We start from the raw sequence: 121,896 nt of genomic DNA, 5'->3' as shown, positions 1-121,896 counted from the left end.
CAAGTCGCAGGCGGGGCTGGGTAGGGAGTAAACTCACCCGCTGTGCGTATAACTATCCAGCAAAAGCTAATAGGGCGCTCCCCTACTTAGAAATTGATACACCTCGGGGTGCGAAGCCTATACAAGCAGTAAGATCACGTCTGAAGCATCGGCGGTAGTGTATTATTAAGGAGTAAGAGCCGTGATTTAGTCTTTTTCAAGTGCAAAATGTGAACATAAGATGCCTACCTCTCGACCTGGCTCATCATGCGCGTTGCCACGGGCCAGCATCGCGCTATAGATAGTATTGACGTTTCGTGAATGTATCTAAGAAGAAGCCCCGCGCGGACGCTACTAAAATAGATATCTATCTACATGCCGCTCTTAATAACCCCATGTTTCATGAGCGAAACTGCCTAAGTAACGGGACCGGCTCTCCAGTTCGGCGCTTAACCTTAGACACTTTATAGGGCAGTGTTATCAGCAGAAGTGGCCTCGTAAGCAGCAATTTTCCTGGAGGTGGTGTTCTTGGGGGAGGTTTTGCCCGCAGAGGTCTGCCTACTAGAAGACGGCCCGCCGGTAATAGTCGCGCGTGTAGAGGTGTCCGCCAGCCGCGGTCGCGTCTGCCGAAACCGTTCTTTGTGGAGCCTCTGGCGATGGGTGGTTGTCATTGGACTTGAGCTTTGTACACAGAAGATCCCCCGGCGGTTGTTTCACTGCCAGCGTTCACGTGAACGGGAGGCCCACTGGCAGCAGCCTCGACAACAGCAGTCTCGTCAACAGAAGTCCTGTCAGCAGCAGTCGCATCGACGGTGACCTCATCAGCCATCGGCTGCTCCATAGGTAGCCCGCCCCCTAGCACGATAGTCATAGGCGGCGGTTTTCGTTGCCGACTGAGGGGGCGTTTGCGAGAGACTACCTAGTAAAGGAGAGCTTGGAGTGGCTCAGCTCACGTCCGTCCATATGCGGTGCTCGACTTACCTTAAGAATGCGGAATGAAGATATAGACTTCCTATCTATACACTACCTCCCATCAAGAGCTTGTCGCCCCTCTAGAGTCCGTTAGCAGCCCCAATTTCTAGGCTCAGGGAGACACTATGCAGCTGAGATCGGATGCTGGCGTCTTATACTTTCATTTCCCAGTGCAATACAGTCTCCAGACGGAGTAACACTTGTATCTTGAGCCTTCACCGGAAAGGATGCTCACCCCAGCCGACGTGCATCGCCGTTTCCGGAGCCTACAGGGGCAAGACAGCACTCATAGACAAGCATCGGACATAGGCGCAAGAGGCAGGCGCGATCCTTACATCTATCACTCGGGCGTGGGAACCTGTGAGAGGGTGTGTAGGTATCTAGGTGTTGAGGTGAGATATCGCTTAAGGGAAAGAGGATAAAGATATATGCTGTAATGGGGTGTTAACGTTAAGTCAAGGAGAGACTGGTATTTAGATAAGCTACTTAATGCGGCCTCCCGTTGGTGTCTAGAACACCCTATCATGAAATAGACTGCCGTCGTCCTTCACATGAGCCTGCTTTGTAAGATGTCGTTAGGAGGAAAGCGTATTATCCTGTCCGACCAAGGGGCCCTGTGATACTATACTTAGCAAACACAGTATCAGTAGAGACGTAAGTTGTTAAACCTCGTAACTGGTTGCATCCTTGACATGAATTATTGAAATGCGTCGGTGACTTGTACTATCAAAATGCACCAACTCACGTGGGTTGACATGTTAAAGCCGCATTAAAGGCAGCCTGTTAGCAATAAGTGCCACGAGGCAGCTTTATGGGACCAGGCCTCCGTTATTCATATGAGCTGTGTCCTTATAAGGTTGTTCCTTAGGAAGCAACCAACCGGCGAGCCTAACCTAGAAAAATTCAACGATAGTCAGAATACATGAAGACATGAACAGACATCCAGTTATTCAGGACGGAGTTTCTCTCTTGTTCAATTGCAGTATATGAACATTACCTCAACATGAACCCAAAAGCTTCACAGGGCAAGATGTTGTTCGACAAAGGTCTCAGAAAAATTGTAGAATGTCTACGATGCATTCGGTTTGCCTAAGGCCCATAGCAGAAACTGGTCTAGACAACTGCAACAACTCTAGTCACGATAGCTTACAAACTTGATATGATCTTAACCGTTTATATCGTGGTCATATGCGCGCCGTCGAATGTCTAGGGCAGCCATGGAGATTGTCGATTTGACATGTGATGCTGCGTTTGCGGAGTGTTTTGCTTCTACATCTCAGAAGCCATGAAACGGTATCAAGCAGAGCAGTTCCATTCCCTGCTATATTCGCCCTTAGAGAGCGTAATCCAGCCTTCGCCTACAGAAAAACTAGTATAGTTCATCAGAGGTAAGACATGAACCTGCATTTCCTCATAACTCTATTAATATCGGCTGTATAAGAGGTACGTAGCACCTCTATAATCAACACTGGAAGGTATGGGTTTAGTCCTTTTCCAATATGCGCATTAGTGATTCATAACCGACAGAATACATACTGTTGTCTAGGTTGATTTCGTCCCACTTATGGCCTGTATGAGTTCAGGTGTTGGCGTCATCCACTAGCTGCCTTATGTGTAAGTAGCTCGCTAGAAACTTCTTCTGGCGAAAGGCGGTCTTGCTAATAATGACTCCCACGCAGAGGTAGCTTGTCTGATTGACACTATACTGCTAACTAGGTGTCGTACCCTTTTGATTAGGGTATACCTTATTACAGGACATGAAGTAGTAGTGTGTGTTGTGCCGCAGAGCGTCGACGACCTTCTCAGCCTCTGCGCTTGAATCGCGGGATAGAATTCCATCCTTGTCGTAACTAACGCGGCCTGCTATTGTTAAGTGGGGTGGTGTACGGACTGTGATAGTATTGTCGAGTTTCGGTACCACAAGGCTAGCTACAGCGACGCAAGATGAGAGAAAAGATAAAAGAGTCGTATACTTCTCAAGGTCTCAAAGGGAATGGGGAGTAGAGGAGGGGAAGAAAAATAAATAAAACAAAAACAGATTGACAGAAAAGAGTGAACGTGGAACAGAAGGATAGGAACGATTGCGAGTCACCGGGTTTTGTAGGCTTACCTACTAGCTGCTAGTTGTTGACCATCTGAGGAACTCCTGATGCTTATACTGATCAGTTAGTCTAAACAGTAGTTCAGCCGTCGGCGATTGTGCAATAGATACGTGAGAAGCTGAAATTAGATTCTAAATCGGCGCAGACGACAATACAATAGGACGCTCCTGGTGTAGCCATGTTCCTCGACCTGTCAACGGAGCTAAGAACAGTATTATAACAAGCAAACGATAAAGAAGCTGGGGGTAGCTACAAGCGGTCGAATTCGAAGTCTGTAATGTTTGAGTACTTCTGTAGCTTTTCAAAAGACTTTAGTGGCTAGTGCTACGAGCTATGCACAAGGGTAACAGTTGCCCGGACCACTCGAGCCTCAGGCGGCTACAACAAGACATTTCCTTCCCTCTTCTAACTTTTCCTTTGCATTTTGCCGCCTGGAGGCGCACCTTTTCAACTGCCGTATAGCTCTGACGGGTAAATATAATGACAGGAGATTCATAAGCAATTGCCCTTGATATGTTACTACCTACTCGGTTTCAACCACAGCGTAATTTTCCGGCTTCTCTCGTTATTCCTCCCCATGCCGCCCGCCTACCTCGACGCCTGCTATCCTTCTTTCCTTTCCACTTCTTCACTGGTATGTAATAACTTTAACGCTGCTAAGGATCTTATCACTCGATATCACATATCTTTTCATCTTTTTCGCACGTCCCCTCTTATATCAGATGATCTGGTGTATGCTTGGTGTATTCGACCTTGAGGTTCTGGTCTTTCTTATTGGAGTTGGATTGACTGCAGAGCAAACGACGCTCCTGGCACGGCCCAGAGGACGTAAGCCCTCCTTGACAGTTCACAGCATGAGTCTTGTGCCGCCCCTAGAGCTCAGATTGCGTCTAGCCATCTCGATCATATGTTACAGTTAGCTAATTCAACAGTACCTAACGGTCTACTAACAGAAGCCGAGGGACAACATATAGTAAATAGTATCATCATGTCGTCGTGAGATTGCTAAAGTCGTTCTGAACATTTCAGAGCCTGAAAGGGTTACAGTGATCAGTGTTGTGGTCGGCGGGAGTAGGGTCTAGATTTTCGACCACTAAGATCCGGCTGCCGTCAGCGTTGGAACATCAGGCCCTATTCTGCACCAGCCGACCCCGCTAACCGAAGCAGCCAGGAAGCACCTTAGGCCGGCCGGGCGGGTTCGATAGGCTAATTAATTCTTCACTTAACCGAAAACCTGTATGTTTTTGTATTATCTATTGTTTATATCCGGGTATTTTTAGTATTAGGAAACGTCCGTCTGGATGTTCAGATATAAAGAATTAGGTTGTGACGGGGGTCTCTTTAGTAACGTGGTTCTCCTGGCCTCCTGTCACTGATCAGCCCGCTCCTAGCACTGCTAAAAGCAATCTACAACCTACCACAAGCATTAGAGAGCTTTATAAGATTATGCGTGTCTCTAATACTATCCTCTGCCTCGAAAAATACCCGTTAGCTCATTGCCGGTAACGTGTATAAACATTACGGGTTATGGGACACGGATCTGGACCGGCATTCTCTAGGCGGCCTCAGCGCTGAGACCACTACGCTTTATCGCCGTGGTCAAGGTCAATACCTTACCTATGCAGAGCTACCGTTCGCGCCGGGTGAGCGGGTTGAACTTACCTTGATGCTACTGTGCGAGTGGAACGGCCCTACCGGCAGGCTGTTGACGCCCCCAAACCGTGCGGAGCCGGTCCCTCAGGCTCATATTCGAAGTCTACGCGAAGGCTGCCTGCGGTCAAGCGTGTGCCTCGGCCAACGCGGAAAGAAAAGTGTCGGGAAGGGAGCCCCCAGTGATCACTGGTCGAGTAAAACGAACGCGATAGGTCCATCCGCCCTTTATCTGTACTATACACATTTCTCTACGTGCTCTTATTTCTGTTGCGCGGGACACTTTCGTCGCCTCACGAATAGCTAACGAGAGCCCGCTTCCAAGCTCTTCGACCGGACACAGCTACTAAGTGATTTTATTGCGCCCGGTTTCCCCTGTGCTTATTGCTGGCCTGTTGCTGAAACATCCGCTTCTAGGTAAGCCATACGCTATGGTTCCTCGAACCGCTGCGTCCGACTGGTTGTCTTTCGAATCGAGATGTGGTCTTCCGCCCATCTAGGCTGGGCCGTCAGGCTGTCCAACATCCTTATCCTTCTCGATCTCTCCTAGGGCATCGTGGCTTAGGATTTCGGCCTCAAACTTGACAAACCTGCTCGAGACAAAGCGCACCACATCATTTACTCCTCCAAGCTCACCTTCACTCAAGATACCGCAACGCTCTTCAATAATAACCAACTCTATGGGCTTGCTCGTTAAGCCTATAGCTAGATGTAGACGAAGTTCGATGCTGACGTTATGAGGCCACAGGACCACCCCGCGATGATAGCCGTCATGGCCGTCGAGAAGGACGTCTTCATCTCATCTAGTTTGAAGGCAAACAGCCCTTCTTGTTTGTTTTGTATTTAACGCCGTGGCGGCAAGGGCGCAGCCGCCCTTGCGGCCGACCTCCCGAAGGGTATGTGGCGTGGAGGGCCGTAGGTTCTCGCTATATACTATACAGTACACGCTGTCCCTCCCGTCCTCCAGATCTTACTCGTGAGTCACTTCCGTGTTCTATCCATCCCTAGTTCCCACTGGTGCCCTAGTTCCGTTATAGTAGTCTGGTCTCCCCTATGAGGTAGACTTTTGTTCGGAGTATAGGTTATGGCCTATCTCTCAGTACTGCGGGCAGATCTTCTGGAAGAAGTTTGTCACGCTAAGGAAGGCCTGGAAGCCTTCATGGTCAGTGATTAGCCCCTTGAAGTAGCGCTCAAGAGATCCTATAGGTCCTATAGGCTCCTGGCGACCATAAGGGTAGAGGGTAGGCCACTGTTGCCTCCTCACTAAGGTCTTTCGGCAGTAGACCAGATGGTCTACTTCCTTAGCCTCCCCGCAAGAGCAGGTGAGCAGTGCTTCTGTATGGTTGAAGCGTTGATGATACTGTTCGAAGTCCCCATGGCCTGATCGGGCTGCTAGGAGATGATGTACGATTACCCGTGGTAAGGCTAGTTCAGGGGGGCAGGCCAGGGTAGCCTTAAGCCCTAGTTGTATATAGCGAGAGGCTGCCTCTTGCCTCCACCATTTCCCATACTGGTGTCGTTTACGCTCTTGAGCAAGCCGCTTGATCCCTGCTAGGGTAGCTAGTCTTCTATTTCCTACAGTCCGCAATCCCTAACCTTTTCCCCAAAACAGGGAGAGAGAGTCTACTGGAGCCCTCTCAGTACCTAGGGGTCCTAATAGTCAAAGGGGTAGCCAGCCCCTTTAGCGGGCGTCCAGACCACCGGCTTGCCACCGCCCAGTCCTTAGCCACCCAAATAGAAGTTTGCACCTTAAGCAGGCCGCAAGGGCATATCCCTCTCTAAGCCTACCGACATGCGCGTCCGTCCTCTCGAGCCAAACACACCCCTTCTCAGGTCCTCCCCTACGTCCAGTCCACAATAGCGACACCCTACCAGCTTCCAAAGCGCGCGGCGCCATCCCGGCGCGAGCGGTGACCCTAGCGTTCCTCCCGTTATGCCGTGATACCCCGGGTACGATCCGAGTGAGGGCCGGGCCCGGAGGCCGGGCCCTAAGGCGATACCATATCCGACCGGTCCCCCTAGGGGCAATTCTTCAACACCCTCCTTCCTCCAGCAGCCCGAGTGCGAGTCGGGGTTGTTTCCTTTCTGTAGCCTGCTGCTCGAATGTGTTTGCTACGGCCCACTGGTTGTCCGAGGGCACAACCCCCCGGGCCAGCTTCCCGTTACCCGCCGCCGTCTCCGACCGTGCTTCCAGCCTCACAGCTGGTTTTCGGCAGGCCGACCATGTCTTGCCCTAGGCTGTCCTGAGGGCTACCCAGCCGGCGTAGCCTCCATCTATCCCATGACTAACCCGCCTCAGTGTCTGTCTGTCTGGAGGTATTTCCCAGATCTGGGAGGCGTGAGGGTGCCCTGTCTCTGCCCCGAGAAGCAGTGTCGGGTGGTTTTTACCTAGTTCCCTCGAAATGGGGGAGCTTCGCGTTCGCATTTCGGTTTTCGGTCTCTCGATATCTGTCGATTTTGCTGGTGTTTTGGTGGTTGGTGGCGCGTGTGAAAATTTTTGTGCGACGTGTCAGGCCTACATTGCATAACCGAGTCAAGCATCTCAACTATGCAATCCGGTACTGCTTCCTAACCTCAATATGGCCTATTTGCATCTGTTTCATGTAGTGTAGCACATCTCGATGGATCTGGCCAACTGGCCACTTATCCTTTACAACAAGATAGTCAATCAATCAATACACAGTTATGCCGTTACTCGCTGGTAGCCACGCTGTCTATCTGACACGACGCCAAAATCCCTCACTTCTGGTCCGATCCCGCCCTTCCGCCGCACCAGAAAAACTTCGTGCGCAGCGCCCGCCACCACTTGCACTTGCGCGCCGTAACGTCTCTGCACTGGCTCTACCTTTAGAAAAGATATGTTCCCAGGCGGCACCACGAGGAGGTTGCAGAGTCCGAATTTCGCCGCCCTCCTAGCCCACTGCTGAATAAGGTAGTATAGTCAACTACTGAAATCAAGTTGTAATTCTTGTTTCCTTCGGTCTTCCTCTTCCCTTTTTTCTTTTTTTTTCCTTTCTTCCTTTTCTTTTTCTTTTCTTTTTTTTTTTTCTTTCATCTCCCCTCTTCCTTCCTCCCTCAGCGATCCTTTCCCATAGGCGCGGGAGCCATGTGAGAATGCCCTCTATCAGTCAACAGCAACGTGAAAATTTAACTTGAACCTGACTAATCGGGAAGTCACCTAGCAGCATCTCGTCAAGCAGGAGCGAAAGTGGAGGGAAAGGCACTATATAACTAACTACAACTGCCTGCCCTTACCTGCGTACTTGCCTGAAACACCTACTTAAACACCAGGCTAAATCCACACACACACACACACACACACACACACACTCACACTCACACTCACACACTCCCACATCTGATGCCTTTGTATTAGCGTGGAGCTAGCTAATGAGCTGGAGCAAATCAGAAACCTACTATTGTGCATCTCCTACTACTGCCTTATAAGACCTATTAACATCTTGCGAACAGTATTGAGTACCTACCTGCAAGGTACCTCAGGCAAGTACCTACTGACCTAAAACATCACCCTCTTAATTCTCATGCTAAATCTGTCGACTGCTTAGTTTACCCTCCCTGAAGCGTACCTGCCTCAAACACGAGATATTCAATACTTACCCGTTAACAACGCAAGAGATCAGGAAACTACCTAGTACTAAGAAATACCTCCTCACCTCCTCATCGCCCAACCCTACAGGAGCGAGCGTTCCGACCAGGAGGAACAGCAGGAACGAGCGCGACACGCTTCACATCAGCAATCTACCCCTCCTAACCAGCATGGACAGGCTCCCCGCGGAGATCGTCGACCTCATCTTCCGGAACATCGCCAGCCCTGGAACCGGCCTGCGTCACATCGACCCGTTCCTCCGATGTGGTCGACGATGGTTCGAACACGCCGTCCCCTTCGTCTGGAAGAGAGTGTGCCTCATGGCCATTACACAAGAGTGTATAGACAATAAGAGGAGGGCCCTGTACGCGTCACAAATCGAGACACTCACCGGCTGGGACGGACGGAAGTGCGGCTGCGGCCTTTGCCAGGCGAACGACCCACCAAACTCACAACCTCGCCAATACCTCCTTCCCCATGTGGACCTCGCCTCGATCTACCGACTCCCATTCCCCAAGCTGAGGCAGATACAGCACATGAGGTTCGATGACCCAACTTTACCCGAAATGATCGAAAGACTCCACACAGCAGATGGCAACACCATCACGAGACTGGAAGTCAGCCAGTGGCATGTCGAGTCCGCCCTCCCGGACTTCGTATCATTGCTGACGAATCTCTCCCACCTCCGCGTCGACCATCTGGCATACCATTACGACGAAGTCTCAGTTGTGCAGCCCGCGTGGGACAAGCTGACGTCCGCCAGCATGTTCCGAAACCTGACGTACGGCTGTGACGAGTCTGCGATGATCATACACGCCCTGTCCGACTGCCCAGAGCTGAGCAGGCTGCGCATTACTATGGAGCCGGCCATCTCGAGTCTTCTGAGTCCCCTACCCCCAAGCCACGCGGATTGGTACAAGCGCCGAGGCCAACCCTTCAGATCTCTCACCAAGCTCGACATCAGACCAACTACAGAGTGCACCTCCCTGTATCAAGAGCTCGCAACAATGTCAGCCCTGACCTCGCTCACCGTACGGTTCAGGCCAGCCAGCATCTCGCCCGCAATCCTCACGTACCTGTCGAGAATGACGCAGCTGCAGGAGCTGCGCCTGATTGGAACGTCTCGCGGTGGACGGATGGGGCTCTGGAGCCGTGGGACATTCCCCCCTAACAACGCTTCGGATGCGATCAGAGGGATGAGCCAACTCAAGACGTTCCAACTCAGCCTCCCCGGCGTCTACTCCCTCACGCCCGGCCAGGGAAGCCGCCAGCACATGTTGGAGTCGATTGCACGCAACAACCAAGAGATAGAGGAGCTGGTTCTCGACGCGCGCCTGCGGCTGCCAGCAGCATCTTCTTCCTGGCGGCCCCCACCACCAAACTCGGCACGCCACGACACCGGGAAACCAATGAAGATAACCCTCCACTCCATCAGCATTCCAAGGGAAGGAGAGCCTGGGCCAGTCGATGAGGGCGTAGCGGAGGTCGTCAAGCAGCTCCACACAATATTCCCAAGGCTGCGGCCCCTGTTCACCTCCGCGGACGAAATGGAACACTGTGCGAACCGTAACGGTCCGTTGCGAGTGTCGGGTGGGTTAATCAAGCCATCTTCGTCGCTTGCGGTCTAGGCGGTCTCCCGAATTGCGCATATGGACCTGCTGTTCTCAAAAGACCGACCGATCTCAGCCGAATCGAAACCGTCCCGCAATGAAACGCAGGCATCCACGTTGCATGAAATCCCTCGTCGGATCGTCCGCCCGGCCGCACGCCCGCCCGCCCGCCCTGTGACGAGCGAGAGAACATACCCGCAATCGAGAAGGGAGTATTCGTGTCCGAAGAGGAGAAGGAGCGACCGCAGTCCGCGACGTAGGCACTAGGTAGGGAGGGCTTGGGGCACATCTAGGGAAGTGGAGGATCAGGGCATCGCCTGCATATAGGGCAAGGGTATAAAAGCGGCCCAACCGAACTTCATAACACCTGATGAGCCTTGGACCTGTACACCTCAATCCACAGCAATATACGCGAGATTTCACTCACCCATCGTGACAAGTAGTAGGTAAACGTCTGTGCTATCACGTCGAACCAAAAGGCCTGTTTAAATTCGAAGGCCTTGACAGCTAAGCCAGCCAGCCTACGAATACAAGCGACCGATATAGGTACACCAGCCAGCAAAGGAGCTCTGAGGAAATCGGCTGCTATACCTCATCTGACGCGCGGTATAGAGACAGCACCAAACAGTCAGAAGAAGGCCCCACCCCCCGGGAGCGGAAGAGAGGAGAGGAGAGGAGAGGAGGGGTGCTATCAAAGCCAAAGCCGGCTATTAGAAGTGCTCGTTCGACTTGGCCCATGACCGCACCCCTTACCATCTCAACGACTGCGTACCAACTTTGCAACAGCTAACACCGCTAGCCCAGGCCAGACAAGAAAATGGCTTGAGATCAGAATGGAGAGTTAAGGTAGCCTTATAAGACCAGATGAGGCGCGATCACCCGGGGGCGTAGGCTCGAACCAGCAACCCTAAGCATAGCGCACACACACACACACCCTTCTTCCAAGGGATGTCGTCTAAAGCCTCTCAGCAGCACCCGCCACGCCTTCTTTATAGAGGTTGGTTCTTTGATATGACACTGCCAGCTGTCTATTCTCAGAGCCGAAGGGGGCGGGAGGCTCGGCAAATCGCTATTCGGAGAAAGTCATGCGGTTTTTCGCCGCATCTAACCAGACGCCACATTAAACAGCCTGGAAGAAGCATCCTTGCCGGACCGCGACATCGCAAGTCTCTCATTATAGACACCTAGAGGCGTCTTGACCAAGGCATTGATCTAAGGTATCTAGCGTTTAACCTAACACCGCTGGGATCTGAACAATACCTTAGTAATGGACCTCAACTTTCAGCATAAGCGAGGCTTTCTACAGCATGAGGTTGGACTAGGACGTGCGTATTACTTTATGCCCTATAGGAGGATGGAACCCTTTATTTTCCTTATCCCTTTTTTTTTTTTTTCTCTTTCTTTTTCTTAACTTTTTGGGTTTTCTTTTCTTTTTCTTCTTCTTTTTTCTTTCTTTTTTTCTGTTGGTTTGTTTCCCCCCCCCCCCCCCCCCGATATCTTCCTCCTACTGTAATCATCCTTCTTTGGAGTTCTTTCTTGTAGCTGCTGATATAGTCCTTACGACACCGTCCGGTTAGGCAGATACATGATACTCGATTTGCAGTTTTCCTGCGTTCTTCACAGACCGAGCCTGATTCTAAATGCTTGCTTAACGGATTAAACCCCCCAACCCCTATCATCATTGTGAAGGAGCCTGGGCGAAGCAGCTCATAACTCTAAAGACCACTAGTAGTGATTTCTAAAAACCAGATACTCTAAACCTGGCTCTGTAGATATGGTCCGGCCTCCCTGGTTAGGACGTCAGTTGTATATAACCATGAGATGTGCCTAGCCTAGACGTCCATGTCGCATTTCAAGGTAGCGTCGAGCCCCGCAGCCGCCCCTTGCCCATAGCTTAACAGCCACGGAGTAAGTTATATGGTCCTCTCGTCCCTTGAAGAGCCTTAGAGCCTTAGATCCTCACTTGTGGAAATGCAACTAACGACGTAGAGATAGCTAACCTGAGCCGGGCGCGGGTTAGGCAGTTAGGGTCATCATGGTTAGGTCGTTCGGGTTATGGTATATGTCCCTATCGTCTTAAGGATTGTGGCTACCAACTAAGCCGTGTAGGGTCAAGTATACAACCCTATGATCACTACTTACACATGTTGCTGATTTCTCTCAGCTTAGGTCTAGGTAATCCTCGGCCCAGACGAGGAATCCCGCATTGGGTGGATGCTTATATAAGCATGCATTGCATGTAATCATCGCTCGAGTCCCATCTCGCTCATGCCCATCCTCACAGCACGCTGCAGTACCTAGATATGCACTCTTTTTTTTTCACACTTTGGTTTGTGTGAGGTACCTGTTAACATAAGGTACAACTAGTTGGTGTAGGAAATCACAAGGCCTGTATCTAAGGTAGCTGCTGTCTGTAGGCACGCATTCTGTGTACACGTTCTAATGAGGGCGGGCAACAGAGGCGAGTGAGACCAGCCTGCCGGCTGTTGGCCTGGGCAGTCTAGACGAGCTCGCCCGATCATCAATAGAACACTAGGCTTCACACTAAGCAGACCAGTCTATATAACGGGGAAGCCGAACAATAATTCAGGATCTCCCGCCGGTAGGATTCAAGGAGTCTGTCGAACAAGCACGCAGGTCTTTTATAACGCAACCTAAAAGTAGTTATCACGCCTTTTCTGTACTCAGCCGGCTGGATACTGTAGTGGACGAACACCCTCCATGCCAGGCGCAGCTGACACAACGCGGGAGAGTTACCAGGTGCTGCAGGGCTCAGTGGTATAATGTATCCAGCCTCACAGAGAGCTAGCTCCCTCCGCCACCTGGTGGGTATACAAGAGCACCTGCAGCAGCACATGTGTGTTTTCCAGCTCGTAGGCGACGAATTAATCCATAAAGGGTGATATCTATAAAGCAAAGTAGTTAACCCCGGCGCCCCTCCTTGTTCGCCGCGGCTGCTGCGACCCTATCTCCAAGCCGCCCATATGCCAAATGTGTAAGCCATAGATAAAAAAGTATACAAGCCGGGAGCACGACAGCTCGCCTTCTGGAATCAAAAGCAGCCGCCCCACACAACCAACGCCATTCCCGCCGCCCCCTCCCGGAACCTCGCACTCCTCTCCTCGGCGGCCTCGGGCGGCTCCTTGTACCATGGTGCTAGGTCCTGCACCTTTATTAACCCCTCTAAGCTTCGGAACAGGCCGAGAACCCTCCGCCTCCTCCTGCGGTCCCTCAGAAACGCTTCTGTCACTGATCTATCGCTTTCAACGAGGAAAACCCCCGCAGCCCTTTCAACCATGTTCGTGCAGATGTCTTCGCCGTCGGGGCGGTGGCGCTTAGCCCCGACCCGCAAGACGAAGTCTCGCGACAGCTTCGCTTCGTAGTGCGTGTGTAGGGCCATCGTCTGTCGCGTGACAATGTGCCACGAGTGCGCGATGGCCTCTTGCATAAGCCTATCGTCCGCATGCCCTCTCGAGAACACGTCAAAAGACGAGGTGTAGTCGTTAAAGTAGGCCTGGTGCTCAGCGTCGCCCCAAATCCTGTTCGTGGCTTTGGCGTCCAGCCAAGCCGTCTGCCTTGCCTGGAGGAGCCCAATAAAGACCTCCTTGAGCAGGATGAGCATCGCCCGATTAAGCAGCCTGTCAGACAGAATGATTGCCTCCGCTACCGAGGACAGTGTCATGCGCGAGGCGATAGACATCAGGCCCTGCCCGCTTGGCTTCCCGTTAGCCCATGCGGCAAAATACCAGTGGTGGACGAAGGACAAGTAGGCATATACGCACTCAGGCCGGACGTCGTCGTCGTCGCTAAAGTCTACAGACCTGTCGAAGCCCTCCCTGTAGAATCCCATTATGCAGCCTTGAAAGTACGACGAACACTCGACGATGATGTCGCGGTGGACGAGGAACGTTGTAGAGTGGCACCGTATTATGATTAGCTGCGTTGTGTCCCTGTAGGAAATGTTAGCGAAACCGCCCAGCCTGCTGCTACACCTTAGCCTACTCCCATGCTGATGAGGAGGCGGCGTTCCCGATACGTAGTCTCTAACCTGCTCTTCTGGGCTGCCGCGCCCTTTGCGAAGTCGTATAGTAGCCGCACCATATCGCCTTAGGGGAACAGCACAACAGAATAGGTGTGTGTGCGTGTACGTGGTGTGCGTGGTGTGCGTGGTGTGCGTGGTGTGTGTGTGTGTGTGTGTGTGAAGAGAGAGAGAGGGAGAGAGAGATGGCCTAGGTGACGGCCGGCGGTATGGAAGGTACCTAAGGTATGTTGAGGTTGTATAGTGTAAGGTGCCTTAGCGGTCGCTTGATGTGGTGGTGTTTAGTGTTACTGAGGTGGACAGTGCAGTTGGGTGGGAATAAGCGGCTCTGACCATCTGTGGGCTGGTGGAAGGTGGGCTTTGGTGCACTAGAAGGAACCTAAGGGTCATGGGATTGCAGAAGATGAATGTGAAGTTGGGAGGGCGGGAAGGGTAATTGCGAGGAGGCGTCACCTTCCCGACGGGAGAGTTGCATCCACTGGCTCTAACCAACGCCGAGATAAAACCACAACTGCAAAGACGACGCCGGCGGGAAGGCCCATGGGATGACTTCCGTAATGAGAAGGAACGGCGGGGGACCTCCTGGAATCGGCAGCGCAGGCACTGCCCGGGCCGGCTAGTGTGCTTAGGTAGGTTTATGCAGATGGCAAGTGGTGAACACCGCGGCTCGGTCGGGTGCGGGCCGGAAGGCGCAGGCAGCCCAGGTAGGTAGGTACGCGTGTAACCGGGTACCTCGGGGAAGGAACTCCTGGGTACGTAGCTTGTTAGCGTGTAAAGATGAACGAACACCTAGGAACACTCAAACCGCCGCTTAGAGGAGGGTGTACTTACCACGGAGCAACGCTGTCCATAGACAAAATAACGACACAACGTTGCAGTTGTCCTGGGGAGCGGGGCCGCTGCTGACAACACTAACAGTGTAGTTATGTGTGGACCCTACCTTACCTTAGGTGATACTCTCCGTCTGTCTAGGGAAAGGTACGTTGAGGTAGTTAGGAGTGCAGAGGATAAGTGGCGGGGCAGAAACTAAATCGACGTTAGCTAGAGACTCGCGGGTAATCTTAGGCGGGCGCTAGAAGCAGCAAAATCAAGCCGGTTGCTCTTAAGGCGTGTATAATAGGCAAGACCAGAGCTTGGCCCAAGGGGGGATATAGTAAGAAATTAGGATCCCAGAGTACTTCTGCAACGGCGCGGTGGGTGACCCCTTCCCTCCCTCCTACCTTATCTTTGTTTAATACAACGTCCGTTTTTGAAGTGGAATTAGAGCGTGAGGTAGTGAGACTCCTGACAGAAAGCAGGTACGGAGCACGAATCACCTCACAGCACCTTATACTCGAGCCGTATAATATGTAATATTTGCGAACCGTTCACGCAAAAGGTTGTCTGCTTGTCTATTTCAAATCGCTCTTTCTCCCTCGCTCACCACCACTGCAGCTCCAAGCCTCCTTCCTTCACAAATCCCATCCCACAAACCCCTACCTACCATACCCATCGAAAGCATCAAGTACCTCTCACACCTTAGACTTGAGTACCTACCTATCTATCCATGGCATACTCTCCAGCGTCGTACACCCCAAACTTATGCTACCTGACTTCCTTATAGCAACCCCTCTTCACTAAAAAAGCAGTACTAACACTAGCTACCTCATACAGTTATTACCATCATACGCATCTTATAATCCACGCGCATGTTTGACCCATGCATCTCGGGGCGCTACTGCTAACGCTACCGGGAAACCCCCCCCCCCCCCCCCCCCCGCCCCCCTGCCTGGCTAGAGCCCCGATTTGTCGCCATGGCTTCCTTCCATGCTAACGCGGACCGGCCCTTCCCCTTAGGGAGACTACCCCGCGAGCTGATCGACTGCATCTTCAGCTACTACATGTCGATAGAAGAACCGTTTGAGTACCTGATCCCCTTCTCAACGGCCAGCTCGTTGTGGTTCGACCTGGTCCATCCCTCTATGTGGGCGAATGTCTGCCTGAACGCCATTACCTCTGAGGACATCAAGCCCGCGAAGCGACAGCAAGCCCACACGAAACAAGATTGATTGGGGAGATTGTCGACCCCGAGGACCACCGATGCCGTCGATGCACGGCATGGACGCCACATAAGGTACCCGTCCATTACGTCCACTACCGAGCCGCCGAGGGGGCCCGGGCACCTGGGCGCTGGCATGGGTAGAATGGAAGGCTCCGGCGTTTGGTCCCGCAGATTGGGGCTCAGGGCTTTTACTACCACGAACGCGAAAAGATAGGGCTGTGAGGGTGGAGTTCTCGCCCGACGCACCCATGGGGTGGGTGTCTTGTTGAACGCCGAGGTCGAGGCCGACGCGGAGGCTGAGGCAGAGGCTGAGGCGGAAGCCGGACGGACGACGATCACATCGTTCCAAGTTCGCATGTCGTACTCATAATCTCTTACTTATAATTACTAAGCCGGTTGCAGTCGACAGGCGTACTCGGACGCTTCCAAGGCCCTGAAGATGTAGAGAACAACTTGGGGCTGCTGAAAACACCTCATCCCGACCCCTGGGGTCAGCCATTCCGCTGTCCAGAAGAATTCAGCTGTATGGGTTTTTTTCTTCGTAGCCGGGATGAAGTCTAGGAGGAGCGCTGTGCGAGTACCATTCGGCAGGGAGGTTGGAAGCGTTCCGGAGTACCGCAGATATAATAATACTTCGCACCGAGCGGACTCGCCATCACTAAACAAGGATGACCTGCAGTTGGAAATCCAGCCCGATAGGCGGGAGCGAAAATTCCACCATTGTGGCTGATTCGCATTTCATTAGCCACCTAAAAACGCCTGATAACAAAACAACAACGCCTGATAATCATGTCTGATGATGACTGCAAACCCACCGCGTGCTCTAGAGTTATGAACCCCTAGGTCCCCTACCTTCCCCCTTCACACCCCCTTCTAAGCGCCGGGTAGGCACTCGCTCAGCATTCCATTGCCATCACATGTGTCTTCTGCCGAAAGGGAGACCCACCACCTGCTCAGCCGTCCATGCTGATCAACTCGTCATCATCCACATCCCAGACGCCGCGGTGGCGGAGGACGTTGCGTGTGAAGTAGGACGGGCCACCCCCACGGAGAGTAGCAGCCATCGGCGCGTTAGCGGCGTACCCTGCGAAGATAGAGATGTATTCCTCGAGAGTCTTCTCGGCGCTGGTGCTGGGGTTGAGGATTCTTTCCAAGCCGAAGGCGAAGCTCAAGCCTGCGTCGCGCATAACAAAGTGATTGATCCTGACTACCGGGGTCGAGAACAGATCGATGGACATGACCTCTCCATCTGACCGCCGGACCTCGGCCTTTCCAAGTTGTAGTTGTCTAACGCCCCTCATGATCTCGTTGTAGTAATGGTCCCCACTCTCTCCGTTCGCGCTAAAGGTAGCAACACACTTCCCTCCTACATACCACCCCACCAGCACCCACTGTTAGTGCTGCGCTGGGCCCGCCACCCTAACACTAACACCACCAAACCCAGCCCCACGACCAGAACCCTCGCCCGCGATGGCCTCACAGCCAGCCGCGGGCCCCTCGCAGGGCCCCAACGGCCTCATATCCTCTATACATAACCTGCCGAAGACCCCTCCCCCCCCTACCTCCCTACCCCCACGTCCGAGGGGCCTCACGCCCCCCCCTATCTGGCCCCTGGGAAGAGGGCCACAACCGGCCACTGCCGCCCTTCAGCAAGCCCGGGAAGGCCGGGCCCTCCGAGATGAGGCCCTGAACCTCCTCGCAAAAGGCCTAGATGCCCTCATTGGGACGGCTCCAGCACGCCTGAAGGCTACAGCCCAGGACCTTATCGACTCCTTTACCAGATTTGCAACCGCAGAAATCTCTGGACCCACCCCTACCCCCGGGCCCGGAAAAACGTACGCCCAGGCCGTCGGAGGCTCCACTGCAGGTGGACCCCTCTCCGGCCCCGGCCCCGGCCCCCGGCCGAGCCGAACAACAGGCCGGCAGCCCACCAACTACGCAAACAAGCCAAAACAGACCCAGGATCTCCGCCTACTGGTTCGGCTCCCTGCAGAACATATCCCTACGTCTAGATCTCTGGCCCCTCATTCAGTAAAAATGGTAGTCACAAAAGAGCTTAACCTACAACCACAAGACCTAGTTGAGGTTCGCCATACTGCTACTGGCTTCTCACTGAGACCCCAGAACAAGGAGATTCAAGCCCTACTCCTGCAGAGGGCCCCTGAGATTAAGAACTGTCTCACAGCTGAGAAGGTAGAAGTGCCTACTAGATGGTACCAGTATTCCATCCCTTTTTGCCCCCTGTACTTCACAAGCCTGGATGGAAGTAAGGTGGGTATTGAATCTGAAATAGAGGAGGAGGTCCTTCTAAGGACAAAGCAAAGACTCCTCTCCTGGCGCCCAACCCGAGATAGCCCTAACCTGGCTACAGCTACGCAAAGCCTCATCATCGCCCTCCCTCAAGAGGTCAAGGAAGGCTTCCGCCTATTCGGCCAGTCAGGCCCAGCCCGTCTGCTTCCCCCAAGGAAGCGTACCCCCAAACGACACTCCCCTGGCTGCCAAGGCTTTCACTCAGACCGCTTTTGTACCAGGCAAGCTCTCTGCGAGAACTGCAGCAAGCCGTTAGGTACTCATGAGGCTGGGCCATGCCTAGCCAGGCCCAAGTGTGCTAACTGCTATGGGCCCTTCCCAGCAAGCCACACTAACTGCCCAGCCAGACCGCTACTAGTTAACGGAAAACTTGTCATACCCACCTATAAGGAACTGCGAGGGATCCGGAAGGTTGGAGGCAAGGCCTCAGATGACCTCCTAGCTAGCCAGACCTGCTCCCTGGGCAGCACACAGCAAGCAGAGGCCAGGCCAGGCGCTACATCTAAGCGCCCTCGACCCCTCACACCTACACAAGACTCAATTGTTGTTGCAGATACTGCTAGCATAACTGGAAGCAGCAGCAGTATGGATGAGGATGAGGCTGAAGACTCTGAAGCCCTCCCCCTTACTAACCGCCCTATCCGCCCGCTTCCAAGCAGCAGCAGAAGCCAGAGGGTAACACAGAAACCTGACTACAACGTTATTAATGCCTACACCCACCTCGACCTCGACTCAGAGCAGTAGGCTCAGGCCGGCTTCCCCACGGGTACTACGGGTCGCCCAGTGTAACGTGGGGAAGATAAGCCCAGCTCATACAGCTCTCCTGGAGCTCTGCTGGGCAGACCAGATCGATATAGTACTGATCCAGGAACCCTGGACAGGCTTTAGAGATAAGATGCAAATTAATACACACCCAGGCTATAACTCTTATGTGCCAGTTGACTTCTGGAACAGCAGAGACACAAGGCCTAGGGTCATGACCTACACACGCAAAAGTCTAAGGTTACGCATACAGCAACAAAGACCTACCCAATCAAGGGATATCTTATGGATTAAAGCTGGCGACGTTACTATTATAAACGTCTATAGGCCACCAGGTGAACCCACAAACCACACAACAAATACCCTCCTAAGATATCAACCACCAGAGAGAGCTCTTATTGCTGGGGATCTTAATGCCCGCCACTCTTCTTGGGAACCCAGCTCCCAAAGCCGGAACCGAGGGGACGATATTGCAGAGTGGGCTGAAGGCTATAATCTTGAGTTCATTGGGGAAGCTGGGGCTCCAACCCATACCCATGGGCATGTACTAGACCTCACCTTCTCAAATATTCCCTTTGCAGAGGCCCATGTCAGCCCACACCTACATCCAGGGGCTGATCACCAAGCTATCACAACAACTATGCCTATAAAAACCCAGGAACAGAGGTGCCAGACAAGCCTCCCTACAGTCTCAGACTCATCCCTCCTCCGGCTAGCCGACCTAGTAAGCGCAGGGATCCCAGCCCTGCCTACCTTAGGGGATACACCTACTCCGGCAGAAATAGACTCCCTAGCTACCCAACTAGTCAGCCTCCTTTCTACAGCTATCCAGGCGGTAGGGAAGAGACGGACTAGCCAGGGTAGGGGAGCCCCCTGGTGGACAGAGGAGTGTTCAGAGGCCCACCAAGCAGCTGTTAAGGCAAGGCGTCGACAAATCCAAGAGCCTGGGCTAGTAATACCACCGCCTATCCTAGAGGAGCAGAAGGCCTTTCTGACCACAGTCAGGAAGGCAAAATGTGCCTACTGGGCTGCTAAGATTGAGGGGGCTAGATCTAGCCAGAACCTATACCAGATACTAAGCTGGCGTAAGTCTGGCCTAGCTATCAAGGCCCCACCTCTACTAGTGGATGGACAGGCCATCAACAACAGCTACGATAAAGCCCAAGCCTTGCGGAAGGCCCTACTAGAGAGATTTGACGCTACAGACGACCTACCTGGGAACCCATTTGCTGCTCCTATAGTCCCAAGGCGTCTAATACCCTGGCAACAGATAGTCAGCATTGAGGAAGTACGCCAGGCAACTCTCACAAAGGCTACAACCCCTGGGATTGACGGGATTACTACAAAGTTGCTACAATCCATTTGGGGCCTGATAGGTGTTCCTATACAGCAGCTCTTCCAGACCTGTGTCCAAACAGGCTACTTCCCTAGGACCTTCCGTAAAGCAGAGGTGGTTATGATCCAGAAGCCAGGGAAAACAGACCTCTCAAAGACTGGATCCTGGCGTCCAATAGCCCTCCTATCCTGCTTAGGCAAGGGTTTAGAGCGGCTGATAGCAAAGAGGATGGCATATCTTACTATTCTAGAAGGGATAGCCAGCCCACAGCAGGTTGGGGCATTACCAGGGAGGGCTGCAGTCGATCTGACAACCTGCCTAACCCACGAGATCGAAAGGGCTCTGGATCTAGGGCTTACTGCTACCCTGGCGACAATGGACGTTAAGGGGGCATTTGACTCCGTGCTACGAAACCGGCTTATCCTCAGGCTACGACAGCAGGGCTGGCCTAGTAGTCTGATTAGGCTGATATTTACCTTCGCCTCCAGCCGGACCGCCCGAGTCAGGCTAGAGGAAACTACTACAGAGGACTTCCCTCTGTCCTGTGGGCTCCCTCAGGGCTCTCCGCTATCCCCTATTCTTTTTCTGCTCTATATAGCTGATATCCTGGCGGATAACCAGAAGCTACGGTTTGGCTATGCAGATGATATCGGCCTCCTAGCGACTAGCCCCTCTCTAGAGGAAAATGCTACAGCCCTCAGCCAGGAGGTCACTCAGATCCTCAACTGGGGTACAGATAATAAGGTAGCATTTGACCCTGCTAAGTGCGAGGCGGTCCATTTTAGTAGGAAACATAAGCAGAGGAAGGACCTACTAGATATACAGGCAAAGGACCTGACTATAAAGGCCTCAACTAGACCTATACGATGGCTAGGGGTCTGGTTTGATAAGAAACTCACCTTCCGGCACCACGTCGATATAAAGGTGGCAGCAGCAAAGAAAGTGGCCCAGTTCCTGCGGCACTTATCCAACACCAAAGGGGGGCTCCCTGCCGCTGCTGCTCGCCAAGCTGTCATTGCCTGTGTCCTCCCAATAGCCCTATATGGAGCTGAGACCTGGTATGCAGGGTTAAAGAGACCAGCTAGGAACAGCAGCACTACTACTACTAGCAGTAGCGCTGATAACCAGATAGCTACAGTCAGCACAAGGCAAAAGGGCCTGGTTAAGAGGGTAGAGAAGGTTATAACAGTAGCAGCAAGGGCTATCCTACCTGTCTGGAGGACCACGCCAACCAGCAGCCTCCTCCGAGACTCTGGCCTGCCTACCGCAAAAGTAGCTCTCGAAGCAGTACGCCTACGCTTCGCTACACGCCTACAGAAGGTTGACCAACAGCACCCCCTAGTCCCAAGGCTTTCCCAGCTAGGGCGGCGGCAAACAAGGCTTCAAAGAACAGCAGCCCTCCTACCTAAGTGCCCAAGGCCGTTGCTCCTACAGCCACAGCACCTCTCAGGATCACAAGACCCTACAGCTGGCCAGGATAAAGAGAAAGCAGCTAAAGCGTTTCAGGACTGGATTAAGACTGTGCCAGACAACCATACAATTATCTACTCAGACGGCTCTAAAGCCCCTAATGGGGCTACAGGTTTCGGCTTCGTTATCTACCGCAGCAACAAACGGATAGCCCAAGGGTGCGGCCGCCTTAACATTGCAGAAGTGTTTGACGGCGAGGCAGAGGGGGCGAGGGCAGGGCTCCAAAGGGCCCTCCTTACTTCCCAAGGCCAGCCTATACATATCTGCATTGATAACACCAGCGTCATTCAGGGGATCCGAGGCATAGCTCCAGACTCCTCACAAGCGGCCTTCCTGGAGATCCAGGAGATAGCAAGGATACAGAACATACAGACCCATTGGTGCCCAGGGCACCAAGGGATAAAAGGAAACGAAGAGGCTGACAGCCTAGCTAAGGAGGGCACAACACTGCCAGCCCCAAGAGGCCTCCTAGCTACCCTATCAGGGATTAAGCGACTGGCCAAAGAACGCAAACAACACCAGCATAGGAAATGGTGGAAGCAAGAAGCACCCCCCCGTTATACCCAGCTGGGGCTTAAGGCCACCCTTGGCTGCCCTCCTGAACTAGCTCTACCAAGAGCTACCCTTCACTATCTCCTGGCAGCACGATCAGGCCACGGAGACTTTGAACAGTATCATCAACGCTTTAATCACACAGAGGCATTGCTCACCTGCTCCTGTGGGGAGGCTAAAGAGGCAGACCACCTGGTCTACTGCCGTAAGACCCTAGTGAGGAGGCAACGGTGGCCTATCCTCTACCCTTATAGCCGAAGGGAGCCTCTAGGACCTATAGGCTCCCTAGAGCGCTACTTTAAGGGTCTACTTATCGACTCTGAAGGCTTCCAGGCCTTCCTTGACGTGACAGACTTCTTCCAGAAGATCTGCCCGCGTTACTAAGAGATAGGACTTAACCTATCCTCTCAAAAACAACAGACTACCTATAGTCACCAGGACAGCAGATTGCTATAACGGAACTAGGGCACCAGTGGGAACTAGGGATGGATAGAACACATATTGGCCCTCGGGCAAGATCTGGAGGACGCTAGGAAGAGACGTGTACTACAGAGTATATAGCTAGAGCCTGCGGCCCTCCACGCCACATACCCTTCGGGAGGTCTGCCGCAAGGGCGGCTGCGCCCTTGCCGCCACGGCGTTAAATATCAAACAAACAAACAAACAAACATAAAGGTAGCAACATCGTCGACCTCGACACCGAACCACTTGCTCCTCGCAGCGCCACCATCCATGACGTGTACTGAGAGCCTAACATAGGCATGGTCAGGCGTGTTGTTGATACTGCCGTTGTAGAAGCCAACCAAGGCCACGACCCGAGCGCTCCGTCCAGGGGACGCCCCAGCCTCGGCCAGACCCTCCGCCTTTAGGTCCACGGCGGTCCGAAGCCTCCCTGACAGGCGCTCGTTTGATGTACTGGAGATGATAGAGGGTTGCTCGCCCGACTGCTCGTTGGCAGCGTTGACGCATACAGCCGCCTTGAGCGCCAGCCGAAGGCCGATGTGATTGTTGGATCCGCTGATGTGTTGGGCGAAGTCATCAGCGCGCGCCCTACCATGTGCGATCTCCATCAGGGATCGCTGGTTATTGCCGATGGCATACTCGGGATTAGAGTCGCTACTCAGCACCATGCGGAGCTCCGTCAGAACGCCTGTCGCAACCAGCTCCTCCTCGCGCTGGCGCCGGGTGGCGCTGTTGGGGATGATGGTACGGGTTTGAGAGGCCATCGCTGTAGACCGAGATTAATTAGTATGTGTAGCAGCGGACTGGAAGTAGGCAACCGCGTAGAGGTGGGTGTGTCTGTGCGTACTTACCTTCCAGGTGTGTGGGTGAAGGTGGGGATGTGAGTAGGCTGCCAGGTGCGGCTGGATTTTTGGGGAGAGGTCGGATTCTCGTGAAAGGAGGTTGAATCCTAGGGAAGGAGGTCGAATCCTTGGGAAGAGGTCGGATTCTCGGAGGAGAAGGTTGAAATCTCGGGAAGAGGCCAAAAGGCAGGAGCCGAAAAGGTAGCAACTGCTACTGTTGCGGGTATGTGCCTTGGTCGAGAGTCTTTCGGAGTTGCCCGCGATGGTGGGCTTGTAGGCCGCAGCGTTTGTGATGTGATGTGATGCTGTTGATGTCCAGGAGAGGTTTGAAAAGGGTAGCAGATGGGCCTCGGCCGCCTTAAATACCTTACCTAGCGCGGCGGGTGGTGAATGTCAAATGAGGCAGTTGCGATGCAGCGTGAGTGCAGGCAGGCTGCACCGGTGATGTAGGTGGAGGGTTCCACTCGATTCGAAGAAGGAGAGACGGGCCGGGAGTAGATGCCTGAAGCCAGCGGCAACAAAAGAGATGGCGAGAGAAGGCAAGCAAGCTCACCGGTACAGAGACAGGTAACACCTACTCAATAAGGGAGAAGGCAACAGTTTCCAGATCCGGGACGAGGCGCAAGCGGCAGGTGCATGCTACTGGGCGTAGGGACCTCAGGAGGAAGGAAGGGATTATCCCATTCCTCAAATGATCGTGCTGACAAAAGCGGCAGTTACCAAGCCGTCAGGGACGTAGCTTCTAAACCTGAGAAAGTGATGAATTTCTCTTTTCTTTTCCTCCCCTCCCAAGAGGTATCTCTCCTACCTTGATTTCTACGACAGGTGCGGTGCATCCCGCCCCTTCCTCCACCATTATCATGTCAATAGGTGCGTGACACAGGGTGAAGGCTCTTCAGGCGGGCTGCAGTAAGGGCCAAGAGCACGGATTACCAGAATCTGCGCCACCCCCTAACTCCTCCCAAGATGCGTGTAACCTACTACCTATATATAACCTCGTAGGCCCTTTTTTTACTCCCTTAGGTGACCTAGCCTAACCTGTTCCGGGTAGTCCTGACACATCATCATCTACAATCATCATCTACAACAGGATCTCGCCGCATCTCCCACCCCCGATGAATACACAACGGGCAAAGAAGCGGAAAGGCAACACCAGCGATGTCTAGGATCTCGTCAACCCATCACGAAGTTAACAATAGAAGCTACGGGATGATGTAAGTCGACAGGAAGAGCAAGAGGAAGAAGAGGAAGAAGAGGAAGAAGAGGAAGAAGAGGAAGAAGAGGAAGAAGAGGAAGAAGAGGAAGAAGAGGAAGAAGAGGAAGAAGAGGAAGAAGAGGAAGAAGAGGAAGAAGAGGAAGAGAAGGCTGAGGTGAGCACAACAAGGAGGAACACTTAATTTTGCGAGGCTTACCGACCACCTTAAATCCAAGGAGCTTGAACAAGGTTAAAATCGGACCTCTGGCTTCCGAGGTTTACCGCCTGTATTAAATCCGGGACTTTTAGCAAAAGGCGTCTCGCCAGCGCTCCAACTCTTCATCCCCGCCGACTGATATTATGTTCCATTATCACCCCGATCCACCGTGCGGGTTTCCCATAAAACCTCTCTGTGATTCCGTCAAGACCGCCCAGCACTTTTGTGATCTGTGTAGACAAGTATTCCATGGATGTATGCGGACGTCGGTTGGCTATCAGACCTCCATGAGGGCTCGGACGATTACAAGCGTCTCTCATCCTAGCACAGAGAGTTGCTTCTTTCCTCATCACGTAGGTGGTGGCTAAACCACTTGATAACTATCGTGTACTTGAAATTCTTGTCGTCGTTGATCCGGGTTCCAGTTTAGGTTCGTCTCCAGCTACTCAAGGAGTATCGCATGGTGTGCCTGTTGCACGATCTGACGAATTAGCTTTGAGGTGTAACTGTGAGGTACATGGGGCTGCGTGCGTTGCGTCGTCCTGCGCACGATCTGTGATCGTGCGCAGGGGTTTGAGTTAGTCCTGCCCCCGCAGTGGTGGTGTCTATCTCTCATCCTATTCCCTCCAGACACTCTTCTTCTGTGTGTTATATAGAGAGGAGGGGAAGCAGCTCCCTACACGTGCAATAAGTAAGTGTCGGTGCAACGTAAGCAGATTCAGGCTGAGGGAAAGCTGGTTGGTAACAGACATGAAAGACTTGCTAGTGGGCGTCTGCTTGATTAGTTGAATAATGGTCCACCTTAGGCAGTAGGAGTGATTGGATAGCTGCTGCCCTCTCTGGTACCTTACCTGAGGCACCACCCCGCACCACCGCGGGAGCCGACGTGGAGAGAGGAGGTGAGTGTGCACGGGTAATTATTAGGGGCATTCGCGACCCAACCTTTGCAACTGCCTTTTGTTGTGCGAGACATCATCGTCACAGGCGATTCACGAACACCACCATCATATTCATGCCTGGCCTGTTTGTCTCTTGTCTGCCCTGGCGCGCAGCTTCCCTGCCAGCTTGCGTTGACTCCACTACTGTTAGATGCCTTACTCACATTCAAACGAGGGCTTAGCCGAGGACTTGCCCCAATCACCACACCGCTCCTGCCACCACAAGCCTCCCCATGCTAGTTACAGCATCGTCACAAGCTATCTACTACTGCTATATTCACCCCAGCCCACGGGTTGTTCCTGCCTCCTGGTACGTAAGGCACCTTCCGCACGCGGGCTAGCCTCTGTCGAGACCTCTCAGCTGTGTCATTAGGTAAAGGCCTCACTCCTAATCAGACTCGGGCCAGAGAGTTGGGTTCCCCCAAACACCACCACCAGGTACCTTACTACTACAAACAACAACCCCACCCACAATCACATCCACAATCACGACCAGAAGCCGCCGCCGCCGCCACAGCAGGCCTTGGCCAACAGCTTCCGCCTTACCTTCCTTCCCTCACGCTCAAGACACCAGGCCAGGGGCGCAGTACAAGAGACGAATATCTCCACCCTCGGCCCTATCCCACAAGCTCAGGTTTCCTTCCTAGACCACCACTAGCAACAACCTTAAGCTTCTTCTCACACATCACCTCTTAACACCGAAGCCTCAGCTAGCCGCACTTCACATCAACCCTCCCTAAGGTAGAGAGCACGCTACCCCATGAATACCCATCGCTCTTTCCGACCAACCTTACCTACACAATGCTAACAGGTGCTCAGGGGACCCCGCAGAGAAAAGAAAGAGAAACGAAAGGGAAAGGGAAAAAAGGAAAGGAAAAGAAAAAAAAAGAAAAAAAGAAAAAAAAAAAACACCGCAACGATGACTTCCCCGCAGCGCACGGTCAATGATACCTTGGCTTTCATCTCCAGGAACCTCGCCTCCCGCCATGCTGTCGAGTCGATGACCAAGGACACCCTCGAGAGCAGGCCGACGGACGCCGAACTCCGCTGCCTGTGCCAGGACACCATCCTCACGATGAAAGAGTTCACATCGGGCCACCAAGTTGTCTCCTGCGCCGTGCCAGGGGCTGTTCGGGCTCTAGCATTGGCCTTCGACAAGCTTCAGCAAGCAGACACGACCAGGCTTTCGGTTATCATGAATGGGGGTATCAAGATCGGTCGGGAGTGGGATGAGGACGCATTCCAGGAGAATGGTCGGATGAGATTCTTCAAGGATGGCATACATGAGGAGGTCCCCGGAACGCTTCTCTGGGAGGTTGAGGTCAACTCTGTCCCCGACGGCTCCGGCGGCTGCCGCAAGGAGCTGAAGCACGACACCACCCGCGTCTGGGTCCCCTTTAAGCCTGGCGCTGGCGAGGAGGGGTCTCACCTGGGCGACTTCTATGCCGCGTTGTTCCAGGAGTACCTGAGCGTCGCCAACAAGGTGCCTGGCAAGACCTCGGCCAGGTACTTCGAACGCACCCCGTCCACCAACGAGCTAACCGTCTGGGACACCACTGGCAACCACGTCAGCAGCTTCGCCATGGCAATGATGCACCTCCTGGCCGTCCGCATTGCCAGGGTCAACCCTTCCGACGACGAGAAGACCAGCCTCCGGAAGATGCTGCAGGACGAGATCGTGGCGCGCTACTGGATTGCGGAGTGCAGGGATGAGGACAAAAGCGACCAGAAGTCCACGTTCTTCTCGATGGGACTGCTGTTCTGGGCCATCACCCACCCTACGGAGCTGGAGGCCAAGATCAAGGGATAACTAGTCGGGAATTACGCCAGGGAGTCTAGCTGCGAGGATGAGCAGGAACGTGTCGGGTGGCTTTGGGACGCATGAGGATCAAAAATCATCAGGCTGCCCGCTTCTGGCAGAGTGAGGGAGTTGAGTTGGTAACCTACTTAGGTATTACGTGTCGTAAGGGGGGGTGGATGGAGGTGGAGGAGCCGTAGGCATGGAACCCAAGGTACCTACCTAGCCAGCCTACCTATTGATGAACATGGAGGGCCAGTAAGCAGGTCTCCATTTCTAGAAGAACACAGTCGGTTAGTACTTGGTCGCCTTTCCACCGCTTCCGCTAGGTGATGACGGCTTTGGTCTCGGGGCAATGTTCAACCCCAGCCAACCCATGATATCCACTTCCCCTTCTCCCGCCGGTCAATCGGAGACCGCGCTTAATTGTACGCGCCAGTCTGATCTGCACGGTGGCTTATTAGAGGACTTATAGAACGGCCAGAGACCGCACCTGGTGACCCCACCTATCATATCATGCCCATCACACCACAAACACTGCTTCCGCCGCTGCTATCTGTTCCCTTTTAATTCCTACGATTGTACCTTACCAATGACAATGAAAGGGATAAGCAGCTTGAAGGCTAGTGTGGTTGGAAAAGTGTGTTAGTGGGGGTTCGCATGCCATCAGTACACATGACCAAGACCTTCCATCCAAAGGCAAACCACACTGGTTTTGCTCCTCTCTCAGCAGGTAAGGTACCTAGGCAAGCATACATACCCACGTCAGCATCTTCCCCGAACGTCCTTACTCATCATCACATCTCTATGCGTACGTCCATTCCATTCCATGATATTTTGTCTAATATTCAAAACTACCGCTTAGAGGGAACCCTACTCCAAAACACTGCCTACCGTCTCCCCAGCACCCAGGCGTCAGTTTCCACCTAAGGAGCACGGCTGCTGATACCTCCGTTTTGTTCAGGACGTAAGCCTTCGACCACAGCAAGAACAAGCGCAGAGGATGTGCCGCATTATCACCTCCTCCATCTCCGAATTTGATACAGTATTTGTCGTGCTCAATCCTGCCGCTCCGCCCTGGTACCCCACTACGTTAGTTGACGAGAGGGCGGTTTGAGGCGGGCCCTGAGCACGCACTCCAGTACATCTGCTGTATGGTTTGGATAGGGAACTCAGTACGACGGTCTATACTTCGATGTCCTGCCCCTCCCGAGGACCGTGACCGCAGCATATGCCCCTTAGGCCCGTTAGGGTCGTGTACCCACCACAGATTCCTCACGGGCTCTGGCGATACGGTCGAATGGAGGCCTCGGACGAAGAACCTCAGGTTCCTATTCCATCCCACGTCAACGTTGAACCTGCCGCGCAAGTCGGCTTGACCCAAGTTGTCCTAGGCTTTTTCCGAGTAGAGGAATGAAGTACGCCGAGACATGCCCTTCGCCCCGCTGGACCTGCTCGGCTGGTGGGGCCAGGGTATTGAAGCGACCGCGGCCGAGGGGAGAGGGCTGTGCAAACGCTTCGCGACATCGAGGGCGGCCAACTGATCGTCATCCTTGACGGAGACGTCAGCGTCCGCGTCAAGAAGCTGTTGGATGATGCTCTTGTCCCCACGTCCAAACAGGGTGCCATCGCCACCCAATCGGGCGCAAAGATGGGCGGTTGTTGACCCGTCTGGTCATTTGGCAGTCACATCGATGTCATCCGATTTGATGAGGGCTTTCATGAGCTGGGGTAATGCATCGAAGTCGTCCTAGAGGGCGTCGTATCAAGCCTGTGTGGTTGTGCGACCTGACTAGAGGTCCACGGCGGCCCCCAGTGCCACGAGAAGGAGTGTTTCAGTTGGGCGTCAGGGCACAGGGGCTTGGACGTTGACACCGGGTTGCTGCGCGAGCCAGTTCGCGTATCGAAACCGCTTGGTACGACAAGCCCTGGGTAGAGTCTGCTGCCCCCACGACGTTTGGTCCGTGATGGATGTAATTCTCTGCTGAAGGATGCGTTTAGCGATTTTGATGGTCCTGGACCTGGGTATGTAAACACAGCAGAGATCGTGAAGCAGTGAGACTGAACGCTCGTTTCCAGGATGTGAGGCTCTCCAAGCACCAAGCACCAATGATACAAGTCGTACTCATCGGGGCTGAGGTGAGTCGCCATCGGAAACAATGCCTGAAGCTCCGGCTTTGATGAGTCTTTCGGCAATCTTGGACTGTCCATAATAGATGGCAGTATGAATTGGTGTCTTGGCTGCGTTCGGGGCGTCAAAGTCGGGATTGAAGTGGGGTGGGTGGCCAGGGTCGTCCAGGTCATCGCAAGACCAGCATGGCCCGGGGCTCCTGAGGGCTACGTCCGCGCCCTCTTCCAGCAGTCTCTTGACGAACCGCTTGTTCCCAACAACGATTGCTACTTGAAGGGCAGTGTAGTCATCAATCCAGGGTATGATATTCTGCAATCCCGCAAGCATCACGGGCGGGGGCGGGTCGCCCTCTTCCCGGAGTTGACCCCAGTAAGGTGGCAAGGTGACATCTAACTTATCGGGGTGGTTCCTCTTAGTATAATCCACTGCGAGTTCGAGAAGTGTAGTGTCCCCGGTGATGATGGCTGCGAAAAGTGCCCGTCCATCGATTTCGCCCTCAATTTCACCCTCGATGAGGGTGCGAATTGGTGTGTCTGTGTGGTAGACGGGGGACAGATTGATGCGGTCTTCGATGGTGTTAAGCCCCAGAGCAATCAATCTCAGGATCTCATGGGGGAGGGGAATGACGTAATACATGGTTAGGACAGAACAGCTAAGGATCGGTATACGATATTGTATTGTATTGTCAGTAGATGGAAGTGTGGAAGTCGACGTTTGGGCTTACTAGCTTAGTGTACGGATACCATAGAGACTCATTTGGCCTGTTTCCATATTCATACACACATATACATATGTTTAGATACGTGTGTGTGTGTGTGTGTGTTTGTGTGTGTGTTTGTGTTCGTATAATGGCAATAGGGGTTTGATCATCAAGCACTTTCCTGAACAGTGTTCTGCTTTAAACACATCAGGTAGTCGTAGAATAAGTAATCAAACAAGAAACACAAGTATAATGTAAGCAGAAAATATCATTAATCACTACAAAGATCCTAATAAAGAGAAGTGTGTATATTTCCGTGTGTCATTGTTAACATACCTTAGGTACCCAAAGGGATTCATTCCAGGAACAAAACCACAATCACGATATCAATGTCATTAAAACAACAGCTAAACATATCAACTGTTCCTCTCGATCGAGCTACTTTGGGTTTTTTGGACTCTCGTTACTAGGTAAGAAGTCGCGTCGAGGACAAGAATGGGTTTCTCTCTCGTCGTCTTCGTCCCGTGTCCGATCCCGAAGTAATCATCCCTGAAGTCTCTATGTACCTGGTCAAGAAGTATACTACTCCAGAGTTCCAATCCTGCTTTATATCTTAGAAGTATTCTCTGTACTCGGGCGCATATGTTGCCCGCTGCCCACGGACGTTCACAAGAAGAGGCCTATTGACGTCAACAAGATGGCCATGACGATTCTCGCCCTTGCAGGGGATCAGGAGACACCTTCACTTCGGGGCACTTCGTCGATCGGGGGCCCCGAGAGTCGGGTGAATCAGCACCCACGAGGCCCAGGCCGGCAAAGCATCACACGCAGGCCAGCGGCGGAGCCCACCAGCAGTAGCATTATCTACATCTCACCTCCAGCTTCGGCTCATGCTACAGTCTATACCACACACCATCATAAGCCGTTCACCTAAAACACCGCCATATCCATCTTATCCCATCATTCCTGCCTGCTGAGGCGTATCTTCCCTGGCAGCCGGGTGCCCGGTCCGGACTTATGCAGGTGCTCTGGGAGAGGGGGGGAAAAAAAGAAAAGAAAAAAAAACAACAACAGGTGATAAAACGACCCAAACAGCAAGAGAGTTTAATCACGACGATAAGAATAAGTGCACGTACGCTGAGCGTGTAAACAGAGATAGTACAGCTTGACGGCTCTTAGTAAGGCTGATGTATCGATGGAATATATTTCTACACCTGTCGTGTGCGTAGTCAATACCCGTGTGTGCGTAACATCTGGGCGAACTTTATAAGTGGTTTCAGATGTACCGAACACAATCCTCTTATACGGCCTTCCGGGGTACATGCAGCAGGTGCATCAATACCATCGCGGGCCTCGGCCGGTATTGAAGGGAGTTGAGGCTACTCCCGCCGTCCCCGCGCCCTTATTCGTGACCTGATTAACCCACAGCCATCACAGCCATCTCTAGGCGAGACTCCAAGTAAGCAGCAGATAGACTACTAGCTCACTATGGAGGCAACCACCTCTCGAGCCCTTCCTGCCCCCCGATACTCGCGTCTCTATAGCCATCATACCTAGAATCTACCCGGACAGACATGCTTACTACATAGGAGTAGCTGGTCAGGTTAGGGGGGTGGGTGACGCTCTCTAGAGCTGCGCAGGGCCGTTGACGCCGAGAAGCTGCCTAGCCTTTTTAACCAGGGGCGACTTTAAGCGAACGAGATGCTTAATCACCAGCTGCCGCAGAGCGTACGACAGGTCTGTTTGAACGTTGAGCAGGGCCCTCGGGGTCTTGTCGATGATCCAGCTGATGTCTTTCATGTCCTTATCGTCCTTCTTTCGATGTTCCGCTGCTAAGGCATTGACCTTCGACATGAAGATCTTGCCGAGCCGCATGACGTGAATGTTGATCGGCGTCTTTCTCTCGTTTTCCACTTTGAAGTCCTTCGAATTGACCTGCAAGCTTTCGGGTGTCGTCAAGGTGCCTAGGCCGGCCGTTAGTGTCCGCAGACCAGCCGGAGGCTCCGGAGTAGGGGGCTTAACTCACCGGCGATCACTAGGTCAATCTCGATGTATCTAGGCTTCCCTGCACTTCCTCGGTCGCGATAAACCCGCAGGTGAGCCTCGCTCGGCCATCCAGGCCCAGGAACTATGTACTTTTTGTCTTTGCTTAGTGCAGCCCGTAGCTTAGGCATAGTGGTCTGTACAACCATGTCGATGTCGGTTGTGTGTCGATCTGATTGTCCGTGGATTTTCAGAGCGAGGCCACCAGCAACAGCCCAGGGAATCTTATTCCGGTCAAGGAGCTTGCTGAGCGGGTCAAGGGTGTCTAGAAGACTAAAAAAGCTAACGTCAACCTCAGACTCCTTCTGAAGTGTTGCTGCCTCCTGTCGATCAAACCAGCCTTTGGTGATATCGCGGCCGACAACAGTAATACCCCTCGGGAACTGGGTGCATGATCCACCCCTACTATTCCTAGCGAGGGCTTCTACTTCACAGAGGGTGAAGTCGGTGACGCTTCTTTTTATCGACACAGAGGAGCCGAAGCCCCGGCCATGATATGTCGCAAGCGGCGCAGCCTCTGATGAGACAGCTAGGAGCCAGAACAAGGTTATTAGGGACCAGTAGATGGTGCAAGAGAGCTGTAGAGGCGGTGCCATTGGTAAAACCGACCAAATCTATTACAAGACAAATGTTGCGAAGCTAGAAAGTCCTCGACCTTGAGGATCGCGAAACAGCCAGCGAAGCTATGTAGTTCATAAATAATAGTGCCAAGCGCAGGAAGGATTGGCTTTATGAAGTTGGGGCAGGACGTCGTATGCTTAACGTAAGCACGCTTCTTTGCAGGGCATCGCACCCGATTATTCATCCCTTCTCTACTTAGGTGTCGCGAACATCAACCAGATTATCCACCCTGGGCCCCTGCGCATGGCCGTGGGTCAAAGGAGAAGGCTAGAGCCGGTTTCGCCGAATCTGATAGATACTACCCGACGGCAGTGTACGAACTGCAGACTGAGTGTGTGTGTGTTTGCGTATGTTTCCTCTTTTTTTTTTTAATCGTTTTTCCCCCCCTCCCTTTCACCCCCACTCCGGTGCCCATCGCATGTATAACCCTACGGATACCGCGATCCCACTAGGTGCTGCCTTCGCTAAACACTTAACGGGGCCCTTCCTACTGGTGCCCGGGGCTGCCGAAGCTGCCCGTGACCCCAGTTAGTACCCTTCGGCAATGGTGGCTATGAAAGGAGCGCACGTTTGAGGCAGCGTTAGCTCCACCCCTGTCAAGGGGTAATTAGAGTGCTTGGAGTTCGTGGTTCATTTTTTGACCGATATGTTCTACCCCGTCCCAAATTATATTCCGGTCAGCTCCTGGGCCCGGATAGCGGGCTCGGCCGACAGCTACCGCGCGCCCGGACAGGATAGCGAGAACGAGACCATCCAATCGAAAATGACATTCATCCGACTGAAGCATCCCTCATTTGCATATGATCACTATAAGGCTACTGATTAGTCCAGGGTTGCGTTGCCCATTTACCCCTAGCAAAGCTCTTGACATCCTATGAAGATGAGCAGGAAGAGATGGACAACTGGCTAGATGGGACCGAATCCACATTCTAGAAGCAAGTGCTCGCTCGACAGATATACTGCAATTGACCGCCCCTAAACATCACAGACTACTGACACTACAGTCCTCCATCAGCCCCTTCACAAAGCAGAACAAATAACACTTAAACATGCTACGACATTTTAGGAACCTGTGTTAATCGCTCAGACACCTAGTAGTTAGACGACCTGAAAAAAAAAACAGCTGGGGCATTGGAACTTTTTAACAGAGCCTAGTGAAAAGGGAACAATGGCCAGAAGACATAACGGCGTGAACAGACCTCTAGTCATTTGAGTCTTGAATGTTCAGGGGCAGAGATGGTGTTTGATCAGAGTTTTGGAGCATAGGAGATCCACAACGCGTTCGGTTTGCCTAATGCCCTAGGAGAAACTGGTCTAGACCGCTGAAACAGGTCCGGTCATTATGGCGTTGAAACCTAACATGATCTTGACTTTTTCCATCGCACTCACGTTTGTCCTGTTGAATATGTGGCTAGCCTTGGAAATTGCTAGGTTGATAGGTTAGTAGGTGCTATTGCGATCGTGGGCCATATCCCATTCCTTTCTACAGCTTAGAAGCCATGAAACGGTAGTACGCAAGGCAGTTCCATTCCTTGTCGTATTTACCCTTGGAGAGCGTGATCCATTCTTCGCCTACAGAGGTGGTCAGTTAGTATAGCTCATCCACAGCAAGACGGCAACATACCTTTTCTAATGACTCTATCAATGTTGGCTTTAGAAGAGGTTGTAGTACCTCCATAATCAATACTGGATAGCATGGGTTTAGTCCCTTTCCAACAACGCGCATTAGTGATTCATAACCAATAGACGACGTACCGTTGCATACGCTTAACTTCATCCCAGTCATGGCGTGTCTGAGTCCAGGTGTTGGGGTTATCTGCCAGGCGCCTTACGTGCAAGTAGCTTGCTGTAAACTTGTTCTGGCGAAAGGCGGTCTTGCCAACGATGAGACCCACGTGAAGACAGCCCGTCTGATCGATGGTATACTGCTGACTAGGTGTCATACCCTTCTGTCCAGGATATGCTTTATTACAGGACATGAAGTAGTAGTGTGTGTTGTGGCTGGCGGAGAGTGCCCACAACCCTCTCAGCCGCTGCCCAAGCTGCGCTCGAATCGCGGGACAGGATTCCGTCCTTGTCGTAGACAACGCTGCCTATTGTTGCCATATCGCCTGGTGAACGGACTGTTATAGCATTGTTGGGGTTTGGCACAGCAAGGCCAGCTACGGCCATGCAGGACGAGAGGAAATACAAAAGCCTCATCCTGTTCAAGGGGATGCAAGTTGAGAGACAATAGCAAGTAGATGCGGAATGAAACGGTGTAGGTAGCCGCGAATCCTCGGGTTTTATAAGCTTGTCTTGCCTAGTTATCGATTCATAATAATGATCCGAGGAACTCTCAGTGCGCAGCAATCGTTGGTTCAGATAGTACTCAGCCGTCGGCGACTCTGCCACGGACACATGAGAAGCCGAAGGTGGATCCCTCATCGGCTACGCCGATGAACTGGCAGACTCCTGGTATAGCCATGTTACCCAACCTGCGAACGGAGCTAATAAGCGCAGTACTGCGACAGGCTAACGATGCAGAAGCCTGGTAGCGACAAGGGGCCGAATTTGGAGGCCGCAGCATTTTCACTGCGTCTATGACTACGGAAGGACTGAAGAGGCTAACCCAACAGACCGCACATACGCAGTAAGGATAACAGTGAGCCGACCCACTTAGGTATTAGGCAGCTGTGACAGGATATTTCATCAGAATAGATTGACCCTAACATGGCTTGACATGTTCCTGCCTACTCGGTCTCGACCGTAGCGTAACTTTCCGCTTCACCTCATTCCTTCCCTTTAATATGTGCCGCCTACTTCAACCCCTACCACCCTTCCTCATTCTCTCCACTTGACTAGCATGCAATCACCTAACGTTGGCACAGACCGTTCCCCTCGACAACACATATCCTTTCACCTTCTCTACACGTCCTCTGACGTTAGATGCTCTCTCTGGTGTACACTTGGTACCTTCGACCTCGAAGTTCTAATATTTCCAGCCATTGTTGGACTTGAATCGGCTGCAGCGCAAACGGTACCTCCTGTAAGGCCTGGGAGAGACTAAAGAAGAAAAGAAAGAGGGAAAAAAAACAAAGAAAGAAAAAAGAAAAAAAAAAACGCCTACCCAGTTGACAAAGTGACGGTAGTGGTGCCCGGAAGACTCAATCCATCTCTAGCCGTCCCGACGATGTGTTACAGTCAGCTAATTCCACACGGTACTATTAAAGGGAAGATTGTTGCTGCCCATTTCAAGCAAAGCGCAGGCCGTCAAGCAATACCGCCGCATACTGTATTTAACTTTATGACGAGCTTGACTTCTGGAGTTATTGACCTGACTATATATAGAGCTAGTAGCGCTACTAAGAGTAGCGCCGTCGTTCCCAAGAAACTCCGTGTCTTGCAAGAAAAAGAACATCAAGATCGGTCATATTGGTCTCTAAGACAGGCACAAATACAGCTCGCAGTCTTTCGAGTACGAGACAACCTACAACCCCACGCGTAGATTTTGCGCATATAACGAGATTCGGCTTGCCAGTAGCCAACGATTCCACTTGTGACCCAGTACTAAACCTGACTGCAAGGACAGCAAAGGATAGCGATCGACCGCCCCACGCTGACGCTGGGCAGCTTATAACGGGTCACTCAACTTTTAGGATCGGTGTGAATAACAGGCACTCACTTAGAACAGAAGGACTACACTGAAGGCCACCATGACGCTGCAGGTTCTTAGTGCTCGCCTCCTGTACCCAAGTGATAACCTAGTAACAGGATTATTGGTCAGAGGGACTGTTCATGACTGACATAGTATGACCTAAGCCTGGCTTATAAGCAGACACCCGTAGCTCTTTGGCCATTCACTCTCTAACCGTTATTTGGGCCATTTTAAGCTTATCTTCACCACGCACACCGTTGGTTACAGAGTCTGAGACTGATTAACTCAACCTTTGAGAAGACATCACCTGTTAGGCTCAGTATAGTGGGGACGTAGAACCATGGTACAATATTTGGTCCACAGCAGTGACTCTGGACTCCCGTTAGTGGAATGTACGCTTAGATGGCGGGCCGTGACGGTCGGGTTACTAGAACAGGGTGTTTCCAGAGGTGGGCGTCAGACGTTGCGATGGCCCCTTAGAAGCGTGTATGTGACTCTCCCAACTACAGCATCCGCAATTGCTGTCAGGCAGACAACTAACTACAAGCCCCAGGAGACTGCGCAACCGGGTAGGTCGTTAATGTACTACTTTACTCTTATACTACAGACCCCCTTGAGCTATTCTATGAATGCCCAATTGACTCCGAGTCTCCGCCCTTGGCCCGGGATATCAACAGACGTGTCGCGCATCTTCCTCCTCTATCGTCTCAGTCACGATGGAAGTACATCACCCCACAGCCTGTCTACATACACTTCCACATAATGTCCTGGACCTGCCTTATCTCAAATAACCCCAAACACTGAAATCGCTGTCTTCCGCTACTTACAAAGGTCAGATTCATATTCTAAGGCGAGGCAAGACTTGAAGCTTCCTGGAACGAAGTCTTACTTACCTTGGTCCTCTACCCAATAGAGAAGTATACGTTCTGGTTGCCGTTTTCCTTCTTGACGACGATTTGAGTTATACCTTTACTCCGTAACATCTGGCCCACTGCCTTATAAAAGGGTGTGCCGCTGAAGATAGCCCAATCTGTTTGATGGTTGGGGGTAATCCGGATTTCGTCCTTAAAGCGAAGTTTGTGTTTTTTTTTTTTTTTGTTGTTGTTATATTTAACGCCGTGGCGGCAAGGGCGCGGCCGCCCTTACGGCCGACCTCCCGAGGGGTATATGGCGTGGAGGGCCGCCGGCTCACGCTATATACTCTACAGTACACGCCTCTTCCTAACGTCCTCCAAATCTTGCCCGTGGGCTACTATGTGTTCTATTCGTCCCTAGTTCCCGCTGGTTCCCTAGTTCCGTTGTGGTCTTCCGGTCCTCTACGAGGAGGGGGTTGTTACTAAGGTCTAGGTCAAGACCTAGTCCCTAGTACCGCGGGCAGATCTTCTGGAAGAAGTCTGTCACGGAGAGAAAGGCCTGGAAGCCTTCATGATCAGTAATTAGCCCCTTATAGTACTGCTCAAGAGATCCTATAGGCCCTATAGGCTCCTGTGAACTAGAAGGGTGGAGGGTGGGCCACTGAAGCCGCCTCACTAAGGTCTTTCGGCAGTAGACTAGGTGGTCTACTGCCTTTGCCTCCCCGCAGGAGCAGGTAAGTAGTGCTTCTGTATGGTTGAAGCGTTGGTGATATTGCTCGAAGTCTCCATGCCCTGAACGGGCTGCTAGGAGATGGTGAAGGATCGCCCGTGGCAGGGTCAGTTCAGGAGGGCAGGCGAGGAAAGCCTTAAGCCCTAGTTGGGTGTAAAAGGGCGTTGCCTCTTGCTTCCACCATCTTCTATGCTGGCGGTATATTCGCTCTCTAGCAAGCCGTTTGATCCCTGATAGGGTAGCTAGTTGGCCCCTAGGGGCTGGCAGGGTTGTGCCCTCCTTAGCTAGGATGTCTGCTTCCTCGTTTCCTTTGATACCCTGGTGCCCTGGGGACCAGTGGGTTTGTATGTTGTATATCCTAGCTGCCTCTTGGATCTCAAGGAAGGCAGCTTGTGAGGAGTCTGGGGCCATGCCTCGGATCCCCTGGATAACGCTGGTATTGTCGATACAGATATGTATAGGCTGGCCCTGGGAGGTAAGGAGGGCCCGTCGCAGCCCTGCCCTCGCCCCTTCGGCCTCGCCATCAAATACTTCTGCTATGCCGAGGCGTCCGCAGCCCTGGGCTATGCGTTTATTCTTACGGTAGATAACAAAGCCAAATCCTGTAGCGCTATCAGGGGCTTTAGAGCCATCTGAGTAGATGATAGTATGCTCTTTTGGCACCGTCTTGAGCCAGGCCTGGAAGATCCTGGCTGCTACTTCCTTCGTCTGTGTGACTATAAGGTTATTGGACCCTGGGAGGTATTGCGGCTGTAGGAGTGCTGGCCTTGGGCACTTAGGTAAGAGGCCAGCTGTCCTTTGGAGCCTGGTCTGCTGCCGCCCTAGCTGTAGAAGCCTTGGGACCAAGGGATGTTGTTGGTCAACCTTCTGTAGGCGTATAGCGAAGCGTAGTCGCGCTGCCTCGAGGGCCACCTCTGCTGTAGGTAGGCCAGCATCTCGGATGAGGGCACTGGTTGGTGTGGTCCTCCAGACAGGTAGGATAGCCCTTGCTGCTGCTGTAATAACTCTTCCGACTCTACAGGCTAGACCCTTCTGCCCTGTGCCGACTGTAGCTATCTGCGAAGCAGTACTGCTTCTAGTACCGTTGTTGCTGCTTAGAGCTGGCTTAGTTAGGCCTGCATACCAGGTTTCCGCTCCATATAAGGCTATCGGGAGGGCGCAAGCAATAGCTGCTTTTCGAACTGCAGCTGCTGGGAGCCCCCCTTTTGTGTTTGTAAGGTGCTGTAGGAAATAGGCTACCTTCTTTGCTGCTGCTACCTTTATTCCTACATGGTGTTGGAAGGTGAGTCTCCTGTCAAACCAGACCCCTAACCATCTTATAGGCTTTGTTGAGGCTTTAATAGTTAGGCCTCTCGCTTGGATATCGGGTAGGTTTGTTGTCTGTTTATGTTTTCTGCTGAAGTTTGTGTTTATCGCGGTATTTCTTCATGGCCGCTTTTGTTTCAGCGTTCTCGACATCATCGATGATCACTAGCTCTATATCGTCCGGATCGACAGACTTCTTTTCGCATAGCGCCGCGAGAACCTGCGACAGTCTCAACTTCTTCCGATGGTTGCTCTCTAATCCATTGTACGCAAGATAGACGGTCATCGTCTTCTTATTAGTGCTGATGCCGACCTTATCCAGTGGAGAGCTGCCACTAGTATAATGACTAGATTTGACGTAGTATACGCCATTAGTGTGCTCGACAGTGTAGCCGTGATCCTCTCAGAGACCGGCAAACACTCCTAGGAGCGAGATGGCAAGTACGAAATAATGACGGAGACCGATCATAACGAGAGCTTGGCGGTTGGAGTTTGGGGCTGGACTGTAGCATAACCAGACGAGATATAACTCAGCTTTAAATAAACAAGCCGACCGTTGGTAAGCCCGCAAGACACTGGTGCTCTACATAAAGAGACTGGGTTTTGCTCAGGTTCGGTGTACGCGCTCAGTCGTATTCCACGTCAAAGGGCCAATCTCCCAGATGTCCTTGCACCCATGCTCAACGGCGTCTCCGAGGCTATTCTGGGGCACTCCCTACGCGGAGGCAATCCCAGAGAAAACCAATAGTCGGGGAGGTCATGATAGTATGAGAACCACTAACGCTCAGTCGGACTGAGGCAACTACATAGGGACCCATCAAGACCACTTTTATCTGGTTAGATAGCTGATGCGTCCAGTCCGACGAGCTTGATTTGCTTATGGATATCCAGGTCGTCTTAGCATTCCAACAGGGGCAATTACCCCAAGGACACCTAACATCACATCTAAATTGAACTCCTATCTATACCTTAGGGAAGCAAAAAGGAAGAAGAAGAAGGAAAAGGAAGGATAGGGAAGTCAAGGACGAAAAGTGAGAGAAAACCAAACCGTTTCTAGGGAAGCGAAGTATGAGAAGAAGAAGGGACAAAAGACCATTTGCTATTACACCTCTATTCAGGAGAAAAGGTTACATTGAAGAGTAGCGGACACGTCTCTCCTAATCCCCCTTTTGCTGTTGTCGCCGCCGCCCGAGCCCATGACACCGCACCGCTTGATGGACAAACAACGGCAGCAACTAGGAGCTTTGCACCTGCAATTAAATTAGGCCGAGCCGGTGCTCATCTACCGGCCTTGCGGCTACGCCTTAAAGCCGTTCGTGGAACGCGTAAGCCGGCATCCAGCCGAGAAACACCACATGCCCAAGCCGCAAGGCCGTCGGCCGTCCCGCGCTGCTGAAGTCCATACCACTGGGGGACCCGAGCGACGTCCCCCCCCTCATCCCGATGGCCTCCCACCCCATGAAGCGCTGATGGTCACCCGCGGCCATGCCTGCCACCACTGAGACTACCGGACAGCAAGTGATGACCTTATCTACCGCCACCTCTCCAAGTCACGGAGCCTCTGGATGTGGAGACATCGTCAAGTCCGAGTTATCAACCCGCAATATAGAATAGATATTATCAAGAAGGGTTCAATAATCGATGCCACCCCCATCTCGAATGCTCTCTCCCTTGTCGCCGGTCGTTTCAATATCAGAACCGCCCTACTTCCGTTTAGGCGGGATCGCCGTGACGTCTAGGGCGAAGAACGCATAGTTTTGGGCGTTCCTGATCTTGTCCTTATCTGTAAGCTTCTCGCAGCTGACGTTTCGTGTTTAGCATTTGCAAATCTCTCGTGGTTTCGAATCAGGTATCATCGGATATAGGAGGGAAAGACTTACTCCTCCACTGGATATGCCAGGTCAATACAGCGCTTGCCCTTGCCGACAATAGCGTCGAGATGCTGCGTCTCGTGCAGCAATATCATCCCCGAAGATGGCGTGTATTTTCCCTTCCGCCAGTTCGAAAGCATTTGCGAATTGCTGGCTTTCTTGAAAAAGGAAGGGCAGGCGAGGAGGATGTTGGTTTTGAATACTTGGTCGCCGGCATTGATGGCAGCAGCCGCCACCCCGCCGTTGCACAAGGGAAAGTCCTTAGGGGGGCATGCATAGACCAGTCGTTGTGGGCTCGGACCGCCTTCATCGTATGACTTGACGGTGCTTGACGGCATCTGCAGGAATCTGTTTGGTGCCCCGAAGTGGCTGGTCTTGATCGTAGAAAGCTGGGCTTTATTAGCATTGGTTCCTATCAGTATCACAGTCAGCACTCGACTCCATAAATAGACGCCAGACGCAAGAGGCATAGGAGCCCGACTTCACCGTCAGTAGCAAGACGTGTGAATAATGAAATGAAGTTGTTGACGTACTGCCAAACCATCTCGTATAGGCCTTCGATGTTGTCCCAGCATTGTCCAAGGCCACTATGGCTCCGTTGGCTAAGATCTTCGCGTGCTCAACTGACTTCTCAATATCTTTGAGTTGCGATGATGAGCATGGCCAGTCGCTTCCTTTAGTCATAGAGACCCAGGACGTCAGCGCTCGCTTGTCATAAGAGGCGAGAAGGCCGCGTTCGGAAGGAGTTAACACGCCAAAGACATGGGAGAAGTTCAACGCAACGAACAAGATGGAGATGACTTTCCGCATGTTGAAGATGAAAGTGCTGGGACTTCTCGCTTGGGTGAGTGGGTGTTGGGCGCTGATACTCGGGTGGAGGAATGATAAAGCAAGCAATACAGTTCGTCCTACTGACCTGGAAACGAATATGCCTGACTGTGGGCTTTATAGATTGCATTTAGGTTGCTCAGCGTGATGAGCAATGGCTGTGGGCAAGAGATTCTCGCTTGTATGCGGTGAAGCCGACATATCGTTATGTGCTTCTTTGGGTTATACAGGGTTAGTATCAGTGACCCCAACCACGCGCCTTTGGAGCTTCCACTCCTGTGGATAGTAGGTAAGAACACATTCAGCTTAGTGTGATGGTCTAGCTTGAAAGACTGCAGTATGTGTCCCACTCGCGCAAGTCACATCATTCCTATGACCTAACAGGCGCAATCAACTCAAGGCGGGTCTGCTGGGGGTAATTCATCTTTTTAAAAGGGTTCCGCCACAAAGAAGCAGGGAGTAGTAGCGCATACTTTATGCGGTATCTTCAAAGACCAGACACCAGCTGAATGGGGCAAGCAGGCAATACTAAGCAGTTACCCAACTTCGCATATAGCTATATACGAAGTTGTTATTCTGGTCCCCTACTTACCAGGCGCGCGGACAGCAACATGCCTATATAAAAAGGCAAGACCAAGCCCTTGGGCATTGGGAAACTGGTTATCGACCTTGGGGGAAATCATCATCATCCTCATTCTCGGAGATGGCCCCATTCACGCGCCCGCCTTTGCAGGGCTCAGCCCAACGTACTCACATCTCTCATCACGCATCGACGGGGCCCACAAATCTTTTCATTCCCTGTTTTCGGGAAAGCTATTTGCGTCGCGAGCTTGGCTTCAGCGAGCGCCGGCGCACGTGCACGCTGATTACAGGCCCCACTACGCCCTTTGTCCTCCCCAAGGAGCGGGCTATTATTCCTTACGAGTCGTTGAGGCTACCTATAGTGGCCCGTCAACCATCCCCCAAATCTTGCCCTGCGCACCTAAATCTGAGATCTCCACTGGACGATATGATCTTATGCACCAGCCTAAAAGGAGTATGTTAAGTATTATCAAATACAGGTTCCGCTAGTATTCTGATTGTATTTCACTGCTAACTTAATAATATACACAGAAACAAACCATTAGAAACATCTTATTCTTAAAGATCTAAGATGCAGTGCATTATAGCAGGAGGGAAAGAAAATATAAATAGTACTGTTTTTCTTAGTGGCGACTATAACATCCAAGCCACTATACTGTTTTAAGTCTGTTGAAAATAAGTATTTAGAGGGTAAAATCTACAAGAACCACCCACAATAAAACTGTCAAATTGGGCATGATAACCTTGAGAGGTGTCAGTCGCTATGAAAGGTGTCCGCCACTAAGCGACCTTGAGAGGAGTTGAGAAGAGTTTTCTATGGTTATGCCAAACTCTATTGATAAAGGAAAAAGCCCTCACTCTGGACATAAATAGTAGAAGATCTTCTATTATGGAAGAGTTGGAAGAAAAAAAAAAAACCAGAATACACATCATTATTCCTTTTACTACTGCCAATCTAACAAAAACTTCTACCTGTAATGTAGCTTAGTAATCGGCAGGCCTAGTGGGTCGCACCCTGCTCGTTTTTGCGAAGTTTTCGGACCCCCTTGCTATGCCCAACTCCAGCACAGAAAAAAAGCCCTGATGACGATGCCTTCAGGCCTGTTAACCCCTGTTCTGCACTATGCATCTCCGGTAGTGGAAGTAGCTCCCCAGTAGCTTCGGCCGGCCCGACCGGCTCGACGGCCAGGGGAGCAAGATGCTAGTACGAGTGTCCGGGACCAATAAAACCTGCACCGTTTGCTCAACAGCAAGCCATGCCGGATAGCTAAATGGCTCTACCTATAGAGGCCTCTCTAAGTGCTGCGGACAAGGAACAAAGGGATAGGGTTTAAGAAGCCAACCGAAGTTGACAGGATACGTAGATGATGAGGTGTATCTTCATTAGATGCTCTGTCTAACTTCTGTCTGTCTGCCCTGGCGTCTATTATATGCACTCCCAGCACCTAGAAACCATCAACCTAGACCAGTGACCATCCCGACAAGGCCAATCGCCTTCAACCGCAGAGCCCAACAGCTGCTTTCGCATCCTCTCTCCCACCGGCCGTTGTAACACCCCTGCACTTTCTCTTTCTATGGCTTCGCTACCATCTCGCAGCAATGACACCCGATTGCCTCGCTCTTCACAGTAGAGGTCGAACATTCGTTATCAACTGCTACCGATCCTCACTTAACGGGGAACCCTAGCGGTTGCGCACACCCTACCTTAACCTTGGATCTAGACCTTTACGGTAACAGGAAACGTTTGTCTAGATGGCCGGATACAGAGAACTGGTTTATGAACGAAGATCTCGTTAGCAACGTCGTTCTCCTAGCAAGGTAGTCTGCCCTTGGCCCGCTCCCGGCCTGCGGAAAGCGATCTGCAAGGCACCAGACCGCATCCTGAGAGACCTTCTGAAACTTTGCCTGCCTGCTATACCATCCGCGGCCTCAGCGACGCCCGTTAAGTCATAGCCGGTAACGTGGACGAGTAAATTAACTACGTGTCATTGGCCATGGATGTTGACCAGCATTCTCCATGCGGCCTGAGCGCCCAGGCCGTCAGGTCCGTATCGCTGTTAGTATCCACACCTACAGAGCAAGTGACTGCTCAAGCCGGAGGGCGGGTTGGACCCGTCTTTTGTGCTACCGCGCGATTGGGGTGGCCCTCTCGGCTCTGCCGCGCGGGATCTTTTCGCAGTCTCGGGAATAGCCACCGAGAGATTTTCAGCCTCTTCGACCGGACATGGCTACTTATTGCGCACGGCTTCCATCCTGCTTTGCACCGACGTATTCCTAAACCGCCCGCTCCCCGGTAAGCGACACAGCGGGTTTCTTAAACTGCTGTCTACCTACTACCAGTCGTCTTTCGAAATGTGGACTCTTGCATCTTGGGGCTGGGCGGTTAGGCTGTCCAGTATACTTGTGCTCTTTGCTCTCCTCCAGAGTATCGCAGCTCAGGATCTCGGCCTGAACCTTGACACACATGCCCGAGACAAAGCACAACAAATCGTTTACTCCTCTAAGCTCACCTTCACCCAAGATACTGTAACGCTCTTTAGCAATGACCAACTCTATGAGCTTGCTCACTTGGCTTATAGCCAAATGCAGACCAAGTTTAATGCTGATCGCGTTGGGCCACAGGAGCAGCCCGCTATGATGGCCGTTATGGCCGTCGAGAAGGACGTCTTCATCTCGTCCAGTTTGAAGGGAAGCGGCCCTTCTCTGTACAGCCTCGCACCCCAGCATTCCAAACCACGAGTCGTCGCTGCCCTTGACCGGTGCCAAGCCAGACTACAGAGCCAAAAGAAGGTCCCAGTAAACAAGAAGCATCGAACCGAGGCCGGCTGTGCGGAGATTTTCGCTGTTCACCAGGTAAGTCCTGCCCCTTCTGCTGCCAGGTCCTTCCCATAGACCAAGGCGCTAATTACCAACTCCTCTATCTAACGCCTCCCAAGTACTATTTAGACAGCGATACCTCCCAGCGAGCCCACAATCACCCGCGCTCCATCCGCGTTGTTGCCTACGGTAAAGGGGGCCAGACAGGCGTTATAGGCCGTGAGTTTGTGCCTATCCTGCTGTATGTATGTTATATGGGTGACGTCGTGCTAACGGGCTCATTAAACAGCTCAAAACCCCTGCGGTGGCGGTGAAGTCATCAACCAGGAGGGTTTCCTAACGTGGGGGTGCAGGCAGTTCATGGCGGACGAAGGGATCACTGTGCCACGGAAGCCCGGCAAGAAAGTCGACATAAGATTGCCACGGCCGTTCCCAACGTTCACGCATAAACAAATCAGCGTCGTTCCCCACGCTCGCTCGCGGCCCACCCTCAATGAGGGTCCGCGCCGAGGTAGGCGAGTATCCCTACGGGTTCATTGATGCTCCGCAGAACATCTACCAAGCCAGTAGACAACATATTCTCGATCATCAGTGGTCAGGAGAAGCGCGGAGCAGCAAGCCAGTCGTAAAAAGACCGATTTGGCGGCGATCTGGGTCGCACTAGGTCATATCATCAGCAGCCGAAATCCACGCCCTGTAACTCAGAGCTTCTCAAAGCTCTTCGATTGAAATCCTTGCCAGCTAGGTTCTTAGACGTAGGAAGGGCGGCAGGTCGAGCCGCGCGATAGAGATATCAGGGATAAGTAGTAGGTAGCACAGCATAGAGGCAAGCGGCGTACAGCCCACCGCATCCACTTAGCTATAAATTCGGGAACTATTATGCGCTCATCTGTCGCCGGATAGATGGCCAGCTGTCCAGCGGACGTGAACTTTACTGACTGTTACTTCGCCATCGTTTCGGCCCTAGTGTTTTCATTGTCATCAAGTACCTCAGTCCGACTCATTCATCAACGTTTATGGGGTAGAGCTCGCTGCATACTAGCACTCATGTTTCAGAACAGAGGCTCTTCTTCACGTTATCGCTGACTATTTCAAAGTCGGCTTCGTTGAGACAAATGATCCAGATACTATCCAGGTTTGCTTTAATTTACTGTAACGACTGCAGACAGCGTTCTTCAGTCGAGCGTGGGTACTCTCGCGTCGTGCTAGTGCTCAGCAGCAGCGTTGGAAACATTTTGATGATTCCTTACTCATACTAACAACAGAATGAATTATTCCTTGGCTTGAGCCTATATGATGATTCTAAACTTTAGTCACAAATTCAATCCGTTTCGGTATTTTGGACCGCCCTAAGCCCTGCAGCCTAGCTCAGTGAGCCAGTGCACAAGGCAGGTGGCAAGAATCATCGCTAGGCCTGAAGACAGCCTTAGGTCTTAGGTAGCCCTGCTCCGTGTTTTCTATTCCAGTGTTTGTAATGTCGTTGGGACGACGAGACCCGGCCTTACTGCGTTATATATTCACCCTTTTGCATCGGAAGGAAGGTGCAGATCATAGCAGGGCGGGCCGATCCCACCATCCTTCCACAACAGGCTTCACACAACCGTCTCAATCTGAGATACCTAGGACAAGGGTAGGGGGCGCAGCTGTTCCCAGCATTGTACTGCGCCTGTCATCCGTCCCACTCTCCTGGAAATTGCTTGAGCTGCGAGGTGGTGCCTGCAAATACGAAAGTGACCACTCCTACCCCGAACAATCAACAAAACTCCCTCCCGCCCAATCTCATCCGCTGAAGAGCATCCTCGACGATAGGCCCTCTCAGACGCCGGATTGTTTCATAAGTGAACCCGTTCTTTGTTCAATGTGTTATGATCTACAGCTACGCCACGCATCCTCGTCGTTCTAGTCTCACGTCTGCCGCCCTATAGCAGTCAACATTCTGTGGGTCCAGAGCCCTCTCGGTAGAGGGTTCAGTGCCAACATCATACCATACAGTAGGGAGATGCGTATATCATGGTGTCGCAATCAATCTTGACGTACATACGAACAGTCATTGTCATACATACACGAATCCAACATTCCGATCCATGTTAAACCTGTTCCTCAGCGACAGGTGCTCACATGCAGCTATCAACCTACCTCCTGAACTGCACCCTCTGAGATAAACCCTAAATAGAACCTCCAGCCACCTTACCTATGCTTCATTCTAGACAAGACAAACTCCTATACACTTTACCATCTCGTCCGTCCATGGACCATAATACACGCTACACCCATCATTGCCATCGTTTCTTCTCTATTAGCATCCGCTGTAGACACTGTTCCCTTAAGGTTCTACTACAAAAGTAAGGCGAGTTGCTACTTGAGTCTAGCATAACGGTCACATGCTATGCAAACGACTGTATCTGCCTTCTGCTACTGTAAGTTCTCTGGTTTGAGGGGTGTTGTGTTCACACCGACCTAGGTATACTGCAACTCCTACTATAGTGTCGATGCTCCCGCAAAGCTTAGGGTCTGCTAAGCCTTTAACGCCACGTAGGATAGCGCCCAGGGTGGCATTGCCAAGACTTTTTAGGCGGAATTCGATTCAATGAAATAACGGCCTAAAGACTAGTCGTGTCAATGGGCGCGCGCGTCGCACGCAATGCCAAAGCACATTATACTACCATGAACTAGTTGGCCTGTTAAGCAGGCCCAACTTCTAATACCTGCGTTGTCACCTGCTATCACTGAAGTCCGGTGATGGCGGCCGGCGGGTGGTCGCTTTAATTAGCGGCGAGTTTCTGTGCAGACGAGAATAACAAGTTGATTTAGTGAGGAAATGAACCTAGCCTGCCTAGGATGGAACGCCAAGCGTGGGTCGTTATCAGCCATTTCTCGCTCTCCAGCCTCACGTATATACCTACTTAAGTGTACATAGACAAACACGCAGCTAGTCACAAAACAAGCCATCCAAAGAGATGCTGCACTACCGCATACAATTGAATTAGTTCATCATCCATAGATTCGCATCCGTAGCAAGATCAGCACATACATACATCCATGTCGGTGCGCCTTTCCCGTTCTAGTCCTTAAGACCATCTTAGGACAAGTCTTTAGTGTGATACTCGGTTAGTTCGATCCTGTTTTGGATCCTGCCTTCAACTCTAGGACGAAAACTTAGAGCTAGAGTTCACCTCAGGGGCATCTGCAACTTGCAAGCGGATAGTACAGCACCCTAGTAGGCAGGCACGTCTATCCCTATGCTCTCCACCATAAGGATAGCTAACACTATGTGATACTCACAGCAAAAGGAGACCAAACAGTGTCCACCCAGTGGTGACCAACGAAATATTAAGACGGGCACGTAACTCCCCATTCATCATATTATGCCCACCTATTAGAAGGCAAAGTGACGCGAGTGAACTGTAGTCCATGTATAGTACTTGTCACCGGTAGTCACGGATACAATCGCTAGCCGGCGATGAAGGATTCCGCGCCGGTTAAGGTAGTCTCAAAGTATCCCAAACCTTACTCCTTACTCCACACTTGGCTCTATTCATCCGCACGTTGCGCTCCCATTTTAGGCACGGTTTGCGGTGCGCCCTGAACCCTTATAACGATCCACCAACTAGGAATGGAACGACAATAAGGGGGAAGCGAGTGCTTAGTAGAAGGGAGAGGTGAGCAAGCTAGGTACACGAAGCTCTAAAGACAGGGATGCCAATTTCAAAAGCATGCCTTTAACAGAACACTTCTGATGTCCCTATCAAAACGCTTCTTAACCTAGACGACAGCCATCTCTTAATACTTATCCTTCTCTAGCATAACTCTTTGACTGAGCTTGGGGTGGGGGGGGGGGGGACCTACAACCGGCTCCGAGCATCTTCTTTGCGATCTTGATAATCTCCATCAGAATGTCCGTAGAAGCATCAAGCGTCATTGGCCGGAGAATAGCGGGTGTGTTCAATGAAAGCACATCTGCTAGTGAACTTCCAACCTGGGACAACTTCTCTAAGATGCTGACCCTGTTTACAGCAAAGGTTTTCTGGGGTAAAAGTTTGAGGACAAGAACAATGTCTTGGGCTATGCTCAAGGGATAGCCTAGTGACATACTCTCGCAATAATCCGTGCTCGTCAGCGTCGTCACTGACAAGCACAGCTGCCACACAACAGTCTTAAGCCACCCGCATGTGACGAAAAGCTCGGCTTGCTGCGACTCAGGGTAGGCGGACACGTCGGCGAGGCAGTTTGACAGAGATCTCTGCAGCTGGCAAAGCTGCTCATGATCTGGGGGCCTCGCCGGCTTAATCGTCTGACGTTCCGCATAAGAGTTCCACGCTGTAATAAATTCGGCATCGAAAGGCCGGAAGAGGGAGATCAGATCAAGAAAGCCATGCAGGATCTCAGAGTCCCCAAGAAGTGGACCGAGGTGAGGTAGGTCTACTGTAGAATGCAACGCCAGGGTTTTATGTCGTTGAATCGCGAAAGCACGTTCTGTGACGAAGAGGACCCAAAATGCGCGTCTAGCTTCCCTTGCAACAGACATGTCGGTCGTCTCCTCGTAAGTGGCTTCTTCATGGTACCTAAGCGTCTGTAGTATAGTTATCGCTTCGCGTAGGTAGAACCATGCGGCACGTTCGTTGCGGAGGCCAGAGTATGCGCAATGCAGCATAAAAGAGGTTTGAACTTGCGTGAGCGACTGATTCTCGGCTATATGATAGAACTGCCTCGATCGGAGTGCTTCTGAGACTATGAAGTTGACCGAGGGATCTGAGAGGCCGCAATGGCTACGCCGAGGAGGCAAATTTGGCGAATCGGCAGAGGCTGATGACACTTCACGGTCCAGAGCAACAGTAGCGCAACAGGACACAATGACGCCATAGCATCCGGGACACTGGGCAAAGCTGCGAATATACTCTTGCATACGTGCCCGATCCATCATAGGTGAGATAGGATACTTATGCGTCAGATAGGTGTCGAGGTATTGTCCGACTGTGTGAGTTGATAGTTGCGGCGATGGCCGGAACCTCTCACCCATCCCGGCTATATTCCATTGTAGTTGACATGTGGAGCATGTCAAGCACGATCGATAGACGTGTCCTTTCGCGGTCTGGATTGTAGAAGCCGGAATGCTGTAGTGAGGGTCTGAAGCCGGCCCCTTCCGCCGCCGAACATCTGGTCTCTGTCCGTATCTCGACCCTTTAGGTCCCGGTCTCTTCGGAACTGCGTTATATGAGCAATCAACCTTAGCTAAGAGACAGTTGATGCACTGGTGACGCCCGTCGCACCGGATTTTACGGACGTGGCAGGTATCACACGCCTGTCTGATCCTTATTATTGCCTGTTTCCTGGGTTCGGACGCGGCTTCTGGTGGGGGCATGACGTTCCATCAACGAGTGTCTTGAGCAAAAGGCCTGTGAGATCGCCCACGAGCAATAGCACCAAGTGTTCATTTCCACCATCTACGTTTTGATATGTCGACTTTGGGCTTAGGTCACGTTAATAGACTTATGGCTATGGATTCGGATGGCGGGCGTTCCCCATAATACTTACTGTATAGTCTTTCTCCGTGTTTTTTTTTTTTTTTTTTTTTCTTTTCTTCTTCTTCTTCTTCTTCCCTTTTGTCTTTCTTTCCCGCACGGCTTCTGGCAGTATCTGGTGAAGACGGGTCGGCTAAGACTAATGAGGCAAAAGCGGGAATGAAGTGGGTTGGTTGGGTTGGGTTGAGGCAGGTCAGAGAGTTAGTAGTACCGATTGAAGATGAAAGCTGTAGCTTAAGTATATACCTGGTAAAGTCCTAGTCTAGGAACAGAGATGAAAGAACCAAGTGACGTGATGGAAGTCTCTACTGAAGCAGATAACCGATGTGCAAGCTGAGGGGGTAGGCCCTCTTTAAGAAGCAAATATAAGGTACTATCCCTAACGCATCTTGCATAAACATCGAGCCAAATTAACCGCTCACCCAGCCATAACCTGCCGGCGAAAAGTGTTGCGACGAAAAGGGTTAGCGATGCAGTATCATCATAAAGTTAGCGATGCAAGATTGCTAGTAAAGTCTATGGCCTTCTCACCACGCGTGGTCCTCAACATAAGATCATCACGTAGCAACTCGATACGCGTAAGGTTGGTGAAACCGATATGGTGATTGGCGCGAAGGCTTGTAGCCTATAGCTGCCGATGTGCTCCTCGTAAGTCAAAGCGCCTACGATTCGGGAGAAGGGCGCTGTGTAGACTAGCCGCTGCCCCTTAGTAAGGAACCCGCGGTATTCCCCGCAATTGAATGCGGCTCGATAGCTTACATTCCATCTTTAGGCCTGATTACCGTATGCTTGTGAACTCTCCGGCCTGTCGGGTCGGGGCATCCTGGACTGGTGTGCGCAGAGAGCCCGGCCGCTCTCGCTACTACGGTATCTATGTTACTAGACGAAAGGAGCCCCCGGAGGAAAGATACGATAAGGTTTGACGCAACGATCCTCTCTCACAAAATGACGTAAGCTCAGTGTCACAGGGGGAGGAGGGGTGGGGGACAAAGCTAAGTCGGCCATTAGTAGCGCGAAGGCGGCGGTTAAACGTGAGAATAATTCCGCATCGAGCCACATGAGCGAATCCGGACTTTGTAAATAGGAACAGGAAACAGCTGTTAGACAAACGATGTTGATTTAATGCAATACCACTGAGGTCCATTGATCAAAAGGTGATTATTCTGCTTGATTGAGGGATTTCCTCCTATACCGGTCCGAGCGGGGTTCTGTCTTGTATTTACCCATCATCACCGGTTCTTGCATATTATTCAATGCATTTCTAGCATCCCTTTATCCAGACACAGTCGTCAATCCAACATTAGGAAGCAGTACCGGATTGCATAGTTGAGATACTCGACTCGGTTATGCAATGTGGGCCTGACACTGGCCTTGATTCGACAGCAAAATGAAGTGGGGCGCCGCGACCAATCATAGGCCTGTTGGCTAATGGCCAAATGCTGCTTTCCCGCGATCGCTGTTAGTAAGAGCGGCTAAAACCGAGTAACTAGGGATCAATTAATCAATCAATATCAATGTCCTGTCATAACCGCCGAATGCCTAAGTAGGTCGACCAACTAGTGTTATTGCTTACGGGTCGTAAGGAAAAAAAGAAGTCGAAGAGACGGATATGTCCGTCTTGCAATATGGAACGGATAACGCCGGTCAGGCCAACCTTCAGCTCCCAGATGCACTAGTAAGGGTGGAAATTGCCTGCGTGAGAGGTATTCTAACAGACCGGCATCGGAATTACCTGTTTTAGTGAGTGGGTTCGGCTACGACATCGCCATCTGCCAGAACGCTTAGGCCATGCACGGCGAGCACGGCATTCATAGCCTCCAACACCAGTGTAGATTGCATGGTTCTCAAATACTATGAATCAAATGAAAACACCCTCGCCCATGCTAACACTCTATGTGGCATATATGCGTACGCGCTGTCTTTGTCTGAGGTCACTGCGCCTAATGTACTAAAACTACTAATACTATAATACCTGCCTTTATCTACTTCTCCATAAGATAGGCGTAGGGTATCTCCAGGGCTTGCTTTCTATCCTGTTTCATCTTTGTTTTCCACCGGTTCATTAAACGCCGGAGCCAGACATGTTGTCGATCAGCATAAAGCATCTCGTGCTTCTCTTTGTCAGTCTTGCGAACTTTGTTGCAGCAGAGAGGGCACTTATCGGCTACCGAAAAGTGAATGAGGTAAGGCAGCAAGACCACAACTTATAAACCACAAGACAAACTAACCAAATACCACTAATAGGCCGAAGCAAAGATGATCAATAGGGGGAAGAACATATTTCGCGACGCCAAATTTGACGAACAAGCAAACCTTCGTGGTTTAGCCCAAATTGGCAATGGTGTGTATCTCTCAATGGCACTGCATGGCTACAGGGGTGATCGGAATGACTGGTACGTGATGAGTCTGTGCCATTCGTACAACAGGGGTATTTTCAGCCTGCTAAGATGTTGCGCAGGTGGTGTTATGTGGAGGCAGACATAAGGAAACTTGCTGCCACTCCAAAAGTCTGGATCCCCCAAAGCTATTGGTACCAAAGTGAGACGAACCTTGGAAACTACGTGCAAGCCGAGCTGGGGAAAAGAGAAACCGCCTTTTCAGCCATAAGAATGTCCCACGTCCAGGCTGGCCACGAAAACAATATCCAGGCGCTGCTTCCTACCAGGATGGTGCAGCACAACGTCTTAGATACCTTTGCACGCTGTTATAAGAGTTTGAAAGAGCTGCCCTACTCGGAGCCTGTTTCGTTTGAAAGCTGGCGTATTTCCGGTCAGAAGGTTACTTCAGGTCCCTCTGAAGCCGGTCCGTCGGGGGGGAGGCGTCCAGGGAAGACTGAGATGAGGAAGAAGACTGAGAAAGGAAAGACTACAAAGGGCAACTAAAGACCCTAACATACCGGCAGCAATGAATGATAGTATTGCTCGTTGGAATGGCCACTAGAACATAAGGGCGGGTCCGCGAAGACAGGGGGTAAGATTTATTGAAATCTTGCCGAATATCACTCATTCAACTCTCAACCCCTGAAATGTCGGTATTGACCCTTCCTGACTGAGCCTCTAGCCTGTAGAGAACCAACCCAATATACTGGCAGCATTGAATGATGGTAGTAGTAGTAGTAGTTGGAAATGTCCTCCCACCGCTCGATATGGGTCGGGTTAGGACTAGGATTCGGGCTAGATAGGTACTTATCAGGGCTATGAGCGATGCGAGGGGCATCGGGGTAGAACTGGCGAAGGGGAGTATCGGGAGACGATATACATTACATTCGCGTCCAGACCAGTCACAGTATCTATAAGCCCGCCAGGGCTTCCAGGACTCAACTACGGAGTCCGGATGACATATGCCGCCAGAAGCCCTCAGAGGCTTCTGGTACATTACTATAGACTCCGGATGCCCCACCCCACTCGCCCAAAACCCCCTAGGAGCTTCTGGGACCCGATCATGGAATCCAGGTGAGGTTAAATCCACCTCACGATCCTCTCCTTAGGATCATTCGAGGAAACGCTCCGAATCTCATGCGTATGTTTACCTATCCCTTCAGCTAACCTCCGGCAGATCCTTAGGTTCGTATGTAACCAGTCAACCCTATGGTCTCTGTAGAGCTTGCCCACAAAGGCAGCCGATCAGCTAGTACAGCGCTGCTATCCTGGCCTTCTTAAGTCGAGATAAAACTATGTAACCGTGAACATCACATTCACTTGCAACAGAAGCATCAGCTGTGCCTGTTGAAGAATACAAAAAGGAAAGAAAAGAAAAAAAGACTTTACACACCAGCAGGCGCCATACAACCTAGGTTAGCGCAACACTTGTCGTCTTTACTGCTGCGAGACGGCCGTCTTCACTAAGTCTACTAAGATCGGCGAACAGCATCCGAGCGCCTTTACCTGTACGCAGTGCTCGGTATAACAAAATTCAACCCAAATTTGATACAGTCCCCCATTCTACAGTAAACTGTCACACTATACCGCTCTTGGTCCTCACCTCGTTGCAATCATTCTCCTCTATTGAGCATACCTTACATAGCTTGTTCTAGCCCCATGGGCTTAATTGTCTTGTAGTCTTTCTTACACACACCCTCACGCTTGAGGGGTACAGCTAAGCCTAAGTGTTACGGTCAGCTATCCGACAGTAGGGTCTGCTAACAGAAGCTGGGGATTGATACACTATAACAGTACACTGGGTCGTGGTCTGAGTCGTAGGTCGTAGGCTGATAGTAGATCGGATCTTCAGAGGCTAAGGTGATCAGTCTTAGGCTCAACAAGTAATTCGCAGTGAAGGTAAGCTGAGAGTATCCTGAGGATAAATACTAAGAAGTTGATTGCTGAAGAGCTATGGAAGTCTGACCTTGAGCCGGGCTCAAGGTCTTACTATATACAAGTCCTGAACAGTTTCCTTGTCCAGTTACGGGTGATCACCTAGGTGCATGGGGTGATCGCGATCAGTTGGCAGGACCAACTGATCACTGAGCGTTCCTTCCTGTGCTCCACTGATCGTTCTTTTATCTTATCATCACGTGACTTGTACCATAGTCCTTCCGTTTCCGAGTGAGTCCCTGTTGTTCCTGTGATCCTGCAGTACAAATGTCCTGTTCTAGCCGCCTAACGCCCGGGTGGGTCGGTTAACTGTTATTCCTGCATAACGGGTCGTAACAACTTGGTCTCATGCCTCCTAGGAAAAGTGTACCCAGGTTGCCTTTATCATACGTGTGCTAGGCCTTTGTATGTTGATGTTAATGCGTCGTCGAGGGGAGGTTTTTAGAGCCGTAGCACGATGACGCCTCATTCGTCTCATGACAGTCAGGCATCGAATTGTAGTAGAAGCCTGAATAGCGAGTCGAGATTGAAAATCCTCCCTTCACTAGTGAAAAACAGAGGCCCCTAGCCTGCCTAGGAGGTGTTATCAAGCCCCGGCCATGATAAGCCATTGTACAACGTCATCTCTATGCCCTGCGTCGTTTGTAGAGATGGGCCGAGAATGGGTTCATCGGACCGTTGGAACCTAAATGGGAAGGGGCTTGGGGCTTTCGAGACCGGGGTGTGGAGGGCCTGTCCACCTACCCACAATTTCTGACCCAAATACTTCAGACCTGCTAAACCGGTCAGGCCGCTCGGCCGTCAGCTGTCACATATGTCAAGCGTGGTTTGCGACTAGTGTGCACCACTCCCCATCCATTCCTCTCTCCGGATTCCACTGGCGGTGCTGTGACTTAGCACTACCCGCAGGCCTGGTCCGGCTGGAGATGACCGAGACCCCGGCGTATCCTAATCGCCTTGCCTCGAACCATGCAGATGTGGGTCTAGACCTCAGCAGATGGATGGATTTGCGCTCATAGAGTCGCATTCAGCCGGGCTGGGTTAGAAGAATGGCGGGAATCAGATGCAGAATATCTCCCTCACCGGCCGGGAGGAGATTTGAGGATACGTCGTCGGCAATTGCTCATAGTCGGTTACCTATATCATTGGTTCAGAGTTTCGGCTTCACGAATTCGCCATCCATCCCAGGGGCCAGTGCGGCGGTGCCTGCAGGTCTAGCCTGATTAGGCACGACAGGCATCCCTAGCCCCTCCCTACCCCTACCCCTACCCACCCTAGATCTAAGCCAAACCCTAAAATGTTATTGATCTTGGGGTTTGGTGGCCAAGGGGGGGGGGGGGGGGGTGGGGGGGGGTGAGGGACAAAGCAGGTAATGGGCGGGTCGTGCTTTTGTTGGCGTAGATGGGCCAAATGATTAGTGCCGAAGCGACGACATGCTGCGAGGGAGTTGCGGCTGAGGGAGATGTCGACCCTAAAGCAGCTGCCGGGACAGAATCCCTCACAGACTTGTGTTTCGCGCCCATATACGTCGTCGCTTTGCCTCTCATAATATCGTGATCATCTGTGCAGCGCGAGCATATGCGTCTCCCGAACCGTCGAAAGCGCATCTCCTGAGGACTGGGAATCGAAGACCTGTATCGCATCCCCAAACCACTGCAACACCTGTATTTGATCGAGATGACCAGTTTGGGCGCACGATCGCCAAGGGTTCTCCAATCTGGAACGAATGTAAGGTGCAGTCTTCTTCTGCAATCACTTGGCCGTCGGCTGTACGGGCTAAAGTCTCTGCCCACTCGTCTTCCGTAGGTAAGCTGAAAGTATCCGAGTATATGTACAAAGTTGATTACTGAAGAGCTATGGAAGCCTGACCATAGGTTTTTTCTCAAGTCATACTATCGTCCTTAGTACAAATGGCCACCGTACGTACGAGGGACGGTTACCATCGGGATCAAAGACAGTAACCAGACAACGGACACTGTTCAGGACTTGTACATAGTATGACTTAAGCCAAAGCTCATGTTCAGACTTCTATAGCTCTTCTGCAATCCACTCTATAACTAAACATTCTACGAACAGTTACAACCTAGCTTCACCCTGAATTACCTCTATAACTAATCTCCTTGCGCGTCTTTTCCACAACCTTTGTTCGGTGCTTGTTTGATACAAGTCTTCTTGTCAAAGCCTCATTTCGTTTGTAGACACCTTACGAAGGGGTGCTTCTCCCAGATGAGGCTTCTCCAAATATATAGTCTTGATTTCAGGCGGATTTAGGGAGGTTCGCGTAATGGCAGTAGTAAGTTTTTCAGACAGCCCCCGTATCAATTGGGGCACTCGAGCGTGAGCTGCTAATTGGAAGGTGCTTCGCATGAGTCAGCTCGAAGCACCATGTCCAAGGGTTTAACCAGACATACCTCGGAAAATCAGAATTGAAGCCTGACTTCTTGCCAATGTCGCGCTTCGAAGGTTTGTGACTCTTCCAGGGCTCTTCACGCCAAGCCTTGTGGTTTGGAGGGAAGCCAGCCAGCTGATATTGCACACCACCGGCGGCCGCCGAGCCGTACTTTCTTTTGTCGAAGTCTTTGTTCATGGTCGACTTCCCGAGATTCCTGCCTTTCAACTGTCTCCAGGAGACTATCTGTTCGTACTTGATGCCTCCCAAAGCCGCGAACTCGAGTTCCCCATCGAAGTCACTGTATTTACCAAGGGTGCCAACAGTATCAACCATGTTTGGGGTAACGTGAATCTTGTAAACGAAGGCCGAAGGCTTCCCGTAAACAAACGTTGCTGCGACGGTTTCGCTGGTACTGGTGGAGACGAATCCGTCTTCGTCCCGGCTCTTTATGTCATGGGTACCTTTCATGTGATTGAAGAGGCTGGTGTCCGCAGTTTGAAGTCCGAACCTGGTTTGGCCCTTCGCGAGAAACCCTCCAAGTCGTTTGATCTCTCCGGGCGATCTTGTATCGCCCCGGTAGACGTACGACACCGTAGTAGGGGCTCCGTGACATAGAAGATGCCACAACTGGGCCCCCAAAAAGAATAGGAGGAGCGGGCGATGTCGGAACATTTTGGTTGAAAATGTGAAGCCGGAGAACAGGATGAGCGCAAGCCAATCGCAGGTGGAAGCGAGAGATGGAGAAGAGTGAAATGTGATGTTTTGGGAACCTATAACCACAGCCCTCGGATGTGCCACGGCGACCTAGGAGTTTATCCTAGGTACGATCAGCCCCTAGACCGCATCCTCCTGAGCGGAGAGACTCCTTGACATCTGACCTGTATTTAGGTGGAGTTGGATCCTACGGCTTAGCTACTCTTTATTAACAGGAAACTTTTGTTAGCATCCCAAAGACCTCCATTCAGCACGGATTGCCGATGAGGAAGGCTTGCCGACCGGCCTGAACGCAGCCCCGCCGAAGGCACGTGGCTAACGGCGTCCCCGGGCGACTGAGCAGGAAGCGGGACGGGGTTTTGTGTTCGCCTGTCAAGTATCGGAGTTTCCGAACACCGTCATGTCTGTGCCCCAGCGCTAGGCGAAGAGAGACCAAAATTCATGTACCTAGCTTCGCGTTTTTTTTTTAATTCATCAATGAGTTGCTTTAATTCTATTCAGCTTCAGTGATATTTATGATCAGCTATGCCTAGAAATGAAGGGATGGAAAACATTCTGCGGGTCGACCAAAAGTCGCGATATTCCGCGTCATCTACTTATCAAAGCGAGGTCACATTGGTTTTTTCGAACGTTCTCGCCGTACACGGGTCGCAGTAATATCGTTGTCTAACATCCTCCCCACCGCTGATATTTTAACACTCTTTCGTATCGTATACAAACGATGTAATATTGCTCCTACATATCATAATGATTTCCTTGGCTCAGCTTCTGTCACGGTCTATGGACCGGTGTTCGGCCGTCGGCAAGACCCTCAGCCACGACTCATTGGACCCACCAAATCCAATGGCGCATTCGCTAGAAGGTTCCATAAATATCGACAAGGTCAATGGCAAGGTTATAAGAATGCCCAGGAAATAGGGAGGATACGGTTCTGTTTCCTGTTCTTCAAGAAGATTTATTGTACTCGTAGTAGTAGGCTAGACCAATGGCATCGACCTTGTCCTAGACCCTTACAGCTTCTTACTGTTCTCGTGGCCTCTGTAGCTATCGCCTTCCCGGTCTACCTCTTCCATGACGGAGGGGTGATTATTGACATGTGTGCTATCGATGCAGGTTGAAATCGGCAATTCCGCTTATTATTCGTCCGCTAGATTACTTAAGTTGCCGATTGACTACGTCCGCGTCTGCAGAGCTGGCCCAAGTAACAGCAGCGGCGCTTTGTAGGGCGAGGCCAAGCTCGCCGACGCCAACACTATCAAGGGTTCCAGTGGCTACCTGAGACACTTTGGTAACCTAGGCGACATCATGAACTTTGCTTTAGGCTGCTCCAGTGATGCTTGGGAATTCCTCGTCCTACCTGGCGGAAAGACCTACCGTCTCGACGCTAAGAAGAGCGGCAACTCTATTGGTTCTATTCATGTCTCTTACAATAAGGGCCTCTAATTATGGGGCATTGGACCCAAGGGGACGGCCAACGGTAACGGCGATCTTGACTACTGCGCTCTCAAGCCCGTGAGCCAGGGAAAGGGAGAAGGAAAGGGAAAAGTCGAGTTCGAGGGGAGTACCACCACCTAGACACACATGTCCTCATGCGTACTCAATAATCACGCTTTCCACCACAGCTTGCTGTGACGGTTGGCTATCTGAAAATACGGAGCTTATCATAGAAACCGGGGACTGACGCTGTAGATCAGATACGTTAGCACTAAGTCGCAGTATCACAGACTGCAGTGGATCAAGTATTCAAAGGCTAAGATGATCAGTATTAGGCTTGAATGAAGTATTCGCAGTGAAGATGAGCTGAAACTATCCGAGGATGTTTACAAAGTTGATTGCCGACGAGCTATGGAAGTCTGACCATAAGCTTGGCTCAGGTCAACCTATAAACTAGCTCTGAACATTAACATTGTACCAACTACCAGATTCGGCTGCCCATTAGCAACGATTCCTCGATGGCGGGGTCTTGCTAACAGCCAATCCGTCCACTTCGCCATGCTGTTACCACCCGTTATGCAAGGATAACAATTGACTGACCCACCTGGACGTCAGGCGGCTAGAACAGGACATTATTACTGAAGAATCACGGTAGTAGTAGAAGTAGTAGTGGTGAATACAGCGTCTCCAGCGACGAGAGACGTTTTGGGCGCGATGCCGACATGGTCTATGCTAATATAAATCATGTTATAGGTCCACGTCTTCACCTAGCGCTCCTGTTCAAACCGCTCCAAAAGGAAGCAGATCTTCTCACCTGACCAGAATCCTCTTATCAGCCATCCTTTTCCTGGGTCGCTTCATCCACAAGAAAGTTAGTGTTGAGTCTGAGACTGATCACCTTGACCTTTAAAGATTTGAGCTACTACACTCTACGATACTGCTACGATTTGACACTACGACATTGGATCTACAGCGTCAACCGCCAACTTCTGTGAGCAGGCCATACTGTCGGATGGCTAACCGTAGCAGAAGTCCGCCCAGCAACTACTCTCTCTCACCACCACGTCCCACACCAAGCGCGTAAACTTGACTCTGATTTGCGAAGGGTTTGCAACGACTTTCGACGAATCTGAAGTCCGAAAAGCCGAAGGCCAAAAACGGTATCCAACGGGTAAGGTACACTGTAAGTTTGCCGGGAAAGTCGTGGGGATGTCGGCAATCTCCGAACCGATCGGGATCAGCGCGTGCTCGTGCTAAGCACTCTCCTTGCAGCACTGGTCCTTGAATCCCCGACTGATGGGCGGGATCCTACGTAAACGCGATGAGACCAGCTCAACCGGGCTACGCGCGGGTAGAAAAGAGCGTCGCAACTACTTGTTAGCTTTATAAAAGGCAAACAACCAGGTCGCATCAAACTGACGAAGTCTTCCATCCCAGAGAACTTACCAAGCATGTGCTGGTATGAGAGCTCGTCCATTGAGCGACGTAGTCGGGTATCCATCCGGCGAGAGATGAGTGCACGAGGGTTCATGAATTTCATAGCCGAGTGGATACTGGCTCATACGCTGCTGGTCTTCATTCTTTGTTACCTGCTATCTTCGATATCTCCATCCCGCGGATTGACCTGTTGCCCTTCCTTCATCTGAAAATCAAGCTAGCAGGTATCTGGGTCGAGGAGCCTAAACGCATTGCAGTCCGTGGATTTCAGCTGCCAGTGATACGACCCAGCGCGACTCTGTTAGCCACCTCGTTGTTTTTACGATCAGCAAGGCGCTTCGCGAGATCACTGCCGGTCCAGAACATGTTGTCTAACGGCTAGGTCGGATGCTCTGCGGAGAATCATTGAATCCGTAGGGATACTCCCCTCCCTCGTCGCGGACCTGCATTGAGGGTGGACTGCGAGCGAGCTTGGGGAACGATGCCTTGGTTATGCGTCAACGTTGGGAACGGCCATGGCAATCATACATCGACTTTCTTGCCGGGCGTCCGTAGCACGGTGAACCCTTCGTCCGCCATGAACTGCCCGCACCCCCATGTGGGGAAACCCTCTTGATTGATTACTTCGCCGCCACCGCAGGGGTTTTGAGCTGTCCGATGAGCTCGTCAACACGACGTCGCCCATAGAACATACACCAGCAGGACGGGCATGAACTCACGGCCTACGAGGCCTGTCTGGCCCCCAGTACTCGGTAGGCGTTAGACGAAGGGGTCGGTAATTGGCGCCTTGATCCAGCGGAAGGACCTGGTAGCAGAAGGACCAGGACCTACCTGGTGAACAGCAAAAATCTCTGCACTACCGACCTCAGTTTGATGCTGCTTATTGACGGGGACCTTCTTTTGACTCTGTAGTCTGGCTTCGCACCTATTAAGGGCAGCGTCGAAAGACATTAGTGAGGAGGCAACGGTGGCCTACCCTCCACCCTTATAGTCGGCGGGAGCCTCTAGGACCTGTGAGCTCTCTAGGGCGCTATTTTAAGGGGCTAATCATCGACTCAGAAGGCTTTCAGGCCTTCCTCAGCGTGACAGATTTCTTTCAGAAGATCTGCCCGCGGTACTAAGAGATAGGCTGCAGCCTACTCTCTAAACAACCAAAAAAAAATAAAAATAAAAATAAAAATAATATGTTATAACGGAACTAGGGCACCAGTGGGAACTAGGGAAGGATGGAACACGTAGTAGCCTGCGGGCAATACTTGGAGGACGTTAGGAAGCGGCATGTGCTTAGAGTATATACCTAGAACCTGCGGCCCTCCACGCCATATACCCTTCGGGAGGTCTGCCGCAAGGGCGTTTTGCGTCCTTGCCGCCACGGCGTTAAATATAAAACAAACAAACAAACAAACAAACAAACAAGGGCAGCGTCGACTCGTGGTTTGGAATGCTGGGGGGCGAGGCTGTACAGAGGAGGGTCGCTTCCCTTCAAACTGGACGAGATGAAGAAATCCTTTGTTAACGGGAGCTTCCTTCTGATACTTTTCTTTCCGCGCCGGTCGAGGCGCGCGCTTGACCACAGGCAGTCTTCGTGTAGACCTAGAAGACGAGCCTTCATGATTAGCTCCGCACCGTCGGAGGCGCCGATGGCTGCCGAGAGGGTCATTTCACTCGCATGGTAACTAGAACAAAGGTCACTCCCTGCTTCTTCATGAGGGAACCCTTGCCAAAAAGCTGAATCGCATCCAGCAGATCCGCGTCGAGCCGAACGCACCAGATAGGCCTGAGGAACAGTTCCACTTGCGCAAGTTAGGACACTGAAGTCTTTCAAATCTAAAATAAGACACTGAGCTGAAGACGTTTCTAATTATAGAGTAAAAATTGCAAAAGCGCGTCAATTTCTCGCCCACTGTCATTGCTAATTGAACTGAGCGACTTGAATGCAATACATAAAGCCCGCGGTTGAATATTTCGTGTTCGGGGCAGGACCAACCGTGTTATCAATTGCTTCATCATTGCTTCGTTTTCTTCCACTCAAGTATCAGCATCTAACATCTATTCAACGAGAAGTTTCTGCACTTTCTTCAATATGTTGACAGTACTTACCATATTCCTCATTGCTTTGAACTTCTCGCATGCCTATGCTGTTTTAACTCCTTCTGAACGCAGCCGTCTTGCCTCTGTTGAAAAGCGAGCGCTGACATCCTGGGTGTCCATGACCAAAGGAAGCGACTGGCCATGCTCATCATCACAACTCAAAGATATTGAGAAATCGATTGAGTATGCGAAGATCTTGGCGAACGGAGCCATGGTAGCTCTGGATAATACTGGGACTTCATCGAAGGCCTATGTGAGATGGTTTGGCAGTACGTCAACACACACTCGTCGTTCTTGCGTCTTGCCGCCAACGATGTAGTTGGACTCTTTTGCTTCTTAGCTTGATCCATGAAGTTGAGCGCTAACCGTGCTTGTGATAGAAACAAATACCAATAAAGCCCAGCTTTCTACGATCAAAACCAGCCACTTCGGGGCACCAAATAGATTCCTGCAGACGCCATCAAGCACCGTCAAGTCATACGATGAAGGCGGTCCGAACTCCCAAAGACTAGTCTATGCATGCCCCCCCAAGGACTTTCCCTTGTGTAACGGCGGGGTGGCAGCTGCCGCCATCAATTCTGGCGACCAAATGTTCAAGGTCCCTATAGGCACATAACTATTTAGTGCAGAACAGGGGATAACTAATGACAACGAATTTGTCCTTACCGAAGCTGTTGCTTTGTCCCACAGTTAGCTGCCCTTACCTGCTCGTAACATCATGGATGTTTTAACAAACTAAATTTTTAGTGGGATAATCCCAAACTTTGTCTCTTTTCTAACGGTAGTAGGACCACCCTTCTTAGCTGCCGTTGTTGCACCTGGATTTGGATATATCCATCACATTTGTCAGTCCAGCCTCGGCCCCAACCTCTCCGATCGAAACGACCAATCCATCGGCGGTGGTAAAACGTGGTTCCTTGTTGAGTCGTGTTAGATCACTACACCGGATATTTTTATCTGGCTTAAAGGTTGATCGAACCGATCTTGACATTCTTTTCGTTAAAGATGAGCAGCTTCTTAGCGACGACAGCGCCACTGAGATGAACATCCGCGGACGAGGCAATGCCGGTAACGGTACTAGCACGTTTTAAGGTCAGGTCAATGACTCCAGAAACCATGCTCGTCGCAAAGTCGAGTATAGCATCCTGCGGTTTCGCTTGACGGCCTGTGCGTTCCTTGAATTGGGTGGCGACAACCTTCCCTTTCGTCTTCATATTGGTGAGCTTTTCAAAGGAGGCCGAGATGGTCTCTTGCTTCTCAGATGACGGGTTGATGTTGTAGTCAATAATAATAATAATGCCGAGCACCTTGGCGGCGGCGTTGACGACGTGGATCTTGAACTTGGATCTATTGGCGCGCTTGCTCAGACCTGCGGAAGGCGTCTTGAAATCGGTGTTCAGCATAGTGGCTCTGGCCTGGACATCCACAGGCTCCCCAAAGTCGTCTACACGGTCAAAGACAACGGAAGTCCAGTCACGGGGGACCTCTCAATTAGCGACAGGGGTATCTGCCATAGGTAGGGGGGAGGCGGCCACATAGATAGCAGCCAGGCCCATGAGGAAGACAGACACGGAGAACTTCATTTTAGACAATGAGTGGATTCAATGGTCTCCGTAGATGTTGCGGTGTGGTGTGTAAAGTGAAAGTAATGACCAGTAGTAGCGTTGAATCAGTTTGATGGCGGTGAGTAAGGGAAAGACGTGAAGAAATCGACAAAGTTTGATGTTGAGCCTTGAGGCGATAGTTGTTTTGGGATCGTGTGGGCATATATAGCCGCCGCTGATGTGTAAAACATGGTCCTGATCCATGATTTGGGGTCCGAAAATGCCTTTTGCCTCCGGTATTCTGTCGTATGGTCCACTTTCTCTATGTCTCCCAGGAAGCGTACCGGCCCCGCGGTGACCAGGCATAATGTGACACATGCGTTGGAGTAATAGAAGGCGACATACGCGCTGCATTACTTACGATATCACTCGAATCCTCCATCAAGCTAGCCAGATGCACCAGGTCTGCCCCTGGGCAGCGCCTAGAGTCATGAATTGAGCCGTACACGTGCTCCACTGCGGTACTGTAACTTCCTTCCCTCCGCTAATGCCGATAAGTTCGCTAATAACTCTGCAGGGCCAGACGGGACACAGGGGTCGGCTCTGTCCAGGTTACCGTGAATCACGTTCCCAAGTGTCCCGCACGGAAAGGCAGAGAGCACGAAGGCGACCATCAACATACGGGGGACCAGGGAAGCGGGCCGACCACAAGCTTATGCATTCTTTCCCCTCGAGAACCCTGTGGCCGGGGCTACCCTAGAAGACCCGTTCGTCGCCGTACCCCAGCACTTTTTTCCTCCGCGCCGGCCGGATCTAGCCTTTCCTTGGACACCGGAATTGAGCCGCAGTAACCAGCTCCACATGCTTCGGGCGCCCCGGTGACTGTATAGACTGATGCTGCGTAGCGCAATGAGGCGGCCGATTCGCTTGTCGGCTTCGACGGCTAATTGGCAGATATTGCCGATGACCACAACGATCGGCTAAACGACCGGACCGAACCACTGGGCATGACAACGGCTTGCCATACGAGCGCTGAGGCCACCTGTGTCTGTGCGCCATTCCGGGCGGTAATCTGGCAGAATACCGCTTCGGGCGGGTGCGGTCGGGGTCGGGTGGCTCGAGCGTTCTCGCAGATTCCGTGAGGGGGGGCGTCAAGGTTAGGGTGGTGCAGCCGGGTTAGGGTAGACTTAGGATGTGGTAAGTTAGGGTAAGGTAAGGTAAGACGCTAGGGGGACTGGGAACCCGGACGAGCCCAGGCAGGCAGGACAAACGAACGACCCAGCAATTGTCCACCCCGTCCGTCCCCAGCCGGCTGGCTCCCCTCCTGAAGAGACATTCAAGTGGAGGAGCGTTGAGCAAGCAGCATGCACGTCAATTCATTTGTAGCAATCACTAATCAATAAAAAGACGCAGTTAGATAAGGGGACGGCAAAGCCCGGCCCAATAGACACGTTCCACCCCGAACCCAACTGGTGCGACTCTTGTCTAGACGAATACAACAACGTGCTTATAATGCCGCCTAAGACACTACACACACACGCACATAGCATAGCCACGTGCAGTTGAACGAATTAAAGGGAAGCAGAAAGGGTCAAAGACTTAGGTATAAAGCATGATGTTACCCACCGATATACCGAGCAGGTTTCAGCGAACGAATGGATACCAGCAGAAGAGGCTTATGTGCGTGAACCAGGCGGGGTATAAACTAATAATAATAGTAGTAAACAACGCCAATGACGGTTTTAGATAGGTATTTAGACCTACATAGGCTTTACTTTCCAGGCAATTGGGGTAATCGAATCCCCTTGGTTATCTTGTTTGAGCTGGACCAGAAACGGCGCTTAATGGAATGGATGTAAGGGTCTAGGACAAGGTCGGTGCCATTGGTCTAGCCTACTACTACGAGCATTCCAAGCTGGAGGAAAGAAGAACCATTCTGGGAAAGAGTGGTGCCCTTCTCATCTTTAAATACATGTGAGTCTTCTTCCAGAAGCTTCCATTGAGTATGGGCCGACAAGGTTCTCATAACCTTCCACGATATTCTGTAACCTTCCAAAGTATTCCATAGCTGAGGGTCTAGCCGAAGCTTCATATCGGTCCATAGACCGTGACAGCTGCCGCCCTGGCTGTGAAAGCCTAGGGACTAAAGGGTGCTGTTGGTCAACCTTCTGTAGGCGTGTAGCAAAGCGTAGGCGTGCCCCTTCGAGGGCTACTTTTGCCGTTGGCAGGCCAGCATCTCGAAGGAGGCTACTAGTGGGCGTAGTCTTCCAGACGGGTAGGATAGCCCTTGCTGCTGCTGTCATAACCTTCTCTACCCTCTTTACTAAGCCCTTCTGCCTTGTACTAATAGTAGCTGCCTGGTTATTAGCACTGCTGCTAGTAGCAGTAGTGCTGCTGTTTCTGGCTGGTCTCTTTAAACCTGCATACCAGGTCTCAGCTCCGTATAGGGCGGTTGGGAGGACACAGGCAATAACAGCTTGGCGGGCAGCAGCAGCTGGGAGCCCCCCTTTGGTGTTTGATAGATGGCGTAGGAACTGGGCTACCTTCTTTGCTGCTGCTACCTTTGTATCGACGTGGTGCCGGAAGGTGAGTTTCTTATCAAACCAGACCCCTAGCCATCGTATAGGCTTAGTTGAGGCCTTGATAGTTAGGTCCTTTGCCTGTATCTCTGGTAGGTCTTCCCTCTGCTTATGTTTCCTGCTGAAGTGGATTGCTTCACACTTAGCTGGGTCAAACGCAACCTTATTATCAATACCCCAGTTGAGGATCTGAGTTATCTCCTGGCCAAGGGCTGCAGAGTTTCCCTCTAGAGAAGGGCTAGTAGCCAGCAGGCCTATGTCATCTGCATAGCCGAACCGTAGCTTCTGGTTATCAGCTAGGATATCAGCTACATAGAGCAGAAAAAGGATAGGGGATAGCGGAGAGCCCTGAGGGAGCCCACAGGATAGGGGGAAGTCCTCTGTAGTAGTCTCCTCTAGCCTGACTCGGGCGGTCCGGCTAGAAGCAAAGGTAAATATCAGCCTAATCAGACTACTGGGCCAGCCTTGCTGTCGTAGCCTAAGAATAAGTCGATTTCGTAGAACAGAGTCAAAAGCCCCCTTAACATCCATTGTTGCTAGAGTTGCGGTAAGCCCTAAGTCTAGAGCCCTTTCGATCTCATGGGTTAGACAGGTTGTTAGGTCGACTGCAGCCCTCCCTGGCAATGCCCCAACCTGCTGTGGGCTAGCAACCCCTTCCAGAATGGTGAGATATGCCATTCTCTTTGCTATCAGCCGCTCTAAGCCCTTGCCTAGGCAGGATAAGAGGGCTATTGGCCGCCAGGATCCAGCCTTTGAGAAGTCTGTTTTCCCCGGCTTCTGGATCATAACTACCTCTGCTTTTCGGAAAGTCCTAGGGAAGTAGCCTATGCGGACACAGGCTTGGAAAAGCTGCTGTACCGGTGTAGCTATTAGGCCCCAAATAGATTGTAGTAACTTAGTAGTGATCCCATCAATCCCAGGGGTTGTAGCCTTTGTGAGAGTAGCCTGGCGTACTTCCTCTATGCTGACTATGTGCTGCCAGGGTATTAGACGCCTTGCAACTATAGGAACAGTGAACGGGTTCCCAGGTAGGTCGTCTGCAGCATCAAATCTCTCTAATAAGGCCTTCCGCAGGGCTTGGGCCTTATTGTAACTGTTGTTGATAGCCTGTCCATCCACTATTAGAGGTGGGGCCTTGATAGCTAGCCCAGACTTACGCCAGCTTAGTATCTGGTATAAGTTCTGGTTAGACCCAGCCTCCTCAATCTTAGCAGCCCAGTAGGCGCGTTTTGCCTTCCTGACTATAGTCAGAAAGGCCTTCTGCTCCTCTAGGATAGGCAGTGGTATTACTAGCCCAGGTTCTTGGGCTTGTCGTCGCCTAGCCTCAATAGCTGCTCGATGGGCCTCTGAACACTCTTCTGTCCACCAGGGGGCTCCCCTGCCCTGGTTAGTCCGTCTCTTCCCTACTGCTTCTATAGCTGTAGAGAGGAGGCTGACTAGTTGGGTAGCTAGAGAGTCTATTTCTGCTGGAGTAGGTGTATCCCCTAGGGTAGGTAGGGCTGGGATCCCCAGCTTAACTAGGTCAGCTAGCCGGAGTGTAGCTGAGTCTGGGACTGTAGGGTGGCTAGTCTGACGCCTCTGTTCCTGGGCCTTGCTTATCGGTATAATGGTCGTAATAGCTTGATGATCAGCCCCTGGGTGTATATGTGGGCTAATATAGGCCTCAGCAAAGGGGATGTTTGAGAAGGTTAGGTCGAGGGTGTGCCCATAAGTGTGGGTAGCAGCTCCAACCTCCCCAATAAACTCAAGATCGTGGCCTTCAGCCCATTCCGCGATGTCGTCTCCCCGGTTCCGGCTTCGGGAGCCAGGTTCCCAGTATGAGCAGTGCGCGTTAAAGTCCCCAGCAATAAGAGCTCCTGCTGGCGGTTGATAGCCTAGGAGGGTACTTGTTGTATGGTTTATAGGCTCGCCTGGTGGCCTATAGACGTTTATGATAGTGAAGTTGCCAACCTTAACCCATAGGATATCCCTTGATTGGGTAGGTCTTTGTTGTTGTATCTGCAGCCTTAGACCTTTACGTGTATAGGTCATAACCCTAGGCCTTGTGTCCCTGCTGTTCCAGAAGTCTATTGGCACATATGAGTTATAGCCTGGGTGTGTGTTAATTTGCATCTTATCTCTATAGCCTATCCAGGGTTCCTGGATCAGTACTATATCGATCTGATCTGCCCAGCAGAGCTCTAGGAGAGCTGTGTGAGCTGGACTTATCTTCCCCACGTTACACTGGGCGACCCGTAGTACCCGTGGGGTAGCCGTTCTGAGCCTACTGCTCTGAGTCGAGGTCGAGGTGGGTATAGGCATTAATAACGTTATAGTCAGGCTTCTGTGCTACCCTCTGGCTTCTGCTGCTGCTTGGAAGCGGGCGGATAGGGCGGTTAGTTAGGGGGAGGTGTTACGACCCGATATGCAGGAATAACAGATAACCAACCCACTTAAGCAGCGGGCGGCTAGGACAGGACATTTGTACTGCAGGATCACGGGAACAACGGGGACTCACTCGGTAAACGGAAGAACTATGGTCCAAGTCACGTGACGATAAGATACCGATCATATTGGATCAATATGATCCAACACGACTTGGGGGCCGAACGATCATTCTGGATCAGAATGATCCAGATCGACCCAAGGTACAAAGGAACATGTTCGGAATTAGACTTGTATATAGTATGACCCTGAGCCTGGCTCATGGTCAGACTTCCATAGCTCTTCAGCAATCAACTTAGTATTCATCCTCACGGATACTCTCAGCTTACCTTCACTGCGAATTACTTGTTGAGTCTAAGACTGATCACCTTAGCCTCTGAAGACCGATCTACTACAGCCTACAACCTACGACCCAGACCACGACCAAGTGTACTGTTATTACGTCTCAATCCCCAGCTTCTGTTAGCAGACCCTACTGTCGGATAGCTGACCGTAACAGGAGGGCATCAGAGTCCTCAGTTTCATCCTCATCCATACTGCTGCTGCTTCTAGCCATGCTAGCAGTATCTGCAACAACAATTGAGTCTTGTGTAGGTGTGGGGGGGCGAGGGCGCTTTGATGACAGCAGTTGCCTCTGTGTAGCGCTTAGCCTAGCCTTAGCTTGTTGTGTGCTTCCTGGGGGGCAGGTCTGACTAGTAGAGAGGTTCTTGGTTGCTTCCTCTCCAGCTTTTCTGATCCCTCGCAGTTCCTTCTGAGTTGGGATAGTGAGGCTCCCATTCACTAGTAAAGGTCTAGCTGGGCAGTCTGTATGGCTTGATGGGAAGGGCCCATAGCAGTTAGCACACTTAGATCTGGCTAGGCATAGCCCAGCCTCATGAGTATCTAAGGGCTTGCCGCAGTTCTCACAGAGGGCTTGCCTGGTGCAAAAGCGGTTTGAGTGAAAGCCCTGGCAGCCAGGAGAGTGTCGCTTAGGGGTATGCTTCCTTGGGGGAAGCAGACGGGCAGGGCCTGACTGGCCAAACAGGCGGAAGCCTTCCTTAACCTCTTGAGGGAGGGCAATAATCAGGCTTTGCGTGGCTGTAGCTAGGTTAGGGCTATCTCGGGTTGGGCGCCAGGAGAGAAGTCTTTGCTTTGTCCTTAGAAGGACCTCCTCCTCTATTTCAGATTCTAAGCCTACCCTACTACCATCAAGGCTTGTGAAGTAGAGGGGGCAGAATCTTCTATTTCCTACAGTCCGCAATCCCTAACCTTTTCCCCAAAACAGGGAGAGAGAGTCTACTGGAGCCCTCTCAGTACCTAGGGGTCCTAATAGTCAAAGGGGTAGCCAGCCCCTTTAGCGGGCGTCCAGACCACCGGCTCGCCACCGCCCAGTCCTTAGCCACCCAAATAGAAGTTTGCACCTTAAGCAGGCCGCAAGGGCATATCCCTCTCTAAGCCTACCGACATGCGCGTCCGTCCTCTCGAGCCAAACACACCCCTTCTCAGGTCCTCCCCTACGTCCAGTCCACAATAGCGACACCCTACCAGCTTCCAAAGCGCGCGGCGCCATCCCGGCGCGAGCGGTGACCCAAGCGTTCCTCCCGTTATGCCGTGATACCCCGGGTACGATCCGAGTGAGGGCCGGGCCCGGAGGCCGGGCCCTAAGGCGATACCATATCCGACCGGTCCCCCTAGGGGCAATTCTTCAACACCCTCCTTCCTCCAGCAGCCCGAGTGCGAGTCGGGGTTGTTTCCTTTCTGTAGCCTGCTGCTCGAATGTGTTTGCTACGGCCCACTGGTTGTCCGAGGGCACAACCCCCCGGGCCAGCTTCCCGTTACCCGCCGCCGTCTCCGACCGTGCTTCCAGCCTCACAGCTGGTTTTCGGCAGGCCGACCATGTCTTGCCCTAGGCTGTCCTGAGGGCTACCCAGCCGGCGTAGCCTCCATCTATCCCATGACTAACCCGCCTCAGTGTCTGTCTGTCTGGAGGTATTTCCCAGATCTGGGAGGCGTGAGGGTGCCCTGTCTCTGCCCCGAGAAGCAGTGTCGGGTGGTTTTTACCTAGTTCCCTCGAAATTGGGCAGCTTCGCGTTCGCATTTCGGTTTTCGGTCTCTCGATATCTGTCGATTTTGCTGGTGTTTTGGTGGTTGGTGGCGCGTGTGAAAATTTTTGTGCGACGCCAAAATCCCTCACTTCTGGTCCGATCCCGCCCTTCCGCCGCACCAGAAAAACTTCGTGCGCAGCGCCCGCCACCACTTGCACTTGCGCGCCGTAACGTCTCTGCACTGGCTCTACCTTTAGAAAAGATAGGTTCCCAGGCGGCACCACGAGGAGGTTGCAGAGTCCGAATTTCGCCGCCCTGAGGGGCAAATGCCACCGAGGAAAACGAAGGAAAAAACAAGGAAACAACAGAACAACCTGTTTTTCCAGGGAAAATCAAGGTCCGGACATGAGATGCTCCCATGCTCTTATGATTAATGGGTAGAATAGCATCTTCCAAACATCGAATACCGAAATCCATGCGAGTTCTGTCCCATGCAATTCGATTACGTTGGAATTCCGCCATGCAGTCTTTCGTTGGTCCAGGTCGATAATTAGCAGCAGGAAAGATTCGTACGATTCTGCACACACGAATTTTTTTTTTTCTTTCTTTTTTCTTTTTTTTTTCTTTTTTTTTCTTTTTTTTTCTTTTTTTTTTCTTTTTTTTTTTCTTTTTTTTTTCTTTTTTTTTCTTTTTTTTTTCCCACTCCTTTCTTTCTTTTTTTTTTTTTTTTTTTTTTTTTTTTTTTTTTTTTTGAATACCGGTCCGAGAACGCTGGGTGAGCCGGGAAGCCAGAATGAGAACCTAAGCATCTTCATCCAAGACATCAGCAGGGCATCAAACCTAGCGAGGTAGCAATCTGGCCAGCAAAGCTCAATCGAACCAGTGTCGTCGCGGCCACATGAGATCCCACTCACCGTCTATTGGGAATAGCACAGCCTTTGCTGTCTGCAAGTGTAGTGCAGTACATGACTCGACCCGCGAACACGGTGATGCCGGTCGGCTCGGAGATTGCCGACATCTGCGGCAATTTCCCTGCTAACTTACCATCTACCCACTTTGCAGCAGCCGCAGCTCCTGCCGATTTCATGACTATGGGTTTCAACTATTAAGAGCGTCTTGTGATTTGTTGGAGTTGGAATTGAGCCTGAAAGGGAAGGGAAAGAAAAAAAAGTATAAAGGGAGAAGTCTTGAAATAAAGCAGTATACGCACTATTTGAGCAGCGCAGTGTGAACGTTAACAGGTCACACACCGTTTGTTGAATCCAGTCCTGCACCTAGTCCTACTATGCATAAGCACTTACTTATTAGACATCACCCTAACATGCTAACAGCAGTAGGGCAAACTTGCGTTGTATATTAGGGTCATCCCAACGTTGTTAACAGAACCGATCGTTTCTCCTTCATAAGATAAAGGGCAGGGCGGACTACAACAATCGTCCCCAAGTAGCTATAGATTAAGACCGCCACAAGCAACAGACCAAGCTACAAACCAACCAAGGACGCTACTGTATTACAAGACCTCATACTGTAGTCTGTAGACCCCACGTCGCCCCGCAGCGCTAGAAGGCGTCAACAGAGATGACACGTGCGAAGGCAAAACATGGTCGCATTAGATTCAAGGACGAGAGAATATTTCGCAATAGATCCTCAAAATAAATCTCCGCAATAGAAGAGATCAGTGGCCATTGCCATTCACAGGAGCGCTCGAGAGCACGGTCGATAAGTAACGAACGATATATGTGTAGAAGACTTTAATACGGGTTATAATCAAGGAGCATGTCCTATTAAGTGGAGTTCTTTCAGATGTTCAGGCTGTCACGGTCTATGGACCGGTGTTCGGCCTTCGGCAAGACCCTCAGCCACGACTCATTGGACCCACCAAAATCCAATGGCGCATTTGCTAGAAGGTTCCAGGAATATCGACAAGGTCAATGGCAAGGTTATAAGAATGCCCAGGAAATAGGGAGGATACGGTTCTGTTTCCTGTTCTTCAAGAAGATTTATTGTACTCGTAGTAGTAGGCTAGACCAATGGCATCGACCTTGTCCTAGACCCTTACACAGGCCCATAAACCCATCCCAACAGCGTATATATACCGCTCAAAAAGGGGAAAGATTTGGTTCTCCCTACAGCAAATGTTCAGCCGCCAGTCTTCGTCTTTCAGTACCCATTTAAGCTACATTCCCTCTAGGCCTCAACCCACCTTTAGTTGTAACCGCATCTTGGACAATCCATAATGAGAACGCGATACTTTGAGCTCTGTCCGAACAGTAAATCAACTACTGTTTTAACTCAAGGATTCCTTACCGGTTCTCGCCTTCTCATGGTAGAAATAAGACAAGGATGAAACGAGTTAGAATTTACTCTACATGGTCAGCTCGTATTCTGCAAAACGTGTTCAAGGGTCATACGTATATCCCTGAATATGTTACTATCTACTTCCCCTGACTAATACACCGCCCCCTTATGTGACGAGTCGCCTCCCACGAACCGATTACGGCGGATCCGCCAACCACTACTTTGAATAAACAGCTTGTAACATGTTTTCTATTTCAGTACACTCCCGGTCTAAGAAGACTAAGGCGCTGGGAGGCAGGCGGGGGGGAATGCACCCATTGCTAATTATAGCAATCATGAATCAACCAGCCAGGGCGCTGGCCAGCGTCACGGTTCAGTGCGGAATGGGGAACAACAATGATAAGTAGATCACCATCGAAGCTTCTTCCTTAAGACCCTTAGGTCTAATACCCTCTATAAGTCTACCACCTTACTCTAACTAATATAACGGAGGGATATAACACTACTTCTCGAACCTCATCCCTACCTGTTCAGAAACACTTAAACGGTTCTAAACACCGGTTACTGGTTTGCCTACTACCGAAAAGCTCTGACGTATACATAGTCTAGAGACCCACTCAATCCCATGGTTCCTCAATGCTTTTGCGCACTTCTTCTCGCGGTCGCTTCGCTGACCACCGCCGCAGTTATACGTCCCTTTGCTGTAAGTTCACGCATTACGCTGGCGTGATCCTACGACTGGTCGCTGATGAAGATGTGACTAGGGAAATGATGCCTACTGGGTGGACACCACGAGGTCACATGGCGGCAAGGTTTGGGACTTTTCTGTCTACTCGGATGGCTATAAGAAATTCGATAGGGATGGTGATCGGAAGGTTCTCGACTACCTCGAGATCGATACCAGGAACAAGCGCCTGACCGTCTTCAACGCTCAGAATGCATTCGACCTTACCAAGCCTCGTCTGAAGATGCGCGAGGTTCTCAGGGAGTGCTGGACCATAACAGGTCTCAAAACCAACGAGCTGAAGGAAATCAAGGGCTCTATGGTCCAGAACGACGACATGAAAAAGGCTCTTGCAGACTGCCGCAAGACCATGAAGCTGGGAGCCGTGGCCCCTTTCGCTGTATCAGCTGCGGATAAAACCAACGCCCAGAAGGCTTGCTGGACCAGGATCGGAAAGACCATCTTTGTTGCCTCCATTAAGGGCGCCATTGCGAGTTTCGACATCAAGAAAAAGCTTCTCAAGGTAGAAGTGGAAAACTCATGGCAAGGCGACAATATTCTCTTCACTTTGTCTGTCTGAGTAGTGATTGCACTTAGCCTATAGAAAGCGTACGAGAGGGGCTCGAAGTTTCTATGTGAGCTTCCTGGGGCATCCCCAAGGGGGAGTTATAAAAGTAACCAGTCAACCATCCTCCTCTTATCCGCCTCTAGTATCATGAACCGACCCACCACGAAGGTATTGAATAAGACGTTTTCCTAGGCATACTTAGCAATCTCTCAACAGAAGCCCGCCTCGCTAAGGTCCGATATTAGACAATGGATGACCAGGACGAGCAAAAGGATCAGCACCTGTGTCCCTGAACTCATTGAACTCATAGAGACCAGATGTCCTTCCACGCCTTCAAACCTAACGTCTGTACAAAACCACAGCCACTGGTCAAACAAGGCTAGCCACACTTCTCATAGCCCTAGTCCAAGCGCAAGTGCTTCGGCGTATAATGCTGCAGAGGTAAAGGCTGACTAACGAACCTGCGTCTCAGGCCACCGGGGCAAGATATGTCTATTGATCTTGGATAAATCAGACATATGCAGGGTGTGATTAGCCCATGCTCCGCAGTACCTATTGTAAGGGTCTAGGACAAGGTCGATGCCATTGGTCTAGCCTACTACTACGAGTACAATAAATCTTCTTGAAGAACAGGAAACAGAACCATATCCTCCCTATTTCCTGGGCATTCTTATAACCTTGCCATTGACCTTGTCGATATTCCTGGAACCTTCTAGCAAATGCGCCATTGGATTTGGTGGGTCCAATGAGTCGTGGCTGAGGGTCTTGCCGAAGGCCGAACACCGGTCCATAGACCGTGACACCTATCGTTCCAACGCGTTGGTCACCCTTCTAAGCGGCTTCCTCTCGGCATCTTGGATAGCCACCTCGTCCGCTTGAGAGCACCTGATGAAGAATCGTCATAGAGAGAATACAGGCAACAGAAGGCTCTGATGGACCTGATGATGTCCCTAACAAGAGATACAAGCGAAGGCGTCTGGATGTAACTGAAACGACGAAGGATCATGCAGAGACTGTCCAGAAAACTGCCATCCATCCCACCATAGATACTCTCTAATAGCCCTACCTTAGAAGACAGTCAGATGCACACCTATGTTTTTCTATAGCAGGATAAGGCTGGTATCAGGTGGTAGCGTAAGGCGGGCCCTACAGGCAAGCTTCGTAAGATTATGTGGTTCCCTAGACCCTCACCGCAACATATGCAGAGGCTCAGCGTTCTATTTCGCGAGCTCCAGCCCCCCGCTGTCGTGGGACCCAGACTGGGACTTTATAGTGTAGTAGCAGACGTCGTGAGAGGCATGATTAGGCAGTTAGGGTTATGGTTAGGTAGTTAGGGTCATGTGGGTTAGGCCGTTCGGGTTATGGGATATGATCCTCGCGTTTCAGCCGCAGCGGGTACCAATTGATTCGCGGTGTAGACGCTGGTGTCTCCTATGCTGCCGCGCAAACATCACAAGAGCCACAACGCTCACAACAAAAAAAGAAACAAAAAAAGGAAAAGAAAAAATCGAAAGAAAAGGGGGAGGGGGAGGGGAAAAAAATCACAAACGCATTTGGTCCTTATAGCTGGTGGTTTCTAACTATGTTACGGAGGAACGAGTCGATCATGAAGAAATTGGCAGCTGGCTGCTTGCAAGGGCGACCCAAGTGTACCGAATGCAATGTACCCGCACGAGCAAGCAACCATCCTCATAACCCGCGGTTAACCCTATCCCTCCCGCCACTGACCCGCCACCCAGGGTATGCTGTCCTTCCTACCTTACCTTAAAAAAACCGTTAGCATGAGAGACAAGCGGGATGAACTATCATCACGGCATACCTAAAGCTGCCCTCAGGACGAGACATATCAACCCTTACGATCCAGCATTTCCTCCATAATAACAGTCATTCCAGTCTGGGACCATGTTAGTGTTGAGCACTCGAAGAGCTGTTAGTACAGTAGGGAACGCTAGAACGTACCTTCGGGTCGTTCTCATCAAGGGACTTCGCGAAGTCGACGGCAAGGCCCTTAGTGACATGCTTGTCGTCGATGTTGTATGCACGGTCTGTGTAGAAGGAGCTGAGGACCACCTTGAAGATAGTGCCTTCCTCGACCTTGGTTGTGAAGCCTTCCGTCTCGTACCAGGTCATCATGATGCCCAAGTGGGGGACCTTGGTGTATAATGGTTGGTATGGGCCTGAAGTCTGTGTCTTGGATCGCTTCACGTGGGCGTTAGCCACCACCAGGGCCGAATTCTGAGTCTGGGCCATCGTTGTAAGCGCTGTGGGGGGGATCAGTCAGTAAGGTATGTTAGGAAGTGATAAGGGGTTGTTCGTTTCTCTTACAGCTAGTGAGAGCTCGGTAGAGAGGAGTTCGACGAAGCTGTTGCTATTATCGATGTTGCTGTTGTGGTTGTTGTTAAGCTTGTTATTAATACCGATAAAATGTGTGTGGTAGAAAAGAAGGAGGAGGAGGTTTAGAGACTGGAATCAGGTGATCTTATATACTTGACAGTCAATATTTCACCTACAGCGCTAAGTGTGTTGTGCAGCCTGGGAAGTAGCAGGTGGGTCGAGGGAGGGGGGGTTCAGGTCGGGAATGGACCTGTCCAGGCGAGCAAGGCAGGGGCAGCGGGCCCGAAAAGGGTAGTCAGGAATGTTCCTTCCACCCGTCATTGCCTCGTTCTTTCCAGTTTTGATTGCGCATTCTTTTCGTGTCGTAATTACCCTGTTACCTATTCCGCTGCAAGAAGGTGCGGCCCGAAAGCCTACCTCCGGCTGGGTCCTTCTGGCCCGACATTTATCTAGAGCAGCAGCCGCGTCGGCCACGCTTGCCGTTAAACGACCCTGGCTGCGCAGATAGAATTAGAAGAAATGGAGCCGTTCCATCCCTACTGATAACAATAAAACGCTGCAGGCAGTGTAATAATCCACGAGAACAGAGTGATCTCACGACCACGTACTTTCGTTCTCCTATCTCATCTAATCCAATCCCCTCATCTTGCTTTTCTGCATCCGCCCTGACCTGCTGAACTCCACTGAGTCCTCCCTCAGTAGTAATGATCTTACTTGACGCTGGTAGACATGCGTGCTACTTACCTTATATACACAGCACCATGGAACCTAAGATAGGCAGCCTGTGTATCGAATCAAGTCTTCTATTAAATGTCGATCTAGCATTGTCAAGTATTCCCTTAGTGAATTAACGTAAGCCGACGAGGGAAGCGAAAGGGGCGAATTGGCGCCCATGACCAGACCAGCCCGTACTTCCCGCATAGCTACAGAAGCAAGTGTCAGCGTAGCACCGTGCTCAAGCCTAAGCAGTCAATCAATCAATCGATCAATCAATCAACCAATGAATTCGAGGCCATGGCAGAGAATCAGTTAGACAAGCCCAGGACGCCAACCAGCTTGATAGTCTTGATCGAGACTGGGTGATGCGGACGAGTATTTAATCCGGCTGCTGTAGCTGATCCCGTCTCGGCTCCGGCCACGGCCCCTACGCCCGCGCCGGCAGCCTCGGAGATGATAATAGGGCTCATTGAGATTAAAGGTCGGGCTTGCGGCGCGTTTCAAACCGAAAATATAAATAGCACCGCTAACTACTAGACCACCCACTTGGGCAGTGTCACGGGACTGATCAGTCAGGACCAATCAACAGCTATCAGACAGATCAAGCAACTTTTAGACGAAGAGTCAGTCAATCAGACAAGCCTGACCTCTCAGCCTGGCTTCATTAATTGTTATTCATCGCCGGCAGGCGTGAGACCCGGGAGTATAGACTCGACCTCACTCGACCCACCTCATCCTTGTTGAGAGTAGTACCGCAATCCTGGTCAGCCGTCCCGTCGAAATCCAAGATCCAAGATCGCACCAGCTTCCACAACATCAAAAGACCCGAAATATTATCCTCGGGAAGCAAACCCTTGGTTTGTTACGATTCCGATTTCTCATCTGTGTTAATAAAATGCAACTGTGATCAACTTAGAGACCTTCGATAACCTCCCAACCCTCTATCGAGGAGCCTTGGTCCCGTTTCCTTCAACCGCCTCCCCCCAACCCGGCCGGCCCAAGTCCTCCTCTACTTCTTTTCACGATCCCGTGAATCCTCGCGTGCTTATGGTCGTTTGGCAGTACGCGATGGTCATTCGTTGGGTTGAGAGTGTTATTGGTATATTAGATCGCGATTTAGAAATGTAAGTGAGTAATGTTGGTGGTACCTAGCTCTAGCTGCCTTAGCTAGGTTGCTGGAATACGAAGCACTAGAAGAAGCGCTCTGAGCCGCGTAGCATGCTGTGAAATCGAAGAAGCAAATAGAAACGAATCGCGAGCGAAAAACGCCTCGGTATTAGTTACAGGCCTGGTCGGTAGTAAATAGGTCGAATGGTAAAAGGAAAAGAAAAAGGAAATGCAAGAAAGAAAGAAGGAAAAACGTGGGATCTTTTTTGTCTTGTATTAGACTCTGAATGCGTTTGGCACTGGGCGGCTGCCGGGGTCGCGGAAGCCCGGGCGTGCGCCTTGGTCTTGCCAAACATGAGTCTGGGCCTGAGTCTGGTCCTGGACCGGTGCTTGGCCCTGGACTGGTATATGGCGTTCGACTGGTGCTTGACCCCGGGCTCGTCCTTCGTTCTGTACTAGTACCTGGTCCTAGGACCTCGAGAACGGTCGCCCAGATGACAGAATAGTAGAGGGCCATTGTTGATAAGGACAAGGTGCGGCTTGCGCTAAAGCCACATGCTGCGCTTGAAGACCGTGAGGTGGCTCGTCCGCTCCTAGGTTCGACTGTTGGTGTAATGTCGTTGAGGGTTGTTGAGTCCTTTGCCGTCTGGGCCGCCGGCTGCGAGGGGTAGGTCGAGATATCTGCCGTTGTTCATAGTGACTCACAAGAGACCCAAAGTAGTCATGAGTCCCCTGCATGATATCCACGTCAAGCTCCTCGAGCATGATCCGAGCCAACCGCATGGTTGCAGCACCCCAGCGGATCCCTTCGGGAAGGTTCGCAACTGCCGTACCGAACTCTTGTAGCTTGTCCTCCACCTCCTCCACCGAGAATCTAGGTTCATGTTCGTCGTCCGAGTCAAAAGGATATGCCTCGATAGATGCGAAGAAGCCATCATCTGTTTATCCTCCGGTTGGAATGGGATCACAGTCGGGCAAGCCCATTTCTCCAAGGTAGAGGTCTGGCTCCGGCATGTTGGGAGCCCTGTTAGTTTCGAAGGCGGTGCCGGGTGTTACGGTCAGCTATCCGACAGTAGGGTCTGCTAACAGAAGCTGGGGATTGAGACGTAACAACAGTACACTTGGTCGTGGTCTGAGTCGTAGGTCGTAGGCTGATAGTAGATCGGTCGTCAGAGGCTAAGGTGATCAGTCTTAGACTCAACAAGTAATTCGCAGTGAAGGTAAGCTGAGAGTATCCGTGAGGATGAATACTAAGTTGATTGCTGAAGAGCTATGGAGGTCTGACCATGAGCCAGGCTCAGGGTCATACTATATACAGGTTCCGAACAGTTCCTTACGATGCTGGATAGCTGGGATAGCTCATATCCAACATATCCATGGATAGCTAGGATAGCTCATATCCAACATATCCATCCTTGTCTTGTGTCCGTACTGTTCCCGAAGTCACGTGACCTGTACCATAGTTCTTCCTTTTCCGATGGTTTCTGGTTACACCTGTGTCACTGCTTACATCTGTTCCGCGTTAGCCGCCGAGATCCCAGGCGGGGTTGTTCCAACGTGTTGTGCCTAACGGGTCGTAACACCGGGGCTGCCTTGGGTCTCTTGGGGGTTGCAGTTGAGACACGATGGATGCTGTCGGGTGTTCGCCATCTGCTTCCAGGTGAGAGCTTCGGTGGTTACGTCAACACGCTGCGCGCCAGCTTCAAGCCAGGTCCTCCTGATATCGGCGGAGTGGTTGTTTTCGGCAAAGCGTCTTCTCCCACGGGTTGTTGAGGACGTGGTGTATGTCCTCCAGGTCTTCGGGGAGGGACCTAGTGTGGTCTTCTCAAACCCAGATGTCCAATCAATCTTGGAAGAAATCCGTCATCAGGCCCTTGAGCCGAGGAATTAGCTCTGTGTTTCCGAGGTCTGGTGTCGCAGCTTTCTACAGCAGAGTCGCCAGCGTGCTGAAGACAAGAACCACTGAAGAGATAACGGTATTGAAAGCAGTGCTAGCCAAAAGGGGTCTTGCGACGTTCCTGATCTCGAATGCTTGTAAACGTTGTTGTCAAATTGTGTGTTATCAAACTTCGCTTGTCTTCGCAATGGTGTGAGGACCATTAGCGAGTGTTGTGCCTCCCTTCCTCGTCACCACCAGGCATGGGTGGGTTGCGTGCGAATGTTCCGAGAATAGTTCGACGTGCAGGTCTCTAGTAGATAATATTGTATCGTATGTAGTAAAGTGAAGTAACGTAAACGATCCGGTGTTTTGCTATAGCGAAATCAATATTTCTAGGCGTGGTGGTGATGAAGATGGGGGGAAGATAGAAAACGAAAAAGGGAAAAAAGAAAGAGATGGGGTAGGTAATGTAGTGGGGAAGGTATCAGCGGCAATTGCCTTTTCAGCTCGACAAATCCGTAGGTCAGGAAAGTCCAGCGCTCGACTTAGCAGGAGCTGCTCATTCAGATTAACGCGTGCTGTAGTTTTTAGTTTTTTTTTTTTTTTTTTAAAGGGGAGAGAAGGGGGGGGGGAACCCTCACGATTATCAAGAAATAAGCCCGATAGAGACCCCGGCTGCGAGTGTCTTTTGGTAATTGATGGATCGCTGGAGGGAATCTGATGCGCACCTGAAGAAACCGGACTTCTCGGACCACCGACCGCGATGTAATTACTGCCTTTGCGGACGATGACTCCGACCTATGAGACATCAAGCCGTCGTAATAATTAGCAGGTCGTACGTGGCGTATGAGGAAAGACCTGGCCTTAGTCGGGCTGGGTTGTGCCTGAAGGCTGGAAAACAGAGTTAGTACCCTATCCTCACGTCGGGAATCACGCCGACCAGACGATCTGCTAAGCACACACAAGCAACACCTTCCTCACAGCGCCATCTTTATGTGGTTATTGCTATTAACAGTACGACTTGCGTCGCTCCTCCATCCACCTCTCTCTCGGAGTCAAGCTTCAACTGACGACATCACACGCCCGCCCTCCTTCATTGTCAGACGGTTAACGGCATCACATCAGAGATTTCGCTGCGGGGGCCATGCCTACGTCCTCTTGATTATCCTTCCCTTCACCTTCCCACTTCCACTATGAACCCTCACCTCGAGGGGGAGACTTAGCGTCACCTAGTTACGCTTTCTCCGGTCGAGGACATTCCCCGCCTTACTTACCCGCGCACACCATCAGCTGCCTCCTTCCATCTACAGGCGTTCTATAGCTCCCCCGCCTAACTACATACTTCGACAATCCACAACTCAGCTACCAGAGCCATCTCGCCCCCATCTGCCAGCACCCCCTCAACCACCTTTCAATAGGTTTCCCTCGACTTCCCTCGACTTCCCTCGACTTCCCTCGACTTCCCTCGACTTCCCTCGACTTCCCTCCGTCTACCTGCCCTCTTACCCCCCCAAGCTGTTTAATGAGCCGGCTCCTGCCCTCATACATACCTATATTTGCCATCTTTCAAGCCCATCAGAAGTAGCCCAACCTTCACCATGCCGCGTCCTCATGTGAACAACGCCGTTGGTCGCTCTTCCCCGCAACCCGCCGTCTTTGTCATCCGTGTCAAGACCATCCGCCGACGCGGAAGACCACTGAAGAACCCAACACCAACCCAAGAGGACCACCTCAACAGAGGCCTATGCACTCACCTCACGGCACGCCTCTGCGCCGCGCTGAGACCCGACCCTAACCATCCCTCAATCCCTCCCAACGCCAACGCACGAGTTGTCATCGTGTACGAGAGAGCTGCTGACCTCGATTCGGTACTCATGGGGACCAGACACTTTTCTCTTTTCGAAAGCCACCATCTGTACTCTGTCTACTATGGAGAGCCTCGCCCGTCGATGAAACCACGATGTAGACTGAAACCAATGGCCGCAGAAGCAGAGATGTGGCTAACCCTCGACAGCTACATCAACGACAACACAGAGCACAACAGCCATATTCAAGAATCGAGAAGAAAAGCGGAAAGCAAGTATGTCTCTGACGACCCTGAGGCGCCTTATTTATGTATTGTCTCCCTCTCTACCTCTGCTTCTGTAATACATATCTAACCCGCCACATAGCAAGAGCTGAGGCTTATCCACGTCCTTGAGGCCGACTACAACAAATGTCCCGCCGAGTTTAAGCAGGCTGTCTCGGAGCTCCCGTTACCACCTGCCCCGGAAGGCTCAGTTCCAAGACTTAAGCGCACGCGGACCGCCCCGAGCTATAGATCTCAAAAGCGAGCAAGAAGCAGCAGCAATCGGCGACCTGTCGGCAGGGCATACAAGTAGTAGGGGAGGCCGCGCAGCCCGTTTCTCAAAACACACGACCGGGAGGGAAAATGGGGGCCGGTGGGTTCCAGGTCGTCTGGCATGCCTTTCCTTAAGGATGAGGGGACGGAAGGCCTATGCGGCGCTCGCTCGGGGGAGGGGAGGGGGGGGACGGGTCCGCTTGGCGCGTAAGGTTCCGACCGATACTGGCTTCCCGGGCAGGAAATTGAGATGTGGTGACGGAGCATAGAGTGGGGGCCCCGTGGGGCATTTCGGCGAGCTCGGCGGGCTCGGCGGATTCGGTGGGCTCGGCGGACCCGACGGATTCAGCGTCCGGTTCGCCGCGTCCGGGACCAAGGTTGGCATGAAGTTTCGCGCGCATCGCAAGCTAGATGCCATAGAAAAGCGACATCCTCTCAGTATCGTCATCATCACCTTTCACCCTAACACATAGAGGAATTCAATTAGCCCTTTACCACACCAGTGAATTTGCCACGCTCACCATCCTGGTCCTTTCCAGCCCAGGCCTTGGTCTGTAGTGCGAAACTACAAAAAGAAGGCACCAGGAACGACGGAACGTCCTGCGTCCGTGGTCAAGCCTGTGAGTGAGTTACAATGTCATCTTTTTAACCCTAACCGCTCTTAACTGGGGCACCAAACAAACAGATGGGTTTAAAGACGCTGTTCCTTCACGGACCTATCGATACTGAGGATCTGTGTGTTGAACGACCACACGGCCCCAATGAAGGAAACAGTAGTATCCGCAGGCTGAAGAAGGCGCTGCGTGGGCAGGAGCAATGGCCACGAATCTGGCATGAGACTCTGAACTCGCACAGTTCCTCAACAAAATAGGATTTGAGCCTTCAGCATCAGATAGTGTCATCTTCACCTGTGGAAAACTTTCAATCACAGTAGACGCCGATGATCTCCTCATGACCGGACCAGACAGGGTGGAGATCCAGCAGCAGAAAGATGATGCACTGAGTTGACGCTTTGAAAAGTCAGATCTTGGGGGCTTTGCTACTGCTGCCTAGGCATGTCGGTACACCGCAACAGAGCCAGCAGAACGAAATGCCTCGGCCAGCGTGCTACCCAGTCAGCATGAGCACCTAGTGTTACGATCAGTTTGTTGCTAGTGGCACTGCTTTGCCGCCCTGGTGGTCTTGGACAGCAAGAAGGGAAACAAACCATCTGATCATCTACGATAATGACGCCGAGGCTAGCGTTATGGAAAACAGTCGTGCGTCGGCAATGCATCCCTTGGCAGAATGACCGCCACGGAGAAGGGTTGGGTGGATACCTTTTATGCGGTGTGTGTCTATCATGGGGCCCAGGCCACACAGGCCTACCCCCTATCACCAGTTTTACATCAATTGACAGCAGCTCACATGTCGGGCGAAGGCCCGTATTCATTTACGGGTCAGGAAGTTAGGGTTATGGTTAGGGATTAGGCGTCATTGTAGCAGTTAGTCCGGTTGTGTTAATGAGGGCTGGCCAGTGTGTAGAGTCTAATTCAACGGCTTCATAGCACCGGTAACCGTCGGTACCCATGGGGATTCCCGGGACCGAATCAAACCCCAATCACACCCTTCCCCCCAAACCCCAAACCCCGACGTGGAGGAGGGTTAGGGTCACATACGCAGTCCGGCTCCTAGAGCGTTGTCCCCTACAGCTGCTCTCCGAATACCGGAGTATGTGATGGAGGATCTCGATACCATGTACTGATTCCCATAAGGCGTCGCTCGCTGTCAACCTTCCCGCGTATAGCTCTACGCCCATTCATTAGATTGGCGTGTCCTCCGCCATCTTCATCATGCTGAGCCACTCGGGGTTCTTCGCAACCGCCCCCTTGGTGATGAGCACGATGCTTGCTGCATGTTCAACGAACCACTAGTAGCTAGATATCAGCACCAGCGTCGAGCTTCGGAGTCCCTCAACATGTCTGACGTGAGTGACCTGCGGACAGGAACGTACAGTGTTTATCAACTCAGCACTACACCCACCTCTCATTTGCCTGTTGAAACCCTCTCGGTAGGAGGCCTCAAGTGACGGCGTGTTGACAGCCTTGCGGTTGTTGTAGTGATATCGGTAGTCCATTGATGTACAGTGGTCCTCAACCTCCGTTTCCGACCAGATCACGGGCTCTATCCCACCGTCCCACGCTGTGACAGTCCGGATAAGCTCACCCATCTCGGGGTCTTCGATGCGCCCAATGTCAGTCAGCCCATAGCTTCCGTCGTACAGCGCCTTGATAGCTGCTGCTTCTGCAACGACCAGGAGCGGGCCCACTATCCGGTCCGGCCCGTTGGTGTTGAATCCGCATGCTGAGACTTGCGCGATCAGCCCCCGCACCCGCTCGTTAGACGCCTTCTCAATCCTTGCAGTGCATGATCGCACAACGTCTGCCGGCAAGAGCGACCTGTAGAGCCCGCTGCGGAACGTTTCCCACCCGTCATAAGCGGGCCAGTTACGGGCGATGGGCATGATGTCTGTCGTGTCCAGCACGCATAGCCCAACGTCGAAGGGCAGAGGCGCATTCCGAAAGGCGGTCATGTTATTGGTGGCAGAGGTAGCCCCTGCCTGCTCAGTCATGTGGTGTGTAGTGATCGGGTGTGGTAAGGCTGGTTAACGTAGGAGCGCGCCTGGAGAATGATAGGCCTTGCAAAGGCACCTCTTCTCTGCGGATGGTCGCTTAATTAAGTCACTTGATCAAGTCGCTTGTTGTTGTGCGGTAGAAGAGGCGAAGAATGAGTGGGAGATGTGGGGTGGGGGGTTGGGGGGGAAGGGAAGAAAAGAAAACAAAAGGGAATAATAGATGAATGAAACGAGCAGTGGGAAGATGATACAGAGAATGCGACGTCCCTTTTGCTTAACCCCAAAGCAACCGGATCCTGACCTACGGTTGGAGGAAGGTGCAGCAGTACCCTCCCGACCTTGCCTTCCCATGTCAACCACGTAGTGAGATTGGGGTCTGGTCCTTCCTCCTTCTTTTTCAATTTGGGTTTTACTTTCATTTTTGACTCGTTTCAATCTTTCCTCTCACTCTTTCTTTCCCCCAGCTTCGAGAAAACTTCGTCGATACTTCGCCTTGACAACCACCCATTCCGTCCCACTATATAGCTGTTACGTGGGTTGGATCGCACCTGCCTCTCCCCTTATCATTCTAGATAAGCCGTTTCCTACCGTCTAAAAGCTGCAACCGCAAGAGCTTTTCCTCGTCAACAGGTTTCCAACTGCTATAAAAGCATTCCCCCAGTGGCGGTGAAGAGCTGTTTCAACCTTAATCTCTACCTCCCTTTCATAATACCAAACGTTCACTCTGGTGTTAGGTTCGTCCTGCCCCCGCAGACCCCTTGCCTCGCAATGTTTCCCCTCCTCACAGTCGCACGCTGACAGTACAACATCAGACGCCATCTGAAAACTCGAACCTCTCACGCCAGCATCCGCCATGGAAGGAGATCATCCCCACAACCGCCGGGAGAACTCCCATTATCGCCATGCGGCAGTCGCCGCACCCCACGGTCCTGCTGTTGCCCTCTCGGGTGGGCGCATGCACTTCCCCATCCCCGTCAACATCTCAAGAATGCCCCTCGACACTCCCACCTACGTACTCGAGGACCAATTTGAGCCAGTCGTCTACGAAATCCTCGAAGCCGCCCTCACATCTGTCAACAAGCCGTCCACAGACCCCTGGCCCTCGGTCTGGGCAGTACCCCGCAGAACCCTGTTCCGTCTTCTGAAGAACACGGAGCTACTGCAGTGAAGCCTTCCTCGCAACTACCGCATTCTTCTCGCCATCCATAACATCGAAGATGTCAGGCACAAGCTGGAGGCACATGGGCTCGGCGAGCATCATGAATCCAAGCCCTTTGTGCCCCTTATCCCCCTCAGCACGAACATATATGAATGGGCACAGAAGGAAGCCGAGACGGCCCGCGGCAAGGTAAGCCCACGCGTCTGCAAGCCGTCCCTCACCCCACCCTCCTCTCTCCCATAGCTAACGTGCAAGCTCCAGTCCTGCCACGTCTTCGCCATCACGTCGGTCCTCCATGCGGCGAAGCCGAATGCCTGGGGCCCTGAGGTTCTGCGCGTTGCTGCGTCAGGCAAGGGTGGTACGGTATACCCATCCTGGGCACGCGGTACGGCTGTCGACCCGCTCTGCATCGACCAGGACGAGGGAGATAGAATCGTTTAGCATCCGTCCCCATTGGTGTTGAAAAAGGCCCATGGGGTCCGTGGAAATGTTTCGGGGTCTGCATTAGAGGGAAGCAGTTTATTGTCTTTTTATCACCACTCCAACCCACGCTTTGATTGATTGATTCTATGGCTGTTTCTTCTTCGCCAAATGCGCGTGGGACGCGCGTCTCTTGTCGTTCATGCCTGCCCTATAAGCTGGGCCGTTTTTATTCTACTCATCTTGCCCGTCTTGTCCCCTGCTGTGTGGGATGCAGATGTTCTCGACTTCCGCGTCCCAGGCAGCATCGTCGCCTGTGTAAGCTTGTGAGCTCCCTTGGTCCTACTTGGTGTCCTTATCTAAGAGTCGGGAGCTCGCATCATCATCATCATCATCCTTCCTAGCCCATCCCCTCCTGATCGTCATTATTACCCCCAAACTCAAAGACCCCAAGCACCCAAGTCCCCAGGATATCAACGCTTGCAATCTCATGGTGGCAGACTCATACCATCCACTGTGTTTTCGTACCCACCCCCTTTCTATATTAAAAAACAGGACTAACAACGCATGGCTTGCCCGCCCGTAGAAGACCCCGGCCCCCTTCTTCTAGAGGTGGTAGCTGGTATGTTACGCAGTAGGGAGATATTCCCTAGCCTCATAGATAGTTTTGCTGGTGTAGGAAGCAAGAGTGGTTGAGCTCGCCGTCATTGTTGACACTGCCGAACGTTGCTACTTAGCTTTGTTAGCTATTCAAATAAATCAACGAAGCCATCGCCAGTCGATCGATTGAATCACAGGCCTCGTTTAGATGGAGGCTGAAAAGGTCGTCGGAAGCCTCCGGCATAACACATATTACGCCACTACTTTACATCTTGTAAAAAGGCATAGCCCCGCCAGAAGGAAAGGCGCGACACCCGCTCGGCAGCATCCGTGCGCTATCAACACCACACAGGTCGCCCTCACGTGGGTCTCATCGTCAGCAAAACCACCTTCCACCAGAAGAACATTCATAGCCACCTCAGCAACCCGCACGCAAGACGCCTATTAGACAACCCTGACGCCGGGACCCAGATATGGGTACTATGGCCGGGACGAAGTCCAGCGGATGAAACCGTAGGTGCCTTGTTCTGTCCAGTGCCGAGTCCTCCTTGGGTACCAGACCTCTTGTGTAAGGAGACACTAAACCTTTCTCTGTCTATGCTATACAGAGGTCATGATTATGGTGGAACCACAACACAAATAATTCAAAGGCGAGACTGAGAGGATTGTAAGAAGAAAGGCAGGTCGGCGTCCCCGCTACGAGCCCAATGTGCTGGACCGCTGGTTATATCACGGGCCAAGAGTGGATCGCGCTCCCCATGGGCCGATGATACTATGTACACGAGGAAGCAGAAGCTCAACCGCCTCGCCTAGTATAATTCCGTGGGTTCTAAACTCTCGAGGATTCCAAGCGGCGAGTGCCTATCCCGGCTTCTTATAAGGCCGGTTCCGCACCACCAGGTGCGCCCTGGACGATGCATGAGCCTCAACGCCAACGCCAACCCCAATCTCCTAAACCTTTGGCAAAGGAAACCAGCCGGGCCGACTTACCCAGGCGTCAGGCGGCTTGGACAGGACGTTTGTTTATGTTGTAGAATAACGGGAGCTGCAGGGACGCGCTCGTGGCCGAAGAACCTAGAGGCAAGTCGTGCGTCAACAACCAGGGCCCACAGGCAATGGAACGGACTGAGCAGCCAGGCCACGGCGGTCCACCGTGGGGACCGACCGCAGAGTGATGGGACAGCGTATCGGGACCTGTTCGGGACTTGTACGTGAGGTGCCGTTGGTAAGATATCACATGAACCCGGCCTATAAAGTTATGGTCCCGCTTCTGGACTGGTTGGTTGCCTGGTTAGGACAACGGGAGACCACAAAAGAAAATCACCAAGAGACGGGGGAGAAGACAGAAAGATCCATTATCTCTACAGCCTCTGGTGCAGCCAATAACCATCACTGTCTCCCGACATACACGCTACGCTCTCGCGGAAGCAGTATGTCACTGCATTAGCAAAACCAACAAACTGGCTGGAGATTTGCAGCGCCGCTGATAGAGAACCATGTGTCTTGGCACCAGAAGCCTCTATGATTCCGTGCAGCAGGCTGGGGATCCAGAGAATGATGTAGAGGATGGGACATGAGTTCAGCAGCATCATACGCTTGGCGCGCCGCTCCAACGTCCGGGTCTGCTTTTCGATGGAAAGATTGGCCATCGTTGCAGCCGAGACATCCGACGATACACCGTCGTCTACAACGGTGGTGCCCCAGCCGGGGTTCCGTCCGTACCCTCGCAGGCGGGCAGCTGCCCACGGTTGAGGGGTGTATGACCGGCTTGCACCACCGCCTCTGCTGTTGTATTCTGTAGTGTCCTCCCCGTTAGTTAATGCTCGGCGGTACCTGACTAACCGAGGAAGCCTTGCCGCAAGTGGCTTCGTGGCCCGTGGAGGACGTCGTCCACCAACGGCCCTAACGTGTTGTCGTCCCTCTCTGGTGCCTCGAAGACCTATGCCCGCCCCCCTCCGTCCGAGTACCTTGCTCGCGTCCGGACCGTTCTCGTCCTGCTGCAACGCCCCTGAGCGTGCCGTTGTGCGTGGTGTCTTTCCCTCGCGGACGCCGGCCACGGACGGAGCATGCGGAGCCAGCTGCCCAACCCTCTGCGCACGTTGCTCACCAGCAGTACCACCCCACCTGCTATCCAATTCTCCCAAATACCTGGATAGAGCGTGTTCTGAGGCACTAGAGAGGGGCGACTCCGAACACCTCATAGTCTTGGCCCAAACCAGCCCGGTTTGTGTTGACCTGTCTCCTTGCGGCTTGGGTACGGTGGTTGCAGTAACGAACAAGGCCGTCGTCATGCGTACTGTCGATGATTCAGCATCGCACGAAAGCCAGGATGTACTCGCGGTGGCGCGAAGATGTTGGCTGAGATACCGCCAGACGAAAGCGTAGATGCAAACGGTAGTGAACATGATCCACAGACGCCAGACATGGGCGAGGGCAAATCGAAGGTCGGGCCGGTCCTGCGTGATCCAGCACCAGTTCCCGCTGACCGGCTCCATCACGCCCATCCTGGCCGCCAAGGCGCTGGTAGTAATGGGAACAACCCACACGCAGCAGCAGATGGCTAACTTCTCAAGTGACGAGCCGTCCGCCATACTCGTTTTCCGCCTTATCACCAGAAGTGTAGCTATAGCGATAGCGAGGATAGAGAAGTCGGATGCTTGCACCGAGAGCTGACCAACCACGCCGTTCAGGACGCACGCTGTTGCGCGTTGTAATCTTTGTTCCCTGATGTAGATGATCCCCGAGATGGTGTTGTTGGCCGAGTTCGCGACTTCTTTATGTTAATGGTTGTTGGCGTCAGCGTTTCATCCCGCCAAACATTAACATCGACAGGAGACCACCTTACCAGCCACCATGAGGTTAAGGATCAGGGCGTGCCGTAGAGACCGGCGTTGAGTACGATGTAGACCAATATAGACCGAAGCGCCCAAGGTTGTTAGGAATGAAAGACTACTCCCTATGAGGGTCATGTATGCCACTAGTATGTTGACAACCATTATCAGCAGACGGGCTGGAGACCCAGGGCCTAATATCAACCAAGAGGCGTACGTATAATCTCTTATTTCCTTTAATTCTGTTTGTGAGTGTTTTTTTTTTAAAACAAAATCCTTTTAAAAAAAACAAAAGGGGGGTGGGGGGTTCGTCGCCTTGGACCGGTAGCCAAGGTAAGGAAAATAAATTGGCTCGTACTCAAGTAGTGTTAGGTTCTCGGAGACGGAAGCCTATGCGCGGGGACCCTCCCCGCTTTATCCTTTTTCTTCTCCTCCCTCCTGCCCGCCCCCGCTCTTGCTTTTCCCGTACGGCGTACGGAGAACGCCATGAAAGTTCAGACGCGACTTCGGATACTTAGCAGTGGTGACGCCTACACCGTAAATCTGCCCGGCCGATATAAGCCTAATTCCTCGACTCTTCGGTCCAAGACGTCTCACTGAGTGCCGGTGTCTTGGCCCGTCCGTCTTCCTCCTCATCCCCAGCCCGGTCGAGCGTCTATACCTCATCTCAGGTGTCTCCAGAGCAGTAAGGCGCGACAACAGAACGGCTAAGGCGCCGGCGATGCCTGTTAGATGCAGATCGCCCCATTCGGCTACCTAGAGACACCGGTATCCTTATGTGCTACCGCTAGCAGCCACTTGCTTGCTGCCTGGCCTACGTAGCATCCGGCAGCGTAGTCTCCGGCCTTCAGGTGCTCCATCGCCCACACATAGGACACGGCAACGCGACGTACTGTCCCGAGATATGGCCAGGGCTATTTGGCACCTAACACACGTCCCTAAGAACAGCTAAGGTTGTTAAGGGTTGGGACGAGGATGGTGATGGGCTCATGAGCCGCACGTCGAACCGGCCCCTGAACGAAGTTAGAAAAAACCATATCCCACTGGACAACGTAAGACGAGAGAGGCGGCTGGACGCAGCAAATAGAGAAATACCAATGCCTCGAAGCGTTCCTCCCCTCTGCCCTCCGTCGGCAGCATGCCGGGGCAGCCAGGGCGAACATAATACGCCGATGGTTTCTTTCCAGTCCCTCCATGGGTTTCCATTAGTTCACACTGCGACCGGGAACGTGCAGCGGACATAACCAGTCCCACTTTATCTCACACGGGTACTTTACCTCAAGGGTGATTAGACCGAGAAAATAGAAAATCTGCACCCCTCCTCCGTCTCTGAGAGTTGAAACACATGTTTAGTCTAGTGTATATCACCCTTCTAGTTTTCAAAATCAGCGCCTAGAGCTGATTATAAAGCCTGGCAGGGCACGTTCAAATGCGGACTTCTGAGTTATAAAAAATACATTATACAATACTCCCTATGGTCGTTGTCCTCATGATAACCCCTTCATAGCTAAGCCACCCGCGCATTGCATCGTCCACAATACTGGTTTCTCGTGTGTAATACTAAGTTGTCTGCCATCCGTGGACCGAAATGCGCACCATATTCTTGGTCGCTATTCATCTCTCCTCAACTCAACCCTTCCAGCAGCCTCCATAAGTGCTATCCCCCCCCCAAGGCTTTGATAGTACGGGTTAGTCACCGCCAGAACCCAGCACAAACACCGCGTATCCAAGCGGGCGAGCGAGCACTGACAACCAGCTGTTGTCGGATGCCGTAAATTGTCAAGTCTGAGGGGGTTACTGCACTCAGAGCGATCCCGGCTTCAACTTCCAGCTCACTATCAACTGCTGTGATGGCATACCCAGCTCTTCGTTTCGGCATGCAACATGTCATCCAGCTACCGCGCACCCTTCTACCTGGACTCACTTAAGGCATTGCTTTGATCATACCTCATACCATATACCTTACTAAGTGGTAAGTGCCTAGCTATGTTGTTAAGGTGCTATCCAGAGGTATCCTGGCTTCATCAGCATGTCTACACCACTGCCTCAACCCCCACATTCTCCCAGGCGGGGCTTAGCAAGTCTCCCAGGACGAAACTCCAAATAAGTCCCAGGATGAGGGGAGTGACTTGCAAGTCCGGTCTAGCAGCACATACAGCCGGACAGCGTATTGTCGCCTGTACTAAGCAGGCCCACCTCTGTCCCTTCGTATCTGTTTAGAGAGGAGAGAGCCAACTTCATACAACGCTCGTCGCAGCGAATGATACCAGACATCATCTACTCAACAGCAATCGTTAACAGAGCTAGACAGGAGCGCATTCCATAGCTTGTCGAGTAACCACACTCGCTCCATCTTGAGGCGGGGCTAGCATCTCTTGGCTACGGGGCGGTCCACTACACCAGCAGCAGCCGTCACGGGCATCGTAGGGGGTCGCAGTGAGCAATCGGATCTGCCATGGATATCACAAGATGAAATGAACGCCAGGCTTCCCTCTACTCATAGAGTGACTCTTCAAGTGTTAAGCCGGCGAACTCACAGCCCGCCCCAAGGGTTCGACTTGCAATCCTCGACATCTCCGTTAGAAGTTCCGTGGACGCAACAGGCGTCATTGGCCGCAGGATAGCGGGCGCGTTCAGCGAAAGCACATTAGCTAGCGAACGTCTAACATGGGATACCCTCTCCAAGATGCCGAACCTGTTTGCGGCAAAGGCCGTCCGGGGCAACAGTTGGAAGACGAGGACCATGTCTCGGGCTATGCTCAGGGGGTATCCCAAGGACATACTCTCGCGAGAGTCTGAGCCTGCTAACGTTGTAACGGACAAGCACAGCTGCCATACAACGTTCTTAAGCCATCCAAGTGTGATGAGAAGCTCGGCTTGCTGTGTCTCGGGGTAAGCAGACACGTTGATGAGGCAGTTTGACAAGGCTGTCTGGAGTCGTGCCAGCCGCTCAACCTCTGGCATCCCCACCAGCCTCATCGTCGAACATGTGGCGGAGGAGTTCCAGGCGGTAACGAAACTGGCATCGATAGGCCACAGGAGGGATATAAGGTCGCGGAAACCGGGCAGAACACATGCACCAGCGTCTGCTGCTGGAGGGGGGCCGGCGCGGGGCAGGCCTATCGTGGGCTGCAGCGTGAGAGGCTTGTATTGCTGGATTGCGAAGACCCGTTCCGCGACAAAGAGAGCCCAGAACGCACGCCTGGCATCCTCCGCGACGGACTGGTCTGATGTCTCCTCATAGGTGGCCTCTTCGTGGTATCTCAATGTCTGTAGCATGGTCACCGCTTCACGTAGGTAGAACCATGCCGCGGGGTCGTTGCCGAGGCTGGAGTATGCGCAGTGCAAGAGGAGGGAGGTTTGGATTTGCGTGAGGGACTGATTTTCGGCCAGGCGGTAGAAGCGCCTCGAGCGCAGCGCTTCCGAGATCAAGAGGTCGACCGGCGGCTCAGGGAGGCTGCGTGTACTGCGCCGGGGAGACGGCCGTGGAGGATCGGCAGAGGCCGACGATATCACATCCCCGTCCGGCGCAATAGTGGCGCAACAGGACGCGAGAACGCCATAGCACCCAGGGCATTTGGTGAAGTTGCGCATATACTCCTCAGCGCGTGCCTTGTCTATCACGGGCGTGATGGGATACCTCAATACCAGATACATGTCGAGAGGCTGCCTGATTACGTGAGACGACAGTTGAGGCGACGGCTGGAATGTCTCCTCCATCCCGGCTACGTCCCGATGCAGCCCGCATGTCGAGCATGGGCGGGCGACGCGCCCGGGCGTGGGCGCCCGCGGAGTCCTCGACGCCGAATTGCCACGGCGAGGACCCGGCGTCAGACCCGTCCGTCTTCGATTGCCTGGCCTCTGCCCATACCTAGGTCCCTTAGGTCCTGGCTTCTTGGGGAGCGCGTTATATGTGCAGGTGCTCCTGGACAAGCAACAGTTGATGCATTGGTGCCGCCCATCGCACCGGACCTTGCGGACGTGGCAGGCATCACATGCCTGTCTAACTCTCGCCGCTCGCCGCTGCCTGGGCATGGACCCAGCTTTCGATAGCGACATGCCGCCGCCCCCGAGGTGGAAGACGTGAGAAATTATCGCGTTGGTCATCGACAGTATCTGCTCGCATGCATGCACCGCGGAGTGCTGTACTACGTTGACGGTCGGCCTGGTTAAGCCATCAACCACGCCATCCCCTCAGTGCTAATAACCCTGGCTAGGTAGGTATTGTGAGTATTATTATTGAGCACGCCACTTGCGGGCATTTGTTTCGCCGCACCCAACCCCACCTCACTATCCTTATCTTGAACCCGATCTTTAGGTTGTATCCAGCGTTGAGGGTTGTCGGGCAAGCAATAGAAAAGGGGGAAGAGAGGGGGGGCGGGCGGACAGAGAGTAGAGTAGCAGCGCCGCCTAGCGAGGATCAAGGCCGCAGCGTTGACACACTTGCAGTGCCTGCCCCGAAATTGGACAGAGTTCCTTTTTGGAGGGGGTTGTCGCACAGCGGTAGAGACTAGCTGAAACCTATTAGGTACGTATAGGTAGACGTAGATTGCCGGACATGTCTTTCTATATTCTCCCCGCCTCCGTCGACCTGTTTACCGGTCTGGCCTCTAGAACAAGGAAGGCTTCGCCTAACAGGTCGCCGTGCGGGAGATCAGAGACATTGACCACAACAGGCATAATAGTAGATCGCAACGGCGTGTTGCCGGCCGAGGGGTTCCTAGCTGGAGTAACAGGGCGCCTACGACGCGGAAGGGGTTAGGGCGCTAGGGTGTACCGCAGTAGGTCCAACGACGCACTGAACTCGCCCGGCAGGCCCGGCAATCTTCTAGAAAGCTCTGCTGCTTGGCGGCTAAACCCTCCATTTGACAAAACACGCCGCTCCAGGTGGTGGGGGGAGGCCTGTTGTGGTCTTACTAAGTACGGAGTATGGATAAACTCCGTTTAGTCCAAGGCCCCACCTCTGGGGTCGGTAAGTGCGAGAATATCTGCCGCTCCTGACGGGGGTATATATAGAAAACTCGGCTCCCAGACACAACGGCACTTGCCAGTCGGGGGGGAAGATAGAATCAAAAACTAAATTCAAAAAAAAAAGAAAACAACGCAAGAAGGGGGAAAATAATGATATATATGTATACGAAAAAAATAAAATAAAAATAAAAAGAAGGAGAAAAAAAAGAGGCATGTGTGTAAGGGTCTAGGACAAGGTCGGTGCCATTGGTCTAGCCTACTACTACGAGCATTCCAAGCTGGAGGAAAGAAAAACCATTCTGGGAAAGAGTGGTGCCCTTCTCATCTTTAAATACATGTGAGTCTTCTTCCAGAAGCTTCCATTGAGTATGGGCCGACAAGGTTCTCATAACCTTCCACGATATTCTGTAACCTTCCAAAGTATTCCATAGCTGAGGGTCTAGCCGAAGCTTCATATCGGTCCATAGACCGTGACAGCAGAGACTGAAGCTGGGAGCTGAAAAGGAGAAACAGATCCCCGTTCCTAATAGGTCCAAGCCTTTGATCTCCTAATCTGTCTTTCACTAAACCCTAACCTAGACTGTCAAGAATTAGGGCTAGAGGCATACTTAGCTACGGGGTGTAATACTTTTCAAGCAGCTCCGCCTCTACTACACATCCTGCTCCGCCTCCGGCCCTGTTCGGTCACGCAACGGATCGATTACGGCCCCGGTCGACGTATACTTTCTATTAATAACACCAGTATTATCTGCTAACTCATACGGTGTGTGGATGATGCAGAGGGCGCGGTGATGTTATTGTCGAATCGTGCACCAAGTCATAGGACCAGAAAAGTGATGTGTATTGTCTTATGAAAAATCTTCTCTTCTTCTTCAACCGAGGATCTTCTAGGACTTCTTTTATGTCCCAAGGTAGGGCTTAGTTACCCTAGCTATCAGGGTTTGTCCAGACTGGAAAAACTCTGCTTAATACCTCTCAGGGTCGCTTTTATGGCAAATATCTCTCAAGGTCATCATGCCAAACTTGTCCTTAATCCCAGGGGATCAGGGCCACCGCCACAGCGGTTATCCACGGCGAACTTCCGAATTCCATCCCGGACTTTCTGACACACCCCCTTAGGCTATAGCGTCCGCTGTAGCCTATCTTCATGTCCGGTCACCCCCTGAGGTCTGAATCGTCCAAATCCATAGTCCTTCGCTTCCATCAGAGCTCTTCAGTTTGTAGGTAATCGTGTGTTACTCTTTCCGTTCTTGAGCCTGATTGTTTACATCGTGTTCCTCCATAGCCCATACGTCAATTTCCTGAGCCAGCTTCTTCCAGACCTCTGAGTTCTCTTCAAGGTCTTTCTGACGACTTGCGGCCAGGGCCTCTGATTTATCCACGAGGCCGATTTGGGTTCGAAAACGCTGAAAGGGCTGTAGAGGGAGTGCCTTTGTGAATCCATCGGCCATAAGTTCTGTCGAAGGAGTGTATATAACCCGTATTCGTCGTTCTTCTACTTCCTGACGAAGCCAGTGGTTATGTATATCCACGTGACGTAGCCTCGTTTGTAGTTGTACTAACTCCTTCGTCACAAGGCCAATAGTCTGCAGGTTATCGCATTGTATTGTGACCGTAGGCCTGAGGGGTTCCTCGTCTCCGTAGGAGGCATTGGCTCCTCTCTCTAAGGGGAGATCGATGTGCAGGGAGGAAAGAAGTCGGCTCATGAAGAGTCCCTCGCGAGCTGCTTGGGATAGTGCAAGAAGCTCTGCTTCTGTTGTTGAAGTTGTAACCGTTGCTTGCTTATTTGCTCTCCACATTGTCAGCCCACCGAATACCTTCATAGCGAACGCTTGGGAGCTCTTCCTGTCCAGGGAGTTGTCCGCGAAGCTGGCGTCTGACGCCACCTGTAGGCCTTCCGAGTCTGACCCTGGGTCTGAACCATATTCAAGGCAGAGGTGCTGAGTCTCTAGAAGGTATCGTATCACTCGACTTGCCGCCTTGTGGTGTTTAGGCCCTGGATTTTGGTTGAACCGAGCAAGTCTGCTTGCGGCGAAGGCGACATCAGGTCTCGTCATTACTGCTGCGTACAGGATTGAACCGATCTTTCGTTGGTATAGGTTGACTTCTGTGAGCGTGGCCTCTCCCTCATAAGGGAGAAGCTCTTCGGGGCTCATAGGAATAAGGTATCCTTTTCCTGTATATTCATCACAGGCAGGGTCGTCATGCTTCAATAATTTCGCGAGCTTTTCAATGTAAACCGACTGTGAGAGCCAGAGCCGACGGCTTTTTCGATCCCGTAAAACTTCGATTCCAAGAAACCAATGAAGCTCTTTTCCACCCTCAAGGTGGTATTTTGACTGCAGTTGTTTGATTAGCGAATTTGCTTCTTCATGAAGAGATTCAGGGAAGGCGAAGACGCAGTCGTCAACATAGAAGAAGAACATAATCTTCCCCTTCTTCCAACAGCAGTTTTCTCCTTTTACTCGGGTGAATCTCAAACGGCGGAGTCCTTCCTCAAGATGTCTTTGCCAAAGGAGAGGAGAGCGGCGTAAGCCATAGAGTGCCTTTCTTAGGCGCAGGATATATCCATTCTTGCGGTGTCCTGGCGGCATCTCCATATATACTTCCTCATCGATATCAGCATGCACGAAGGCGTTAACTGCGTCGTATTGTAGTAACTTGAGGTCGAATCGGTTAGCTATAGCCACCAGAGTCCTAAACGAAGCTCCGGCGAGAGTTGCTGCGTACGTCTCCCGTACGTCTCGTGGTTGTTGGTCTCCTCGAATAACAAGGCGCGCTTTGTATTTCATGAGCCTGCCGTGCTTATCAAGCTTGTAGGTGTATACCCAATGGCATCCTAGGATCTTGTGACCCTTTGCGCTCCTTCGTAGGACTTCTTCCCACGATCTAGTCTTTTTATGACCGTCGAGGTGGCTTATTTCAGCCTCTCTAAATTCTTTACCGCAAGGATGATCCTTCAACCTATCGTGAGACGCGGGGAGCGGAGGCAGACTCTTCCAGTGGGCGCCAATTCGGCATGCCTCTCCATCCAATATTGGACTGGGAGTCTTTCTCAACGACGTCAACCCTGTATTTTCTTTTGTACTCTCTGGAGCCGTATCGGGCTGGCCAGGCCACGACCGCAACATCAGAGGTAGTCTCTTGATTCTTTTGGTTGCTCCTGCAAGGAAGGCGGCTTTGAACGAGGTTCGCGGCGTCACGCGTTGAGGCGGAGCGCGAGATATCTTCTCGTATCTATTATCAATATATTCCCACCCCCTCTCTTCGACCTCCTTGAGCTGGGCGAAAAACGCAGCTGGTGGGGACTGTGGAGGAGTAGGTAAGAGCGAAAACTTAGCTTGGGTATATTGATACTCGCCTTCAGGGTGTCCCTGAGGGAGTGGTTCTGTATTCTTAGCTGCTGCAGCGATGACTTCTTGAGGCGCTGCTGCGCCCTCCTCGATCTCATCAGCTTCCTCGTCCGCATCTTGTGGTAGTGGCTCTAGCCTTTGAGATTCAGAGACTAAGCGAGCAATTGTAGCTTGGATTTCTTCGAGATCTAGCTGTAGTAAGTCATCCTTCAGTGATGCTATATTACCATTAAAGTGTTCTGATTCGTTGAAGATAACATCCCGGGTTGTGAAGACTTGGCTGTTGATTGGGTTCCAGATTCTGTAGGAGTTGCTTGAGGAGTACCCGACCAGGTAACCAATCCAGGCGCGCGGTGAGAGCTTCCTCCGACGGTTGCAGTGTAGTTGTGCGTCTGTCGTCATGCTATATGCCTTGCACCCATAAGAGCGAAGGTGGGATAAGTCAGGAACTCTTGATTCGTCCTCTCTAAAGGCTTCATGGAATAACTCGTAGGGCGACTTCCACCCCCTCGCCGCTGTCGGCGTCCGGTTGTTGAGATAGGTGGCGGCGGCGGTAGTCTCAGGCCAGAGGTATTCCGGTAGCTTCGCACCACCTCTCATAGCTCTTGCTTTTGTTTTGATGACCCCTCCTACTCTTTCCGCTCCCCCATTTTGCGCCTGGGTATTTGGCGCTGAGACCTCTAGGATCATGCCAATTTCGCGTAACACATCCTCAATCTGGGGGTGGCGTGGCAGCTCTCCATCGCACTCAAGAGTTTTCACTGTAATCTCATACTGAGTCTTCATGAGAGCGAGGAATTCGTTGATTGCCGTTTTTAGTGTTGTAGTCGTTCGGTCTATGAGGTAGTAGTCCCATGAGTATCCTGAGGGCCGGTCTGTGAATAGCAGGGCCGAGACGTAGCCCCGGTACCCTTGGTTGAAGTCGTGGAAGTCTATGGCTATTCGTTCTCCACACTTGGCCCTCTTGACTGACTCTCGAGGGGCGCGTCGGACTACTCGGTAGGCTTTCGCTGTTCCACACGCATCGCAGTCGACAGTGGTGATAGGATTATGAGCTCCTTGCAGTCTGACTCCTCTTGCCGCGTTCGCTAAGTGGCGGAGTACTTGAGGCCCCGGATGGCCGAGTCTTCGGTGCCAAAGGAGGGCATCACCACTTATTGGTTTCCGGCGGGTTGTTGATGTATACCGGTTTCTTTTAGCTGGCTGTGGCGGATTCTCAGTTGTGATGTTGAAAGAACCTGCATATGAAGTTGGCTCTCGATACTCAAGTACTTGTTGACCGTAGGATTCTTGGATATTGCATAAGAAGGTGTAGTCTGATTTCCTCATGCAGTTATTCCCAGGGCTTGAGTCCCACCATATTCCTCTCTTTCGTAGCTGGCTGTATGAGACCAGGTTGCTCGCCATCTGGCGACATAGAGCCACGTTGTATAGTCGTATTCGAGTGCTAGAGTTGTTGTTGGCGGATGGGTATATGTCGACAGTTCCATAGCCCTCAATAGGGACTGGCTGGGTTCCAGCCCACAGGTAGTCTCCAGTAGCAGCTCCAACTAGGTTGTGGAATCGCGAGGGGTTGTTGAAGATGTGAATTGTGGCTCCGGAATCCAGAATAGCTGAGTTGATCAAGGGGTACTTTTCATCGCCCACATGAAAGGCTGCAGGAGGAAATAACGACTTTCCTCGGCATCTTCCATGTAGTCAATTGCTCTCGTCATTGACCTTACACTTCCTTATTCGATCAATAAGGTCTGGGTCACCCTTCATCTTTAGGGCAACTGCTTCTTCGAGGATACTATTAGGGATAAATCCTTGGTACCTCTTTTCTGGAAAGGCGTAGTAGCAACGGCTTAGTGGGTGTCGACCTCTGCACGCTTCACAGAGTTGGTTGTATCGAGAGTCTTGGTCTCCCTCGTAGGGTCTCTTTCGATCTTGGCCCCGTCCCCTTGCTCTTCCTCGGGAGCTACTCCCCCGACGGGGGCCTTCCTCTTGCTGGCTTTTCAGCTCTGTCGTAGGGCCAAAGACTCCTCTTCCGATCTTTCCTTTGGTGGTGGCGACCTCATTTGTCGCGCGGAGATGGGTCCGGATGGCTGAGATAACTTCGCCAGGCGTCAGAGTCCCCTTATCAGCGTCAGATATCTTCAGAACTTCAAAGGAATCAGCCCAAGTGCAGATAGGGCTCTGGCGAAGGGCTGATATAAGTTCAGGAAACCATATAGCTGACTGAGTAACTCCTGCTACCTCAGCTTCTTTCGCTTCGTGGATGGCTTGGTCCCATTGAGTCACCCAATCCTCAACCTCCTTCCTTGTTGAGAGTCTCTTTCTAAGAGGTTGTGTGAGGGTCTGTTGATACTGGACGTGGGCGGCTCTCAGCCGGTCGACACTACTGATGCCCACTCTGTCCTTGAGGTTCGATATCCAGACGTCAATAGGTTTGTCCGCAGTACAGCAGCTTCGAAGAAGGGATTCTGAAACTGTGGTCTGAATCCACGTCTGAACTGTCGCAAGATTCTTAATCAGGATCTCATGTTGTTTAGCCTTATTGTTGTACTCAGTCCACTGGTTATTATATATAGCTGCGTCAGCACTGGATAAGTCTCGAATGGTCTCTGGGATATCTAGCGATGCTTCTGAGGCTAAGTCAGGAGTGTCTACTCCCTCCTCTTCTTGGGCTTGTGCTCTCCGATTCCTCGCTTGTGCCGTTATCGAGAAGTCGGTAATATTTGGTTCGCGAGGTGGGCGTAGTCGTGTAGCAAGGTTACCTTGAGGCTTTGATTCGGGATTCAAGTATTGCCAAAGGTTATACAGCTGTGACTTTGATCGTAGTTGATCGATCCAAAGGACCCAGTCGTCAGGTCCATCGAGACTTAGCTTCTTTGAGTCTAAAGCCATTGTGAGGTACTTATAACAGGAAGTAGACGTTGTACACAAGTGTCCAGTGTATTGGGTCCTGTTAGATGACAGAAGCCCTTATTCGTGACTTGGCGTTCGTTTCGTCCGTTCCGATGGACGCACTGGCGATCGGGTTGAGGCTCTTCAGACTGTTAATTGTCGAATCGTGCACCAAGTCATAGGACCAGAAAAGTGATGTGTATTGTCTTATGAAAAATCTTCTCCTCTTCTTCAACCGAGGATCTTCTAGGACTTCTTTTATGTCCCAAGGTAGGGCTTAGTTACCCTAGCTATCAGGGTTTGTCCAGACTGGAAAAACTCTGCTTAATACCTCTCAGGGTCGCTTTTATGGCAAATATCTCTCAAGGTCATCATGCCAAACTTGTCCTTAATCCCAGGGGATCAGGGCCACCGCCACAGCGGTTATCCACGGCGAACTTCCGAATTCCATCCCGGACTTTCTGACAGAAGCTTCAATATACACTGGGCTGCAGGAATGTGATCCGCCGCGTCACGTTTAGCTTTCTTATCCCATTGACTACTGCATAACATCGGAACCTCAGATACAATTCCTACTCTTCGCTCAGCATGCTATTCTCGAAAGGGTATGGAGTTGAGGGGAACGACGGAAACAGAATCGTATGAAACCATAATTATTTACGACCCCGCATCGAGATCTACTGACGTCATATGGCAGTCGATGGGATAGATTGGAGTTTCAGCTGTAAAAGTAACGCGCAACCGTAACATTCGGAAAACGCATAGGTGTAGCTACTCTTTGCATAGTAGCTAGCTAGGCAACTAACCACCTGGCCCTGATCTGGCAGGACTGTTATTGTGAAGGGGCTAACCTTAACGCGTGTGGTTTTATTCACTTCCCCCTTTTGTTTTTCTTTCCTTTTTTCTTCTTTTTGTTTTTTATTTTTTCCCATTTCTCACTCTTCAAATACTTCTGCCTCACCCTTTAGCCCACAAACAACTCATACATAGTAGTATTCTCAATGCTTATGCAAAGTGCAGACCGTACAACCTACAAGCGCAAACATCGTCAAGTCCGGCAGTCGTGTAACGCTTGTAGTCTGCAGAAAATACGATGCGGTAAACAGCACCCGATATGCCACCGGTGCGCGAAGAAGGGGCTGTGCTGCCAGTACAGCATGTCTATGCGTACAGGTGAGCGTCAACGACTAGCCGAATCGTACGACATGCCGGGGAGTAGCACAGGAACGTTGTCATCATTCGCAGCTCCTCAGCTAGTGTCACTATCGCTCAGCACGACGGAGGATCCCTCCACCGAAAGCCCGACGAATCGCTCTCAAGCCTCGTTTGACGACGTCAGGAACTGGAGCTGGCTGATTGACACAGCCTCTATGTATTTACTGGAGCCTAGCCTGGAGCTTGCAACAAGCGAAGATCCTTCGACTAATAGCATAGTGTTAAGTTCGCCTAGCAATCAGAACACGCCGTCCTCTCCGCAGTATTATCCGAGACAGCCTGATGGGAACTCCGATATCCCATTTGCGGGAGATACTCGACCCGCCGAAGATGTAGGCAACAGTATCCAGGACGCCAGCCCACGGCCGCAAGTGAAGGGCGACGCCCTTAATCCCGATAGAACACGCCGTGTATATGACTGCGCCACTGAGGCTCTGAGCCTCTTAGAAAACCTCCACACGTCAGCGAGCGGCTGTCTAACGGTTGTACAACGCCCACCTCATCTCGTCGCTATCGAGGGAGACTGCAAATCCGGGCAGAAAGATATAGGCGATATACTGTCTGAAAACAGAGAGGCACTCGCCAGACTTAACAGCCTACTAGGCTGTCCATGCTCTAGAAGGCAAGACATCCTTCTTTTGACGTACCTGGTGATTGCTAAAATCGCGGACTCGTACCGCCTGATCCTCGGGATCAGCGACAGCGCCGAGCCTGCAGCAAAGCATTCCACTATGGAACAGTCACCTAAGATAACTTTGACGACTGTCTCGTGTATCGGCAGCTACCCCTTGGACGATAACAGCCAGAAGATCCTCAGCGCGCACCTGGTCCTAAGGCAGGTTAGAGATCAAGTTCAGCCTCTACTGAAAAGGATACGTCCCGGCCACGGCCATGTTCCCGACTCACTACCACCTACATACAGTCGGTGGTACCCATCGCCTTTGAAGCCTCTCCAGTCGACGTTACCAGTTCATCACCACTCTCACGTTACGGGCGTAATCAACCAAGTGTATGCCGACGCTAGTAGTATCAAAACTGGGTGCTGACACTGTTGCCCTACATCTAAGTAGGGTCATGACGCCTCCAGGTCCTGCGCCCTCGTCGCGGATGAAAAAGCCCGTCGTTCACGGTCGTTAGCAGTATTCTCCTCAACAGGAGGCAGGGAATCGGAGCGAAACTTGTAACCACCCGATATTATGTCACGAGAGCCCGCCTTTTCGCTCAAGCTTGCCCTTTTACGCAGCGTTAGCCACTTCAGTTTCGTTCATTAGCTACCTTAATGTTTAGTAATATGGAGCTCGTTCGTTCTCAATACTATAGCGATTGAGGTGGTGTGGTGGTAGGGTGGACAAGCCAGAAGGTCATGTGCCCTCATACGCCAGTCACTTATTAGTAGAATTCATCGGCAATACGAAATATAGTAGAAATAAACCTACCGTGCCGTTATATATAACGCTGGTCCATTGTAATAGGGTAGCTGGACGAGTCTAGGAGCTAATATCTTCTTTTCCTTCTCAATTTTCTTTTTCCTGAAGTGGCTTTCTGTCCTTTCACTTACTTCCTTTTATTCCTATCTTCTGCCCCCCCCCCCCCTTTTTCTTTTTCGTTTTTTGGGGTTTCTTTTCTTTTTCTTTTTCTTTTTTTTTTCTTTTTCTCTCTCTTCCTTTCCTCTTTATCCGCTCATCTTATTGCGAGGAATCCCTTACAATGGCCACAGGCACAGGTTCCAGTCGGGTTTGATCCCAGTATAGATGCTACGCAGTGGTGTTTCCTAGAACAGGCTTCCCTTATACTATTGACCTACTAATCAGATGCAACCCTGTAGACCTAAAATGATTGCTATCATCTGCTGGTTCTCACGTGCTCGACATCAAGGTCCTTAAGCGCCACGGTGAGCCCCTCTTATTCCTGCAGTTCTGCAGTATATATATCCTGTCCCAGCCGCCTACCTTGCGACCTGGGTAGACGACTGCTCTACTGTCACTATTACATACGTAGCAATCGATTACAGCATGCCCAAGCAGGCAGCTCCTGACTTTAGACACCCATCTGAAAGCGTCTCAGACGCGCAGGAACACCAGGAACACCTGCCAGCCAGCCCTCAGACCGTCTCACCCAACGCAGTAACGATATCCAAGGACGACACTAATACAGGCGAGGCCTTACGGCTACTGCTCCCGCGGTATCGGCCGGAGGGGGCCAGCAGCGGGTTGTGCCCTCAAAGCGAGGCCTCGCCGCTCGCAACATTCCCGAACGCATGGTGCGGCCCGCGACAGCCGCACCTGAACGCCAAGCAGCGGCGCGCAGCAAAGCGACGGGCTCGTTTCCACGTGCCACACGGGCGAACATCTCTAATAGAGGAAGAAGCTAGGGCCCGCGCCGACCTGGCGCCACCCCTTAGGGAAAGATTCTCAGACCCAGCTGAGATACATCGAAGTCTATCGGCTATCCCCGTCCATCCTCCCCCAACCCATCTCCTCAAACCCCGCCCGCACACCGCATACGACCCGTTGATCTGCGACTTCACATCCCTCCTAAAGAATAAGAATGTCAGCTGTGCGCTCTGCGCCTTTTATAAGCGGGGACGGATAGCAGAGACGCATAAGCTGAAGAGGTGCTCACATCAGGCGGAATCATCGGAAGCCCAGGGCTGGTTAACAATGTTCCGGTCATACCGGGCCCGCGGCGGCGGCAAGGGGGCGCAGTGCCACGCCTGCCGGTTCCCGCTAACGCTCTGTTGGCGGACGGTCTACCGGGAACAAATGGACGAGTGGTACGGCAATGAGCAAGAGGCGCTGGAGAGGGAGGATATACTATATAAGGAGGTACAATGCGTATGGGTAAAGGCCGTGCAGCGGTTTGTTACAGCATGCATGATCGTAGGAGGCATTGGTGCTGGTACCGGCGTGAGCACTCTGGGTGCAATGGTCCTGGAGGTGATGGGCTGGTCGGACTGGTCGGGTCTGTTGTCGAACGGGCCCGAGCATATACGTGGATGGCTAGAGGAGATGGATGAAGTGGATGGGCTCTGGTGCCCGCGACTCCTACGGCTGTTCTGGCTCCTAGCCCACTGCTGAATAAGGTAGTATAGTCAACTACTGAAATCAAGTTGGAATTCTTGTTTCCTTCGGTCTTCCTCTTCCCTTTTTTCTCTTTTTTCCCTTTCTTCCTTTTCTTTTTCTTTTCTTTTCTTTTTCATCTGCCCTCTTCCTTCCTCCCTCAGCGATTCTTCCCCATACACGCGGGAGCCATGTGAGAATGCCCTCTATCAGTCAACAGCAACGTGGAAATTTAACTTGAGCCTGACTAATCGGGAAGTCACCTAGCAGCATCTCGGCAAGCAGGAGCGAAAGTGGAGGGAAAGGCACTATATAACTAACTACAACTGCCTGCCCTTACCTGCGTACTTGCCTGAAACACCTACTTAAACACCAGGCTAAATCCACACTCACACTCACACACTCCCACATCTGATGCCTTTGTATTAGCGTGGAGCTAGCTAATGAGCTGGAGCAAATCAGAAACCTACTATTGTGCATCTCCTACTACTGCCTTATAAGGCCTATTAATATCTTGCGAACAGTATTGAGTACCTACCTGCAAGGTACCTCAGGCAAGCACCTACTGACCTAAAACATCACCCTCTTAATTCTCATGCTAAAACTGTTGACTGCTTAGTTTACCCTCCCTGAAGCGGACCTGCCTCAAACACGAGATATTCAATGCTTACCTGTCAACAGCGCAAGAGATCAGGAAACTACCTAGTACCAAGAAATACCTCCTCACCTCCCCATCGCCCAACCCTACAGGAGCGAGCGTTCCGACCAGGAGGAGCAGCAGGAACGAGCGCGACACGCTTCACATCAGCAATCTACCCCTCCTAACCAGCATGGACAGGCTCCCCGCGGAGATCGTCGACCTCATCTTCCGGAACATCGCTAGCCCTGGAACCGGCCTGCGTCACATCGCCCCGTTCCTCCGATGTGGTCGACGATGGTTCGAACACGCCGTCCCCTTCGTCTGGAAGAGAGTGTGCCTCCTGGCCATTACACAAGAGTGTATAGACAATAAGAGGAGGGCCCTGTACGCGTCACAAATCGAGACACTCACCGGCTGGGACGGACGGAAGTGCGGCTGCGGCCTTTGCCAGGCGAACGACCCACCAAACTCACAACCTCGCCAATACCTCCTTCCCCATGTGGACCTCACCTCGATCTACCGACTCCCATTCCCCAAGCTGAGGCAGATACAGCACATGAGGTTCAATGACCCAACGTTACCCGAAATGATCGAAAGACTCCACACAGCAGATGGCAACACCATCACGAGACTGGAAGTCAGCCAGTGGCATGTCGAGTCCGCCCTCCCGGACTTCGTATCATTGCTGACGAATCTCTCCCAACTCCGCGTCGACCATCTGGCATACCATCACGACGAAGTCTCAGTTGTGCAGCCAGCGTGGGACAAGCTGACGTCCGCCAGCATGTTCCGAAACCTGACGTACGGATGTGACGAGTCTGCAATGATTATACACGCCCTGTCCGACTGCCCAGAGCTGAGCAGGCTGCGCATTACTATAGAGCCGGCCATCTCGAGCCTTCTGAGTCCCCTACCCCCAAACCACGCGGATTGGTACAAGCGCCGAGGTCAACCCTTCAGATCTCTCACCAAGCTCGACATCAGACCAATGAGAGAGTGCACCTCCCTGTATCAAGAGCTCGCAACCATGTCAGCCCTGAACTCGCTCACCGTACGGTTCAGGCCAGCCAGCATCTCGCCCGCAATCCTCACGTACCTGTCGAGAATGACGCAGCTGCAGGAGCTCCGCCTGATTGGAACGTCTCGCGGTGGACGGATGGGGCTCTGGAGCCGTGGGACGTTCCCCCCCCAACAACGCTTCGGATGCGATCAGAGGGATGAGCCAACTCAAGACGTTCCAACTCAGCCTCCCCGGCGTCTACGCCCTCACGCCCGGCCAGGGAAGCCGCCAGCACATGTTGGAGTCGATTGCACGCAACAACCAAGAGATAGAGGAGCTGGTTCTCGACGCGAGCCTGCGGCTGCCAGCAGCATCTTCTTCCTGGCGGCCCCCACCACCAAACTCGACACGCCACGACACCGGGAAATCAATGAAGATAACCCTCCACTCCATCAGCATTCCAAGGGAAGGAGAGCCTGGGCCGGTCGATGAGGGCGTAGCGGAGGTCGTCAAGCAGCTCCACACTATATTCCCAAAGCTGCGGTCCCTGTTCACCTCCGCGGACGAAATGGAACACTGTGCGAACCGTAACGGTCCGTTGCGAGGGTCGGGTGGGTTAATCAAGCCATCTTCGTCGCTTGCGGTCTAGGCGGTCTCCCGAATTGCGCATATGGACCTGCTGTTCTCAAAAGACCGACCGATCTCAGTCGAATCGAAACCGTCCCGCAATGGAACGCAGGCATCCACGTTGCATCAGATCCCTTGTCGGATCGTCCGCCCGGCCGCCCGGCCGCCCTGTGACGAGCGAGAGAACATACCCGCAATCGAGAGGGGAGTATTCGTGTCCGAAGAGGAGAAGGAGCGACCGCAGTTCGCGACGTAGGCACTAGGTAGGGAGGGCTTGGGGCACGTCTAGGGAAGTGGAGGATCAGGGCATCGCCTGCATATAGGGCAAGGGTATCATAGCGGCCCAACCGAACTTCATAACACCTAATAAGCCTTGGACCTGTACATCTCAATCCACGGCGATGTGCGCAAGATTTCATTCACTCATCGTGACAAGTAGTAGGTAAACGTCTGTGCTATCAAGTCGAACCGAAAGGCCTGTTTAAATTTGAAGGCCTTGACAGCTAAGCCAGCCAGCCTACGAATACAAGCGACCGATATAGGTACACCAGCCAGCAAAGGAGCTCTGAGGAAATCGGCTGCTCTACCTCATCTGACGCGCGGTATAGAGACAGCACCAAACAGCCAGAAGAAGGCCCCAGCCCCTGGGAGCGGAAGAGAGGAGAGGAGAGGAGAGGAGGGGGGCTATCAAAGCCAAAGCCGGCTATTAGAAGTGCTCATTCGACTTGGCCCATGACCGCACCCCTTACCATCTCAACGACTGCATACCAACTTTGCAATAGCTAACACCGCTAGCCCAGGCCAGACAAGAAAATGGCTTGAGATCAGGATGGAGAGTTAAGGTAGCCTTATAAGAGCAGATGAGGGGCGATCACCCGGGGGCGTAGGCTCAAACCAGCAACCCTAAGCATAGCGCACACACACGCACACCCTTCTTCCAAGGGATGTCTTCCAAAGCCTCTCAGCAGCACCCGCCACGCCTTCTTTATAGAGGTTGGTTCTTTGATATGACACTGCCAGCTGTCTATTCTCAGAGCCGAAGGGGGCGGGAGGCTCGGCAAATCGCTATTCGGAGAAAGTCATGCGGTTTTTCGCCGCAGCTAACCAGACGCCAATCAAACAGCCTGGAAGAAGCATCCTTGCCGGACCGCGACATCGCAAGTCTCTCATTAGAGACACCTAGAGGCGTCTTGACCAAGGCATTGATCTAAGGTATCTAGCGTTTAACCTAACACCGCTGGGATCTGAACAATACCTTAGTAATGGACCTCAACTTTCAGCATAAGCGAGGCTTTCTACAGCATGACGTTGGACTAGGACGTGCGTATTACTCAATGCCCTATAGTAGGATGGAACCCTTTATTTTCCTTATACCTTTTTTGCTTTTTTCTCTCTTTCTTTTTCTCATCTTTTTGGGTTTTCTTTTCTTTTTCTTCTTCTTTTTTCTTTCTTTTTTTCTTTTGGTTTGTTCCCCCCCCCGATATCTTCCTCCTACTGTAATCATCCTTCTTTGGAGTTCTTTCTTGTAGCTGCTGATATAGTCCTTACGACACCGTCCGGTTAGGCAGGTACATGATACTCGATTTGCAGTTTTCCTGCGTTCTTCACAGACCGAGCCTGATTCTAAATGCTTGCTTAACGGATTAAACCCCCCAACCCCTATCATCATTGTGAAGGAGCCTGGGCGAAGCAGCTCATAACTCTAAAGACCACTAGTAGTGATTTCTAAAAACCAGATACTCTAAACCTGGCTCTGTAGATATGGTCCGGCCTCCCTGGTTAGGACGTCAGTTACATATAACCATGAGATGTGCCTAGCCTAGACGTCCATGTCGCATTTCAAGGTAGCGTCGAGCCCCGCAGCCGCCCCTTGCCCATAGCTTAACAGCCATGGAGTATGTTATATGGTCCTCTCGTCCCTTGAAGAGCCTCAGAGCCTTAGATCCTCACTTGTGGAAATTCAACTAACGACGTAGAGTAGTGCCCTCCCAAAGCTTAATACGGACCAGGTTAGGGCTAGGATTCCAGGCCAGATCGAGATAGCAGGTAGGGGCTTCTGGCTTGGGGCTACGAATGAGCAACACGGAGGGGCAATGGGGTAGGACATACGAAGGGAAGAAGTAGTAGACGACGACATACGGCGCGTATTCGCGTCTATATAGACCGGTGACAGTGTCTGTCTATCTATCTATCTATAAGCCGACCGGGGGTATTTAGGAACCCAACTACCGAGTCCGTATAACAATTGCTAGTAGAAAGCCTTTCGAGGGCCCCTATGACTTGATTATAGAATCTGGATTACCTAACCTACTTAGCCAGAAGCCCCTGGGGGCTTCTGGGACCTGATCGTAGTAGAAGCCGGATGTCCCAACCGACTTGGCCAGAAGCCCTTAGGGGCTTCTAAGGCCTGATTGCAGAATCCAAATAACCCCAGTGATTTGGCCAGAAGCCCCTGGGGGCTTCTGGGACCTGATCGTAGTAGCAGCAGAAGCCGGATGTCCCAGCCGACTTGGCCAGAAGCCCCTAGGGGCTTATCAGACTAAGGTAGACCATACAATCCGGATACCTCGCCCCATTCGGCCACAAATACTCCAAATCTCTCGCGTATACTTACCTAGCCCTTCACGTAACCTCAGGCAGATCCTCAGGTTCGTACGTAACCCGTCAAGCCTATAGTCACCGTAGAGCTTCTTGCTTGTAAACACAGCCGATCAGCCAGTCGAAGCAAACTATAAGCATCGTACTTGACTGCACGTATCCTCAGAGTGGGCGGTATGATCAGTGGCAGGTGCTCTCCCTCATCTCCCCTCCCTCGCAAAAAAAGGCGTATAGACTGCAGTAAACAGATATAAAACAGGAGAATAGTCAAGGTTTGGTATGAATTCTCGCGGGTGATGTGGACAGCCTGATGGGGATATAAGAGAATGGTTGACGCACATAGCGCGTGTAAGGTAAGAACAGAAGATAGAGAGGCAGCTTAGTAGTAGTAGTGAGAGCGGACAGAAGCAACTATTTAGATGTGTGGTAGGTTCATTGGAGCGCGTGTCTATGCGTGGCCTGAAGCGGACTTAGACACCGCGGCGCGTCATGTGGAGAGAAACCGACGCGTTAAAGCTAGCCGGATACAGAAGAAAGACAGGAGGGAGGGCTGCTTATGTCACAAACCACGTCATTTAACCAGTTAACAGTAGTAGATAGGATGAAAGACGACAAAACGCAACAGTAAGTAGCTCTGACATTTTCTTACGCAGCAGACTTGAGCAGAAATCAAGCATGTAGGGGCATGGTGCTTTATTATTTGAACAACGGACGGATCAGGTAACGCAAGGAAAGGGATAAATAAATGATCTACCACGCCCAGAGCATTACTAACCCTATCTGTGATTACCTAATATGCCGCTGCTGATTACATAACAGCTCATCTACTGTGAACTGCCATGCTCAATCACCCCACCAAATTCATAGCTTAGATGAAGTGAATGCCTAATAGCTCTATAGGGAGTATCCTCACGCAGGAGGAGTCAATATAGATGGTTTATGTATACCAGGAAGAAGTAATCTTAACTTTAAGGGAGCTCGCTCGCCGCTTCTACTAGCTCATATGAATTTTTTATCATGTCATTACTCCATATTCTTTGCAAACACACGCCTGCCTGACACGACCACGACCACACCAGCCACGTCATCTCCATCGGGTTAAGACTTAATAGAGTATACTACATAAAGTCAAATAGATTGGAACTGTATTCCAACCGTCAAGTGGCTGCTTCTAACCCCTAACACGTAGTTACAGTCGTATATAGGTCAAAGTATCCCGTTGAGTCCCGCATAACGCCAGTATATTGAGGAGCTATACCCTCTCCAATTCTGCTGCCTACATGAATCTCACGATATGCTGGAAAAAAAGTGTCGATCAACTAGGACAACTTTTAATTCGCTGTGTCCAGCACACTTGTATACCAGCGTTATGCGGTAACCGATAGGATAGCATAGGTAAGAACGTGGTCAGACCTACACCAGGACAGGCTCCCGTAATAGACATTCCTAACGAAAGATACCAGCTGTAGAGAGAGAGCATTCATCATATCTCTAATTCTGTCTCTAGCCTCTCATCTATATCTAGCTGAAGATGATAAATGCGCACTCACAGCTCACCGGACCAGTCATTCAGCCTATCTACAAAGAGCGTAGATTTCTACTACCACTTATATGAGCACTAACCGACCACAAGAACGTCTTGAAAGAGCACAGTACATTAGAAGGGGAGAGGTTGCAGGCATATCTAGTCTGAGGGTTATCAATATGAATAGGTGTATAGTCATTACAGCAGGCACCGCCCTCCTTCCTAGCTTCTACCGTGATGCTTATTGGTATACGTACCATAAACTGGATTGTAGATTGGATGGTTCTGCGCCCTGAACACCGCACAACTATCCTGTAAGCCGCCGAGGAAATCTGGCGCATGTGATTAGATAATAACCAGGGTCAGCCTAGGCGCGGATGGGGATAGAGGTAAAGATATAAAGGGGTTGAAGGCGGATAATGGATGTGATGATGTTTTCTTCCCACGCCAAGCCGAGAACAAACGAGGTCAATAGATCTAGTTAGTAGGCCTATATCTAGGCGTCTCATAAGTATGTCTATTCACTTGAGTTTCCCCAAGCCTCGTCCACGCGAAAATCACTGCGTGTGGGATCTTCTAGGAAGGGAAAGATATTCCATATCATAGTGCCCCCCCTCACCCAAAGCCCTCAAGGGCTTTCTTTCACAGCCACCTAGACCAGCGAATCCAGGCACCCAGGCCCCAGATTGCTTCTACCCCTTCCCCCACAGGCTACAGGTAATGATTGCCCAGCTTTAGCCACAACAACGTGATAAGGGTGGAGAAACCGAAGACGGAAGCAAATCCTAAACAGGAACAGTGATCACACACATTCCTGGGGTGGAACATGGGCTGAGTGCGCACAGGAAGGTAGACAGAAGGGAGGGGAGGGAGGGAGGGGCACACAACATTCCTAGGCAACTGGCACTAGCCCCATTGAAATTCCAACGGAAGGCCAGTTAAACGCCGCATCCAATGTGAGACTTCGAAGGGGGTATGGTAGAAGAGCGCAGCAGGCAACAATAACGAATTTCTACCAAGACATATTTCCCACGTATGAATAACACAGTCTACCCAACCCTAATACAGCTAACCCCAAACCGGCCCAGGTATGCAAGCCCGGCGAGAACACATCACAACGCCCTCCTCTTCCCATCCACCAACACATGAGGACCTCCCACCAACAGATGCACTGTCCACCTACGCTGCAGAGTATTCGCAAACCTCATTTTTGCCTGGCAGTCAGTAAACCACTCATACCATGACGAAACGCAAGCGCAGCGCTGAGGATACAACTCCTACCATTACGTGGGCGATGGCTTGAAGTCAAAGCCGTTGTGGCCACCACCAGAATTGAAAGTGGGGCCAGGGAGAGGGGGGGTCAAAGCCGGCACGTAGAGGGGGTACAAAGCCGTAGAGATTCCCCAGAGTAAAATAGACAAAAGTAGCATGCAATTGAAGCCACAAACCGGGTCATTACGGGAATCCAGTTTTCAGTGTTTTGTTTCGCCATTTGAGTCCAGAAATAGGGAAATAGGGTAGTAGATATTTTTGTGATGTCGTCCCGATCCCCGCATTAACCAGCCAATCACATAACAGGGCCACCAGCCAGGCCAGAAAGCCCGACCGAGCGATGGAACGTAAGCAGGGAGGAAAGTAGATCAAGGAGAAAGTATATGGAATTAAGGGGCAGGAAGGTGAGTTTATAAAGAGAGGACAGGAGGAATCAGTCATAAACAGTAGATAGAAGAAAGTAACCAATACATATAGCCAAAGATGGAGCCATTCGTTCACGACACGCAGTATTCCATTTTGATATGCACGTTATGTAAGTATGCAGTCGTAGCCAACGAAGTCACAGCACATTTACGCAATCACCATCGGTCAATCACCGCCAAGGCCAGGAGCAAGGTCGCCGGATTAGTCGGCGATATTCCCGGCGTCATCCGCAGCCAGGCCGATTTGCAGTCGTTTCAATACCCAGACTCCACAGTCAAACCCATCGCCCACATCGCACCACCCCAAGTCGATGGATTACGTTGCCATTCATGCCGTTATATGTGCCGCCGCGTGCGAAACATGCAGGAGCATTGCCGGGCAGAACATGGATGGCAGAATGATTGGCAGAAGGGGGGTAATGTGCAGAAGAGGGCCATGGCAGCAAGGGATTTGCCGTGGGCGACGGGGGTGCCATGCCAGCGGTTTTTCCCATCGCGCGCCGGGAGCCGGTGGTTCGAGGTCGGGCGGGGGTTAGGGGTGGCCGTTCGAAGCGAGCCATTGGAGCCGGGGACGGACGACATGGCGTGGTTCGTCGCGTTACACGATGACCAACAGAAGCGGTTCGAGGCCGACGCGCGCGAGGAGGTCAGTACGGTGGACGAAAGGTTGGAGCCGAACGGGTGGTTATACCGCGTCGGGTGGACGAGGGATTTGGAAGGGTTGAACAAGACGCAGTTACAGGAGGCCACGCGACCAATTGAGGATGGCGAGGAGACGTTAGAGGCCATATGGGCCGTGTTCAACAGCGTCGCCGACAAGGCACGCGCAACAGCAGCACCGCACAAGGTCGGGCACGACGTGTTGTTCGAGGCGGAGCGGAAGGAGATCGGCCAGAAGCCGGTGCGGCCGTTCGATAACCGCATGGAGGACGACACGTGGCAGCGGTACAAGGAGGTTTGGCGCAAGATGGTGAGCATATGGTTCCGCATGGACGAGTGGCCGGAGCGCGAGCGGCCGCCGTACCGGTTCACCATGCGGCAGGGGTCGTTGTGGGATGCGTTCACCAGCCGTGTCGAGGCGGACGTCGGCAGCAGGCAGGCCGCGCAGGCGGAGGAGGTCGAGAGGATGTGTTTGGACGCCATCATCGCCATCATCGAGGACCCGTACAAGCAGAGCCAGAAGGAGAGCGCGATGATCGGCGCGTTGGCGGTGTTGGGCATCCGCGAGGACGGCGGTTGGCACCAGGCGACGGAGTACACGACGAATTATTCGGCCGTGATCAAGGTGGCCAAGATGTTCGTCGTATACCAGGCGTGGTTGGAGCGGCAGGACGAGGTGGCGGAGTTGAAGGCGACCAAAGGGGCCGAGGCGGCGTACGAGGAGGCCAGCAGCGTGTTCCATTTGGTGCGCGACAAGGTGCGGCGGTTCATGACGCGGATGCCCGGGCGGCCGGACGACGAGCCCAGGGCGATGAATTGGATTTACGACGCGCGCAAGTACGGGATGCACATCCGGTTCAACACGGTGGCGCCGGGGATGGTGGATTGGAGCGGCGACCGGATATCGTTCCGACGGGTGCAGGTGCGGGTATGCGAGTTGGCCGAGATGTTCCACGGGTTGGCGCAGGAGGCGCGGTCGTTGTTGGCGCAGTTGGCGGTGGTGGACGGGGATGGGGATAGGGATAATGATCCCGACAGGGACGGGCACGGCGATGGGTACGGAGGCCGATCAGCGTTAGCAGCAGCGTTGCCCGCCATCAGGTGGGACAGCATGCACGACGACCACAGCCAGGACCGGCCGGGGTATTCGTTTTTACACGACGACCGCAACGAGGCGTGGGTGGGCAAGGGGAAGGGGTGGATCGCACGGCGCATCGCAGAGTCGGAGGCACGGCGGCGGGCGTGGTTAGACCCGACGCGAGGGACGGCGGCGGCGGCGGCGGCAGTGGCAGCAGCAGGAGAGGCGGAGGAGGCCACGTCCAACCACAGCAATAGTCACCACCCGTACCGCGAGAGGACGGAGGAGGCCACGTCCAACCGCAGCAATAGTCACCACCCATACCGCGAGAGGACGGTGCAGGCATACAGACAAGCGTTGGAATCGTTCCGGGAGCGGTTGTGGATGTTGATGCACATGGTGGCAGGGCAGCCGGCGCGGGCGCCCGAGTTAGCAGGCATCAGACACAGCAACACGGCCAACGGCGGGGTCAGGAACGTGTTTGCACACGACGGCATGATGTGTTTCGTCACGTCGTATCATAAGAATTACCGCCAGACGGGGACGGCCAAGGTGATACACCGGTATTTGCCGCGCGAGGTCGGCGAGTTGTTGGTGTGGTATTTATGGTTGGTGTTGCCGTTTTGGCAGCAGGTAGGAGGCATCATCCATCAGACGGACCGGAAGAGCGCATTTTTATGGGCGGACGACGTGGTTGTAAGGGGCAGGGCGGCGGGCGAGGCGAGCCGTGATAACACCAGGGGCGACGAGCGCCGCAATAACACCAAGGACAACGACGCCCGTGACAACACCGAGGACGACGACGCCCGTGACAACACCATCACAGACGAGAGCGCCAACGCCACCCCCGGCCGGGCGCCGTGGACGGACGAACGGTTGTGGACGTCAGACAAGGCAAGGCGGATCATGCAGCAGCACAGCGAGCGGTTGGTCGGCAGCAAGATCAACATCAGCGGGTGGCGGCACATGGCCGTCGCCATCGCCAACCGGTATTTGAACGAGGCGTTCGGACGGGTAGACGACAAAAACAACGACAACAACGACAACAACGACAACAACGACAACGACGACGACGACGTGGGGGTCGAGGACAGCGCATTGGATTTGCAGGCAGGGCACGGCACGCACGTGGCGGGGATGATATACGGGCGGTTGTACCAGGAGGCACCGTTCGGCACGGCGGCGTTGCGGGACAGGGGGTCGTGGTCGTGGTCGTGGTGCGGCAAGCCACAGGCGCCGGGCAAAATCAGGGTTAGGGTTAGGGTCAGGTCGGGAGGGTGAGGACGGCGAGTTGAGCGCCGTCGAGGAGCGCGGTTGCCAGGAGGTCAGGGATTGGTTGCGGCAGCAGCCACGCGGCAAGGCGGTGGTGTACAGCAGCACGATCGAGGGCGTCGAGCGGATGGCCGAGGCGTTGGGGTGCGCGGCGTTCCACAGCAGCATCGGCAGCACGGGGGACAAGGCGTCGAGGTTGGAGGCGTGGAGGAGGGGCGACGGCGCCGATGAGGGCGTCATCGTGGCGACGAACGCGTTAGGGTTAGGCATCGACGTGCCGGACGTGCGGTTGGTGGTCCACGCGGGCATGCCGCGGCGGTTGCGGGATTTCGTCCAGGAGAGCGGGCGTGCCGGGCGAGACGGCCAGCCAAGCCGGTCGGTTGTTATATGCAGTAGGGCAGCCGTGGAGGAGGAGGAGAAAGAGAAGGAGGCAGGGGAGGCAGCGAAAGATGGGAGGGCAGCCGGAGGGGGATGGGAGGTGTCGACGAGGACATACATCAGGGGAGAGGTATGCCGGCGGATCGTGTTGGACGAGGTCATGGACGGGCGGACGGACCGTTCAGGATGCGAGGAGGGTGAAGAGGCATGCGACATGTGCCAGCAGAGGGCGTAGGAGGTGATGTGGGCAGATGACGGGGACGGACATGGAGACAGAGACGAAGAGATCAGGGCCGCGTTCGAGAGCAGTCAGCAAGCCGGGCAGTTCCGCCGGTGGCAGGCCAGGGCAGAGCGTTCAGGGTTAGGGGAGGAGGGGGAGACGTTCAAGCAGCAGTTGGCGCGATGGGCGGGACGGTGCACGTATTGCGGGATACGCCGGAGAGAGAGCGACGGGCACACGTTGGACGATTGCCCAGGCCGCGGGGAGCAGGCGTGGGGGTGGACGGCGCAGTACAGGAGGCAGATGGAGGAGGCCATGTTCGACGGACGGAGGATGGAGAATTTCAGCAGTTGTTTCCATTGCGGATTGCCGCAGGGTTGGTGTCAGCGATGGGAGCCGTTGGGCGAGGACGGCGGGCGGTTCAGGGAGGTCGAGGGCGGTTCATGCCAGTACCAAGGGTTGATGGTTGCGATGTTCGCCGTCGCAACAATCGGTGTAGGGTCGAGGGTGTACGAGGAGACGGTGAGGGCGATGCGTAGGGCGGACGGTTTAGAGGAGTTGGCGTCAAGCGAGAAGGAGGTGTACGAGTGGTTAGGGCAGATGATCCAATGGGGAGGGGTGCAGTCAAGCAAGTTGTGCCGTTTGACGAGTCAGTTGTGGCAGAGGGCAGTGGAGGGCGTAGCAGACGGATGAGAGGGGGCAGGGTAAAGCCGGCGAGTAAGGGTAGTATATAAGAGTATTGTAGTTAGACAGTAAGGGGTAGAGAAGTAGAGCAGGGAAGCAGAATAGCAAACGGAATATCAAACGTTTTCACACAGGATAAGTTCGCATAACAAGTGAGGGCAGAAATAGATAGTAAGTTGAAAAGAAGATAGAGGACAACAGAGGACGATAGGGATCGATGAAGGTCGATGGAGGTCGATGGAGGGCGATGAAGGAAGATTTCAGTCAATAAGGCAGAACGGGGATTCACAGAGAGGAGAGAGTGTGGATAAGGAAATTCAGAGTTAGTAAAGAGACGGGGAAATCAGTAAGGAAACGGAAATAAACACAACAAGTTAGTAAAGAAGGAGGGAGATTTATTTATCAATAAGTAGATATATGAGGCGTAAGTAGATAGAGCAGGGTTAAAAGAAGGGAAAAAGGTCAGAGTCATAGACGAAGGAAAAGGTTAGGGATAGATGGAAGAAAAGGGTCAAGGACAGCGCAGAGATGTCAGTCAAAAGAGCGGAAAAATGTAGTGTACGTACGTAATAGGGCAATAAAGTGCACAGCCGGGTTCAAAGCATTTTCCAAAGGTCAAATAGCATTCAGTTCGTACACATCACAAAGAAGGAAGATGACACAGTGTATATATACCAGATATATAGAGTATAAGAAAAAACAACAAAATGAAAAGGAGAAGAGAAAGGAAAGAGGAGAAAGACATAAAGGTAGAGGATAGGAGGTTGAGAGCAGATGCAGACGATATATCAAACAGAATGAGGGCAGAGGCATACCAATAAGAAGGAGCAAAGAGACAGAACATCCACACATATATAGAACGTAGTATAAGTAAGTTAAGGTAGGATAGATGGAGATAACCATCCAAGTCAGGGTTATACATTGAAGATCGTCAGATTGTATAGTTATATATACAATCACATAACGATAAGCGTATAAGCACAAAAGCCAAGATAATCATAATCATCCGGGAAATACAACAGGGACATCAGTATAATGCCAAAAGAAGATTGAATATAACAGAGTAATAAGAGGAAATTTAGGTTAGGATATTATCAAAAGATGCACAGTTGTATACAAAATCATCAGTAAGGCGATATTCAAAAGGAAAAGAGCAAAATCAGTATATATATAATTTAACATAAGGTTCAGAAGAAGCAATACCAAGCCAGAGAGGACGTCAAAATAGAATAATAATAGTATAGTTCAAAGGTCGATTTTTGATGCGCATTTCAAGGTTATGATAGTTATTAAGAGAATGATAGGCAGGTTAGGGTTATATCAGAAAACACAGGCAGCAAAGAGAATATATAGTCCACATATGATGAAGGGTTCATGATACCACGACACACAGCATATAATAACAGTAGAAAGATAAGCAGAACAAAGTATAATGCATTTCCACATCACAAGGTTTAATGTTACACGGGAGGTGAAGAAATTAGATTGACGGGAGAGTTGAAAAGTCCAGAGGCAGGCAGAAGGAGAGAGTAGGAGGGAGAGCAAGAGGTCCAACAGAGCAAGACAGACCAAGCAGGTAAAAAGGGTTAGGAGATACATATCAAGGTTACATAATACAGGACAGCCAGAACAGCGGTATAAGATTTTAGGGTTAGGGTGGAAGTACAGTTCACAATTTCCACAGTTGGATAATAAGCCAGGGTTAAATAAAAGGTAGAGTAATAGGGTGAAGCAGGTACAAAGTTAAGAAAGAAGGAGTGAGATGATGGAGGTAGCAACAGAAGAAAGGAATTTCAACAGTGAATGAAGGGATAAAGACGACGCAGATAAGGGAGTCCACAGATGAAGACCATAATGACATAGGAGTAGCAGGGATAGCGAGGAGGGGGAAGAGAATTTGGGTTACGAAGGAAGGTTTCAGAGTAGCCAGTCAGAAGTGATTTTAGAACGGAGGAAATCAAGTGGA

The 121,896-nt window shown here is 52.0% G+C and overlaps 27 protein-coding genes across 27 annotated transcripts; 11 read left to right on the top strand and 16 right to left on the bottom strand.

Annotated features, from left to right (window-relative positions):
* Nucleotides 1-8,480: 8,480 nt before the first annotated feature.
* Nucleotides 8,481-9,938, top strand: CGGC5_v010303 (uncharacterized protein; the record flags this gene model as incomplete). Its single annotated transcript, XM_032028461.2, has 1 exon — nt 8,481-9,938. The coding sequence occupies one exon, from the start codon at nt 8,481-8,483 to the stop codon at nt 9,936-9,938; it is 1,458 nt and encodes a 485-aa protein (XP_031875265.2).
* A 3,034-nt stretch (nt 9,939-12,972) lies between these two features.
* Nucleotides 12,973-14,021, bottom strand: CGGC5_v010302 (uncharacterized protein; the record flags this gene model as incomplete). The annotated part of the gene is made up of 2 exons (XM_066152315.1): nt 12,973-13,870; nt 13,969-14,021. 2 exons carry the CDS (start codon nt 14,019-14,021, stop codon nt 12,973-12,975), a joined length of 951 nt encoding a protein of 316 aa, XP_066008212.1.
* Nucleotides 14,022-16,953: 2,932 nt separating this feature from the next.
* Nucleotides 16,954-17,301, bottom strand: CGGC5_v010301 (uncharacterized protein; the record flags this gene model as incomplete). Its single annotated transcript, XM_032027763.1, has 1 exon — nt 16,954-17,301. One exon carries the CDS (start codon nt 17,299-17,301, stop codon nt 16,954-16,956), a length of 348 nt encoding a protein of 115 aa, XP_031875905.1.
* Nucleotides 17,302-17,470: 169 nt separating this feature from the next.
* On the top strand, nt 17,471-18,566 carry CGGC5_v010300 (uncharacterized protein; the record flags this gene model as incomplete). Its single annotated transcript, XM_066152314.1, has 2 exons — nt 17,471-18,271; nt 18,372-18,566. 2 exons carry the CDS (start codon nt 17,471-17,473, stop codon nt 18,564-18,566), a joined length of 996 nt encoding a protein of 331 aa, XP_066008211.1.
* A 4,511-nt stretch (nt 18,567-23,077) lies between these two features.
* CGGC5_v010299 (uncharacterized protein) lies at nt 23,078-23,656 on the bottom strand (the record flags this gene model as incomplete). Its single annotated transcript, XM_066152313.1, has 1 exon — nt 23,078-23,656. One exon carries the CDS (start codon nt 23,654-23,656, stop codon nt 23,078-23,080), a length of 579 nt encoding a protein of 192 aa, XP_066008182.1.
* A 3,347-nt stretch (nt 23,657-27,003) lies between these two features.
* CGGC5_v010298 (uncharacterized protein) lies at nt 27,004-27,894 on the top strand (the record flags this gene model as incomplete). Its single annotated transcript, XM_032028296.1, has 1 exon — nt 27,004-27,894. One exon carries the CDS (start codon nt 27,004-27,006, stop codon nt 27,892-27,894), a length of 891 nt encoding a protein of 296 aa, XP_031875412.1.
* Nucleotides 27,895-30,007: 2,113 nt separating this feature from the next.
* On the bottom strand, nt 30,008-30,649 carry CGGC5_v010297 (uncharacterized protein; the record flags this gene model as incomplete). Its single annotated transcript, XM_032028299.1, has 1 exon — nt 30,008-30,649. The coding sequence occupies one exon, from the start codon at nt 30,647-30,649 to the stop codon at nt 30,008-30,010; it is 642 nt and encodes a 213-aa protein (XP_031875408.1).
* A 1,690-nt stretch (nt 30,650-32,339) lies between these two features.
* Nucleotides 32,340-33,352, bottom strand: CGGC5_v010296 (uncharacterized protein; the record flags this gene model as incomplete). The annotated part of the gene is made up of 2 exons (XM_032028300.1): nt 32,340-32,677; nt 32,740-33,352. 2 exons carry the CDS (start codon nt 33,350-33,352, stop codon nt 32,340-32,342), a joined length of 951 nt encoding a protein of 316 aa, XP_031875409.1.
* A 1,508-nt stretch (nt 33,353-34,860) lies between these two features.
* CGGC5_v010295 (uncharacterized protein) lies at nt 34,861-35,320 on the bottom strand (the record flags this gene model as incomplete). Its single annotated transcript, XM_032028301.1, has 3 exons — nt 34,861-34,949; nt 35,002-35,063; nt 35,133-35,320. The coding sequence occupies 3 exons, from the start codon at nt 35,318-35,320 to the stop codon at nt 34,861-34,863; spliced, it is 339 nt and encodes a 112-aa protein (XP_031875410.1).
* Nucleotides 35,321-41,606: 6,286 nt separating this feature from the next.
* On the bottom strand, nt 41,607-42,584 carry CGGC5_v010294 (Neutral protease 2-like protein MEP5; the record flags this gene model as incomplete). The annotated part of the gene is made up of 3 exons (XM_032028464.1): nt 41,607-41,703; nt 41,784-42,186; nt 42,308-42,584. 3 exons carry the CDS (start codon nt 42,582-42,584, stop codon nt 41,607-41,609), a joined length of 777 nt encoding a protein of 258 aa, XP_031875262.1.
* Nucleotides 42,585-45,536: 2,952 nt separating this feature from the next.
* Nucleotides 45,537-46,630, top strand: CGGC5_v010293 (uncharacterized protein; the record flags this gene model as incomplete). Its single annotated transcript, XM_066152312.1, has 5 exons — nt 45,537-45,710; nt 45,807-46,037; nt 46,121-46,220; nt 46,291-46,512; nt 46,569-46,630. 5 exons carry the CDS (start codon nt 45,537-45,539, stop codon nt 46,628-46,630), a joined length of 789 nt encoding a protein of 262 aa, XP_066008180.1.
* A 3,128-nt stretch (nt 46,631-49,758) lies between these two features.
* CGGC5_v010292 (putative transcriptional regulatory protein) lies at nt 49,759-50,526 on the bottom strand (the record flags this gene model as incomplete). The annotated part of the gene is made up of 2 exons (XM_066152311.1): nt 49,759-49,763; nt 49,848-50,526. The coding sequence occupies 2 exons, from the start codon at nt 50,524-50,526 to the stop codon at nt 49,759-49,761; spliced, it is 684 nt and encodes a 227-aa protein (XP_066008181.1).
* Nucleotides 50,527-53,601: 3,075 nt separating this feature from the next.
* Nucleotides 53,602-54,402, top strand: CGGC5_v010291 (uncharacterized protein; the record flags this gene model as incomplete). Its single annotated transcript, XM_032028337.2, has 3 exons — nt 53,602-53,703; nt 53,765-53,913; nt 53,979-54,402. 3 exons carry the CDS (start codon nt 53,602-53,604, stop codon nt 54,400-54,402), a joined length of 675 nt encoding a protein of 224 aa, XP_031875375.2.
* A 3,606-nt stretch (nt 54,403-58,008) lies between these two features.
* ctxA-0 (Cholera enterotoxin subunit A) lies at nt 58,009-58,897 on the bottom strand (the record flags this gene model as incomplete). Its single annotated transcript, XM_032028371.1, has 2 exons — nt 58,009-58,192; nt 58,245-58,897. 2 exons carry the CDS (start codon nt 58,895-58,897, stop codon nt 58,009-58,011), a joined length of 837 nt encoding a protein of 278 aa, XP_031875346.1.
* Nucleotides 58,898-62,332: 3,435 nt separating this feature from the next.
* Nucleotides 62,333-63,941, bottom strand: CGGC5_v010289 (uncharacterized protein; the record flags this gene model as incomplete). Its single annotated transcript, XM_066152310.1, has 5 exons — nt 62,333-62,460; nt 62,530-62,545; nt 63,579-63,603; nt 63,798-63,831; nt 63,911-63,941. 5 exons carry the CDS (start codon nt 63,939-63,941, stop codon nt 62,333-62,335), a joined length of 234 nt encoding a protein of 77 aa, XP_066008197.1.
* A 468-nt stretch (nt 63,942-64,409) lies between these two features.
* On the bottom strand, nt 64,410-65,304 carry CGGC5_v010288 (uncharacterized protein; the record flags this gene model as incomplete). Its single annotated transcript, XM_066152309.1, has 4 exons — nt 64,410-64,503; nt 64,568-64,578; nt 64,720-64,817; nt 64,881-65,304. 4 exons carry the CDS (start codon nt 65,302-65,304, stop codon nt 64,410-64,412), a joined length of 627 nt encoding a protein of 208 aa, XP_066008110.1.
* Nucleotides 65,305-67,089: 1,785 nt separating this feature from the next.
* On the bottom strand, nt 67,090-67,537 carry CGGC5_v010287 (uncharacterized protein; the record flags this gene model as incomplete). The annotated part of the gene is made up of 3 exons (XM_066152308.1): nt 67,090-67,150; nt 67,210-67,268; nt 67,343-67,537. The coding sequence occupies 3 exons, from the start codon at nt 67,535-67,537 to the stop codon at nt 67,090-67,092; spliced, it is 315 nt and encodes a 104-aa protein (XP_066008313.1).
* Nucleotides 67,538-75,395: 7,858 nt separating this feature from the next.
* On the top strand, nt 75,396-76,355 carry CGGC5_v010286 (uncharacterized protein; the record flags this gene model as incomplete). Its single annotated transcript, XM_066152307.1, has 6 exons — nt 75,396-75,398; nt 75,457-75,473; nt 75,535-75,582; nt 75,630-76,064; nt 76,206-76,230; nt 76,308-76,355. 6 exons carry the CDS (start codon nt 75,396-75,398, stop codon nt 76,353-76,355), a joined length of 576 nt encoding a protein of 191 aa, XP_066008312.1.
* Nucleotides 76,356-77,751: 1,396 nt separating this feature from the next.
* CGGC5_v010285 (uncharacterized protein) lies at nt 77,752-78,841 on the bottom strand (the record flags this gene model as incomplete). Its single annotated transcript, XM_032028175.2, has 6 exons — nt 77,752-77,825; nt 77,882-77,887; nt 77,920-77,956; nt 78,022-78,323; nt 78,388-78,399; nt 78,814-78,841. 6 exons carry the CDS (start codon nt 78,839-78,841, stop codon nt 77,752-77,754), a joined length of 459 nt encoding a protein of 152 aa, XP_031875521.2.
* Nucleotides 78,842-83,697: 4,856 nt separating this feature from the next.
* On the top strand, nt 83,698-84,480 carry CGGC5_v010284 (uncharacterized protein; the record flags this gene model as incomplete). The annotated part of the gene is made up of 3 exons (XM_066152306.1): nt 83,698-84,061; nt 84,114-84,214; nt 84,271-84,480. The coding sequence occupies 3 exons, from the start codon at nt 83,698-83,700 to the stop codon at nt 84,478-84,480; spliced, it is 675 nt and encodes a 224-aa protein (XP_066008311.1).
* A 1,761-nt stretch (nt 84,481-86,241) lies between these two features.
* CGGC5_v010283 (uncharacterized protein) lies at nt 86,242-87,012 on the bottom strand (the record flags this gene model as incomplete). The annotated part of the gene is made up of 2 exons (XM_032028174.1): nt 86,242-86,349; nt 86,434-87,012. The coding sequence occupies 2 exons, from the start codon at nt 87,010-87,012 to the stop codon at nt 86,242-86,244; spliced, it is 687 nt and encodes a 228-aa protein (XP_031875525.1).
* An 895-nt stretch (nt 87,013-87,907) lies between these two features.
* CGGC5_v010282 (uncharacterized protein) lies at nt 87,908-88,654 on the top strand (the record flags this gene model as incomplete). Its single annotated transcript, XM_032028173.1, has 3 exons — nt 87,908-88,218; nt 88,279-88,402; nt 88,475-88,654. 3 exons carry the CDS (start codon nt 87,908-87,910, stop codon nt 88,652-88,654), a joined length of 615 nt encoding a protein of 204 aa, XP_031875524.1.
* Nucleotides 88,655-94,557: 5,903 nt separating this feature from the next.
* CGGC5_v010281 (putative sucrose utilization protein SUC1) lies at nt 94,558-95,721 on the bottom strand (the record flags this gene model as incomplete). Its single annotated transcript, XM_032028171.1, has 1 exon — nt 94,558-95,721. One exon carries the CDS (start codon nt 95,719-95,721, stop codon nt 94,558-94,560), a length of 1,164 nt encoding a protein of 387 aa, XP_031875523.1.
* A 2,549-nt stretch (nt 95,722-98,270) lies between these two features.
* On the bottom strand, nt 98,271-101,174 carry CGGC5_v010280 (Retrovirus-related Pol polyprotein from transposon TNT; the record flags this gene model as incomplete). The annotated part of the gene is made up of 1 exon (XM_066152305.1): nt 98,271-101,174. The coding sequence occupies one exon, from the start codon at nt 101,172-101,174 to the stop codon at nt 98,271-98,273; it is 2,904 nt and encodes a 967-aa protein (XP_066008215.1).
* Nucleotides 101,175-104,434: 3,260 nt separating this feature from the next.
* Nucleotides 104,435-105,538, top strand: CGGC5_v010279 (uncharacterized protein; the record flags this gene model as incomplete). The annotated part of the gene is made up of 2 exons (XM_066152304.1): nt 104,435-104,649; nt 104,719-105,538. 2 exons carry the CDS (start codon nt 104,435-104,437, stop codon nt 105,536-105,538), a joined length of 1,035 nt encoding a protein of 344 aa, XP_066008152.1.
* A 2,843-nt stretch (nt 105,539-108,381) lies between these two features.
* Nucleotides 108,382-109,683, top strand: CGGC5_v010278 (uncharacterized protein; the record flags this gene model as incomplete). Its single annotated transcript, XM_066152303.1, has 1 exon — nt 108,382-109,683. One exon carries the CDS (start codon nt 108,382-108,384, stop codon nt 109,681-109,683), a length of 1,302 nt encoding a protein of 433 aa, XP_066008153.1.
* Nucleotides 109,684-116,218: 6,535 nt separating this feature from the next.
* Nucleotides 116,219-119,939, top strand: CGGC5_v010277 (Bloom syndrome protein-like protein; the record flags this gene model as incomplete). Its single annotated transcript, XM_066152302.1, has 3 exons — nt 116,219-118,633; nt 118,698-119,257; nt 119,303-119,939. The coding sequence occupies 3 exons, from the start codon at nt 116,219-116,221 to the stop codon at nt 119,937-119,939; spliced, it is 3,612 nt and encodes a 1,203-aa protein (XP_066008151.1).
* Nucleotides 119,940-121,896: the final 1,957 nt, after the last annotated feature.

The sequence above is a fragment of the Colletotrichum fructicola genome (genome assembly GCF_000319635.2).
Source record: "Colletotrichum fructicola Nara gc5 chromosome Unknown KSG_Nara_v1_contig06, whole genome shotgun sequence".
Taxonomy (NCBI): Eukaryota; Fungi; Ascomycota; class Sordariomycetes; order Glomerellales; family Glomerellaceae; genus Colletotrichum; species Colletotrichum fructicola.
The sequence above is the reverse complement of the archived record's forward strand: the minus strand, read 5'-3'. Positions and strand labels throughout refer to the sequence as shown.